The sequence below is a fragment of the Hoplias malabaricus genome, chromosome 7 (genome assembly GCF_029633855.1).
Source record: "Hoplias malabaricus isolate fHopMal1 chromosome 7, fHopMal1.hap1, whole genome shotgun sequence".
Taxonomy (NCBI): domain Eukaryota; kingdom Metazoa; phylum Chordata; class Actinopteri; order Characiformes; family Erythrinidae; genus Hoplias; species Hoplias malabaricus.
In genome coordinates, this window is record NC_089806.1 from 38,356,088 (window position 1) to 38,500,266 (window position 144,179).

The window sequence follows — 144,179 nt, forward strand, 5'->3', positions numbered from 1 at the left end:
CTTAGGAGTCAACCTCTCCTCATTAAAATGTAAGTAGTGGAGTCAACTCTCAAAGAAACATGTCTTTAAGCTTCTGGGATTAGCTTGTACCAACTTTTGGCCAAGGATACTCTTTTATTGGCCATATTCTTTCCATAATTTTGGATGTTAACATGTTTTTAAATGTAACATAACTTTTAAAATATAGTTTATTAAATGTAGTAATACATTCTACCTCTAAAATAGTAAAACCTTTAAATATGCTTAACCCTAGTAGGCATTTTAAAAATGTATCTATTGGACTAAAACTAGACTGAAATGTTTCAGTTTTCATAGACTAAACGTCGAATAAACCTAGCAATAATATAAAAAAAATGGGTGGATGTCTTAGGGGAGCAATAAAACAATGTTAATGCAGTTAGCTTCCTCCTCCCAGCGTGTTGAGCTGTATGATGATGCAGTGCTAAAAGCAGGTTTAGCGATTTCTCTAGCTGCTAATGCTAGCCTTCATCCCTCTCAGCTTGTTAGCATTGTGTATTAGGGAGAGATAAGGAACAGGATGGATATTAATGTTCTCCTCCATGCATGTTGAGCTGTCCTTTAATGAGGTGCTAACAGCTCTTTGGTAAGTCTCACTGAATAACAGCAAATGCGTTAAATGTAAATGCAGGCTAAATGCAGTATGAAGAATCTCAGAGGAGGCCCGTGTTAGCCATTATCTGGCTTGTTATCATTGTGTGATAGGGGGAGAAGTAGTTAGAGAGTAGAAATATGCCATGACTAAAGCTGGAGAGAAAAACAGCTCTGTGTAATTTTGACACTTCATAGGCTGTGTTCATGTTATGTGAAGTGTTCTATAAGTGTCCAAACAGCTGATGGACCCCTCAGCCTATCTGGAGCACCATTAAATGTGAATTGCAGTCATACAAATGCATATGAGTAATGTACTCCAAATACAAAATGGCGAAGTTGTTTATATCAGTGGTATCATTTGTGGACTCTGACCTAAATATGTTTGGACGAGGTTGGCTCCTAGATCTTATATGTTTATATAGGCTGCAGGACTCTCCAGGGACACCTTACGTCTATCATAATTTATCATCCAGGTCCATCCAGGACCTTCAGTAAGAGTTCATTCACAGTGATGAAATATTCAGCCGTCCCTGTGTAATTGAATGTTTTGAAGGTAAAGAAATCAAAGACAGAATGAGAAATATGTGCTTGCGGGTTCGCATCATTATCTTCTGATGCATCTGTGCTACCGAACTGTGTTTACATCTCTCAGAAGCAACATGAACCTGAGCAGTGCGGAGGTGACAAGAACGTCACACAAATGACACTTCTATTTATGATGGAACACGGGTGTAAAGCAGATCTAACAGTTTTTGTTTATGACACTGGAGAAATGCTTTGAACTATGTTTGGGGTAATTCCAGGACTTGGGGATTCAGAACTGGTGATGTTAGACAATGATTGATGCTAGATATGAAAAATCATTTCCTTAATATTTCTTACATAATACAGCTTTGAAATTAACTATAACAATAGAGGATGTGTAGCAGTCAGAACCCAGCCAGCATGACTTGAACATGCTGGCTAGCTATGGCGTCACATCAATGTCAAAACTAGATTGTACAAAAACAACAGTAAAAAATAAACTTGCGAGTTGCTGTGAAAAATGCAAATTATTGTCAGAGCATGATTCCAAAGCCGTCCCATGAGAAGTGTCTCTGTTTATGGTGACAGAGGGTGAAGTATGGTCAAAGTAAAGGCAGGTAGTGAACAGGTGTTGACTCCCAACGTATCTATTCTTCAGAGGCAATTGCTCTAAGACTGCAAGGGCAGCTCAGCTTCCCCTAAAATGTCAAAAAATAAGTGATCAAATATATTCTGTTGTGTGTACATGTCATTGAATAAATATGCACTACAACGCGCTCAACTTTTGTTCAGAATCAATTCCTCTCAATCATTCCCACAGCTTCACAGTGCTTTAAACAGTGTCCACAGAGTTCAATAGCGAAGCAGCGAAGTGCAGCGAAACAAGACGAGCCATTGGATAAATGCTGGGCTCTGTCCCGCCCATCGGACGCTCAGTGTCTCTGGGGGTCTATGGGGCAGTGGGCTGGCCTCGGCTGGCCCGGACGCTCAGTTTCTGCATGATGATTGGATGATCTGTCTGACGCTGAATCTCTTTTTGATTGACAGCAAAATGAGCGAATCAGCGATCCTTTGGTGTAAAGATCCATGGGAGCATTACATTTTCATTCTGTTCTGAGTTGAACCAGACTTTCTTAATCCTCTTAGCGGCATTTTCTTTGTTAAAAACAACTAGCGACAAATCAAGCTTCTATTTCTGGTGGGTTTTTTGTAGCTGCTTGTGTTTGGAGACTGACTTCTATCACCCTTTCTGACTTCTATCGCAGTTTCTGTCCAGCGGGTGCTGCTGAGTCCCTTCACCGTCACAAAGCACTCACAGGCGGACACACTTCACATGGGTCAAGCCCGTTTAAGCAGCCTAGCTCTGCTGGCCATTGAGAGGACACTAGTCAAGTCCCTGGAAAAGACGCCTTGTTGGTACGACAGGGTCACAGATCATTTTCTTAAAAAGAAACGGAGGGTAGAATTTACGTATAAATAAACCGACACATTTTATGATGTAGGCCGAACTTGAGCTTCCCCTCCTTGAAAGAGCAGCATCCGCCACTGCTATTCTTGTAGTACCTAGATGTATATATCCATACATGGCTAATGAATTCAGAGAGTCGAGACTCTTGGGGTCTTAGTTTGCAAATGCCTCCTTTAGATAATCTGTACATGTATATCAAGTATTAATATGATCTGAAACAATGGATTAACCATGACACTATCCAGACTCCATCCATTTATCTATGGCTCTGATGCTGTCCTGGGGAAGTAGCAGCTGAATCATGAGAGCAAAGTGAACATGCCTCAAGGCGCCCAACGCACAGGCTCAGAAAATACATAGACAGATCATTTTCTTGTTTTAAGTTCCTTGGTATTTTCCTTTCTGCTCCCAAACCAGAAATTGGATAACAGGTTATTTCCTGTTTCCCATTTTCTCATTTAAAAAAAGAAATTTGACTGGTCAAAAGTACATGTCCTTCATATTTGTTTTCTGGAGAAGGCTTCTCCTAGTAGATGGGTCACATAGAGTTTATGAGGCGGGCAGTCACAAAACCAGGACGCATCAGCCAATAGCATTTACTGACAGAAACCTCCATGACTTTGTCCTCAAACTGTCAAAACCCACCCATTTCAAAACCCAAGCACGGAAACGCCTCTTGAGCACATTTGAGTGAGGGAAATGAGCTTTGTGCTTGAGGAAAACCTTAAAATCGAGAGTGTAAAATCCATTTGAGAATGGAAAAACAGACAGTTTGAATGCAAGGTAATGATCAGTTCCGCTGTGCTCACAGGTTTCATATAGGTGGGATATTTACACATGCAACATGTTAAAACTTGCAGGATAATATTTTCCTCCTGGTGTTTTTACGACCTCTAGTTTTGCCATTGATATGACACATCACTCGTTGGTTTCAAGATGGATATGGGCTCATTGGCACAGCCCACTATATATCCAATGACTACCTAATGAGTCCAGGTAGCCCAGGATGGAGTGATAACAGATGATGAGGGAATGAATTTTATGGAAAGATGGTCATCAGCTGAGTCTAGATTGAACTAGGCTACAATCATGTTATACTACTACAAATATAAATAGAAATGTGAGGTGTCTAGAGATGTCTACCCCTACTGGATATGTGGAGCTCAGCTAATTAACGCCCACCCCTGGATGAACCCTCTGCTCATTAATTCAGATAATCCTTGTCCAAAGTGTCTGGCTGTGTCTTGGGCTGGCCTAGCAGCCTTGACACACTTTTCTGCCTACATGTCATTTGATCAGACGCTGTGGCTGCAGTGCAATAATCTCAGTGACCCATGCACTGACCACTGAAGAAGCTCCTAGTGGGCAGTCACTTAGAGTTGTTAATGAAATTGAATGGTGTACAAGCTAGGTGTTAATGCTCAATGAAGACAATTTCAAAGCCAACATGAGTCAAGCACCCAGAACAGTCATTGACCACGAGTGCCTAATAGCATGATAATCCACACTGACCACTTCTAGGACTGTGGTTGATAGCTGGTGATAGCTCTACCTTTTGTTCAGCTCAGTTTTATAATAAACCCGAGAGCCATGCTACAGAACTGTCCCGATTCAGGGGTATTAAGGGAATTAAAGGTGCAATGTGTAGTACTGACAGTAAGCATATAAAACTGCAATACATATTCGAAAGACTAGACAGAGTTGTCTGTTACTCCTCATTTTCTTTGTGTAAAACACATACTACCACAGAGTTTACACCTTTAATCCATATTTATGCATTTGTACGTTTATAGTTTTTTCAGGAATTACTTGTTTATCTGTTCTGAAGACAATTAGCCAACTCAGCATCCGTCTTGTAGTCCTCCTGGCTGCTAAACTGTGGCCATCTTGCAAATACATCACCAGCATTTCCTCTTGTTTCACACATCTGTGGAGATTTTTTGAAGGATACTGAGGCTTTTTAGTTCCAGTGGAAACTAACATTATCTCCTTTTGCTTCAGTCGCTGCAGCATGTTATTTTTTGTGCGTGTCACACCTGGCAACCCAGGCTGTGGCAGTTTCACTGTGACTGGACAGATCACAGACCAAAACCATAGAGTCCTGCTCCAGAACTGACATACCTCAAAAGAGAATATACCAGCTGCGGCACTACTGTCACAGATGCCAGTGCTTCAACATGTTTTCTTAATTTCTGATGACAAACCCTGATCATTCTATAACTGAGTGAATAAATATATTACAGATAGCTCCTTTAACAGGGACTTTATGTCTCTGAGCTGCAGTAAGAGCCCTTATTATTGATGGCTTTACATTAGATGTTGGAACATTGCTGTGGGAATTTGATTATAGCCGTTCCTAACTCTTCCCATCTCAGGCGGCTGTATATCAGTTATGCATGTACAGCTTGTATAATCTCCATAACAAAGCACTGCACATAAAATAGGACCATCTGGATGAGCTGCACACAAACCTAAGGTCAACATGCCCAGTGCCATGCATGGACAAGAGATATAACCCCCAGCACTGGGCTGTGGAATGGTGGAGCTGCCATAACAAGTTATTTTAAAATCATATGACCAGGGGTGTCCAGACTGTTGGGCACAACACCACATTGTCCAGTCAGTGCTTCTGCTGTTGACAGAAAAGGATTCCGACACAGTGACCATACTTTCTCAGAGTTATTCTCTGGATGGATTCCAAAACACAACAGTCCTTGTATAAACCCATCCAATCACCATTTTGAACAAGTGGAGCCTTTTTAAAACAGAGGCCGGTCATTTTCTTTCAGCAAAAATCAGAACGACCATGGAGACATGGTGAGGCGGGATTTACAGCCTTCCTCCTTCACGCCTGACGGCCTGAGCCAATCAGAGTGACTCATCCCAAATCCACAGAGAAAACGTATCGATTCCAGATGTCACTGTGGAAGCGTTATGGCTGGCACTTGGCGGCACTAACAGTACATCTGTCAGAGGCAGGTTCTGGCACTTCCTGCTTCTCATTGTTCCATAGCAAATGGAAGTAGGCAGTGAGGGCTATTACAGCGCACCTTTAAGATTTGATGAGATTTTTTATTTTTTTTTGTGCCATCGACTGCCGCTCACACTCATCATCCCTCTCCAGTCCGCTCAAGTGTCAAGGAAGTGTGGAGTTAGGGCTTCTTCACTGGAGCATTCTAGGTTTTAATGATGGCTGAGCTTGAGCTTCAAAAATGTCTAGCACCTCGTTTGTCAGGAAAGGTTTTCTGCCGACCAGGAAAGTGAATTATCAATCAGACAGGAATATATAGGTGTGTGTGTGTGTGTGTGTGTGTGTTTGATACTATAATCTTAGACATTTCAATCTCACCCTCTAAAAAATTTTTAAAATAAAGGTGCTGCTAAATGTTCTTTGAGCGACGCCATAAAATAACCACTTTTGTTTAAATGGGTAAAGAACCTTAAGATTGAGTGATACTTTTTTAAACCTTTAAATAGGTTATTCACACATTCATTCATTCATTATCTGTAAGCGTTTATCCAGTTCAGTGTCGCGGTGGTTCCAGACCCTACCTGGAATCATTGGGCGCAAGGCGGGAATACACCCTGGAGGGGGCGCCAGTCCCTCACAGGGCAACACACACTCACACACATGGACACTTTTGAGTCACCAATCCACCTACCAACATATGTTTTTGGACTGTGGGAGGAAATCGGAGCACCCGGAGGAAACCCACGCAGACACAGGGAGAACACACCAACTCCTCACAGACAGTCACTCGGAGCAAACCCACGCAGACACAGGGAGAACACACCAACTCCTCACAGACAGTCACTCGGAGGAAACCCCCACAGACACAGGGAGAACACACCACACTCCTCACAGACAGTCACCCGGAGGAAACCCACGCAGACACAGGTAGAACACACCAACTCCTCACAGACAGTCACTCGGAGGAAACCCCCACAGACACAGGGAGAACACACCACACTCCTCACAGACAGTCACCCGGAGGAAACCCACGCAGACACAGGTAGAACACACCAACTCCTCACAGACAGTCACTCGGAGCAAACCCACGCAGACACAGGGAGAACACACCAACTCCTCACAGACAGTCACCCGGAGGAAACCCACGCAGACACAGGGAGAACACACCACACTCCTCACAGACAGTCACCCGGAGGAAACCCACGCAGACACAGGTAGAACACACCAACTCCTCACAGACAGTCACTCGGAGCAAACCCACGCAGACACAGGGAGAACACACCAACTCCTCACAGACAGTCACCCGGAGGAAACCCACGCAGACACAGGGAGAACACACCACACTCCTCAAAGACAGTCACCCGGAGGAAACCCACGCAGACACAGGGAGAACACACCACACTCCTCACAGACAGTCACCCGGAGGAAACCCACGCAGACACAGGGAGAACACACCACACTCCTCAAAGACAGTCACCCGGAGGAAACCCACGCAGACACAGGGAGAACACACCACACTCCTCAAAGACAGTCACCCGGAGGAAACCCACGCAGACACAGGGAGAACACAACACACTCCTCACAGACAGTCACCCGGAGCAGGAATTCAACGCACAACCTCCAGGTCCCTGGAGCTGTGTATCTGCTATTTGTAGCACCTTTATTTTTAACTCACCAGAATTATTATTTTGAGTCACATTGGCCAATAAGTTTGCATATTCTTACTGAGATATTTCCGAGGAGATTGGATATAAGATAATCCACTTAGCCCTGCCCAGGATGTGTTCCTGCCTTGTGCTCAATGATTAGAGTAGGCTCTGGACCCAACAGGACCCTTAATCTGGATGACAAGCTTACCGCACCTGAATGAATGAATGAATGAATGAAACAAAAGTCCACTTACATAAGGCAGGAGAGTTTGAGAGAAAGCACCCTCAAACTTCCTTGTTGTTTCTGCCCATCTTTCAAGTGTGAGAAAACCTCTTTAAGCCTGTCAGGATTTTGAGAACCTTGTTGAATGTTTATTCATTCATTTATTCAATTTTGTAAGCGGTTATCAGGATCACAGTGCGTCTAGAGCCCCGTGCATTCGCTCAAACACTCACCTAATCACTGGGTGAGCTCCTGCCTTGTGTCCAATGATTCTGGGTTCAGTACGAGTCATGATCCTTAGGAGGACCCAGTAACAGAAGATGAGTGGATGAATGTCTTACTAAGATATTAACCGAAACAATGACCTAGTACTTTGACATCTATACTTCACACTTACACAATTAATCCCATAAGATTATGGGGCAGTAATAGAAAGCCTTTAGGGTTCATCAAACTGGTTCAGTCTGGATTATTGAAACTGAAAGCAGTCTCTTTTTTTTTGGGTCTGAAATAAATTCCTGGAATTAAAAATATCTTGCTGCTCCTCTTGGATGTCATATCTCATCATGTGTTTACTATTGGGAAGGGGTTTGCTTGTATACAGCCCAGCTTGGCAGCATGTTCAGATGTGTCCTATATTAAGCGAGCGTACACAGTCTGATAAACCCATGTTATTTGGGTTATGCGAGACCCCCTTAATGTGGGTTGCCTTGCTGTGGCTTCATCAATCCAGTGGTTATGGATGTTTTGCAGTTGACAGTATGAGGTTATGATGTGTCTTGAGTGTTTGGAATGAGATGAGTTCCTCTGAACACACCCACCAAGTCTCAATTAGACAATGCGGTGTCCATTTAAATCCAGAAAGCAGTCTCCGGAGGGAGGCCGAGGTGAAACTGAGGCTGTAAATGATGTCACGGCACAGCCCTAGCACAATCTGGAGAGCAAATCTCATTTGAGCTGTAATGAGTTGCTGGAACATGGCACTGCAGTATGTTCATCGTGACTTGTTTCTGGGAAGAAAGCACACAAATATCAAGGTTATCATTATCTTAACTCAGTGACTATGACCATTTTAACTGCTACATTTCAAATCCTCTTGGGGAAATTGGAAATGCAGGGGGAAATTAAGGCTTTTACAAACACAGCACACTTTAACCCAGAATGTCAAGCCTGGTACACAGGACCTAAAAGGAGACATATTTTAAAACAAATTTACTTTATTCGTGCATAGTCACTTTTTTCAAAGACTGATTAATTCATTCATTCATTACCTGTAATATCTGCTTATCCTGTTCAGGATAACAACGTGTGTTTTTAGACCATGGAAGGAAACTGGAGCACCTAAAGGAAACCCACTCGGACACAGGGAGAACACACCACACTCCTCACAGACAGTCACCAGGAGGAAACCCACACAGACACAGGGAGAACACACCACACTCCTCACAGACAGTCACCCGGAGGAAACCCACACAGACACAGGGAGAACACACCACACTCCTCACAGACAGTCACCCGGAGGAAACCCACGCAGACACAGGGAGAACACACCACACTCCTCACAGACAGTCACCCGGAGGAAACCCACACAGACACAGGGAGAACACACCACACTCTTCACAGACAATCACTCGAAGGAAACCCACGCAGACACAGGGAGAACACACCACACTCCTCACAGACAGTCACTCGAAGGAAACCCACGCAGACACAGGGAGAACACACCACACTCCTCACAGACAGTCACCCGGAGGAAACCCACGCAGACACATGGAGAACACACCACACTCCTCACAGACAGTCACCCGGAGGAAACCCACACAGACACAGGGAGAACACACCACACTCTTCACAGACAGTCACTCGAAGGAAACCCAAGCAGACACAGGGAGAACACACCACACTCTTCACAGACAGTCACTCGAAGGAAACCCACGCAGACACAGGGAGAACACACCACACTCCTCACAGACAGTCACTCGAAGGAAACCCACGCAGACACAGGGAGAACACACCAACTCCTCACAGACAGTCACTCGAAGGAAACCCACGCAGACACAGACATGTACACATGGGGAGAACACTGTGATGCCTTCAACTAAAACAAGCTGTTCAAATACTTTGCTGCTTCATGGGTAAAGTGTGTAGACTTTAGGACAGTTGCGCCTCCTTGTCTGAGTCTCTCCAATCACAGCACTGGGTTTGTGAGAGCACAACGATGAAGATAAACAGAGCAAAACAAACAAAACCCATGTGGAGAGATAAGATTACTGACTGAAGTTGGAGAAAATGGGAATAGTGAAAAACGAGAACCAGGCAAAAATGACTAAAAAACAGAGTTTCCGCTTCTCGCTCCTCACCCCTGGGCCCCTGCAGTGATCTGAACTGTGGCTCATTATCATTTAACGGAACAGGTGCTGAAACTAGTCACACCCAAGTGTTTTATGGAAGTCCTCAATTCATGTCCAGACTTGCTTAGCATCAGTGGATTTGTGTGTTTGGTGCACAAGCGCTATATCTACAGCGAGCTACTGTGACTTCCAAAAATGTGATCCATCTATATCAGGGGTTATGTTGGCACCATCTCTTATCAACATCTCTCAGATATCCCAGCTTGCTGTGGCCTTGATTTCTAGGCCCAGATATGGGCTGGACTCACAGCGGCAGAAAACCAGTGATCACGTGGAGAAAATGAAATAACGGACCAGAAAAAGTTTATCCGATATGGTATTGCTCCGATCACGGCTTGAGATTGTGTCAAATCAAGGCCTTGCAATTCTATATAATTTTTTGGTGAGCCTGTGTGAGACAGTGTGAAAAACAGCCTGATATCTGAGGGTGGAGATTCTGCTGGTTGTAAAGCAGTGGGCAGGGTGGAGGGGGGATAGCCGCTGATAAAGTTAATAGCATTCTTGTCCAGTTATCTCCAGCAGTTACGGAGAGTGGGTTTTCATTTGTGCTATGATAACCCAGCAACACTACACTGACGTACACAACCCAAACATGACCTCGGAAACACACACTAACATATGGTTCCCTGGGGTTTTGTCTCTCTCTCAAATAATAACAGCTCTTTATTTACAAAATGAGTCCAATCTTTTTAGACACCTTTAGTATCCAGTGAATACAGCCATTTTATAAGAAAGGGTAGAATTTTTGCCTTTAGTTTATAGTTTCAAAATGAACACGAAGTGAACATGAAGTGGTCAAACTTTGAGCTCTAAGACTGAGATTTCTTTTCATTATTCACATCTCAGTGTCCACTTTATTAGAAACACCTACCTTCAACCACTTAATGAGGTACACCTTTCCGTTAGGAGCAGTAACTTTGGGCTATAGCATGTCAGTAAAACAGTGCCACTATAACAGTCATCAGTATTCACTGTCTGACCACTGCTGAAGATATTATTTTAGTTGTGGATCTGTGTGTGTGTGTGTTTCTAGGTATAGAGTAACATATATTAGTAATGGAGAACCATCCATCCATTATCTGTAACAACCGCTTATCCAATTCAGGGTCACGGTGGGTCCAGAGCCTACCTGGAATCATTGGGCGGAAGGTGGGAATACACCCTGGAGGGGGAGCCAGTCCTTCACAGGGCAACACACACACATTCACTCAGACACTCACACCTACGGACACTTTTGAATCGCCAATCCACCTACCAACGTGTGTTTTTGGACTGTGGGAGGAAACCCACACAGACACAGGGAGAACACACCACACTCCTCACAGACAGTCACCCGGAGGAAACCCACGCAGACACAGAGAGAACACACCACACTCCTCACAGACAGTCACCCGGAGGAAACCCACACAGACACAGGGAGAACACACCACACTCCTCACAGACAGTCACCCGGAGAAAACCCACACAGACACAGGGAGAACACACCACACTCTTCACAGACAGTCACCCGGAGAAAACCCATGCAGACACAGGGAGAACACACCACACTCCTCACAGACAGTCACCCGGAGGAAACCCACGCAGACACAGGGAGAACACACCACACTCTTCACAGACAGTCACCCGGAGAAAACCCACGCAGACACTGGGAGAACACACCACACTCCTCACAGACAGTCACCCGGAGGAAACCCACACAGACACAGGGAGAACACACCACACTCCTCACAGACAGTCACCTGGAGCAGGAATTGAACCCAAAACATCCAGGTCCCTGGAGCTGTGTGACTGCGACACCTACCTGCTGCGCCACCATGTCGCCAGTAATGGAGAACCTTGATTATAAAAGCTGGACCTTCAATAATGACCATGCATGTCAAAGCGTGAAATGTGAACTCATCTCTGTTCGAAACATTGCCACCGGTGGATGACAACTCACTCAGTGAACATACAATAACTACAAATTATGATGAAGCACATTGCCCTCAGTGTACAAACAATAACGCTTTAGAAGGTATCGCTTTTCTGTAGTTTGTTTATGTTTTAGACTTGACTCGTGTTGCTCAAACCTTGGGAGAATATTGTCAATAAAATCAGCCAAATTATTATCTGCTTTTGTGTTAATTGGTTAAGACTGCGTACTAATCATCAAATCAAATTTATTTGTATAGTGATTTTACCACTGACGTTATCACAAAGAAACTGGGTACCGTTCCACCCCTGTACTATTTACTCTTAGCTATTCAACCTCAAGCTACAAGGCAAATACACTTGAGCTGCAAGTGGAACAACAGTAAGTGTTTATTTGGTGAAGGTTATAACCAGCAGCCCACTGTGATACTGTAATATTTGATGCATAAACCAGTTTTATAAAAGCACTGTTTCCAAGCTCTTACACTTTGAATCTGTGGAATGTAACTGCTCCACTGTTTAACATTGTGATGATTTCATTAGGGATCATTGATTTTTTTTGCTCTACTGACACAACCAGAAGCCTGGGTGGTGTTATACAGAACATTTCAGAGACTGATGGATTAGGGTATTGTCCACATGAGGTGGAGGACTAAAAATAAATGCAGCATATTGGACGATGGAGAGAATACACCAGTAGTGCACCATACACCTCCTAGTAATGGGTGTCTGATTCTCATCCAACATTTCTTTACAAATTAGGGGTGTTCACAGGTAGGTTATGTCCCTTTTTGCTGTAAAAGCTTCTATTATACTGGGAAGGCTTTACACTAGATGCTGGGACATTTCTGTAAGGATCTGCTGGCTTGTTCTGGTGATCTGCTGGCTTGTTCGTGACAGAGCATGGTCACTCCAGAGATTCCAGTGGTTTCAATGCTACACAGCTCAATGCCGATAATGTTTATAGCCCTCTGACCAAACTTGACACTGAGCAAAGTGACCTTAGGCTCATGTGCAGCTGCTCCAGAGCATCCTATTTCATTTCATGCTTTTTAATAATGAAAATTATTCCAACTTTGTCTGCACATTTGACCATTCGATTCAACTGATTCCATTGTATTTAGCTCTATTTTAGAGAACTTTAGCTTACTGTTCTAACTTAGTTTAAGCCTAATTTTCTTACTGCTATATCAGTCAGATACAATGTTCAGGTGAACCCCATTTCATGTTCAATGAGGTCATTAAATCAGACTAATCATACACATTACATGCTAAAGTTTGCCATATTTATGTAATACACAGCTCCTCTCCCATTGTATATTATAATGAGTAGGAAATTGCTGTTGATGCCTATTAGCCATATTAGCGTTTTGTCAGAGAATCTACAGGAAGCTGTTAGCCTGTTATCCTTCATTGCATTTCTTTGCTCTTGTGATCAAATCAATGAGATTTCTTAATGCATATCATATACAAGCTTCAGCAATTGTGGTTTTTCACTTGTGTTTTGTTTCAGCTGGTAAAAGACTACTAGACTAAGACGTTTATCCTTTTGTCTCATTCTTTTTATCCTGTTTACACGGTACACAATCTCACAAGGAACACAGGGTACTATAATGCAGTTTCTGCAGTGCTGAGCCCAGAGTAGCAAAGATGCTAAAAACGCCACTTAGCGTTTTCTTTTTTACATAACTGTCTACCTTAATTATGTTTTCATTTTGGCTTAAAGTTGAATAAGGTGGTTCTCCTTGTCAGAAAATATGAGATAATCAGTGAGTGATGTTTCCATGTCACAGTGAAACCAAAGCTAAACCTCTAAATTTCTCCACCCTATGTAGTGCATAGTGTAGGTCATAATATTATGGTTTTTGCACTCTGATAGACAGTGTTGTCTTATTTAGCTATAATCTTCCCGTCTTCATGTTAAACTAATGTGCCATCTGGGTGTGGTAGTCACAGTGTTATCATCTGTGAAGTGCACTATGTAAGGACTATTTGGGACACAGGTTGGGACAGGGTTCATAAATGTAGATAGATTTTTCTAGGTTATTTATATATATATAAATATCAATATTTTTAAAATTGTATTGTTTAATGTAGAACAAAATATTTTCTATGTAAAAATAATTCCATGCAAACATCCCAGTTTTTTTTTTTTTTTGAGTTGTGTGTTTTGAGTAATGAGTAATTCTTTAGAATAGGACTCATTTTGGCTTTAAACAACTAAAAAGGAGCTCATATGTGCCCCATATTTAGAAAGTTACCACCTGGGTCCCGCTAATAACCCATGTATTAACCCACACAGAGCCCATGAGTGCTCCCACTAAGGTGCTTGTTAGTTTCACAGAGACACCCTTCATCCCGGCATACTCTTTGGGATTAGTTGGAGTTGGTATTTGTGATCCAGAACTAATTGTCCAAAAAGGTGTACCTCATGTATGTAATACTATTATTGGTGACTACCTTCAAATCTACACAGAAATAGTTCATATTCATTAAGTGCAAAGCGTTTTCAGAGGGTTAGAAGCTGTTAGTGGCTGCTAATCCCCTTGATTTCAGAAGAAATTCTGGATGAGCAGGTGTCCAGAAGTGTTTGTTTTATAGTGCATGTTTTGACCTCATCATTTTTTAGTTCTGTTTTCCTTTTTATCTTTTTGGACCACATAGTCAAAATCACAAACATGTGTCACTTTCCTCCTGATGACAGGTTTCATCAAAGTCAACACTTTTGCTTATATCTGAACCCTGTATCTAAAGAAAAACCGCAGAAGAGCTGTCGGTCTTCTGTATGATTCTCATGTACTGAAAGAAAGGCACAGCCTCTTTTCCTCTAAACTTTGAGTGCCAGTATAGAAAATGCTTAGTGATGATATGAAGTCGGAAGGTCATCCGGGGACTAAGAAGAACGGCAATAACACTTTTTGAAAAGACTTGTGGAGACTTCAAGAGATTCCTGCTAACTCACTGCTGAGAGTTTCGAAGGAACTCAATTGCCTAGACCTATCAAATTGTTTGTCTAAAAAGGTGGATTAGGTAAGTGCTTCGTTTGGTTTGGTCAAACACTTGTCAGGTTAATAAGCCTGTACAGAGATGGATTATACAGTGATGCCAGGATGTCAAGTGCTGCTCAAGTGGAAGAAACTGTACAGCTGGAATCAGCTTTGCTGAGGACTCAAGTATGTGATGAACAGCATACATTCTTCACAGTGGAAGAGTTTCAGGAATGGCCTGAGGATTTCTGGAAACTAATGAATATATAGTTCACTTGCTCCATTCTACTTCATCCCAAATACATTTGATGGGGTTGAACTCAGGGGTCTATCCAAGCTGGTCAAGTTCTTCCACACCAAACTTACTCAGACATTTTTACGGATCTTGCTTTGTGCACTGGAGCCTAGTCATGCTAGAACAGGAAATGTCTTGTCAAAAACTTTACCCAAAAACATCTTGGTCTTCTGTAGCATTAACATTTCCCTTCACTAGATCTAAGGGTCCTAGGCCAACTCCTGAAAAACAAGCCCATAGCATTATCCCATCTCCAGAGGTATTTGCAGTTGGCACAATGTAGCAAAACAACCTTCTCTTCTGGCAACTCAGCTGTCCAGCTCTTGCATTGTTAGACCTTTAGGAGCTGGATAGAAGGCTTTACATTGTTTTCTTTTATTTTATACCATGGATTTGTCATCTCCATTTCCACCAAATAAGCTGAAATATTCCAGAACTGCTAATGGGACTTCCAACCCCAGATGCCTTAAGTAAATCCAGTGATTTCCAGATGATAGGGCCAACACTGCATCACTTGAGAGCCCTTGACCTCAAACAATGGTAGACGAGAGTAGACGTCAGTCAGAAAAAGTCGAGCTCACTCTAGGCTTTGAATCCAGTTGCAGGTACTGAACTTTGCAGTTACTCACCAGCCACTTAGGTCAAACTTTCAGCAATCTTTTTCTTTCTTAAATAGACCCACTTTACTCTCAGTGACCACAACGGCAGACTTCTGGTAATGACTTTAACAGAGATTAGGTCAAGGTATGTTGACTCTGAACAGGTATTCAGATCCAACAGTCACTTTGCACTAATGATGTCCAGAGGCAGAAATGTTGGCACTTACTGATGGCCTAAATGCTTTGTCATGATTAGTGGACATAGCTGTGGGACAGATATAGACAGCTCACTCATTAATCAACCTAGTTCAGGTCATAGTCCTTTCCCAGACTTTTGAGCAGGGCTGTCCACTGTATGTGAGCTGCAATAACTCATCTGAAGACTCATGTACGGACAAGGAGGCCACTGGAGAAGACATTGTTGGAAGTCCCCTTCTCAGTGATCCCTACAGGGCACTTTAAAGCTGTCAGAGAGAGTAATCGCCACTTCTGCTCATGGCTGAGACCTCTAAACCCTGCAGGGTGGCCTAGTTAACCAGGGCTGGCACACAGCTAGAACTTAGAGCAGGGATTTGTATCCACAAAACTCCTTGTCCATTTTCGAGCTTGAGACATTTGTCCAAATACAATAGGACCTGGATTATTTGCTCTGGATTTTGATCACATTATTAATAACCAATAAATATTCAGATTCATTTGTCCTTGCGCTCTAAGAGTGGAACAGATTCTTGGTGTGCCTAAACTTCTTATATGATTTCACTTAAAGTTTAATAAAGTAGTTCCTCTTGTTCGAAAAAAATTGATCAGTGAGTGATGTTTCCAGAACCCCAAATGTCTTGCTACACCCCATGAAGAGCACAATGTAGACCATAAAATAATGGTTTCTACACTCACAATATGTACGCCAAAAATGTTTTTGTGAGCTATGAGCGTCAAATGTCCCTGTCAAATTAGTGTTTAATTACTGTCTGGGTTCAGTATTATTAGATTATCTGTGGTGTGCACTATGTAGGGTGTATGGCGCTATATAGGACACAGACCACTCCTCTCTAGTGACTGACACAGACGAATCCATGCTTATATTTTTCTTTCATTTTAATGTCTAAATGTCGATTTAAAGAGGCAATAAAACAATTTAAACACCACAGTTTGAGGTTAGGGGCGGCACGGTGGTGCAGCAGGTAGGTGTCGCAGTCACACAGCTCCAGGGACTTGGAGGTTGTGGGTTCAAGTCCCACTCCTGGTGACTGTGTCTGTGAGGAGTGTGGTGTGTTCTCCCTGTGTCTGTGTGGGTTTCCTCCGGGTGACTGTCTGTGAGGAGTGTGGTGTGTTCTCCCTGTGTCTGTGTGGGTTTCCTCCGGGTGACTGTCTGTGAGGAGTGTGGTGTGTTCTCCCTGTGTCTGTGTGGGTTTCCTCTGGGTGCTCCGGTTTCCTCCCACAGTCCAAAAACACACGTTGGTAGGTGGATTGGCGACTCAAAAGCAAAGTTCAGTGTCCATATTTTAAGCGTGCACCTTAATGTAGTTTCTTACATTCTACTGGTCATATGGACATTGTATTTTCATTGGTTGTGTTTATGCATTGTTTAACAGTGTCTGAATCTAAACAAACCATATGCTGTGAAGCATGGAAATGCTTTGTAGTGGAACCAGGTAAACACTCAACATTAGACAATAATACAGCAGTCCCCTGCTGCATCTCAAGCTGCTGTGGGCATTTAGAAGGGGGGCTAGAGATCAAAGCCCCCCCAATCTCTCACTCTTTTCCTCTCTTTCCTCCTCAGTGGGAGGAATCAATGCATGTTGGAGAGGCTGGAGTGTTTCAGGCTTGTTCTGTGTGCCACACTGGACCCGTATTGTTTTGTCCTGACTGACCTTTTCTGCGGGCATCCAAAGACTTTTGGAGCCGATAAAGGCCTGTCCACCCAGTTCTCCTGTGTCTCCTCAAGCACATATTTGTAGTTTTGTTTTTAAATTGCCTAAGTGCTCTGTAGCTCTTAAAATCAATGGTATGTGTTCGTACATGGAACAGATTCAATAAAGAACGCTTTGTGCCAAAGACGTATGTCGGCCTCCATTAACAAAGGACCTCCAAATCAAAATGAAATGTTAAATGCTACGTCACAGTCAATAAATACCACTGGAGCGCTTTCCCTTCAGCCCAAAAGCTGAAAGGTATTTTATTAAAAAAAAGAAAGAAAAAAAGAAAACAGGAAAAAAAATCTTTCAATATAAGGCTTTCTGGAGGTCAGGAATCAGGACAGCAAAGACAAATATGTTGACCACAGTTTGTATAATCTACTTAAAAGGCATTAAGCAATAGAATGAGCTGGAATAGCTGCACGTGAGTCTAATCTCATTCATTCATTTTCTATAAACCTTTCATCCTCATCAGTGCTGTGGTGTATCTGGAGGCTACCTGGAATCACTGGGCGCAAGAACAAACCTTGAAGAGGAAGCTAGTCACAGAGAGCCTAAAGTCATCATGCCCAAGCCAAATGTCACCAAGAGGGGTATAAAATGTTTAAGCTCTGGACTGTTGGTGCTGGGGCGGCACGGTGGCGCAGCAGGTAGGTGTCACAGTCACACAGCTCCAGGGACCTGGAGGTTGTGTGTCTGATTCCCGCTCCGGGTGATTGTCTGTGAGGAGTGTGGTGTGTTCTCCCTGTGTCCACGTGGGTTTCCTCCGGGTGACTGTCTGTGAGGAGTGTGGTGTGTTCTCCCTGTGTCTGCGTGGGTTTCCTCCAGGTGACTGTCTGTGAGGAGTGTGGTGTGGTCTCCCTGTGTCTGCGTGGGTTTCCTCCGGGTGACTGTCTGTGAGGAGTGCGGTGTGTTCTCCCTGTGTCTGCGTGGGTTTCCTCCGGGTGACTGTCTGTGAGGAGTGTGGTGTGTTCTTCCTGTGTCTGCGTGGGTTTCCTCCGGGTGACTGTCTGTGAGGAGTGTGGTGTGTTCTCCCTGTGTCTGCATGGGTTTCCTCTGGGTGACTGTCTGTGAGGAGTGAGGTGTGTTCTTCCTGTGTCTGTGTGGGTTTTCTCCGGGTGACTGTCTGTGAGGAGTGTGGTGTGTTCTCCCTGTGTCTGTGTGGGCTTCCTCCGGGTGACTGCCTGTGAGGAGTGTGGTGTGTTCTCCCTGTGTCTGCATGGGTTTCCTCTGGGTGACTGTCTGTGAGGAGTGTGGTATGGTCTCCCTGTGTCTGCGTGGGTGTCCTCCGGGTGACTGTCTGTGAGGAGTGTGGTCTGTTCTCCCTGTGTCCGTGTGGGTTTCCTCCAGGTGACTGTCTATGAGGAGTGTAGTGTGTTCTCTGTGTCTGCATGGGTTTCCTCCGGGTGACTGTCTGTGAGGAGTGTGGTGTGTTCTTCCTGTGTCTGCGTGGGTTTCCTCCGGGTGACTGTCTGTGAGGAGTGTGGTGTGTTCTCCCTGTGTCCACGTGGGTTTCCTCCGGGTGACTGTCTGTGAGGAGTGTGGTGTGTTCTCCCTGTGTCCACGTGGGTTTCCTCCGGATGCTCCGGCTTCCTCCCACAGTCCAAAAACACACGTTGGGAGGTGGATTGGCGACACAAAAGTGTCCGTAGGTGTGAATGTGTGTGTGTGTGTCTGTGTCTGTGTCTGTGTTGCCCTGTGAAGGACTGGGTGTATTCCTCCAGGGTGTATTCCTGCCTTGCGCCCAATAATTCCAGGTAGGCTCTGGACCCACCGCGACCCTGAACTGGATAAGGGTTAGAGATAATAAATGAATGAACTGTTGGTGCTGTAGTTATTATATATTTTTTTATAAAAAAAAAAAAAAAAGAAAAGCCAGTGTCAGAGTGAGCAAGTTTTATCATTTTCCTGGAGCTTATTGCTCCTTTTGTGGCTGAAAAGAAGAGCACGGCTTTAGGGGCAGAGTGTGATGTCTTCTTTCTAAAAGGTAAGCATTTCTGGGAAGCACTGTTCATATAATTAATTTCAGTTTGGAGCCGTGAAGTCCAAGAACTTTGGACACTTTATAACTTTGCTAGCTGCTTTAATGAACAGAGTCGAGTGGACTAAAGTGGGGATAAGACTAGACTGACTGTTGGTGACTTAATAAGGCACAGCAAAGGCCATTAGAATCAAGGTCCTGGGATGAGATTATGTTTACAAGGGTTCCATTGAAAACACTGCACAGGCTTAGCCATGTTTTGCAGACGGCTGGCTAATTAAGACCATTGCTCCCGGTGAAATTTCACTGATATGATCCAAATATTTGCATTCAAGGCAAGCATTTATGCTTATGAGGCAACTAGCTCCCAGCGCCTTTGCGGATCTAGAAGAAATGCAAATAGCTTAATCATCCCGGAGACACTTCTTGTTAGGAGTAAAAAGAGGAGCTTTTTAATATCTTTGTCCTTGTGCTACTAGTGGTCTTTTGTGCTTGATTAATGCCGGCTTCGTGTGAACATAGACAACAGAAAATACTCCCCATGTGGGTGTTCGCCAACTGTTAGCGACTGTGGCTCTCCAGAGAGCAAAGATAGCACTTGGTTTGTGTGTGCGTATGTGTGTGGATGTCATGTAGCATGACGTCTACATTTTTCCCCAACCACCAGTATTTTTCACGCCAATGTGACATCCAAATGCCTCCATTATGCTCCGTTTTTCCCTCACTCTCCTTTCTGAAAAGAGTATTAGCAAAGATGTTAGTGGGAGTGTTAGCCATTTGGCTAAAGTGCACTGTAAAGAGCAGCCTGGTCTCAAGGTGAACATGTTTGTACAGATTTTATTAAAAGACCATGTGGCACATTCGAGTGAATTTCTGACTACCCAAAAAAAATCAGCCTTCCCCTAATCCTCTCTCCAGCATTGACCTTAACTCTTAACCTAACTTTAAGCTCTAAAATGTAAGAATTGGCAGTGTTTTGTGCTTGTGTAATATTATGACTAAATTAATTACTAAACTAGTTCTCTAAACTAAACTAGTTCTCCCTGTGTCTGCATGGGTTTCCTCCTGGTGACTGTCTGTGAGGAGTGTAGTGTGTTCTCCCTGTGTCTGAGTGGGTTTCCTCCGGGTGACTGTCTGTGAGGTGTGGTGTGTTCTCCCTGTGTCTGCGTGGGTTTCCTCCGGGTGACTGTCTGTGAGGAGTGTGGTGTGTTCTCCCTGTGTCTGCGTGGGTTTCCTCCGGGTGCTCCGGTTTCCTCCCACAGCCCAAAAACACACGTTGGTAGGTGGATTGGCGACTCAAAGAGTGTCTGTAGGTGTGAGTGTGTGAGTGAATGTGTGAGTGTGTGTTGCCCTGTGAAGGACTGGCGCCCCCTCCAGGGTGTATTCTTGCCTTGCGCCCAATGATTCCAGGTAGGCTCTGGACCCACCGCGACCCTGAACTGGATAAGCGGTTACAGATAATGAATGGATGGAAATCCTAAGTCTAATCCCAACCTTAACCATTACTCTAACATAAACAACAACCCTAAACTTAACTGTAAATCTAACATACATAAATATTTGCAACAGCAGTGTTTGAGCTGTGTAATGCTGTCACTAACCCTAATCCTAAACTTAACCTTAACTGTAAGCTCCAAAAGATTTGAAACAGCAGCAATTTGTGCTTGTGTAATGCTATCGCTAGAGGGTGTAAGATGTCCCTCACCATTTGAATGTGGAACAGTGGAAGTAGTGTATATTTTCTGGAATATTGGAACACCATCCAGTAGCTTTGGGAAGTGTTGGAGTTCTGCCTGTGATTCAGAACTAATCATTCAATGTAAGTAAACGCTAACCTCACTAATGCGATCAAATCCTCTCAGAAATGTTCCAATATCTAATGTAAAGCCTTCCCAAAGATGAAGAGGCTGTTGCTGTAGCAAAGAGGGACAAGTGGTTTCCAAGCCCTGAAAATAATTTGGGGGTGGGCTGAGACTTTAAATGAATATAGCTGTGGGAGTTTGCAAGTGAAAGAACCTCAGTGTTGCTTTGTGATTGCATTAGTATTGATGCCCATTGCTGATGCCAGTCACTCTAGTGCTATAGCGGGCATCTTGTGTTGTTTCTGATTGGTCTGGCCATTGAGATGAGGCAACTCACTGAAATCATCCAGAGTCACAGTTGAATGTCCACTGTTTGCCAGACACCAGGAATTGGGCAATTCCTAGTGATCAGAAAGAGACAGTAAAGACTTGTATTTTAGCTGACTGTCAAAAAAACCTCAACTTTTCTCATTATAGTAGTAGCACACTGTTAGTCTTTTGGAAAAAAAGACACAGCCTTCAAGAGGAAGGACACTGTGGTTCCTGCATTCTGAATCTGCAGGTGACTGTGAAGATATAATACACACTCTGTATCCAAATGGCCTGTGAACACGTTGCAAAATCACCAGAGAAAAGCATTGGCAATAGAATTTATTATTTTGGAGGAGCTGCAAATAAGCCTAAGGTCACAATACGCAGTGCCAAGTGTTGATTAGTGAGGTATAAAGCCCCCAGTCAAATGGGGTGGGGTAGCAGTGAATTTGCATTCTCTGGAGTGATGGAGCACCATCCAATATGTTTGGCCTGAACTGGAGTGGTGTTTGTACTCCAGTGTTCAACAAATGGGTTAGAGTGGGACCTATGGGAGAAGTATTAGATGTTGTATGTTTCCTGTCTGTTGGGAAACCTCACTATGTCAGGATGAACTTTACACTTTACATGGATTTTGAATGACAAACATAGTGTAGCTAATCAGAACAAAGGTCACTTACATATTACCTTAAAGGCACAACAACACAAACAAATAACAAGGATAAAGTAGTTGGGAAAACGGTCATAGAAGAAAGTAAGAGGCTGAAATATGAACATAATGGGGTGAATAATAAAACAAAAAATATCTAGGTCCTACAAAACTGGGTCTGTTGCTAAATTTAAGGATAAGTTATTGTTCAAATCAAAGTTGGATGACCAAATCTCACTCTCTCTCTCTCTCTCTCCCTCTCTCTCTCTCTCTCTCTCTCTCTCTCTCTCTCTTTATATATATATATATATATATATATATATATGTATGTATGTCCTGTACTTGAGAGACTGGTGTTTGTTTTGACAGTTTCATTGAGGAAGTCTTGCTTTCATCAGCCATGTTTACTCTCTCAAAGTCAAAGGAACTTGGATATTGTGGAATCCATCTTCAAAGGACCAGAGGAAAAAGGAGAAAGACAGAAGATTCCTGCAGTTGGTGAGTTTACACATAGATAGGAACATTAAAACAGTGGCTCTAATCAGAAAATGGCTTCATGAAACAGCACCAAAAATTCCCATGCTTAATAATGGCCTTGGAAATAGAACGGTAAAGTAACCTATATCTGATATATTTACAGACATCTAAAAAAATATTCATATTTCAAGTGTTAGGCATTATGTTAGTCACAAACATGTAAAATAATAGATTTGAATATATTTTTTTTGAATAGATTTTTAATATATTTTAATCCTATTTTGAACCATGTTTGTTTTATTTTGATTTTCCTCCATGTTTTTAACATTGAAATTGTTGTTATTATATTTTTTTATTATAATTTGAAGTATCTTTGTAATTTCTCATTAATAAATCACTTTGAATGATGCAGTGTATGAAAGGTGCTAGACAAATTAACTTGCCTTGCCTATAAAGTGCAACTCCGATTGCTATGTGGTCCCTGAATGAACCAGTTTATGTCCCATGGAATGGGTCCCACACATGGGGATGGCCTTGTTTAAAAAATGAGCTTAGTACAGAACCTTAGACACATCCAGGCAACTAGGTGAAAATATAATGGCTGTTTCATAATATGAAGAATAATTAATAACATGAAGAAAATGGCTGATGATATGATAAATGATTTAAAAGTAAATGATAACTTGATAAATTTACATAAAACAAGTAAAATGTCTAGAATCATGTGTATAAACTTTTATTTACATTTGAACTTTTACAGATATTAATTTAGAAATATAGACCAGATTTAAAAAAAAAAAGGCCTGAGTCAATTTCTCCAATAATGTCTTTGCTTTATTAAACTATACTTGTACTGACACCTAGTGGCCTGGATGTGTCAGACATCCTGTACTAAGCTCATGCTGTAACATGGTTTCCCTCATGTGCTGGACCAGCTCCATGGAGAATAAATGGTGCCATTCAGGGACTAGAAAGAGGTTTGATTCTTCATCTGATTTGAGTTGAACTTAAAGTTCATCGAAAATATCATTGAAACCCTGTAGCGCCCCCTTGTGAAGCAGTCTGTAATGTGAGTGTATAAGTGAGAAGTAGCAACTCCTTGTGGTGTAGTTCCTAACCATGAGTGAGTGAGTATGTAAGTAAGTAAGTTATGTATGTGAATGAGTATGTGAGTGAGTGAATGAGGGACAACTCCGTTCCATGGGATTTCGCCTTCCAAGGTGTAACTTGTTGCAGTGTAACATGGAGGATGGGAAACCATGAAAGCTGACTTTCAGCTTCCTTTAGTTCCTCAGGCTGACTTTCACAGGCTGCCAGACGCATTAACATTTTCGCGGTGCTAATAAACACTCGCACCTCCAAGTTCATTGGTATGCCGAGACCAGAGTGACAGCTTGAAATATTGATGCATCTTGCCTGCTTATCCTAATCACTGTATTCATAATAATGATGAGTGGAATGAGATTTCTGTAAAGTGGGCATGGATTGTTTAGAAGATCTCCCCACCTTCCCCCTCCTTCCACCCATCCCAAAATTATTCTGCCTGATTTGCATGATTCAATTTGCAGTTCGGTTCAGCTCGTTGGGTATCAGACAGTGATGGAAGTACATTTGTATCAGGCTAAGTATTGCGTGACAGGGCATAATCAGGCTTAGACAAACCTGAGCCAAAGGTCACCCTGAGACTCCAGAGGTCGGATGGTGTTTTGGGTTGGATTTCTGACCAGTTTTCTACCCAACTCCACTATGCTAACAAGGTGGGAGGGCAAGAATCTGACAAATGTAGATCTCCCTTGTGTATATTCAGATTTATTAGCCAGCTAAACACGCTTGTAGGTGAATGCTAACATCAGCTAATGGTGCTATTCCACTTCATGGCACCTAAACGACTCGACTCTAATCTGCTTTTTGGTTTTTCCCCTAGGCAAATTTGTTACCCGGAACTGGGTAATGTTTTAGTACCTGCTCCCTCATGGTTCCATAACATGTAAACCTTGCAGAGCACTGATTGGCCAGAGAGACTTGTTAATTACAACCAAAGGTAGTCATCCAGGACAAACTTGCCATATGTCAAATCTCCAAGCTACAGCAGTGATCTCATGTATTTTTATCTGACTCACCATGGTCTTTTGAAGAGGTTCAAACAATCCTTGGATAGGTGGCCAAAGAAAGACAGAGCTGGACTGTGCAACAGTTAACAAAAAACTACTGGTCTGTCTGAAATGATGCATGGCTAAGCTGTGTTGAGTCCCAAAATCAAGAACAACATGCAAGAACATGATGAGTAATCAGCACCTAAAGACAACACCACCGTTTTTGGGATTTCCAAAGTTTTAGAACTCTTAAACTAACTATCTATTGGACTTCCAATCTAAGATGGCTGACGCCTCAGTGTGGATCAAACCAGTGTTCTTCTAATTAAAGGGTCAACATTTCAGGGCGATTTGTACTTCTACTGTATACACTCTACACTATTTAGTGCACAATGTAGTGAAGTGCACTGTTTAGAAATTAGTGCACTAATTGAAATTAAATGTAGTTTACATCTGGTGCCAGGAACGAAACAAGTACAACACCGACACTTTTTTTCTTTATATCTTGTCTGGATTCTTCCCTTGTTCCTCCTTGTCTTTTATTCATTCCATGAGGTCCAAACAAATGCCTCATGAATGTGCTGCTGTCTGCAATCTGTGTACTGTGGAGAGGTGAAGTTCATGGCCTGTTATTCCTCCTCAACATGTTCGTCCGACTGTGGAGGTGGGCATCAGGCTACGGCGTTGGGGCTAAAGTCTATGTGGGACCTACATACTCTGTACAGAGTTTGTTGGATTAAGAGAAGCTTAAATGGGGGCACCATGTAGGGACCCCTCCATTCTGATTCTGACTCTGAGTCTGAATGATTCCAACAGCAGTACCCTAGTGTTCACCTTTTGCTTCCCTTGTTGTTTGGAAAACGTTTTCTCAAAATTAATTGGTGGTTTCCAACAAAAAAGAACCTCTATTATTTTGTCATTCCAAGAGTTGTTGTCGTTTAAAATGTTTTAAAAGCGATTTTCAGGCTTAATAGCCCCAGGTGGACAGAAATTAGTGATAAAAGCAAATGGCTTTGGTGATGGAACTAATGACAAAATAACAGATTTGTCCACAGTGATTCGGCGCCCATCACGAAAACTACTATAATGCGTCGTTGCAGCTGCGTTCTGGGCAATAAACCAAGTGTCATTACCAGGTGAAACCAGATGAGGACAAAATACTTCCTTCACTTTTTGTTCAGACGAGCAATTTAACTGTTAGTAACTGTACATATTTTGAATTGAAATAAAAATATAGTGAAATGAAAGAAAATGTAAATAAAATGAATTTTGGACCCCTGGTCATCCAACATACCTTCAAGGTTGTTTATCCCGCTTTGCTGCTGTAACCGTGACTACTCTTCTGAGAACAGACTGTGAGAGTGTGTTCGCATTCTGCCAAATATTAGTGAGGTTGTGTACAAATTGTGAATGCTTAGTAACATAGCTCCATAATCCAGTGCAAGGGGCTATAGTTGTATAGCTGGGTATAGATGGGTCCAGATCTTACCCAGCAACATTGGCCATAAGGCAGAATAAACACCCTGAACAGAGTGCCAGTCCATCAGGGCATTACACATTCAACCTGTCACGCACACCGGTGAACAGCTTCACACACTCACCCAGTCACTCACGCGCACACACACACACACACACACACACACACACACACACACACACACACACACACCTGTGGACAATTTCACACACTCACCCAGTCACTCACACACACACACACACACACATACCTGTGGACAATTTCACACACTCACCTAGTCATGCAGGCACTCACGCCGGTGAACAGTTTCACACACTCACCCTGTCACTCACACATACACACCTGTGGATGGTTTCACACAGTCACTCACACACTCAAACCGGTGGACAGTTTCACACACACACCCAGTCACTCTCTCTCACACACACACACACACACACATACCTGTGGACAGTTTCACACACACACCTGTGGATGCTTTCACACAGTCACTCACACACTCAACCAGTCACTCACACACACACACCTGTGGATGCTTTCACACAGTCACTCACACACTCGCCCAGTCACTCACACACCTGTGGATGCTTTCACCCAGTCACTCACACACACACCTGTAGACAATTTCACACACTCACCCAGTCACTCTCTCTCTCACACACTCACACACCTGTGGGCGATTTCACAGGACTGATCCACCTACCAACATTTTTGTTTGGATTGTGGGAGGAACCGTGAGCACCCAGAAGAAACCCACTCAGACACAGAGAGAACACACAGTCTTCACAGACGGACTGAAATGACCTTCATTTTTGCTTTAAACGCATGGGGCCTCTGGAAATATATGAGGAATTAGCGACAACCAGGTCAGGAATTTGGGCTTTTTCAAAGCTGTTTACTGTGAACTGAGCTGGTTGTTTGCAGTTTGGAGGCTCACTGTTCCCCTGGCTTGGTGCTGGTGTCTTTCCTCCAAGGCTCTGAGATCTATAATCACTCATTAATGCATGAATACGCCACATTCCCCTCAGCTTGTTGACACATCACTAATGCGGAAATGGAGAGTGGACACACTGTTATCCTTGTTACTGGACGAAGATGAAATGTAGCCGCTGCGACCCTGCTGTGTGCTGCTTATTCTTTTACCGTTTTCATCATTTTCTTCATGAGGCTGAAAGGAAGGTGCTTAAAATGGAATCAGAGCTGGTACACATCAATATGCAAGTGGTTTTTGTGCTGAAAAGCTCACACTTCAGTCATTAAAGTAAACAAAAAGCACTAGGGGGTTTTTAAAAGAAGATTTCTAACCGGTTCTACAGAAGTCAATGGCTGAAATCTAACTAAAGCCATTGAGAGCTTTTCATTTAATTATTTTCTTGACAGTGGTGGACATAGGAAACCGACATCACAACGTCTACAACTCAAATAGAGCCATTTTATTAAGACCAAAATGACCAGGGAACATACATGAGTCTTCAGGCATTCCAGAGAAGGCATAGTGATTTCTTTCCTTCATACATTTTCTGCAACTGGCTTGTTCCCATCTTGCATCCAGTGATTCTGTGTGGGCTTTGTACCCACCGCTCTGGACTGGACAAGCGGTTACATTCATTCATTAATTATCTGTAACTGCTTATCCAGTTCAGGGTCGCGGGGGGTCCAGAGTCTACCTGGAATCATTGGGCGCACCCCAATGATTCCCAATGGGAATACACCCTGGAGGGGGTGCCAGTCCTTCACAGGGCAACACACACACACATTCACTCACACACTCACACCTACGGACACTTTTTTGAGTCGCCAATCCACCTACAAACGTGTGTTTTTGGACTGTGGGAGGAAACCGGAGCACCTGGAGGAAACCCACGCGGACACAGAGAGAACACACCACACTCCTCACAGACAGTCACCCGGAGGAAACCCACGCAGACACAGAGAGAACACACCAACTCCTCACAGGCAGTCACCCGGAGGAAACCCACGCGGACACAGGGAGAACACACCAACTCCTCACAGACAGTCACCCGGAGGAAACCCATGCGGACACAGGGAGAACACACCAACTCCTCACAGACAGTCACCTAGAACGTGAATCGAACCCACAACCTCCAGGCCCCTGGAGCTGTGTGACTGTGACACTAACCTGCTGCACCACCGTGCCGCCCACAAGCAGTTACAGATACCATTTTACCTTCATTTTGTACTTTTCATTCATTCAGATCAACTAGGTTCAGTTCACTACATTCAAACGTCTGCTGCATTTAGTTGCACTGCTCCCAGAATCACAATCATACGGTGGGTGAGCCTTGAAATCTCTAGATGTTTTACACTTTGTGAATGTGAAAATAGAAAGGCAGATTTGAACTCTACACATGATCTTTGTGAAACATTCATTCCCAGTAAATCACACACCTGTCTTATTTTCTACAGAGTACAGGGTTTAGATCGTGTTATGGCCCTGAGGAGTATGGGAGAAGCTGGCAGCTATGGTCACTTCCAGCACGATTACTTGCTGGTCTTCACAATAAAAGGCTTTTCCTTATTGATCATGTGCTCTGGGTTGGGCAGACTGTAGTCTGTAGTCATTATGCTAGTTTCTGCTGATGTAGAAATAGATAAATAATGGAAAATAAATGTAATGGGAAAAGATATCACTGCATATGTTTATAAATATAGCTCAGGTTTATAGTAAATTGATGTTCTTTTCTGCTCATGTCCTTTGTACTGAACTATGCTTTTATTATATTACATGTAACTATAGAGACCTATTCATAGATTAAATGTCCTTGAAAGAGGAAGTAATGCAGAACTAGAACCTCTAAACATCTTGAAGATTCAGTGCTACAATAGATTAGATTAGATTCAACTTTATTGTCCATACACATGTACAAGTACAAGGCAAACGAAATATAGTTTAGCATCTAACCAGAGTGCAGTAAGCAGTAAGTGCAGAATGTACAAATATAGAAGATATAGGCATGAATATGGACAAATATACATGTGAATATATTATATATTATAAAATAAAATATATAGTTGGGCGGCACGGTGGCGCAGCAGGTAGGTGTCGCAGTCACACAGCTCCAGGAACCTGGAGGTTGTGTGTTCAATTCCTGCTCCGTGTGACTGTCTGTGAGGAGTTGGTGTGTTTTCCCTGTGTCTGCGTGGGTTTCCTCTGGGTGACTGTCTGTGAGGAGTGTGGTGTGTTCTCCCTGTGTCCGCGTGGGTTTCCTCCGGGTGACTGTCTGTGAGGAGTTGGTGTGTTCTCCCTGTGTCGGTGTGGGTTTCCTCCGGGTGACTGTCTGTGAGGAGTTGGTGTGTTCTCCCTGTGTCTGCGTGGGTTTCCTCCGGGTGACTGTCTGTGAGGAGTTGGTGTGTTCTCCCTGTGTCTGCGTGGGTTTCCTCCAGGTGCTCCGGTTTCCTCCCACAGTCCAAAAACACACGTTGGTAGGTGGATTGGTGACTCAAAGTGTCCGTAGGTGTGAGTGTGTGAGTGAATGTGTGAGTGTGTGTGTTGCCCTGTGAAGGACTGGCGCCCCCTCCAGGGTGTATTCCCGACTTGCGACCCTGAATTGGATAAGGGTTACAGATAATGAATGAATGAATGAATGAAAATATAGTTTGGCGAGAAAGACATGATGTGCAGATGGAGTTGAAGGGTTGGATATGTTTACATTAATTGAATGTGCAGAATGTATAACCCAATATAATATACAATTATGTACAGTGTAAAAATAGTTTACAGAGAATGTAGTGCAGTCAATGACCAGATTATGGATGAGTGTGTGTTGTCGGCGGACAGGGTTCAGTAAGCAGACAGCTCTGGGGAAGAAGTAGTTCGTCAATCTACTTGTCCTGGTCTGGAGGCTCCTGAAGCGCCTGCCAAAAAGCAAGGGGACAAACAACCTATGAGCAGGGTGTGAGGAATCTTTAAGAACGCTGTGGGCTCGATGAAGACAGCGTTTCTTCTGTACGTCCTCAACTGATGGAAGTGAGGTCCCTGTCATTTTCTGGGCTGTATTCACCACTCGCTGTAGTGACTTACGGTCAGCAACAGTGCAGTTCCCAAACCTGTGATACAGCTGGACCGGATACTCTCAATCACACAGCGATAGACGTTCACCAGAATGGCTGGACACTGATGTTGTTTCTTTAGCATCCTCAGAAAAAAGAGGTGCTGGTGAGCCTTCTTGATCAGGCTGGAAGTGTTGGAGGTCCAGGACAGATCCTCCAGTATTTGTTATTTGTTCTAGACATTGTATTTCTATTGTATATTTTTCAGGTGAAATAATTCCAGGTTAAAAGTCATGATCACATATATTAGAATTATACATATAGCCTAGTGGGAAAGGTGTTATAATATGTGTATTGCATTAGGGAATAACAGAACCGTATCGTTCGTATTTGTGAATATATTTGTTTAGATTTTAAAGTAAAATCTTGGTGTTGATTAGCGGTTATTGTTTTCCAAGGAGGAAGAACTGATTAGCACCTGGTCCCTCGGTCACTTCTGATCACGACTGGACACTGCGGGTTCCCTGAAGCCTCTCAGTTTGAAAACAGAGATAATTGTCAATTCTGAAACCAGCGCTGTGTGAGGGCCCTTCGCTCTGAAACGTGACGCACAACATTAGCACTCTGTGGTATAGAGGGAACAAGAGAGAGATAGAGAGTGAGATAGAGAGAGAGAATCATCCACTCGTTATCACAGGGATGAGTGGATTTTGCTGTGATCATATTTTAATATTTAGTGAAAGCAGCAAATGAAACAACACTGTCTGAAAAACACACCCGGCTGTTGAACTAATGTTAGGGCTGGCTAACAGTTTAAACAGTTCCAATGGGCAGATGGTAGTAGAATTTGAAATAGAAATTGTGACCTAGCGTTTCAAAATAATGACTTAAATGAATCGCCTGCTTCCTTAAAAGTTTGCCTTACCAAAAAAAAGGATTCAGATTCAGATTCAACACAGAGCTCCATGGTCCTGGGGTTCTGGGTCTCACTTCCGAGCCTCATCGATCACGGTTTGTAAGGAGATGTATATCCTCCCTTTGTCTGTATGTGTCCTCTGGAGGATCTGGTGTGTGATGGTAGGCTCTAGACAAACCATGGTCCTGATGAGGATGGAGCAGTTACAAAACAAAATATGTGCCTCAAATACCTATGTATATTTTAAGGGTTCTCAATAATCTGTCTCAAGAAAGTGGTCACATACTCAAGAAAAAAGTAATTGAAAATAATTTATAAAGCAATTTCTACAATAATATTATTGTTTATCAAATAATTAAAAAGAAAAAGGAACATTGCATCTCAAACCTGAAATATTGAAAGGTGGTGAACTAAAGAACTGGGAATTTTACAGTAACAGCAAGCTATTAAATATCCGAACAGACTTTTATTATGTATTTGGCGTAGAAATCCTGTTACATTTTTAATAGAACTGTGGTATAGCTAAGTGAAAAGATGTGTTTTAAGGTTGGCCTTAAAAGATAAGGCTTGTGCAATGACCGAGACATTGAGGAAGAGTGAAATGGCATAAAAAAATACAGTATGGTCAAAAGTACCTAGACAGTCTTTTAATTAGTGCAGTCAGCCACTTTAAGTGCACCCATGGTGTTCAGTTGCACATACTCCACTGTGGAGCAGCTACATATGAGTCTCGGGTCTCTTTTGCACAGTGCTAGGTCCATCCAGTACTTTTAAGTGTGGCAGTATCAAGAACTAATCTTCTAACAGCAATATGTGAACATATAGGTGACTGAATGCAATCAAGTCCTTACAGCCATGTTTCAACATCTAGTTTAAAGCAGTTCAGGAAAGCAAAACAGGGAGAATCTGTCCACTCACAAAACCTTTGATCTAGAAAGAAATCATGGGTAAACATTAAGATGTATATTGTATGTGACAATGGGAAATTTAATTTGAATATGAGTATTTACAGCAACCCTGTGTAATTGCAGAGGAACATGAGTATTGTGTGTGGATTTCGTTGTGTGAATGAAGAAGTCAGACTCTTGAATGTTGGATGTATTGTAGTTTATTGAGGGATTTGGCAGCAAGGCCCAGAGATAATGAGCTGCAGTAATCCAGACGAGAGGTGATGACTGCACCAACTAGAATGAATGCATTGTGGAAACTGTGAGAGGAGCGAGAACCAGGCACACTGTGAGAAAATGATGCTTTATTTATAGTAGTAAAGCAATTGGAAAGAGAAAGTGAAGACTTGGGTGTAGACGGATTACAGTGTTGACCTACTGGATGATGATAGAGTCCCAGATTTATCATGCAGATGACAAATACAAGGGGCCCTATGACAGAGCCCAGTGGAACACCATGGGAGGCTGGAGCACTGAGGCATTTATATGTATGAGTGGAAACAAACATCTATACGTGATTACTGTAGGGCAAAATAAGCAACAATGGAGTGATTACTCATATCAAAAGCAGCAATAAGGTCACAAATGAGCAGTGTTGACCTACTGGATGATGATAGAGTCCTAGATTTATCATGCAGATGACAAATACAAGGGGCCCTATGACAGAGCCCAGTGGAACCCCATGGGAGGCTGGAGCACTGAGACATTTATATGTATCAATGGAAACAAACATCTATTTGTGATTACTGTAGGGCAAAATAAGCAACGATGGACTGATTACTCATATCAAAAGCAGCAATACTCACAACGTATCTCACAAATGAGCAAATTATTAATAAAACCAAGAGATCAATCCTGACATAGTCAGACAGAAGAGTATAAAGACTTGAGTCGTGATGGAGCACTTTCCAATATACCTCTGGGGTGAGTTGAAGTTGTGTTTGTGCTCCAGAAATAAATCCAACAACAGTGCCTGACTTCACTAATGGTTTTGAGGCCCAAAGCAATCAAATCCATACAGCAATATTCCAACAATTTAAGTGGATTGAAATATAAGACAAATTTGAGTGTCATCAATAAACGGATAAAAGTGTTGACCTACTGGCAAATGATGGCAGAGCTCATGTTGGTGACAAATAAAAGAGATCCTATGATGGAGCCCTGTGGAAAACCATAGGAGACTGAAGCACTGTGAGATTCACTGTGAGATCTGTGATTACTGCAGTACTAAGGTGAAGCAAGTTCAAGCATTCCTTGATGAGAAAGAAACACAGAAAATAGGATACTGTCATTAACCATATAAAAGCAGCACAAAGATTAATAAGCAGATTATTCATTAAACCAAGAGATCGATTCTGGCACAGCGTTGGATAGAGTGGTGAAATTCCCTAAGCTCTGGTGGAGCACCATCCAAAGTCATTTAAATCCCACAGCAGTGTTGACCTGGCAGAATACGATCAAATCCACACAGCAATGTTCCAAACTGTCTAAAAACATACAGAATTTGTGGTCTCCCACAGCAAAATTAGAGAAGCAAATTCAAATATTAATACTCATGGTAGAAGGCAATCAAAACTTATAGAAATGACCAAACTGAGGAAGAGCTGAATAAGCCCACAGACTTTTGACCATGTAGTGCATGTTTAGTAATGCTGGATCACAGATGTTGTACAGCAGCTCCAGAGATTCCTGTTTAGAGATTAATGGGCACGTTAAAGTACTTGCCATATCTAATTATTTGGACATATAGTGTAGCAGTGACACAGTTCTTTTCCTGTACCTGCACTTTGGACGTCTGCACTGAGCTCCCCTTGTGGACCCAATGAAACGCAACGGTGTGAGAGAGATAAGGTCGAGCAGAGGGAGGACCCGGTGAGAATTCATCCCCCGCTCCCTCCATGTACACAGGAAATGAGCCCATCTATCTGTCCATCTTTCTCTCCCCCTTTCTCCGACTCGCTCTCTCTCATGTCAGAGAGGGTAATTCAAAAGGACTCTAATATGCAACAGTAAAATTACACACAGCACATCGATAAGACAAGGATGAGCATCACAGAGGGAGGTAAAAGAAAAAACATCATACCCAGAGCAATCATGCAAATATCCATTATGTCCCAAAAAATGTTAACAGAAATATGAGGATTTCTATTGGTCCAGTGATAGTGATTTTCTTCTCACTATGTAAAGACCAGCTAATGTGTTCATATGATCTAAAAATCATCTACTTTGTGTTTCAGGTGCCTCCACTCATTGTCACCACAGCAGATCATCACAATCCACATGTAACCTATCCATCCATCCACTACGAGTGCACAGGCAAGTGTACTCCAGGAATCTCTCTATTAACCCAGTGGGCACTGGGTGTGGTATTTTGGTCAGCTATATTTACAATTACTATTGGTTTGACCGTACAGGAACACTAAGTTCCACAATCTGTTGCTCTGCTTACTTTGTTAGTCCCCTTTCACCCTGTTCCTCAAAGGCCAGGTCCCCAACAAGACCACCAAAAAGCAGGTATAGTTTGATGTGGTGGTGGTGGTGTGTTAGTGTGTTGTGAATGGATCAGACACAGCAGTGCTGTGTCCTCTCACTGTCCACGCTGTTAGACACATCACCTTGTCAGAGACAGTAGCTCATCTGTCGCTGCACAGTTTGCGTTGGTCGTCCTCTAGTCCTTCATCAGTGGACACTGCCCAAATTACACTGTTGGCTGGATATTTTGGGGTATTGGACTACTTAGTCCAGCAGTGGCACTGAGGTGCCTGATCCACTAACCCTAACCAGCCAAATCCTACCTACAACACCTGTGTGGTACCAGTGGAATTGAGAGAATAGACAATGAATGTAAAAACAAGGCTGATAGCTGATTGGTGTAAGTAGTGTACATCAAGGGGACTTACTGTGTTTATTACATGCTTATCCCATATAATTATTTTGCACATGACTTGCTAAAGGGGTTAGTTTATTTGGATATTTACATATATATAAACTTATATGGACACTATATAACCAGTCATTTTCCTGCTGTAGAAGAATCCCAGAGTCTCAGAATCTTGCCATTTAGCTGAAGAATTTTGTTCAATGTGACATGCATCGACCAACTGCAGGGGCAGTCCCGCTGGGACGGGCAGGGGTTAAATGCTTCGCTCAAGGCCAACAGCCGTCAGTGTCCCGTTGAGCCGCAGCCAAGCTGCACCACCTGTGACTGATGATGTTTTACGTCTTGGTCCAGCAAATGCTGCCCCAAGGGGATCTGGCATTGAGTGGGAGTGATGACCGCCAAGAATGGCCTCTTCTCAGCCGGACACAAGCCTATTACAAGCACAACACACGCGATATACACTGTCTAATACTCAGAGATCACTCTCATTTCCAGAGTCAGTTTGTACTCTTCATAGAAGCCTTTACACAAAGGGTGAATCCCATTTGACCCATTGCCCCTACCACTTAGCCCTACCTCCCTTTTTTGCTTAAGGCTATGGTGTCTCTTTTATTGTTGAGATAGAGGGGTAGGGTGGAGTGTTAGGGCAGCATGGCCCATCAAATGGAGACTTTTCAGAGGCACACCCCAAACAGAGTGTTATGAATGTTTAATATCATAGGAATCATAGGAAATACGACGCAAGTGACCAAAGAAACCCACAGTATGTTCACCTTTAAAAACTAGTAAAACAATTGATTTATCTTCGATTAGTGTACATTCAATGCATTATAACCCTTTACGTCATAAAACAACAGCCATCAAACCAAGCCAACAAACATCACTAGTAGTATGTTGATGTCTCGGTAGTTAGCTAATGTCTCCTAATCAGGAAGACGGCTAACTGCATTAACGAAAGTGTTACAAATCTAAACAACTCGAGATACAAAGGAGTTTCAGTGGAAATTCAAACATTGACTAAAAACTTAAACTTAAAAGTTAAACTTCAGCCACCTACAAACAACAAAAATCTTTTGTTTTTCCTCAAACACACTGTTATACCTTAAGAAACGCAGAGATTCTGAACATAAACAAACCAGAGAGAACTTCATTTTCCCACAACTGTAGATGTCCCATTTAATGTAGAACTGGAAAATAAAAACAAAAAGCTGCTGAATATGAAGCTGAATTCAGCTTAAATATTGGAACATTTCTGTGAGTATTTGATTGAATTCAGCCACAAGAACATGAGTGAGGCAAGGTTCTGATTTTGAATGATTAGTTTCCAACCACTCGTGCCAAATGTATTGGTTGGTGCTTCATCAGTCCAGCAAAGGGAGTCATGTGACAAAGTGCGCCCAAACATTTGCACACAAGTGCATAAATAGGTAGAGCTCATAAAGCAGTAAAGGCAAGGGCTCTGTGTGTGGGGTAGGGGTGGTTTCTAATAAAGTGGATGGGGAGTTTAATGTGTATTCATGAAGAACTAAGGGCTATAAAATATATTAAAGCATGGAAATGTCAAGCAGTGCCCAGTAGATGGTCTGTCCATCACTTTGACCTCCTGACCACTTTGTATGAGCGTCATCCCGTGGAAGGACCAGGAAGAAGCACCTTTCACCACCTTAAATCACTTGTACGTTGTTCTCCAGGCCTGAGGATGCGTAACATTCCAGACAAAGAAGAGCCAGGGAAATGTATTAACGGCTCTGTCCAAAAAAATTGAGGTCAAAGAGGGGAAGCACTCGAATTTCTCCCTGAACAGCACAATACTAGACACTCATTCAGCCACTTTCCGCACACACAGCTCAATGACATTTTAGATCGATTTGTTGGAGGAACTAAAAGAACTCCCTCCTGTATGATCTCAATCGAAACATTAATATTTTTAGTGTCCTTTATCCACAAAATGTTCCCTGTCCAAGGTTTGGTAGATTCTTACATTTTTAACATGTTACGAATACAAATGAACAGGTTTCGTGGTCAGTGTGGGTTTGAAAGGATGTAGAGCAATTGCAAATCAAACATAGAAGCTGCTGTTGTTCTCAGAACCTTTTAAAGTATGCTGTCCCTCTCCGGCAATCAGTGTGTCACAGTGTCACCAGATGTTGTGGAACACACTGGGCTGGAATACACAATTTTTTACCCCAATGGACTATGTCACTGTATGGATAATGCCTTATGGATTCGGAAGTGGATTCAGACGATGCGGTATTAATCATCTGAGGGAAGAAGTGGAGGTTCATTAATGGTATAATTAAGCAGGATTTAGAGCTAAACTGCATGTGAAATGACTGATGTTTCTTTACTGTGTTTATTCAGCCTGCTGTGGTGATACGCTCCATTCTGTGGACTACTTATAAAGCCTGTCAGATGTCCACAGAACTGGTAAAACAGAGAACCCATTATGTCCAGCATGAATAAATAAATAACCACCTGTTTTTTTGATGATTATTATTATAGTTTCACTTACATAACGCTTTACATATTTTGGAATATTAGGGAATCGCTTCAACCAACCCCAATGGACAGCATCCACCTGGATAATGCAGCAACATCCATCTTGTGCCAGTCTGCTCAGCACACATCGGCTGTTAGGTACAGAGGTACTAGAGGGGATGACTGAGCCAATTTAAATGAAGATGGGGTTATATAAGAGACAAGAAGTGACCTCAGAGGTAGATTTGAGGGCTCATTCCGACTTCTGTTGAGGAACTGCCTTTCTGGGATCTCTTATGACCCCATAGAGTCAGGACCTCAGTTATATTTCTCATCCGAAGAACGTCATTTGCTTTTTTAGTGTCCCTGTCATTGCACCCAGGTATTGGGATGCACACAGATCACGAGGAGAGCACTCCCTGTTGGCTTCACCAACACCACATCCAGTAGCCACCTAGACTTTCCTCTGAGGTATCCATTCAATGTACTGGCCAAGCCTAGACTTGCTTAGTTGTAGTGAATTTGTATGTTCTATGTATGGTTTCTCAGACAGGGATTAAGCCAAGTTCTGGACAATATCCTGCTTTCAATGGAAGATCACAATTTAAAATGCTGTGTAGTCCAAGACTAGGCTTAATTTCTGTTTGGGAAACCATCCCCAGTGTTCAGATGCTATGCCGCTAATTGACCAAATATCCATGCCTAGTGTCAAGAGTGCACTAGATGGGTATCTCTGGAGTGATGCGATGGATATACAGGTTTGATCCAGAATTAATCGTCTTTGACCTCACTTGTTACTGTGGCTGAATGCCATCCAATCCTCACAACAAAGTTCCAACATCTGGTGTAAAATGTTTCCAGAAGAGCAGAAGCATCAGAGATGAGTCGTCTACACTTAGCCACTTAGCATTGAGCATGGTGGCCTTAAGCTCAGTAATTAAAAGGTGTGTCTATAAATATTGGACAATTAAGATGAACCTAATTTGATAAGGGCCCTGTGAAGGACTGGCGCCCCCTCCAGGGTGTATTCCCGCCTTGCGCCCAATGATTCCAGGTAGGCTCTGGACCCACCGCGACCCTGAATTGGATAAGCTGTTACAGATAATGAATGAATGAATGAATAATTTGATAAGGACTTGACTTTGTTTTGTGTTGTGTGAGGTACTCTGTTCTGGCCAGTGCTCCCCGAAGACAGCAGTGTTCTCCCTGTGATTGTAGGGTCTTTGTGTTTTTTCTTTGTCCAGCCTTAATGGACAGCCCAGCGGGAGTCTGGTCAGTGACATGAGCGCACTTACTGTTCTCCTCTCAGAATGGAGCACTCTACAGCGTAGCATGACCTGTACTTTGGAAAATACCTGGCAGTATCAACGACAGGTGGATGTCTGAAGGTATTTATTAATGCTAGTTCTTCATTAAAATAGGACTCGTGGAGTCCTTAAAAAACTAATTCTACAGGTCAGTTGCCAACAAGTGTACAGATCTATGCAACATGCTGCTGTAGCATGGCATCTTAATAACCCCCCCATCTACCAGAACAAAGGGGTCATGTTGTTAAAAACGATAAGAGGTCTAGCTTTAGTACATAGATAAACAAAACTGGGGTTTCTAATATAGTGGCCAATGAGTGGGCATATATAAATGGGGTTTCCAATAAAGTGGCCAGTGATTGAAAGTATAAGGGAGGTGTTTCTAATAAATTGGTCAGTGAATTGACATGAAAGGCTAGGGTTTCTAATAGAGTGGTCTGTCAGTGGATGCATTTAATAAAGTTGCCAGTGTGTGGGCACAAAAGGTAGGTGTTTTAATAACATGGTCAGCTAGTGGACATGTAAAGTGGGTGTGTCTAATAATGTGACCAGTGGGTGGACATAAAAGGTAGATGTTTCTAATAACGTGGTCAGTGAGTGGTCATATAAGGTAGGTGTTTCTAATAACAGCAGGCAGTTTTATGTGTCTGTGCTGGACCTCAGAGTAGATGTTCCCTGATAAAATTGTGACTGAACCTCTTCCCACAGAGGACTGTGTGTAAAAATAAATTAACAAATAAATAAAAAATAAATAAGATATCTGGATGAGCACATTCCTGTTCAAACCATCCGAGAGTGGATATCCTACATTTTCTCGGGTAGATAAGGGAGATAGCAGTAAATGGGGTCCTGAGTGGTCTGCTGAGCTGGAGAGCGCCTCTAAGCATCCCCATTCTACACCTGCCTCCAAACAAACACTATTGATGTAATGGCACCATACGCCCAGTTAAGGTTGTGTGCTGAATGTTTGTTACATGACATGAGTTACACGTGTTGCTGATTGTTTACTTCCAGTTATTAGTGGTCTCCAAATCCATGCTAGTAACAATTCCATGAGACCAGGTCAAGCCAAGTCACTAGTCACTGGAATGTGTGATTGAGAGGTCAAACCTAACTGGGATTGAGTCACTGGGATGGGGATCGGGTCATGTCAGGAATCTCTTGGATGTGAAGTCAAGTCACAAGTATCTGTAATGTGAGACAGATTCAAGTTATGAATCATCTGGATTTGTGTCACAAGTCACTGAGATGAAAGAACAAAAGACACTGAGATGCAAGACCAGGTCAAGTAACATGTCACTGGGATGGCAGACCAAGTCAAGTCATGAAACTCCTGGAGGTAATTGGCAAGTCCCTGTACTATGATGCAGATACCAGTCATGAGTCATTGGGATGATTTGTGTGTCTGATTCAGGTCACAAGTCATTGTGATGATAGAAGGAGTCAAGTCAGAAATGCCTGAGATGCAGACCAGGTGAAGGAACAAGTCACTGGGATACGAGAACTGGTCAAGTCATAAGTCTCTGGGATGAGAGCCCATGTCAAATCGTGAGTCACTGGAATCTGAAATGAAATCCAACCGTGAGTCACTGACATGCAAAATTGAGTCAAGTCACTTGGATGGGATGTGTTTTTCACACAACCATACCAAGGCTGTTCCTCCCTTGAATCCCTCAGTGCTTATATCCATCCACCTTATGGCTACAAATATGCCTGTCAGGAGGCGAAGTGGGGGCTGACGGTGGGGCTGGCACTAGCGCTGGCAGAAAGTCCCACCTAACGCCCCCATGTTTGCAATTGTTCACTGAATAGAGAAGAGAAGAAAGACGAGAGGATGTTAATGCATTCTTTGTCTGCTGTCTAACTGCTAATGTATTCCCCTTCTCCTTGGACAGATGGCCTGGAATGCATCTGTGGGGGGCTCTCAGCGTGAAGAGGAGGAGGAAGCACCCTGGGGGTGGCTTTGAGGAGGTGTGAGTGGGGCATAACCCAGTTTCCAAGTTGATAAGTGTTCGGAATTTGGTTGATAAATTGGAAAGTGGGATTTTAGCATAAACTAATAAAAGGGGGATTTCACACAAGGAATGACATTAGGTGCATTGTGGTGCTTTTTCCTCTCCATCTTGTGCTTCTTCTTCCCATCTCCTCACCCACCCCATGAAGTTTCAACATGTTTCTGACATGATTATCTTTGAAGAACGCTATTTTTGGCCCCAGAGCTGTGCGAACACACTGACGTCACTCTGCTGCGCGGCTGGGTCACTATGAACACATGTTGTGCGCTTAAGCCATGGCTCTGCATTAACAGGTTATGGCCAAAGTTCACTGCAGACTTTAACATGCCCAATTTGTAGTTTGCCCCCCTTTGCGGTTACTTTTCCAAGAACATTTTACACTGGAACTTTGCTTTGGGGATCTGATGGCACCCAAACACAAGATCTTTATAGGACAAACTCTATGTTATGCTAAAAACACAATATTTGCATGCCATATCAATTCAATGGAATGTGAAACTGAATCAAGTCATAAGTCACTGGGATGTGAAACTGAATCAAGTCATAAGTCACTGGGATGTGAAACTGAATCAAGTCATAAGTCCCTGGGATGTGAAACTGAATCAAGTCATAAGTCACTGGGATGTGAAACTGAGTCAAGTCATGAGTTACGGTCATGAGACAAATCAAGTCAAATGAGTCACTGGGGTGTGCAACTGAGTCAATTCACGAATTTCAGAGTTTGAGATGATTCAAGACAAATGAGTCACTTTGTTGTGAAACGAGTCAAGTCATGTGTCGTTGGGACGTGAGACTGGGTCAACTCATGAGTCTGTGTGGTGTGAGACTGAGTCAAGTGTCACTGGGACGTAAGACTGAATCGAATCAGAGTCAAGACGAGACGGGGTGTTATTAAACCATGAGAACACTAGTGAGATCAGAAACTGATGTTGGATTTGTTCTGGATAACAAACCTCACTCCAGATCTTCCCTAAATTACTAGTTTGTACTCCATCTCTCCAGAGAACACAGTTCCACTGTTCCACAGGTCAATGCAGAGGAACACTATAAACCTCTAGCCCACATTAGAGTAAAAAATGATAAAAAAAATATTTTTACATTGTCTTTCTGACCAATCTTACACACACCAATACTATCAACTGCATCATTTCCATAGAAAATAGATTTGGCCAATATCACAACATGTCTGAAGCAGCTACAAAACATATTGATTCAATATGACGGAAGTTGAGTGTTGGCAGGAGGAATATAAAGGTCTTTGAAGGTGGAGTAATAGAACAGTAGAATGGCATTGGCATCAGTCATCCAGGTCTAATCTTCCAACATTGGTAGTCCAACTAATTCAAAGCTAACAAATGGCTACATGGATCAATCTGTGCACTGTCAATGTGGATCTACAAAATTGGTGTTTCCAATAAAGTGGCCAGTTAGTATTATTCAATCTATGCAGCAATACAAAACATCATATGCCCCCCAAGCCCTTTAAAACTAATGAAAAAAAAAAAACATAAAGCACAGAACGCTCAGCCTCTTTGATTCTGTCTGAAGAGTCTGGAGGGTAGGATCTGGAATCTTCTTTTATGTCCGTAATCATTTCCAACATGAAAAGGGGTCCGGGCCTACATCAGCACTCCTCATCTAAGATGCTTTATGGCTTCACAGGCCCAGGACTGAGGCAGGAAAGAAGAGGGGAACAGAGTGAGATAAAGCAGGGAGAAGGGCTCTGACAGGGGTCATCAGAATAAAATAGAGGACCCCGGAGCTGCATCAGTGAGCTGCTGAGCTGTGGAGAGCGAGAGATGATTTAGAATATCATCGATCCGGCCCCTGCAAGCTGCTCAGTCAAAACGCCACCCTGTATAGCCATGACTCACATCATAATCTCGCTCCAGAGCTTCCACCACACATTGGATTAACGTGTCCAGCTCTCAAAATGATGACCTTCTCCTCCAGATCCCGAGTTCGGAGACATTTGGATAGGCACATTCAAACCATGCACTCATTCATTCATTGTCTGTAACCGCTTATCCGGAATCACTAGACGCAAGGTGGGAACACACACTGGAGGGGGCGCCAGTCCTTCACAGGGTGACACACACTCTCACATTCACTCACACCTATGGACACTTTTGAGTTGCCAATCCACCTACCAACTCATGTTTTTCAGACCATGTGAGGAAACCAGAGCACCCAGAGGAAACCCATGCGGACACGGAGAAAACACATCAACCTCCTCACAGACCGTCACCCGGAGCAGCGATTGAACCCACAACCCCAGCCCCAAGACGCTGGAGCTGTGGGACTGCGACACTACCTGCTGCGCCACCGTGCCGTGCTTTGTGAACTTAGATGGAGCTCGGAAGGTCCCTCAAGATCTATCTGGGGATCCAAGAAATATTCCTGAATATCAGCATCTCCATTCTCACATGCACTGACTTGGACTTTGTTAGGGCATTAGAGGGACAAAGTCTGTGTAAAGTCTGGGACAAACGTTGCAAGTGTTTGCATTTAAGCATACAACTTTTCAGGGTAAAGTCCAGAACACTTCTGGGTTACCGTGCATGTGTAAGTCTCTTTGGAGATGCTGTGTTAGTGGGGAATTGATTTACCACTTGATGGACAACAACATAGGTCCAGCTAGACACTTCCAGACAGGCATAACGTACCATGGTCAGTTGCATGTCTATAAACACTGAACAGGCCCAGCTGATCCTGACTTTGAACCGAGAGGAAAAGTTCTGTGACTTTGAATGAGGGCCCATTACTGGGGCACAGATGGCAGCTATAAAGCCTGCTCAGCTGGGCAGTGTTAATAGCATAAGTGACCAGAGTGATATCTGAATCTGCAGCAGTGAGAAAGACATCAGTAAACAGAGCTGGACACTGCATGTGTAACATACGCTAATAGAATAGTGTGGGCCCGAAGGTTTGACCCCGACAGTGAGGGGGTCAAATGGCCATTTTGTGCAGTGACAGAGCCAATACAGACTTATTATTCTCAGATGAAATATTTCTATCTCCATTGGAGTGTTATCTTTCAGGATGACAAATCCCCTATCCATGGACAACGAGGACAAGAGGTCAGAGAAAATGATGTAAATCATTGCTACGGTTGGCAGATCTCACCCCAGTTTAGCATCTATGGGAGATTTTGTACAGCACTCTCCAGCACCATCGTCCAACGCCAACTGAACCAATGTCTATTGAAAAAAACACTGTTCTTTCTCTTCAGTACAGTTCCAGAGACTTATAGAATCTATGTCAAGACTTTACCAAGACCGTTTCCTTGAATTTGCCCCTGTATTTACACAGTAGAGCACAGTAGACAATGCTAAAACAAACACAGACACGTACAGAAAGCCACTGGAGCAGAGATGGGGCTGATCCACAGAGGACAACTTGAGCAGAAAGATGAAGGAGGGGGTGTTTGGAAAGAAAACAAATCACAACACTGACCGCCTCAGGGGCAGGAGTGTGTCGACCTCATCCTTTTTTATGATCAGCAGAGAAATACAGTCGTCTCAGTGGAAGAATCTTTCTGGTTCAGTACTTTTTGGATGCCTTGACTTTTGAGAATGACGAACTGAATTTCATTGTTGATTTAAGAAAGGCTTTTATCCTGGGAAGGGTAATGTTCTCAGAGGAAGAGAAAACATCCTCAAGTTTGCAGTCATTGACCCTTAAAGGTGAAGTTCAATGCTTGATCCAAATTGCTGCGTACATCAAATGTTGAGAAGTAAACAAAGTCATTCAGACTTGGGTGTTGGAAAAAAGCAGACCTGGCTGGTCTCACTGTGATTACGTACGTTCAGTACTGTGCAAACGTTTTAGGCACCTGAACACACCCCTAATATCAGAATATAAACAAACGTACAAATAACGTGTGTGAATGTGTCGGTTTAACCCTTTCCAAACCTCTCCTCGTGGCAGTCCAGTATTATTAGAGGCTATCATTCAATACCACACTTTACCAATTAGTAAATACTACACTGTGTTAAATCAAGTACTGTTGATTTAACAAATCCATACGATGAAAAAGAATGTCTGGAAACAAACTTAGCTAGCTCTAGCTCATGTGAAAAGAACATGCACCCCAGAGGAAACCCACACAGACACAGGGAGAACACACAAAACTCCTCACAGACAATGACCCGAGGTGAGTATTGAACCCTAGATAGAGGGACCTTGGAGCTTGATTTAACAAATCCATACGATGAAAAAGAATGTCTGGAAACAAACTTAGCTAGCTCTAGCTCACGTGAAAAAAACATGCACCCCAGAGGAAACACACACAAACACAGGGAGAACACACAAAACTCCTCACAGACAATGAGCCGAGGTGGGTATTGAACCCTAGATAGAGAGACCTTGGAGCTTTGTTGCAGCAACAGTACCTGCATCTCAAATATAATGAGCCTTGAATATAATAAGCTAATGCAAACTTCCCCTAACGTAAAGGATGAAGGTTTTCTGACGACCATTTGCTGTGCTTGAACACACAAAAACCACTCAATTAACGGGACACTCGGAACAACAGGCCATGGTCCCGCTAGCAGCTCCAACGCAGCAGAGCCGCGGCCCTCCAGCCTGCTGTTAATTCTTAATAAAGGCTGAAACCATGGAAACTGTCGCATCATGTGGGAGGCTGGAAATTGCCCAAGTGTGTCTCAGACATATCTGCATCATAGAAGCAGGATATTAATTCACGTTTTTTTATTTATTTATTTTTTTTGGCCAAGGACAATAGTGCCTTAAGACGGCTTCCAAATCTTCGTGAATTTGATTGAAATGTCTGTATTATATTTTGCCAAGCACTTATTAATGTCATAATATCTTTTCTTCCTATCAGTCTAGTAAGCTTATGCCACCACTGGGAACTAAAACATCTCTAAAGTCACTGAATAATCACCAAAGCAGAGCTACAATGTCTAGGAATAGGGGAAGAACTGATGCTCCACCCTCAAAGATGCTCTTTCCTAGCAACCGTTTTGATGCAGTCACATGTTGTCATTTCATTCGACTAAGTGGAAACGGCCAGGTTACAACATAGAAGTCAACACACATTACCATGGTGATTATTACTGCTGTGTATGGCTATGGGGTTAGCCACTATTCTGTGTAATTAGCATTTCTAATTCAAACTACCCACCCCCTCCCCAAATCACTCAGTACTACCAAGCTGGAGTCTTTAGGCTAGGACGTGCTACTATACAAATACCTTTTCAGTGCATTAGCACATTAAATTGATGATCTGAAGCCTAGCAGCCCACGAACAGTAATTCAAAGCCACTCCGTTTTGTGTGATCTGCACCAGTGGGATAAAAACAAGATTTGGTGCCTTACTTCGAATGCAGAAATGCCCCAACTCCTTGTCTGAGTCTCTCCAATCACAAAGCTGGACCTGTTTTTACGTGAAAGCTCAAAGACGAGGTTAAATGGAGCAATATAAACAACAACAAGTGCAAAGAAATGAGTACTGATTACATGAGGACGGAGTAGAAACAGAACCTAGCAAAACCTGCTAATAAACAGTGCTTCTTCTCCTCGATCCTCAGATTCATTTGTGGAGTAATGAGAGCTCATTTTTCATTCTCATTTAAAGGAATAGGGCTGTTTAGACAGGGAGAGAGTGCTGTGGTGTTGGATCCCTTTGTTATTTTGACCAAAGCACTCCCATGTTTCATAGTAAGACGGTTTATGTTTCTGTACACGCTCAAAAAAAAAAGGTATGGTAAAGGTACATTACTGGTCACTAAAGGTACTTACAGCGTAACAGGTTTTTAAAAGGTACAACAGTGGTTTTAAAATCCAGGTACGTAAAGGTACGTTAGTCTTGAGGGTATCACCACAGTGACAGTTTTTCTAACAGCGTATAGGAACATTTTCTAAAAACGTTCCAAGGAACATAGGCATATCTTTGCTTTAAATTAGTGCAGGGCACATGAACACAGATTAACAGTCTCAAATTCACCTTCCCTTTAAGAAACCAAGTCTTCGGGCACGTGGGTTCACTGATTGAATCAGCACTAGGCCTGAAAATAAGAGGTCAGTGAAAGGATTCATGGCTGTGTTTATCCCGTCTTTCAGTACTGAACACATGGTGATGAAACATGAAACTGATTAACAAGCATTTGCTTAGTTTCAGGAAATATCCGTTATGTGTCTGCCTCAAACTGTATAGGAAGGATATGGTGGGGATAAAATCAGGCATCAGACGTGTCCCCAGTGTAAATTACGCCGGTGCCTAAAACCATATACAGCAAGGGTTCCCTCATAAACAAGAAAACCTTATGCATTAAAATGGTTCTTTGACTGTTCACAGCTCTATATTTTATCACTGTACCAAAGGAAAAAAGAATGGGACCATTTCTCATGGTCTATTCACTATGAAAGTATCACACAATAGAAATGGAAGAACTATAGAATCCTACACGCTAGAGTCTCTTGACCTGGCTTCAGACCCCCCCTCTTTTCCTTAGTGTATCGTAACCTGCTATTGGTGTTTATCCAGTGGCTGTTTACTCTTCCCATGCCTTACTCATTCCCCCGTGCAGACCCTCATTTACACATCCTTCACCTCATCAGCGTCGTCTAATGAGCTCAAACACACACAGAATGGAGTTTTCACACACACACACACACACAGAGCCCAGTTTCATCTCAATCCAATGATAACAACAGTCAGAACATTTGATATGTATACAGCACCGTCCACAAGCCTGAGGATACTTTCAATATTCCTACATTATTCCATCGTTAAGATGCAAATGAAGTCGTCCTGCGTGGTTTGAAGTGAAATGGCGCATTGGAAAGAAACTTTGATTTATTTACCATGGTCATGATAGGAACCAGGGGTCACAGTGTCTACATCAGACGTCTGAAGTTGTGGCTCATGCCCATATTAGGAATTCCAGATCTAAGCTCGTTTTCTGAATGGGAAAAATGAAGGGATTTTCCCCACGATTTGTTCTACTAACCCTTTTAGAATTTCAATTTGAAATGCAATATCTACTCTCAGGTGTACAGATATGTTTCCAAGCATTTTATTATATGCATAACATATAATAAAAAAATTGTAATTGTTCTCCCTGTGTCCGCGTGGGTTTCCTCCGGGTGCTGCGTTTTCCTCCCACAGTTCAAAAACACACATTGGTAAGTGGATTGGCTGCTCAAAAGTATCCGTAGGTGTGAGTGAATGTGTGTGTGTCGCCCTGTGGAGGACTGGCGCCCCCTCCAGGGTTGATAAGCGGTTACAGACAATAAATGAATGAATATAATGTTAATTAAAAAGTTCAAACATTCTCCGGGCGGTAACAGTTGTGGAGTATTAAAAATGACCATTGTCTTTTTATTTAACAAATATAGGCTGATATGTTCACGAACTCTGATATCAAAATCACCAACTTTAAATCATATAAACCCAAACTCACATGTAATCGTGGATACAATGTTATCCCAAGAACAGAATGTATTGATGCACGTGATTTTGAAGAGCTTTTTCCTTGATGGAATTTTGAATTACAATCATACTTCACACAAAAAATGCTTTGCAGCGTATTCGTAAACCTAATATGTGTGCGCTGACACTACTGTGCACCGAACGACTGGAAAACTAACCACAATACCAAAACCAAAGCAGCCAGTGTTGTCCAGTGTAGTATGCTAGTGGTTCTAGTGGTATTAGTGGTTGATAACCATCACTGTTTATTGTGAATACATTAGACTAACTTGTGTGTGACGTCGTTTCAGAGAGCAGGAGTGGACTGTTAGCTTGCTTATTAGCATAGATGTAGCATTATTCATATTTCCAATGCAAAATGGCCATGTACATTTACAGGGTCCAATGGCATTCAGTGAAAGTTTGGTTATTTTATAGAACACAGGGTGTGATAGCTGTGACTTTGGAAAATACTTCTTTTTCTACTCTGTAGAAACTGTGCTTTGACAAGAGATCCCTATGGACAAGAATAATGCACCATTTCAGTGGTCTACACAAATATTTAACGTAATATCTAGAATCACTAGAAAATCTACACCGAATTTCAGGAAATACTCACTTTCTGTGAGAGAAGCCCGGGGTCTCAAATGACTCGGCTTCATAAAGCCACTCTAAAGTCTGCAATTTATTTTTCATCTCTCTGTAGCTAAATCTGACTGTGTGTGCTCAGGTAGATACAAAAGTCCAAAAATCCCCAATGTAGCTCAAAGCTACAAACAAAATTTGGTTTCCTACTCTCCTGCAAGTTACATTGTGCAGTTTCTTCAGTGCTGAGCCTGGAGTAGCAAAGCCAGAGGCTCTACCCTCCCTATTACAGGTCAGTGAAGCATCACCGTGATTCTGAAGCTGTCATTTTACCTAGTGTTCCTTTAGTGGAATGCTAAAGGACTGATTACACAGCACGTGTCAATACTATTTTAATTTAAGGTCAAATAAAAAGAGCATACATATTTGGAAAGAACAAAATATGGGATATTTGTCCCTGCCTATAGCAGCCCAGAGGTCATTTAACACTGAGACCTTGGCAATAAACACTTAAGGTTCCCATCACCACCACTGTGAACAGCTCTGACTCGGTACGTCTCACATCAAACCACTGTGGGACACGTCTAATGCAGAGATGTTGAAGGAAATGTGTGGATTTTTTTCTTTAAAATCTCCCACACATCTGTGTTTGAGAATCAACGCTGTGAGAAGTGTGTCTCCAGGGGACGGGAGCAGCGTCCAGCGAATGAAGAATCACGTTAAACAGTCATCGGCTTGCTGCACACATACACACTAGGTCCAAATATTTTCAGCAAACCTGCTTGTCCTTAGCTTAACTGTGACATTTCTCACTTTCAGCACGAGAGGAACTAACAGAGAGATAGATTTCCAGACAGACAGACAGACGGAGAGACGTAGACAGGGACTGAGAGACACCGAGAAATAATACAGAGAACAAACGAAGCACATGCAGAGGAAGAGCTCGGTGTTAATTGGGGTCTGCTCTGTTTTCTTGAACGTGACAGTGAAGTGGACGAGCAGTGAATAAAAGACAAAGAGACAGAGATAGTCTTCTCCACACCTGAAGAATGCCATCACACGATTATTGCCTGAACCCCTGCTTCTGGTGATCATCGCTCAATGAAAACTGCTACAATCCCCAGTCAGTGACACTCTTTTTTTATTGTTGTTATCTTTTCCATGTTTTTTTTTTGTTTTTTTTTGTTTTTTGTAATAGCAGCAGTTTGTTAGACGTCCGTTTGGGTTGGAATGGAGCCCACATTGTCAAGGTAGGTACAAGACATTGCTTAAAATGCACAGAAGCTCATATAGTACAGCAGAAGCTTTCCATGAAATGACGGCTTTCCAGCAAGCAGCCGTTTAATGCAGTTACCGTAAAACCGGAAGTGTGTTTTGCATCGTTAATTGGCTTAGTCTGGGTCTCCTCAGACAAATCAAATTGTGCTCTACACCAAAAAATGACTGCAGTCCATTTATGTCCAGTCAAAGCTGTCCCACACACGGTTCACAAAATGCAGATGTTTTGAACAATATTCGGTAATGACAAAGTCGTACAGCCCCTTGTTTCCGTTTTCAGACCTGCTCTATTGAGAAAAGCTTCCAACAATGTGAGAAACACAGAGAAAAAAATATCTATAAATAAAAATAAATAGACAGCAAAACCCATAAAAACAGAAAACCAACTACACGGGAATGTACGTACATCACAGTGCAAAAGTCAGAGAGGAACCTTTCGTTTATTATACTTCGTTATAACGGTGACTGAGTTGAAGTAATTCATTTTTCAGTGTCAAGAAACAAAGCAAAGAGGCACAAACATTAAGGGAAGCATTTTTAATTAATTAATTAATTTATTCCCGCTATATATTGCTAGATCTTTCAGAATTAAATATAATGTACTTACAAAAAAACCCACACACTGAAACAAGACAGAACCAAATGAAAATGGAGAAACAGAGGGCAGAAAAATAAGCAAAAATATAGAGTGGACAAATAAGACAACAACAGCAAAAACAGTAAAAATAACAGCACAGAAATAAGAGAACTGAGCAAAACCGTAAAAATGAGGACAGATAAATTAGAGAATGGCAGAGAAATAAGAATTAAGTTAAAATGAAGTAAAAGTTAAAGAACTGAGCAAAAATGGCAATCACTGGGTATGGAGGAATAACGGATCCAAGCAAGACTTGAACTTTTGTGCCACTCACTGCTGCGTGTTCGTGGATGGGGTGACTTCTCATTTAAGGAACAGGCACTGAAACGGGTCATTCTGAACAGGGCTGTTTGGTTTGATCCTTGTGCTGTTCCTTTTGACCAAAGCATGTCAGACGTTTCATTAAGACCCCAGAACTTAGTGGTATGTCACCTTTAAAAGATTTAAGATAAGATAGGACAACCACGACACCAAGACATGATAGAGGAAAAATATGCTTGGTGAACTGTGAGTTGTGCGCTATGACCTTATTTGGCATTTTCAGGACCTATAGGTACATGCTTTTGTCTGTATGAATGGAAATATGAGGTGTGAGGATGTGATGGGTTGGTAGGCTCCAGCTTCTAGATCCTTCTAGTTTATTCAACAGTGGAAATGGGATTCCCTGGATATTAAGCAAACAGAAAATTCAACTTCTAATATTAATATGACAAATATTAAAACTAAAAGGTCTGTTTAAAGAAACACTAGGCTAAATGTGGTATTTTTGCACCTGGGCTCCCCTACAGTTTTGCAGAGTGTAATTCACATTTACAGCACTATCCTGAAATAAAAGGGATGGGGCTGTTTTCCTATGCTCCTCCAAAAACAACACAGTGCAGTTTCTGCAGTGCTGAGCCCAACTACAGAGGTTCTGTTCTCCCTATTACAGGTCAGTGGAGCATCACAATGAACGTGTAGCTGTAATTGCAATGTAAAAATACTACAGTGTCCCTTTAAATTTATGCAAATGATGCAATTATGAAAAAGGCCAAGGAAACCTAATGTGAAAATCTATTCTCCACATTTACCTCCTGACGCTGAAAAATGAATAATGGCTCTCTTGTCCAGGAAGAATATATACGAGAAATGGTCTCTGACTTTTGCACATCAATGTATATTTACAAAAGTATGGAGTTTACTTTTGTAAATATACTACAAATTTGCCTGAAATTACACAAGCATGTGAAAATACACACACACACACACACACACACACACACACACTGCCCAGCAGTTACACATCTCACACATAGATACAGCAGGCCTAATGGCTTTTCCATTACAATCATTAGTAAGTACTACCAGAACTAGAAGAATTGCCTCACCACCCGGGGCCTTCTGCAGTGGGGCAGTTTACCCCTGCGCATTACAATTGTAGGGCAGTTCAGATTTCTTTAATGGGGATTTCCACTCAGATCACTGTTCCTTATTTGGATACAAAGCAGGAAAAAAAGGGCATCAAACCTCATTCGAGACTTTATGCCTCTTTGATGAGACTTTATAGGCCACTCTTGAGACTTCATGCTCAAAATTAGGCTCCATGATTCACAAAGCCCCAATCCAGTCCCAGGACCTCAGATGGAGACACTTGAAATCAAGTCAGATTGCCTTCATAGGCAAGCAGTAGCTTATTGGTAATTGATTTGTTATGTCTGGCTTGAAAAAGACATTCAGATTTGCAATGGGTCTCCATAGTGTTATAAGCATGTCTCTGGTGCGACTATATTTGTCCTTGGTGTGACCATTTCCATCTCAGAAATAGTTCCATCCATCCTTCTTTTCACAAGGTCCTTAAGCAAGTTACCCACCGACAGAAGTTGCTTTGAAGAGATTTGTGCCAATAAACCGTGTTTCTCCTTGGTGCGACCATTCCATAAGAGGTTGAAAATTATTTCTGGACAGCTCATCCCTTTATGTAGGCTTAGGATATCCATCTTTTTTATGATGTGCTCGAAGCAAGTTTAATATTTCTCCGCCCACACTTGGGCCTTGACAAGTCCCAGTGGCTCATTGCGATCCCCTGCACTGCTGTTTTACTCCTAGGTGCAACCGATTCTCCTGAGGTTCCCAAATCTGGAAAATCTGTTTCAAACTAGCTGTCATGTTGTGCTTTGAGCAAGTTACCTTTTTTCCGCAATCAGTTACTTTCCCAAACAGTCACTTAAAAAGACTTGTGCAACTAGTCAAGAAACCTTCGATCGTACCCAACCTCCTGAGGTTACCAATCTCAAAAGTGGTTCTGATTAAGCCAAACCCTTCTTGCAGGTTAAACATATCCATTATACCATGACTGAGTCCTGCTACATCTCATCCACAGTTTGAAGTCCTCACTAGGATCTACATGGTGTAGATGACAAGGTTCGTGAGCAAGTTCTAGTAGCCCAGCCAGGTGAAGATGATGAAAGTAGAGCTGGTGCAGATTGTCACCAGCAGTTTGTAGATGAAGAAAAGCAGCCAGCACCCATGATCATGTCCGGTGGCTTAGTGGACACCCTTTTGCCATGTCCTTTTGGGTGTCAGACTTGTTATGCTTGACCTGGTGGCTAGGGATGCCATCGGACAAGGAGAGCAGCAGCATCTAATGCTGTAGCAAAGCAAGTTGGTTGAGGTCATGGATCCTGGAGAGATGCTGATGCTTTCACTGATAAGCAAGTCTTACAGTGTTGTTTTTCTCCTCAGCATGACCAGTTCTCCTGAGGTTCCCAACTCAAAAAAAAAAGTTGTTTCAACTAGCCCTTCACAAATTCCAATTGTATTGAATCCCGGTACACCTTACCCATCCATTCCACGATGTAGCAGATCCAATAGCTTCAAGATCTGAAACAGTTGAAGCGGATGAGCTTGTGGAAGGCCTGCTTGAAGTCCTCATTGGACATGGTGTAGATGACGGGGTTTATGAGCGAGTTCAGGTAGCCCAGCCACGTGAAGACGTCAAAGAGCTCCGGGTAGAAGGTGCAGGTGGTGCAGATTGGCACCAGCAGCGTGTAGATGAAAAAGGGCAGCCAGCACATGATGTATGCACCAAGGATGACGCCAAGAGTCTTGGTGGCCTTCCTCTCGCGAGCTGCAGAGATCCTCTTCTTCTCCAGGAGGGCATCAGATACAGTCACCTTGACCTGGTGGTTGGCAACAGAGACAGTGTCGCACGACGACGAAGGTGGCGTCTCATGCGTGCCATAGTTGAGCGAGGTGTTGGAGGCTACGGATCCTGGGGAGCTGCTGATGAGTCGTGCCGAGGTTAGCCTCTTGCCGGTGCGCTTGGGTGACTGCTTGAGGATTCGTTTGCGTGCCTCAGCATAGATTCTCCCGTAGAGGGCGATGAGCAGCAGCGTGGGGATGTAGAAGGCGCCGAAGGTGGAGTAGATAGTGTAGAAGACGTGGTCCGTGTTTACGGTGCAGCTGGTCACTTCGTCCTCTGTGCGAGCCTGCTGCCAGAAGAATGGCGGCAGTGAGATGGACACTGCTATGACCCAGGCAGCGGCGATCATGGCAGTGGCCCGAGAGATGGTGCGTCGCTTGGCGTAGCCCACAGCGTCTGTGATGGCCCAGTATCTGTCGAGCGCAATCACACACAGGTGCAGGATGGACGCCGTGCAGCAGGTGACATCAGAGGATAACCACAGGTCACAGAGCACTCGTCCCAGTGTCCATGAATGTTGCACTGTGTAAACAATACTTAAGGGCATGACGAGCACAGACACCAGCAGGTCGGTGAAAGCCAGGGAACCAATCAGCACATTGGCCGGTGTGTGCAGCTTGCGTGAGCGCGCTATGGTCGCAACAACAAAGGCGTTAGAAAGAGCAGTGGCACACGTGAGCAGTGACAACAGTGTGGCCACAAGTGCTTGTACAAGAGCCGGAGCTGGGGGCGCATCTTCGGGCACACGCGTGTGGTTAGAGACACTGTGGTTGGACGACAGGTTCATGGTCTCACTGTACGCTGCTTTCAGCTCCATAGCAAACACAGGATTGTTGTTTTCTTTTCTTTTGCTTTATCTTCAACCACGGCGCATGCTCTGTCCTCGGCGCCTCTTTCGTGTCATCTTGCCCTCACAGACCAAAAGTGGTCCGCGCGGTGGGCGCAGAGCATGAGCATCAATGAAAGAAGCAGCGTCAACTTCGTCAGGCTGGAGAGGCGAGACAATACAGGTGAATGGGGTGATTTTTTTTTTTTAACAACAGATGTCACACCGAATATTTGACTCGTATTCTTATGTTTTAGAGATTTTGTTCCTTATTATTATAGGGAAATGACACTATGCAAATAAGATATTATCTCAAATGTGGGAATATTTCACTGTTTTTTAAAGAAGCTAATAATCCAGAAACTCATCCTGCTCCATTTATTTTATAAGTGTTACACAACAACATAATATCTATGAATAGTCTATTATAATTTACATACTACTTAAAGATTTTTGGTAATTTTGTTGCATTTACTCTGCCATAAATGCAGATAAAAGCAATGCTCCTATGCATTACGCTTCAGAACAGGGTTCGGAAAAAGAAGGTCCAGTCTCAAGCTGGTTTTGAACGTGGAGAATATCTGATATAGAATAAATAAATAAATAAATAAATAATAATAATAATAATAATAATAAAACACTTCTTGAGTAAATGCCGTTAACACGAAGCACATATTCGTATTTGAATCTTAGAATCAGATTCGTCAGGCAATTCCCTTTCCTCCGACATGTCACACGACATAGTTGTGACGTAGGTCGGTGCTAAGGCTTCATTAAAGTTGCTAACTTTGGCGGGGAATTGACGGTCAGGCGCGAGCGGACGCAGAATGTCGGAACGCGCGGGAAGGAACCTGTTCCTGTGGCGTTTGGACATTTTAAGGATCACAGTTTATCCAAAAAACAAACCAAACAACCCACAAACAAAAAAAAACATCTGGATTAAAAACAATCACCATTCCAGCCTGTGCTGTGCCGCCTCGCGCGCTCCTCCGCGTCTCCTTCGCGTGCTGCTGATGTGACGGACACCTCCGAGCAAATTTATCCGCTCTGCACCGCTCCCTCTCCTCCGCGCGCGCGTAAAAGAAGAGGCGCCGGCGCGCGCTGGGTTGAAGAAAGAGCCTCGCGCGTCTCGTGCAGCCCGTGTTTAGTGTGTAATCCGCCTCAGCTCTGTGTGCGCGCGCCCCCCTGCCCGCCGCTCCGGCTGCTCGTGCTCCTCGTCAACTTCATAATGCTGCTGCCGGAGCTTCGCGCGCGGCTTTATGCGCTCGGGGGAGACGTGAACGCGCGCTGGGGGGAGGAGGAGAGGGTGGAGGTGGGGGTGGGGAGGGAGGGGGGGGGGCGCGGCGCAGTGTGCTCACACACTTCATCATCCAGCGGAGGTTTGAGCAACAGGTTGGTCAGTAAACAAATACATTTACATTTAAATATAAATATAAATATTATTAATAAAATATGCCTTGCACTGGGGACTCCTAACAACCGTGCAATACCTGCCAGCGCACAGAGAGAGAGAGAGAAAGAGAGAGAGAGAGAGAGAGAGAGAGACAGAGACAGAGAGGAGGGAATCAAGCTCCTTTCTCGCTTTATGTCTGAAAACATCAACAGCTGTTTCTGTCCACTGTGTGAATAATAGCTCAACCCTGTGGGACTGGAAGGATGTGGAGTGTTGTAGAAGCTGAGAAAAGGACCTCCAGAAGACCGCCAGAGCAGGTATGATTTTCATTTTCAAGTGGATCAGACACAGCAGCATTCCTGGAGTTTTTAATGCCCTTGTCACTGCTGGACTGAGAATAGTCCACAAACCAAAAATAGTGTCTTGACCTTTGAAGAACAAGATGACAGAGGAGTAACAAAGTATGCAGAGCAATGGATGGACTACAGTCTGTAATTGTAGAACTACAAGTGCTCCTGTACAGTCAGTGGAGCTGAAAAAATGGAAAATATGTGTAGAAACAAGGAGGCTGTTTTAATGTTTTGGTCGATTGGTGTGTGTGTTTGTTCCGAACCACGGACAGGTCCAGCAGCATCGTCCAGTGTCTGGTCCAGGGCTGTGTTTCGGGTGCTAGCACATGTGCACCTGCTTCAGGTAATCAGCTCTAAACAGCCTTTAATTACTGAACACACACACACACACAGAGAGAGAGAGAGAGAGAGAGAGAGAGAGGATCAAGGCCAATAACATCACTGTACAAAGGCCAGGGCTGCTTTAAAGAAGCATCTGTCTCCTGTGATAAGAGCCAAAGACCACCCTCAAAAGTGTGGACTTGGTTGGTCCCTAAATCATGGGCTTTGGTGTCCAGCTTTAACTCAAGGCTTGATTCTGGATTAAAAGGTCACCAGTGTGAACAGAAATTTGACATCTTCACTACATGTCCAAATGTTTGTGGGCACCAAACGTCTGCATACAGACGCTGGATAGTACCATGTGTGTATTACTGAATTAATGATACACAACTAGAAATGCTAATAAACTATAATACTACTGCCTTCTTAAAATCAAGGGGGAGTGTCAGAAAGAGGGGGTGGGTGGTTTCCTACCCTCCAAAAGTTACATAGTGCTGTTTCAGCAGTGGCGGCACGGTGGTGCAGCAGGTTAGTGTCGTAGGAGGTTGTGGGTTCGAATCCTGCTCTGGGTGATTGTCTGTGAGGAGTGTGGTGTGTTCTCCCTGTGTCTGCGTGGGTTTCCTCCGGGTGACTGTCTGTGAGGAGTGTGGCGTGTTCTCCCTGTGTCTGCGTGGGTTTCCTCCGGGTGACTGTCTGTGAGGAGTGTGCTGTGTTCTCCCTGTGTCTGTGTGGGTTTCCTGGATAAGGGTTACAGATAATGAATGAATATATGAATGAATGTTTCAGCAGTGCAGAACTTGGAGTAGCAATGTCAGTGGTTCCGTTTCCCCAGTTACAGGTCAGTGAAGAATTACAAGTCTTTTAAAGCTGTTGTATTAACGTTTGTTACTTTAATAACGTCTTGGAACATCGTAAAAAGGCCTTATTAAGTTACGCCTACGCCTTATTAAGTTGTACCCACGTCTCAGTTTATTTGAAGGGATATCTACCAAAGGGGGCTGGTTTACGGCACAAAACAAAAGCAAAAATTAAGATGGACGTTAATTGGTTAACTGTAGACTAGGCGCGCGCACTGTGCGCGTTCCCGCGCTGTTTTGCTTCACTGTGTTTAACTGAGATCCTTAAGCACCGTCAGGTCGGGATTAATGTCTATACGTTTGTGAGAGACATGAATCTCAGCGGAGCTTGATTCGAAATAATCAGAACTCTTCTGTTAAACCCAAAATGGAAGACGGCCCAGAGGCAGGTGCTGGGACATTGTCTGGAAACCAATATGACGGTACGGTACTAAACCATGGAACTTTCGCGCTGTAAGTTTGAGGCTGCGTCCCAAATGGTGCCCTACTCCCTGTATAGTGAACTACATAGGATAGCAAACGGGGCTTTATACCTAAACTGTGCACTATATGCTTCATGTGACTGATTCAAAACGCATTTTAGTAACGGTTTATTGTTATTTCGTTATAGAAAGCGATTTTGTTTACCTTCGTTGTGCAGTATAGAGGGAATATGTAACCATTTGGGACTCAGCCTGGGTCAGCGTTAGCTCTGTAGCTAATTAGCTTTTGCTGAACACTAACGTTAGGATTTTACGGTTTAACTATGCTCCCGGCAAAGTTACTAGCTAAATAGCTAACATTACAATATTTAGACATGGATTTAAAAAGTCGGTGTTCTGCATTTTCCTTGTTTATTGGTTTTACATTAATATTTAAAAAAAAAAACATCTGTATCCCTTATTTTAAATGCTGTGTTTGGTAGTGTCTTTATATATACACGGATATGTAAATGAGATCTGTTCTAATTGGCTGCCTTTTATTATGTCATAATAAAAGAAATAAATCTATGGGAGAATTTAAATAAAAAGGGGCTAAGCTGCCAGGGGCTGAAGGTTCAGCCGTAACATTAAAATAACCTTGTTTTTACAGTCTCTATCCATTTTGTCAGCTCCACTTTTATATGAGTGCATTTTGTACTTTTACAATTTACAAACAGTTGTCCATTTGTTGTTCTGCATACTTCAAACGTCCTATTACTGTGTTCCTCAATGGTCAGGACCAGCTCAGAGTAGGTATGATTTGGGTGTTGGATCAGTCTCAGTGCTGCGGTGACACTGACGTGGTGGTGGTGTGTTGCGCTGGTAGGAGTGGATCAGACACAGCAGTGCTGCTGGAGTTTTTAAACACTGCCATTTCACTGTCCACACTGTTAGACACACACCTCTTGTTTGTCCACCTTGTAGATGTAAAGTCAGGGACAGTAGCTCATCTGTTGCTGCTCAGTTCGTGTTGGTCATCTTTAAGTCATTCATCAGTGGACAGTGGACATTACCCACAGGAGGATGTTGGCTGGGTATTTTTGGATGGTGGGCTATTCTCAGTCCAGCACTGCTGTGTCTGATCCACACATATCAGTACAACACACACTAACACACCACCACGATGTCAGTGGCACTGCAGTACTGAAAATGATCTACCACACAAATCAAACCTGCTGTTTATGCTCTGTAATTTACACCATGGGTTAATTTCTTGCCAAATAACGTTATAACTCTGTGGGAAGTGTGACAGTGTTTTGTAGTAATTTTTAAATATTTTTTAAATTCTCGTAAACAGTAGGGGTGCTGTCAATACGAACAGACCATGAATAACTGCATGATTCATTAAAAATAAAACACCATAAGTCCTGTTTTATGTGATGTTTTTGCTTGCTTCCAGTAGTACATAACGTTTTCCATTTCAAAATAAAAAAAAATCCATTGGATAATGGAATGTCACTTTCAGTGTTGTTTTGCTGCCTCAGGAAGAGCAAGGTGGTGTATCAGGATGGCTAAGCTTGCTATAGCTGTGGCTATAATAAAAAGCAAGCCCCCAGGTAGGAGTGGGAGACAGCATGCAGAAAAACTGGCCGCCAGCCTCAAGCAGCAAGACGAGGCCTGGAAAGCAAAAGCTCAAGACCTCAAAGAAGAAGTGTTACGACTCAGACAAGAACTTCTGCTCACAAAGCTGCGCTCAAACGCAAGGAGTTCTGCTGTAGGCGGACGTGGTGAGTGACATTTAGCTTCATTTGATGTTTGAGATGGGTATTAACAACCTCCATTCACTCAGTTTTCGTGCACATGAGTACGTTTTGGCAGACTTGTACTATTCAGTATATTTTTCAAAACAAAATTCAGTTTTTTTGTTTTTTTTTAAGAAAAAGATTCTTCTTTTGCTCAGATTCCTTTTAGATTTTAGACCACAAGGATCCCAAAACAGCAATACTTCTCAGTGTAGGAACTTGGGCTCTTATGCAGCGGCCAGGTTCAGTTCTCAGCTTGGGTAAACACACGTGCTACACCAATAAGAGTCTTAGGGCAACACTCAGAGCACTACATTCGCTTACATCTTTAACTTGATTCGTTTCAGTTCAAGTATTTGTCCCAAATGCTATAAATTTAAATGTAAGGTTATATTGTCAGTGTTTGTCAATGATTTTCAGATGTCATAGACTCATTTTGTGGGTCTGCGTGGGTTTTCCTCCAGGTGACTGTCTGTGAGGAGTGTGGTGTGTTCTCCCAGTGTCTGCGTGGGTTTCCTCCGGGTGACTGTCTGTGAGGAGTGTTGTGTGTTCTCCCTGTGTCTGCGTGGGTTTTCCTCCAGGTGACTGTCTGTGAGGAGTGTGGTGTGTTCTCCCTGTGTCTGCGTGGGTTTCCTCCGGGTGACTGTCTGTGAGGAGTGTTGTGTGTTCTCCCTGTGTCTGCGTGGGTTTCCTCCAGGTGACTGTCTGTGAGGAGTGTGGTGTGTTCTCTCTGTGTCTGTGTGGGTTTCCTCCGGGTGACTGTCTGTGAGGAGTGTGGTGTGTTCTCCCTGTGTCTGCGTTGGTTTTCTCCGGGTGACTGTCTGTGAGGAGTGTGGTGTGTTCTCCCTGTGTCTGCGTGGGTTTCCTCCGGGTGACTGTCTGTAAGGAGTGTGGTGTGTTCTCCCTGTGTCTGCGTGGGTTTCCTCCGGGTGACTGTCTGTGAGGAGTGTGGTGTGTTCTCCCTGTGTCTGCGTGGGTTTCCTCCGGGTGACTGTCTGTGAGGAGTGTGGTGTGTTCTCCCTGTGTCTGCGTGGGTTTCCTCCAGGTGACTGTCTGTGAGGAGTGTGGTGTGTTCTCTCTGTGTCTGCGTGGGTTTCCTCCGGGTGACTGTCTGTAAGGAGTGTGGTGTGTTCTCCCTGTGTCTGCGTGGGTTTCCTCCGGGTGACTGTCTGTAAGGAGTGTGGTGTGTTCTCCCTGTGTCTGCGTGGGTTTCCTCCGGGTGACTGTCTGTGAGGAGTGTGGTGTGTGCTCCCTGTGTCTGCGTGGGTTTCCTCCAGGTGACTGTCTGTGAGGAGTGTGGTGTGTTCTCTCTGTGTCTGTGTGGGTTTCCTCCGGGTGACTGTCTGTGAGGAGTGTGGTGTGTTCTCCCTGTGTCTGCGTTGGTTTTCTCCGGGTGACTGTCTGTGAGGAGTGTGGTGTGTTCTCCCTGTGTCTGCGTGGGTTTCCTCCGGGTGACTGTCTGTAAGGAGTGTGGTGTGTTCTCCCTGTGTCTGCGTGGGTTTCCTCCGGGTGACTGTCTGTGAGGAGTGTGGTGTGTTCTCCCTGTGTCTGCGTGGGTTTCCTCCGGGTGACTGTCTGTGAGGAGTGTGGTGTGTTCTCCCTGTGTCTGCGTGGGTTTCCTCCAGGTGACTGTCTGTGAGGAGTGTGGTGTGTTCTCTCTGTGTCTGCGTGGGTTTCCTCCGGGTGACTGTCTGTAAGGAGTGTGGTGTGTTCTCCCTGTGTCTGCGTGGGTTTCCTCCGGGTGACTGTCTGTGAGGAGTGTGGTGTGTGCTCCCTGTGTCTGCGTTGGTTTCCTCTGGGTACTCCAGTTTCCTCCCACGGTCCAAAAACACATGTTTATAGGTGGATTGGCGAGGTGTGAGTGAATATGTGTGTGTGTGTGTTGCCCTGTGAAGGACTGGCGCCGCTTCCAGGGTGTGTTCCCGCCTTGTGCCCAATGATTCCAGGTAGGCTCTGGACCCACCGCGACCCTGAACTGGATAAGGGTTACAGATAATGAATGAATGAATAGACCCATATTTTATTCACAAAAGAACATAGAACACATATCAGATGTTAAAAGTGGGGCGTTTTACCATTTCATAAAACATGTTAGCTCATTTAGAACGTGATGGCAGCAGCACATCTCAATCAAGAAGGGACAGGAGCAACAGAAGACTGGAAAAGTAAGTGGTACTAATAAAAAACGGGTAGCAATTTGCCACTAAGTTACATGACTGGGTATAAAAGGAGCACTTTAGAGAGACAGAGTCTCAGAAGTAAATCTGGGCAGAGGTTCACCGATCTGCAAAAACTGCATCTAAAAATTATGGAACAATTTCATAAAAGCCCTCAGGAGGCACTGCATTTAAAACGTGTGATTCTGTACTGGAAACTCTTCCACAGCATGGGCTCAGGAACACTTCCAGAAGCCAATGTCTGTGAATACAGTTATGCAAATAAGAAGTCATGTGTCAAGTTATTTACACTGCACACAGTGTACCAAATGTTTGGGCTAGTAGATAAACATAAGTGATGATATGTTACTTCTAGCTGAGATAGCTTTCTCTCTATAACATACACCTCAAATGTCATTCATTGATTAGGGACTTATCTGCTCTCATGCAGGTGATGAAGGTGAGCAGAGGCTCCTGTCGCAGGATCCCCAGGACGTCCAGCTCTCAGAAAGCGACTCTGGCTGTGGCACCAGCAACAACACGCAGACTCTGATTGACCCTGTGGACGCTCAAGTCCCCTGGCCTCGATCCACCATGCCTCCTTCCTCTATCTGTCCCAGTCTCCTTACTTTCCCAAACCAAAAAGGGACCATGGAGCGCGCCCTGTCCAGCACACAGTTTCTGCAGCACCTGACTGGACTGCGCAGGTTAGGAAGCTCTTCTTTGACAGTGGATTGGGACGGTGCTTTGGTGTGGGATTCGGTTTTTCATCTACTCAGCTCTGTAACAGAAGCTTTCAAAGAGGTCAGCAGTGGCAAGGCCGCTCTTCCCCAGCCAGCTCTTCTCCTAGAGGCTTCCCACGTGTCAGCACAGGCTCTGGAGCAAAGAGAGGTCCACCAAAAACCTCCTGCTCTGTACTCGGGGCAGGTGGAGGACTCTCTGAAGGAGCTGATTGATCTCCTGGTCAGCAACAGTCAACTGAATAAGGTATGAGATTTATTGTAGGTGGGCTGAAGAAGAAAATGTTGTTTCATATCGAGTGGGGCTGAACGAGTTTTGTATTAAAAATGCCAGTTTGTAGGAGTACAGTTTGCAAATCCCCGAAGCTGTGGTTATAATTACATCCTACATGTTAAACGTCGTTTTAATTATTTGGTAAATTTATTCTAATAACACAGAGCTCACGAACTGGCAGTCTGGCATGTTGAACTCAAGCCAAAAAATGGACATGCATTTGGCCTACTTGGCTAAAAATTTAAACACACACACACACACACACACACACACACACAAATAAAAAAACCTGGAGTCAGTTTAATGCAGTTTAATTCACAATAGCTGGACTTGTCAGAAAAATCATAATTAGTGTTTCCCCCAACTCTTAATCCTGTGTAAAAGAGGTTCAGAGGAAAACAGAGTTCTTTTGATGTCTCACACTGACCACATTTTAGGAATTTGGGGGGAAAACAATTATTTATTTATTAATGTCCTATCTTATAAAGCTTTATTCAGGGCAGTGTTGATTTTCCCAGTGCCTTTGACCACACCTTCTCCCGTTTTGGCCGTTAATGATAGTGAACCTGGTTTCCTCCAAAAGATACATAGTACAATAGCAGTAGCAATGGCGTTTTTATTAATGACTGTAGATTTAAAGGCTAAGCACCAGCTCTATGAAAGTGTCAAACAAATAAATACAGTGGAGTTTGAGTTCCTAACTTGTGTTTATTGATAGTCAGAAAACATGTTATTTCTTACTAATTGAAGGAATAAGCCCCCCCCCCCCCCAACGGTGTTGGGAAACTCTAATAGGCGTCTTGCCTGTGACGTAGATGGTGGACAACAACTCTAGAAGCTGCACTTAATTTAATGTAAAATGACGAAAAGGTGTGTTGTTTTTGACTGCAATCATTCAATGTACAGTGGGACATCTGTGAACAAATGACCCAAAGATCCCAAAATATCCAGAAAATGGACTAAATTTGTCCACTTTAAACGGGCACTTTGGAAAGGACCATCCGCTCACTCCGTTATCTGTAGCTCATTTCACTGGCGCTTTTCCAACAATATGGGCATGTAAGGACACCAACGAAAGGTGTTCAAGAGCCTCTGTAACATGGAGGTAAACAGGGTAAGGACACTCACTTCGCCTGTTTTAGTTGGTGTTAGTTAACGTTAGCTTGACTCGCTAAACTCGGTGTCTCAGATTATACTCGGCTACGTAGCTGCATTACGGAGGTTTATAGTGTCGGATGAATTCGAGTTCGACTTCGATCACATTTACAAGAATAACGGTACCTCTACATTTGAGTTTAGCTTATTGCTAGGCTATTGTCATGAATAATGTTGGTTATTTAACTAGATACTGTCATAACAGTCAGTCATAACGGTGTTCAGCTGTTGTCCACCAGTGACGTCACGGTCGCGTTCAAGAATTTCCGTAGGAGCTCGGGTTTTTCCCTCAATTTAATAAAATTGTCAGTTTTAAAGCAGATTAAGCTGCTATTTTCATTTTAATTCATACTTATATCTGTCAGTAACTACAATAATGTGAAATATTCATGGAGGTCCATTAATTGGTGCTTAGCCACGAAATCCAGTTCAGTCCCCTGCATGTCAGGAAAACGTTGGTTGTGGGAGTGAAAGAACAGCACTTCCTCCTCCCTCAACAGTCACAGCTGAAGTGCTTTTGACCCCCACTCCAGGTGTGTGTGTGTGCGCTTAATACGCACTTGTAAAATGTGAAGTGGGAAATGTTGTCATTGTACAACATACAACAAAATGTCTTCCACATTCCACAGTGATGCATTCCACGACGGTGCCTTGCTCTAGGGAACCCCAGCCATAGACTGAGGGAGGAGGACTCTGTTGTTTCTTCAGACCCATCGCCTCCTATTTTCCTGCCGATCATGGGAATAGAATCAGTGACCTTCCAGGCCCAAACCCGACTGAATACATAAGCCCCTGCTGGAGTGGATTCGTGGCTTTTCCCTCTCTGTAGCGGACGCTTTTGTATGCAAGATGCATTGATTCGATGAACAAATTTGAGAGCAGATTTTTGACAGGGGACCTGCCTCTTTAAGTGTGGCCCCGCCTCACACTTTGTCTTTCTCAGACATTTTCAAAATGTCCATCGTCATCTCCATCTTCACAAATTCTCATTCCCTGTCAGCGCTGATGACCATAATGATCGTATTGACCCGAGTGCAAGATGACCTTCACCACGTTATATCAGCGTAAATCACTTAGCTAGCGTGCTCAGTCATGCTCCAAGGGCAGAACTCTGTGAATGTGAACTGTGGGGAAATTGAATAGATTTAGAGAAAATATAAGCTACTGTGTCCACCTTTTAGAATAAAAACGAAAAAAAAAAGGAAAGCCCAGTGGTGTGAGGTGATTTCTCTTGTTCAGTAGCTCTTCCCAATGTCCTGTACATGCAGTGGTGAATTAAACTGACAGTCACCATGAGAAAGGAACATGCAGAGTAATCTGTCTTTCCTCTCACTCCTGCCTTTTTTGTTTTTCAGACATTGCCCAGGTGTGCGTTGCATATGTTGTAACTCAGAAGAGTTCAGTGTGCACTACATTCGAGCAGCGTGTCTTTCTCTCCGACGGTTAGTCTTTATTCATATTTCACAGTCTAGGGAGCGACCGTAAAAGCCCTGAGCGAAGTGAGTAGCCGATAAAACCATGTCCCTCGCTTCTGTACGTATCTTGTGCCTAGTCTTTTTCTCAATTGCCTTCTACAGGTGCAAATTTGAGATGTTAAGTGAGAGGGAAAAAAAGCCCTAAAACGGTTTACACTGGAAGAGACAGCTGATAGTTGTCCATTTGGTGCATTTCTGCAGCATGTTGTATTGGCTGCTGGTCATTTTTGCCATTTGGAAGTGCATCTGTGAGGCTGAGGCTCATCAGCAGATAATAAAGCATTAGGTTCACTCCATAAAAAGTAAGTTGTTCATTGATCAAGGATTACAGAGGGGCAGGATTACTGTAGAGGGGTCATGATTCCCGCTTCTATTGGATTGCCCCCTTTTTTTTTTTAATCTAATTCCTCCCCTTCTCTGCCTTATCACATTCTGTCTCGGATTCCGCTGAAGAGCAATTACCTGAGTCGAGAGATGCATTCTCCCTTATCCTTTCATAGTCTGTTATTCTCAGTGTCCCACGTTCTCCCTTTACATTTGAATCATGGCTGATTAGCTGCGTGTTTCCACTTTTTGAGAATGCATTCGTCTTGCTTTCAGAGGCAGAGATAAAAGGTCGTTGTTTCCCAAAGGAGGATGAGTTGTCTCTTTTTTGTGAGAGGATTAATAGATAGATTTGTGATGCATTGTCATTTAGCATTTAGACTACATCAGGAAGCAGACTGTATTTGCAAATCTAAGGGGGATAACGGCGACTCTTTGTGCTGATAGAGTGAGATTGGATTGTGTGCCGTTGGTGTCGATCCTGACGCAGTGTGAATGGATGAATGAATGGATAATAAAAGTAATAAGCTCTCAATAAATGCAGTTTTGTCTGAGGAAGTTGGACGTATTCTTTGTTGAATTTCACTGGTCTAATGTCCTTGACTGCCCTTTGCGTTGTTTAGTAGTCAATCTCTCCCATACCAGTCGATCTTAGCATGGCCAGTCTATACATATCTGGATGACTTTGATGCTGCTGATGGAGGCAGCCCTCTTATGTGTGACCACGGGGGCGGCCAAATCAGGCCATGACGGAAAACCGCACCGCAATCAAACACACCTGCTTCGACTCATCAGCTAATTATGGAGCCTTTTTGTGAGCCGCATTAAGCGCATTAGTGCTGGAAAAACACTAAAGCTGAAGTGTTGCGGTTCTCCAGCGAGGGGTTGGTAAACTAGGACTTCTCAGATGTCCAGATAAAGTAAGGCCTGGCTGCTAAGAGGAGAAGGATATTTGGTCAGTGGTTGCCTGACCTGGATTATACACTTTAAACACTTTAAATCCATGGGCTTCTTGAACTGACTGTGTGGGTGGGCGTTGCACACAGCTCCAGGGTCCCGGGGTTTTGGGTTCTATCCCTGCCTTGGATCTCAGTCTGTGATGAGTTTGTTGTGTTCTCCCAGTGTCTGAGTGGGTTTCTTCCCACAGTCTGGTGGATTGACTTATGCAACAGTGTCCACAGAGGTGTGTGTAAATGACTGGGTGAATGTGTAAATACCCAGTCCTGTCCAGTGTGTGTTGTGCCCAATGATTCCCGGTAGATGCAGCACAGTTCTGAGCAGGATGAAGAATGAACCGTATTTATGGAAAGCTTAATAATGATTTTCCTTCCAAAGTTGTGGTCAAATACATGACGCTCAAAACCATTTCTACTCTTCTGAGCAAGAAAATGACCTCAGCTGCAAATGAAAGTTTGTTTCTCAGTTTTTAGGGTCTGTTACATCTGGCATTAACCTGTGTTTTGTGTCCGGACAGTATTTGTATATACTTTTGGCCACATTCTATTTACTTTCCCATGTTAAAAGTACAGCAGTGCGTACATCATTTCTGTTTCCCTTCCTCTAACAGGCTGTAAACTTGGTTTCTCACCTGCTACTACCAATGTAGTATACATTCTCAAATTCCAGTTGTGGAATAGTGAAGAGGGTTCGCCTCTAAAAGAATCGATTCTTTGAGCATCTGGGACACAGACTCACAGACAGTCACCTGGAGGAAACCCACGCAGACACAGGGAGAACACACCACACTCCTCACAGACAGTCACCCGGAGGAAACCCACGCAGACACAGGGAGAACACACCACACTCCTCACAGACAGTCACCCGGAGGAAACCCACGCAGACACAGGGAGAACACACCACACTCCTCACAGACAGTCACCCGGAGGAAACCCACGCAGACACAGGGAGAACACACCACACTCCTCACAGACAGTCACCCGGAGGAAACCCACGCAGACACAGGGAGAACACACCACACTCCTCACAGACAGGAGTCACCCGGGAGTCATCACGCAGTGACCCTGATCAGAATGAAGTATTTGCAGCAGATGAACGAATGAACACTTGTCTCTATTGTACGTGAATGAATGAATAAATGTCTCAATAGGCTTAGTAAGGACTTGACATGAACAGTTATCCAGATTACTGAGAAATCCTGCCTTGTAAAATACAGTGTACCCAAACCCTTCAGGCCCTAACGCAATCTTAAAGACCCCTTGGACTGAAATAAATCATGGCCGTCCTCCATCAACCATTGCCCATGCATCTCGAGAGCAAGAGAGCATCAGAACCTCAATCAAAGGCAAAGCAAGTTCGCCTCAGTGCTTCTGAATGCCGCTGAAGGTGTAATATCGGCTCCAGACTTTATGTTGGTTTACGGCGTGCACTGGAGCGGTTAGATAATGATTATATCTCATGGATTTATTCAGGTGTGACATATTACAGAGTAGACGGAGTTTCCACTGAAAAACTAATCTCGCAAAAAAATATTCCCAAACTCCTGCCGCAGAGACGCAGGTGTGGTCTCGAAGCCCACAGGGGATGGCGGATGCAGCCGCAAATAACGCGCCTCGTAAAATACGGCCCCCTTGTCAGAGAGGGAGGCGGTTGATTGGATGGGTGCACGCATACAAAAACACTGTAACTCTTTTTAACATGACGTGCCACTTCTAGGGCAGTGAGCGACTGTGAGCGCCGTGTCCTCTAGGACCGCACGCATTTATCAACAGCTTTGAGATTAGCCTGCCGCCTGCGGTCAAGAGAGCGGGCCTTGGGATATTTATAATGGGGTCGGACAATATCAGCCTAATTAGATTTTCACATTTGTAAGGCATTACTTGAAAAATATTCAGAGTACCCCCCCTTTACCACTACCACCAGAAGCAAAACAATAAATAATAATTATAATAATGATGGCTACTCCACATGGGTGATGCATTCAGAACAGCTCATGTGCCATTCAGAACATACTCTACTACGTTAAAGGAGGCATGTTTCACACAAACAGTGAACGTAGAACACAGCTCCAGGGTCTTAAAGAAATGAACATGACCTGCTTTTGTCAAAATACCACAAGGATCAAACCCCACAGCCCAGTACTCGCTCTGTCTAAAGAGCCCTTTTCAGAAAGGCTGGTTTCAGCACCTGTTTCTTTAAATGAGAATGAGCAACAACTCACCTTAATGCGAGCACACCAAAGGAGTGAGGAGCAAAGCCGGTTTGTTAAGCATTTTCACTGGGTCTTCTCTTGTCTCTTATTCTGTTGTAGGGCTGACGGTAGGGCCAAAATTTATATCACAATATGTTTCTAAATTTCAGTCGATATGATATAAATCTGATATCAATATAAACAACATAAAAGCCACAAAAAATATATTCTTTTTAAAAATATTAATATTTTTAAGCTAGGGACAGCACGGTGGTGCAGCAGGTAGGTGTCGCAGTCACACAGCTCCAGGGGCCTGAAAGTTGTGGGTTCGATTCCTGCTCCGGGTGACTGTCTGTGAGGAGTGTGGTGTGTTCTCCTTGTGTCTGTGTGGATTTCCACCGGTAGACTGTCTGAGAGGGGTGTGGTGTGTTCTCCCTGTGTCTGTGTGGGTTTCCTCTGGGTGACTGTCTGTGAGGAGTGTGGTGTGTTCTCTCTGTGTCTGTGTGGGTTTCCTCCGGGTGACATTCTGTGAGGAGTGTGGTGTGTTCTCCTTGTGTCTGTGTGGGTTTCCTCTGGGTGACATTCTGTGAGGAGTGTGGTGTGTTCTCCTTGTGTCTGTGTGGGTTTCCTCCGGGTGACATTCTGTGAGGAGTGTGGTGTGTTCTCCCTGTGTCTGTGTGGGTTTCCTCCGGGTGACATTCTGTGAGGAGTGTGGTGTGTTCTCCTTGTGTCTGTGTGGATTTCCTCCGGTAGACTGTCTGAGAGGGGTGTGATGTGTTCTCCCTGTGTCTGTGTGGGTTTCCTCTGGGTGACTGTCTGTGAGGAGTGTGGTGTGTTCTCTCTGTGTCTGTGTGGGTTTCCTCCGGGTGACATTCTGTGAGGAGTGTGGTGTGTTTTCCTTGTGTCTGTGTGGGTTTCCTCTGGGTGACTGTCTGTGAGGAGTGTGGTGTGTTCTCTCTGTGTCTGTGTGGGTTTCCTCCGGGTGACATTCTGTGAGGAGTGTGGTGTGTTCTCCTTGTGTCTGTGTGGGTTTCCTCCGGGTGACTGTCTGTGAGGAGTGTGGTGTGTTATCTGGCGCCCCCTCCAGGGTGTATTTGCGACTTGCGCCCAATGATTCCAGGTAGGCTCTGGACCCACCGCGACCCTGAACTGGAAAATGGTTATAGATAATGAATGTATTAATTTTTAAGCTAACTTTAAAAGTGAGGATAATGAACTGGGCAGCGCCATGTAAGGAAAGATCAGCCAGTGACCGATGCTATTAATAATGAATATATAATAATAAAAATGTGTTTAAAATTACATTTTTGTTTTTGAAACATTTTATTTTGCAATATATATATTGATATTGAACTTTTGTTTAGCCCTAGTGTGGTGTGTGTGTCTGTGTGTGTTGATCTGTTTAACCTCTTCTTTGTGCTCTCACGCATATGCCAGTCCATCGCTGTGATTGGAGAAACAGACGAGGGGGCGGTACAATGCTAAAGTCTCTGCGCTACACTTAAGAGAAGCACACATCTCCTTTTATTCCATTAGGCACACCACATGAAAGTGAATGTGTGGTCTTGTTTCACAGTGTGTGGGTTAATAGGCTCCAGAATCCCAAATTAATGTGCATATGCACTGAACAAGGGAATTTTTAATAATGAGCCCTTTAAACCCAGCACCCAGTCATGTATAGATAAGGCTGACAGTGGTTTTTAACAGCTGATATGATGTAGTTCAGAGTGTAAGTAGCTATTCTTATTACAATTACAGACCCACCGTGACACTGACCAGGATAAAGTGGGTATATACTGAATGAATGAATAAATGAATGAATATTGACTCAGGGTTTTTGTAGTTTGTAGCTGGATTAGCTGTGCAGGTTGTTGATTGCTGCGACAGTCTGAAAAAATGTACACTCCATGAACGTTATTATTTATTTTCATTTGTGCTGGCCCTGAATATTTAGATATTCGTCGTATTGGTTGGTATTCAGGTTTTTTATTTTGAGAATCAGATATTCGATTGTGGGCGGCACGGTGACGCAGCAGGTAGTGTCGCAGTTACACAGCTCGAGTCCTGCTCCGGGTGACTGTCTGTGAGGAGTGTGGTGTGTTCTCCGTGTCTGTGTGGGTTTCCTCCGGGTGACTGTCTGTGAGGAGTGTGGTGTGTTCGCTCTGTGTCTGCGTGGGTTTCCTCCGGGTGACTGTCTGTGAGGAGTGTGGTGTGTTCTCCGTGTCTGTGTGGGTTTCCTCCGGGTGACTGTCTGTGAGGAGTGTGGTGTGTTCGCTCTGTGTCTGCGTGGGTTTCCTCCGGGTGACTGTCTGTGAGGAGTGTGGTGTGTTCTCCCTGTGTCTGCGTGGGTTTCCTCCGGGTGACTGTCTGTGAGGAGTGTAGTGTGTTCTCTCTGTGTCTGCATGGGTTTCCTCCGGGTGACTGTCTGTGAGGAGTGTGGTGTGTTCTCTCTGTGTCTGCGTGGGTTTCCTCCGGGTGACTGTCTGTGAGGAGTGTGGTGCGTTCTCCCTGTGTCTGCGTGGGTTTCCTCCGGGTGACTGTCTGTGAGGAGTGTAGTGTGTTCTCTCTGTGTCTGCATGGGTTTCCTCCGGGTGACTGTCTGGGAGGAGTGTGGTGTGTTCGCTCTGTGTCTGCGTGGGTTTCCTCCGGGTGACTGTCTGTGAGGAGTGTAGTGTGTTCTCTCTGTGTCTGCATGGGTTTCCTCCGGGTGACTGTCTGTGAGGAGTGTGGTGTATTCTCTCTGTGTCTGTGTGGGTTTCCTCCGGGTGACTGTCTGTGAGGAGTGTGGTGTGTTCTCCCTGTGTCTGCGTGGGTTTCCTCCGGGTGACTGTCTGTGAGGAGTGTAGTGTGTTCTCTCTGTGTCTGCATGGGTTTCCTCTGGGTGACTGTCTGTGAGGAGTGTGGTGTGTTCTCTCTGTGTCTGTGTGGGTTTCCTCCGGGTGACTGTCTGTGAGGAGTGTGATGTGTTCTCCCTGTGTCTGCGTGGGTTTCCTCCGGGTGACTGTCTGTGAGGAGTGTGGTGTGTTCGCTCTGTGTCTGCGTGGGTTTCCTCCGGGTGACTGTCTGTGAGGAGTGTGGTGTGTTCTCCCTGTGTCTGCGTGGGTTTCCTCTGGGTGACTGTCTGTGAGGAGTGTAGTGTGTTCTCTCTGTGTCTGCATGGGTTTCCTCCGGGTGACTGTCTGTGAGGAGTGTGGTGTGTTCTCTCTGTGTCTGCGTGGGTTTCCTCCGGGTGACTGTCTGTGAGGAGTGTGGTGTGTTCTCCCTGTGTCTGCGTGGGTTTCCTCCGGGTGACTGTCTGTGAGGAGTGTGGTGTGTTCTCTCTGTGTCTGCGTGGGTTTCCTCCGGGTGACTGTCTGTGAGGAGTGTGGTGCGTTCTTCCTGTGTCTGCGTGGGTTTCCTCCGGGTGACTGTCTGTGAGGAGTGTGGTGTGTTCTCCCTGTGTCTGCGTGGGTTTCCTCCGGGTGACTGTCTGTGAGGAGTGTAGTGTGTTCTCTCTGTGTCTGCATGGGTTTCCTCCGGGTGACTGTCTGTGAGGAGTGTGGTGTGTTCTCTCTGTGTCTGTGTGGGTTTCCTCCGGGTGACTGTCTGTGAGGAGTGTGGTGCGTTCTCCCTGTGTCTGCGTGGGTTTCCTCCGGGTGACTGTCTGTGAGTAGTGTGGTGTGTTCTCCCTGTGTCTGCGTGGGTTTCCTCCGGGTGACTGTCTGTGAGGAGTGTGGTGTGTTCTCTCTGTGTCTGCGTGAGTTTCCTCCGGGTGCTCCGGTTTCCTCCCACAGTCCAAAAACATACATTGGCAGGTGTATTGGCGACTCAACAGCCAACAGCCAGGACCCACAGCGACCCTGGACTGGATAAGGGTTACAGATAATGAATGAATGAATAAATTTTTGGTTGTTGGCTAAATGTAGGCTATCAATAAATATACATTGCTCTGCTCGTCGAAAACCCTTCTCTTTCCATATTCAGTTAAAGTCCTTGTACGAATGAAGCCTAAAACAGCTTGACACACTGAAACCACCTAACACTCACAACAAAGCGAGGAGCCGCACTGTGGATTGGGAGCCTGGAGATTGAGGTTTTAAAATGGGCACTAGATTATTTGAACAAAACCCACACAGCAAACACCCACCCCCCACACCCCCCAGTTTTTTAGACATTTGGAACATCCCAAACTCTCATTAATTTACCCAGAAAATGAATCACAGTTCCTGAGAGAATTGGTATTCAGTCTGAGTCAGAGCAGAGGCCTCCACCACAGTGATGTCTGCTTTAAAGTAACTACAGAACATATCTTCCTTACATATTTACATAAGTAAGCGTGCGTTGACTTATTTTCAAGTCACCAAAACAAGCAAAGGTTATTTAAACTCTGGAACAGCCCACTTTGGCCTGAGGCTGACCATATGACAAATGCTCCGTGAACACTTTGAAGTGAAATGTGTGTGTTTGGTGTTCATTAACCAGCTGACAGTGATTGCTCTCTTTTTAGCCTCTCCAGCTTTCCTCCGCCCTGCTGGCCCGGTCCGAGCCGCTAACGAGCTGAGATACAGTTGTCTTTTATTTATTTTGTTTTGTTGATGGCCGAGCTCTATCAGGCTGCTGCTGGCGCCGTGGATCGGGTCCTGCGGTACCGGCCAGTTAATGATTACAGTGTCTTCACTGGCCTCGGTGTCACAGATGGCCGAGGCTCTATTGACTGGAAGCGTGATTTTTAAATTTTGTTTGGGGGCCTGTTTGAATGCGTCTGGATGCAATGTGGATGTGTTTGTGTCTGTGTGAGTGGGTGTAATGTGTTTCTCATCCTGAGCATTATTCCTCTGATGAGGAACAGAGGGTTGGAAAGGAATAAATCGGCATATTTAACAGCGTCTTATTTTGGTTCTTCGTAAAGCGGCGAGACGACTCTGAGCACCCGTTTCACCCATTAGTGCCACGGCTGGCTGACTGACTTCTTTGCTCATAGTTTAATTAAAGTTTTATTATTTTCAATTATCCTAAGTTTGGGAAATGATTTCTCCTGCGTGCCTGGCTAATTCGCGCGTCGGAGCTTAGATAGAGCTAATCTGCCGTTCAGCTCCGCTCCCGCCGCATGTGCCAAGTGCGTAGGCCGAGGCAGGGAAGGCGAGGTAGCGTCTTTCTTGTTTACTCACAGCTGCATCAAAGGGTGCACAGGTTTCCGAGTTAAAAGGTTTCAGTGTTCTCGCTCCTCTCCAGTCCCTCAATTTCAGGCATTAGATGTTCAAGTGTGATTTTAGGCACAGTTGGGAAAGGGCTAAATTGAATAGGACGGAGGCGACAATGGGGCATTGGGGGTTATTTGAGGTGTCTTGATTTTTTTTTTTTTTTACATAATTCTTTTTTTTATCGCTTGTCTTAATGAATGGAAATGCTCAAGGATTTGTCTGCTCTCTTTCATTTTGAAGCATGATAAAGGGTCTAATTTCATAAAGCATATTTTTTCAAACGTCTGGCATGCTTTCATTTGCATTTGACATCAAACCAAATTTTGTGTTTCAGGAAAAGAAAAAGTAATTAAATTTCAAGTTAATTCTTCATTCATTCATTGTCTTTAACCCTTATCCAGTTCAGGGTCGTGGTGGGTCCAGAGCCTACCTGGTATCATTGGGCGCAAGGCGGGAATACACCCTGGAGGGGGCGCCAGTCCTTCACAGGGTGACACACACTCACACATTCACTCACACCTACGGACACTTTTGAGTCGCCAATCCATCTACCAACCTGTGTTTTTGGACTCCTCACAGACAGCCACCCGGAGGAAACCCACACAGACACAGGGAGAACACACCACACTCCTCACAGACAGTCACCCGGAGGAAACCCACGCAGACACAGGGAGAACACACCACACTCCTCACAGACAGTCACCCGGAGCGGGAATCGAACCCACAACCTCCAAGTCCCTGGAGCTCTGTGACTGCGACACCTACCTGATGCGCCACCATGCCGCCCAAATTAATTCTTTTAAGTTTTAAATTAAACAGTCCCAGCGTTACCACACATCATTCATCACTGTAAGTGGGTTGTATCCTTTAAATTTGACCCCGAAATCTCCTTTTCCATCACACATTTCATGCCTTAAATCACACCGCTGTACACTTTATTGAAAGACTTTTTAGTGTTGCGTAAAAAAGCTGAGAGACCTGCATAGTGTAATGTTGTTTTCTGAGACCTCTGCTTTTACACACACACCCTTTTCATCATCGCTGACCCCCATCACTCATTCTGAAATCGAGCAGCCTCTTATTGCTTCTCTCAGACGCCCATTTCCCCCCAGTCGACCCCCCCCCCCCCCCACCACCACCCCTGCTGCTGTTACAGGTGGCACAAACCTTTTTAGAATTTTTTTTTATGTATGAATTCAGCTACTCCTCTGTCAGGTTATACCTGAATGGAGCCATAGGCTTCTAATAGCTCCGAGAATGGCCTGTTTTAAAATGCATGGAAAAGTAAATGTAGCCTATGCTGTGGTTGCTGTATGAGCATGCATCAGAGACCTGACGCCGGTGTCAGAGAAAACTGATTCAGACGGGTATAGACCGAACGGGTAAACTCTTTTTTCTTATTTATGCACACTTTAGATGCCCTGTTTGCTTAATGTTGCAAAGTTAGTGTTCAATGAAATGCGTTGCTAGTTACTGGGGTGCACCTCAAGCCCTGAATCTAGGAACCTGCACGGGCGGATCCAATATAATTTCACAGTCAGTTTCATTCCTCAGAGCTGTATCACTCTGACGTGCACCTTTCTGATTGTTTCCTATTAGTTCGCCCGCGGACTTTATCTCCAGTCGAACATGTTTCATAAATCATACAGTTAGGTTACATTTAGAAGCGCCGGCACTTTAATTGCGCTACTGGGGTTTCATTACATGGACTAATTGGACTTTCTCGTTCCCTGAATGAGGTTCCTCTTCCCTTTGCCCTACATGTAGGGTGCCGAGTCACCCGCTGGTGTTCTTTAGAAGGAAATTCCAACCCACAGAAATTCACTCTCACACTCTTTGTCAAAAATCCATGTGGTTCCATGTGGCAGCATTGATCTCTTCCTGTCTGCAAGACCTCTGCCTCTGTGTAACTCTGTGTTCCTCTGTTATCTGCCTCAGATAACTTCCAGTTCCGCCTTAAATGTTGCAGTAGCATCACAAGGCCACAATGTACTTGCTTCACCATTTAAGGTGGACCTGGAAATGATCTGTGTGCTATTAGAGATGTTTTATGTTGGTTATGAACTAGAGGGAGGTGATGCATTAAAACTAGGCATTCATAGCAGTGTTTGAAATGTGCCCCCTGAAAAATCTCAGTTTCCAGCTTGGCGCTTCCCCAATGAGAATCCAGACACCATACCCTTAGGCAAAATGGAGGGGTAGGGCTAATGGGTGAAATGGGGCTCACCCAAAGTATAGAGATGGTTGGCTGTTCTGCTGTTGAGCTTTCTACACACTGCTCTGATGTTCATCAGCCAGAGCGAGCTGGGAGAGACTGGAGCCAGGGGTGAGTGTAAACCGAGCTGTGTGGGTAACGTCTTGTTTCTGTCTCGCTCTAGTTTGCAGTGCAGGAGACGTTGACAGAGTGCCTGATCTCTCTGGGAGGCAGTGGTGTTCTCAGGTCAGTGCTCATCAGACTCCTTCTGTCCCACATCATCCACCTGGCCCAGGACCTCTGGAATGCCTGTCAGGTAAGACCCCGACCATCTGCTAAAGCAGAGAGCATGTGGTCTCGTTTCCCTCTTTGGTAGCGCGAGAACAGTCGGATCCTTCACGTCCGTATGATTACTGATGCTATTTATATATTTCGCCCGCAAACTGTGTTAGCTTTTGATTTAGTTCATTTGAGACGGTTTCCAAATCCGCACCCTCAGCAGCAGGAATCGAGTTGGCACCGCAGACAAAATGAGAAAATGTGTGAAAATGCGTGAAGGAAGGAGAGGAAAACAGGAGAATTTAGGCCTACGGTGTCTCCTCCCGCTGAGCTCCTCTCTGGAACACAGAGAGTGCCTGTCGTGCCTTCGCCCACAATTTTATTAAGGAACAATGCGTGTATAGTACGCTCTCTATGGTGTGAACGAATCCTGCTATAGTTTAACACTTTCTGCAAGGAGATTCTGATTTTGTTTTGCACAGTGCGCAGTAAGACAGTTCAACTGCTTCTCACTAAAGCTGCGGGGAGACCCTGAGACAACAGCTCTCTCCAGCGCTGACAGCAGACAGCAGCAGATCACTGTTTAACCTGGAAAATTTGCCACAGGAGTGAGGGGGGCTCCATAGAGGCTTGGCTGTTTGTACAACTGCCCTGCTTATAAAGATAACGCTGTGGTTGCTATAAAAATGGTTTGCCTACAGGATGTCCTAAGCAGGCACTCTGCAAAGGAGATAATGTTGGGTAAAGATAATTACTAAATGAACACATTGGAACTGACAGGCTTGGGAGCCTGGTTAATTGGAACAAAATTTAGTGTGTGATTTAGACTCAGCCCAAAGAGCACTATACTGACAGTAGACTAGCACATGCACACTTAGGACCCTTAGCCCATTTTTACGGTTCAGTACAAGGCCAGAGTTCAGGAGCTTGTTGACTGCTGATGTCACACTTTGAAAAAACGGGTGGAGAAACAAACACAAGCCCTGTAGCCTGCTGCAGTTGTGAGTTTAGAGCCTTTTAGAGCCTTCCCTTGACTTTGTGCCCACAGGTAAGAGAGTATATCCTCTAAATATGTGTGATTTGAGCCTCAGTTCTCTGGAAAATCATCTGCTGTGATGTGCTAAACCACAAATACCTGTTAGCTTCTAAACAGTGTAGAGCCGGTCTTATTTCACTTATGTTTTTAGCTTTTCTGTTTCTTTAGCACCAGTTGAAATTTGCTCTCTCAGAATAGTTATTTATTTTTATCGTCAACACACGTGTCAGTCACGTCACTGTCACTCTTTTGGCACTGATATGTGTTTACAAAACTCTCAAATTAGTAAAAAAAATACATGTATCATTACTAAAAATAAAAAAGCAATACAGTGGAAACAGTAATAAAAAAGAAATAAAGTTTTAAGTGGTTACACATCGCTACCTTGAAGTCGTGACGACTGGCTGGAGCAGTAACACAGGCACTGGCTGTATGACGGGAGGTGGAGGGGGTGGAATAACGGAGAGTAGGCGGTGAATGTGGGGAGACGAAGCGTAAATACGTCTTAGCACGAATTTTGATGTCTGCTATTTACACTAATGCTAAATTGCTAAAGCTACAATGTGCTAATCTTAAAAGCTCACTCAAGTCTGGGCGCGCTGGGAGACTCGCCTATTGGGGTCAGTGGCCATTTCCAGCCGCCGACTCGGTGGAGGCTCAGGTTCGTTTCTAGAGTCATTGTTCGTTGGTGGAGGCAAAAAATATTCAAATGCCCGGCTCGTATCTTAAAAAGTTCGTTAGTATAGGCGTTCGTTAGTAGAGGTTCCACTGTATATTTGTGTATATCTATATAGTGTTTATACCTGCCCTAGGAAGCACATTTCTTTTCAGTGTGCTACCGTCTTCCTGCCACTGTTTTAAAGATGCATGAGGCTTCATTTCTTGTTAGATTCACACTGCTTCTTCTGAGCAATCATGAAGTAAATTTAGAGTGCGAAGGTTTTAAAGTGCTTATTACGGACACAAGTTTGCAGTGAAGCTCAATAAATCAATCAATCTGTCTTCACATTCTTTACACATCGTAGTAAACACATGTCGCCAGTTTTTGGCATCAGACTGAAAGGGTTAGTTTGTTATACTGCCTTTAAAATGAACAAAAGTATACTATCAGACAAGTTCATTACCAAACACAGATTTCAGATTGTCCTATCTAAATTGTCTCTGTCAGTTCCAAGGCAAGGCTGAGTTGCTAGCAGCAGGATTTCGCCACTTGCCGGCACTCATTCTAAGTGGTAACATCAACACCATGCTAATGTGCAGCGGAGTTTGAAGAGGAGCATCTGACAGGTGTAGAGCCTGGCAGACTTTGCACAGCTGTGGATGAGATTGTGCCTGGGTGTTGCTTTACTTTGTCACGTTTTTGTTCTTCGTATTTGTACAATATTTTTCTGCTTCTACATGTTTCATTATAAACTTAAAGTTAATGTTATGACCCTGTGTTGATATTTGTTATTATTTAAGAAACTCTAATATAAAGCCACTGTGGTGCAGCAGGTTAGTGCCGCAGTCACACAGCTCCAGGGACTTGGAGGTTGTGGGTTTGATTCCTGCTCCGGGTGACTGTCTGTGAGGAGTGTGGTGTGTTCTCCCTGTGTCTGCGTGGGTTTCCTCCGGGTGACTGTCTGTGAGGAGTGTGGTGTGTTCTCCCTGTGTCTGCGTGGGTTTCCTCCGGGTGACTGTCTGTGAGGAGTGTGGTGTGTTCTCCTTGTGTCTGCGTGGGTTTCCTTCAGGTGACTGTCTGTCTGAATTGGATAAGCGGCTAGAGACAGTGAATGAATGAATGAATAAAATAAAGCCATCTGTAAAATTATGCAATGATGTCAGGTGCCTGTCCTTGGTTTAGTAACATGTTTAGTAGAAGCTGAAGTTTGGTTGAGTCTAAATGGATATATTATATTTCATAACAAGTGAACACAGTTCTGACATCTATGACATGCTATGGTCAAAATCCCACAAGTATCAAACACCACAGCAGCATTCTCCCTCTGTCTAAACAGCCTTAAAAAGCCCAGTTATACTGAGCCACACACTCTTTACCCTGACAAGAGCTCACAGCTGATAGGAGCGAGGAGCAGAATCTCTGGTTTTTAGCTGTTTTCGCTTAGTTCTCTTTCTTCTTCATTCTCATTTTCATCCATTTTTACCCTGTACTCTTATTTCTCTGTGCACGTTATGTCTATTTTGGTCCGTTTAACTTTGTCTTTACTCTCTTGCATAAACGCTGGTGAATGGAAAGACTCAGACTTTCTTAACATGTTTGACATTAGAAGCAAAGCAGTATAAGAATGTCTTTTTACCCATGTTTTCTTCATGTTTTTTTAATGTGGGCAGCCCACAAAAACATCTTTTTCATATGTCCCTTTTTAAAGTTATTTTCATCAGTACTTTTTGTTATGGATTGCTCGCCATGGTTACAAGGAAAAACAAGAGTGAAGTTGACGCTTTTAGTAGCATTTAAAACAGGACCTCAAGGTTTGTGATGTCAATATTGCACCGGCGATACTAAAAAATAAGTGTGTATTTCTCTTTATAATCAAATAACACACTGAAAGATCACTTGATTAGATACATCTACCTTGTATGTTTATTCAATGTCCCTTTTATCAGCACTGATGTGGGGGTGGTGTGTTAGTGTGTGTTGTGCTGGCACAAGTGGATCAGACACAGCAGTGCTGTTGGAGTTTTTAAAGACCTCAGTGCCTCTGCTGGATTGAGAATAATCCACCAACCCAAAAAATCCATCTGACAGCGTCCTTCGTCCACTGATGGAGGACTAGAGGATGACCAACACACACTGTGCAGTAACAGATGAGCTACTGTCCGTGACTTTACATCTACAAGGTGGACCAACAAGGTAGGAGGGTCTACCAGAGTGGACAGTGCATGGACACAGTGTTTAGAAACTCCTGTGTCTGATCCCTCCAAGAATTGTAGAACTACAAAGTGCTCCTGTGTGGTCAGTGGAGCTGATATAATTGGCAGTGAGTGTAGATACGAGGTAGGAGTTCCTAATCCGGTGATCGTTCAGTTTACAGCAGTCATTTACATAACAGCCATCCCCAGTCGACGCTGCTTTCTGAAGTCTGAATGAGTTTCCTCCTCCGTCAGCTTTCTAGGCACCTGATAAACACAGGTGGATGGAAGTGAATAGTTTTGAGCCAAAAATAAGGGTTATTCAAGCGGCTGGATTGTATAATTTGTGTTGTACTGTATAATTTCATGGAATAGTAATTGCAGCCCTGTGTGCAAGGGATTTTCCTTTGTTACTGACTGACTCTGACGGAGTGAATCACCTTGTTGTTTTATGCCAACGAATGGGAATATTCCTTCTTAATTTACTTCAGAAATGTACAGTATTCTGACTAGGGCTGGACGATAAGACCGGAACATATATCACATGGATTAAATCTACTTAACTCTTGTTCTTATTTTCTCTCGAATTCCCACGAAGTAGGGGAAAGATATATTTGTTTATGAGTATTTGGACTTTTAAACCCCTCCCTGTTACTGTTATCAACCCACCCTCTGCATTAAACAGTCGTTCTATAATGTTTTTCAGCTGGAACTACATGTGATATCCCACCAGTTTCTTTAATAGAGTCATTCCTAAGCTGTGATTTAGCGTCAGTGAATTTCACTCGGATGTGGACATGAACAACACATGTACACGTAAGAAATACTTACTTTTTCCTAGATTTTCCCTCAATATCCACGATATAGGAGCCATAAGCCCCCTTGAAAAAGCCCGCGAAGTAGCGAGGGATTACTGTACTTGAACAACCAGCTGCTGTTAATACGGAGGATGATTGTCCAGGAATATGGAATTGTCTTATTGTCTGAGCTGTGAGCTGCACGTTGCAATTTTTTTTTCAACTAAAACTTGGGTCTGTGCTTCATTACGTTTACAGTTAACTCTCTCCTTGAAACTTTAATTGAGCAAATTAAGAGATTCTAATTCAAACACCATTTAAATAAGACAAAGAAAAAATAGTTAGAAATGTTATAATAAAGTAAATACAGGATGGTTTCCTCTAACCAATTTGTCATGAATTCCAATCAACGCGTTTATTTATTTTATCTCTGATCCCCAAAAAAAACAGGGAAATACCAGCATTTTAACTTGCAATTAGTCATGATTAATCACAGAATGGGGCAGCACAGTGGTGCAGCAGGTTAGTGTCGCAGTCACACAGCTCCAGGGACCTGGAGGTTGTGGGTTCGATTCCCGCTCCGGGTGACTGTCTGTGAGGAGTGTGGTGTGTTCTCCCCGTGTCCGCGTGGGTTTCCTCCGGGTGACTGTCTGTGAGGAGTGTGGTGTGTTCTCCCTGTGTCCGCGTGGGTTTCCTCCAGGTGACTGTCTGTGAGGAGTGTGGTGTGTTCTCTCTGTGTCTGCGTGGGTTTCCTTTGGGTGACTGTCTGTGAGGAGTGTGGTGTGTTCTCCCTGTGTCTGCGTGGGTTTCCTCCGGGTGACTGTCTGTGAGGAGTGTGGTGTGTTCTCCCTGTGTCCGCGTGGGTTTCCTCCGGGTGACTGTCTGTGAGGAGTTGGTGTGTTCTCTCTGTGTCTGCGTGGGTTTTCTCCGGGTGCTCCGGTTTCCTCCCACAGTCCAAAAACACATGTTGCAGGTGGATTGGCGACTCAAAAGTGTGAGTGTGTGAGTGAATGTGTGAGTGTGTGTTGCCCTGTGAAGGACTGGCGCCCCCTCCAGGGTGTATTCCTGCCTTGCGCTCAATGATTCCAGGTAGGCTCTGGACCCACCGCGACCCTGAATTGGATAAGCGCTTACAGATAATGAATGAATGAATGAATGATCACAGAATGTCATTGTGCCATTGTTAGCACGCTTACATTTTTATAATCGAGTGACACCACTAATCCCAATATCGCTGCAAAAGCCGCGGAAAAACTAACACGAACATGAAAACAAAAACAAACAAAATGTTAGATTGAGTAATGAATGTAAGTCAGTGACAGATGCTGTAAATAATGCATGTTGAAATATTTATAAAGTGTACATTGTTATTGAAACATCTCATATTGTGATTAAATATTGATATTGGATTGTTGTTCGGTCCTAATCCTGACTCCTGTAGATATGCCATGTACCACAGTCAAAAAAGCTCTCACTTTGTTTTCCTCTTATTCGTAATAGTCTATCCTTTTTCCTTCCCACGGACTGGAGACTTCTCTGAGTGGACTTGTCCTGGCCTCAGGCCCTCAGCCAATCCATCACTCCTCTTCCATGAGATTTTTCCTTTAAACCAACAGCCAAAACCAATAAAAGAGAGACGGGTCTTATAAACCCATTCGGTGCAATGGCTCCAATTTACTGTGAAGACAATGCATCACCTGAAATTGCTGGAGAGAATCGGCTCGTACAGAGGCGGTGCAACAAAGTTTTTTCCCTAAACTTGCAGTGCATGAGCTGCGTCACCTCAAATGTGTGTGTGTGTGTGTGTGTATATATGGAGAAAATGACACAAAGAGTCACAAATGCCGCACTCTGGAAATAGTAGCTGTGACGTTTACGGTGTTTATAGTAAAATGTATCAATGATTGAAGGAATCACAGATTTTTGTGACAGGAATAGGGCTTGGTGCAACTCTCTAGAGGAATCTTCACACCAGAAACGCTTGTGGATTTGTGAAGCTCACTTTAATGACATAATAAAGCTGTTGTCTGTATGCCTTTTAAGGCTTGGCAGTCTGTTCTCTTGTCTTAAGTGTGACTCAGATGAGTCATTTATACTTATGCTGTTTTGTGTCATACTGCTGGCAACGGAAGGTTGTTATTGCTCTGCTTTAGCTCCACATGCCTTCGTTTTCTGCACAGCAAGGACATGGAAATTACAACTTAGTTGCCGTCGAGGGAATAGTCGAATTTGGTAATGTGACGTCTCCGCTGGCCTGATCAAATTGGGCTCATATGAACGGTCTGTTTTCAGACAGGATGGGTTATTACTTTCCAAGTACTTCATCGTTAATTTAGCGATGACAGGAACACGCGAGAGGAGATGGTGAGTCAGCATGATGGCTTTTATAAATTCGGTGAAGTCACTGAGTGAGCCGCTAAGGATACGGATTAAGTTCAATTCACTGTGGTCCAGGGTAAAGTTATAGATCGTTAGTTGATATTGGTTTTCCACAGTGAAATCACATGTATAAATGCATATGAAAACACAAAAATAAAGAAAACACTCAAACAATGTGGAGGTTGAAGCATTAACGTTTTTTAGAAACTCAAAGATAAAACAACAAAAGAAATCAACATTACACATATTTAATACATATGAATACATATACACATACACAATGCATCATAATATTCATTATATAATAAACACAACTTTATTTTTTAAAACATATTTAAACTTGCATAGTGTGCTACACATTGTTATAATTCCTCATCACAACTATTCCACAAACAGAGTGGAGAAATACTGAAATAAGAGTATATTTATCTGGGCCTATGCTGATATCTGATATTATACATGTAAATTTCTGCTGATATACACATGTATAAACTACAGAATTACCCTCCAGGGTGTGTTCCTGCCTTGTGCCCAGTGATTCTGTGTAGGCTTCGGACCACCGCAACCCTGAACTTGATAAGCGTTTACAAACAAAGAATGAATTAATGAATTAATGAATAAACTACAGTAATATAAGATGCCATGGATTAACACAAGGGTGCACAAGTCCAGTCCTGGAGGGCCGGTATCCAGCAAAGTTTGGTGATTGCTCTACTTAAACACACCCCTTAAACCTGGCAATTAACAGATGAGTTGAATCAGGTGTGTGTGCATAGAGCAATCACCTAACTTTGCTGGATACCGGCCCTCCAGGACTGGAGTTGTGCATGCCTGGATTATCATATTAGACACATGTTTGCATAACAGTATTTGCATAATATTTTATCATTCAACCAACTTCAACATTGAAACTATGAACAAGAAACCCTTTAAAAGCTATGTTCAGTATTCATTCATTATCTGTAACCCTTATCCAGTTCAGGGTCGCGGTGGGTCCAGAGCCTACCTGGAATCATTGGGCGCAAGGCGGGAATACACCCTGGAGTGTACTGGCGACACACACATTCACTCACTCACTCACACCTACGGACACTTTGGAGTCGCCAATCTACCTACAAATATGTGTTTTTGGACTTTGGGTGGAAACCGGAGCACCCGGAGGAAACCCACGCAGACACAAGGAGAACACACCACACTCCTCACAGACAGTTACCCAGAGGAAACCCACGCAGACACAAGGAGAACACACCACACTCCTCACAGACAGTTACCCGGAGGAAACCCACGCAGACACAGGGAGAACACACCACACTCCTCACAGACAGTTACCCGGAGGAAACCCACGCAGACACAGGGAGAACACGCCACACTCCTCACAGACAGTCACCCGGAGGAAACCCACGCAGACACAGGGAGAACACACCACACTCCTCACAGACAGTCACCTGGAGGAAACCCACGCAGACACAGAGAGAACACACCACACTCCTCACAGACAGTCACCCGGAGGAAACCCACGCAGACACAGGGAGAACACACCACACTCCCCCGGAGGAAACCCACGCAGACACAGGGAGAACACACCACACTCCTCACAGACAGTCACCCGGAGGAAACCCACGCAGACACAGAGAGAACACACCACACTCCTCACAGACAGTCACCTGGAGGAAACCCACGCAGACACAGAGAGAACACACCACACTTCTCACAGACAGTCACCCGGAGGAAACCCACGCAGACACAGAGAGAACACACCACACTCCTCACAGACAGTCACCCGGAGGAAACCCACGCAGACACAGAGAGAACACACCACACTCCTCACAGACAGTCACCCGGAGTGGGACTCGAACCCACAACCTCCAGGTCCCTGGAGCTGTGTGACTGCGCCACCGTGCCGCCCTATGTTCAATATTTTTAATAATAATAATAAAAAAAACAAAAACACTGAACATTGAATTTAAAGGGTGTCTTGTTTGGAAAATCTGATCTTAGTCTATATTTCCACATTTATAGACACCCCTTATAATTACCAAATTCAGCTTGTTCAAAATGCACCTATAGTGGTGCACACACAGCTCACCATAGAAAATTACAAGATGAAATGGCAGCAGCTAAACATGAACCCAAGGACACCATGCTAATTGTCAAGTGTCTGAATAGGGCGGCCATTTGGTCATTTTTAATTGATGTTGTATGTGATGTGTCCTCACATACAGGCCTTCAGATATCATTAATATATACCACTGTAAAAACATGTCACTTTTGATCAGCTTTTATCACGAAAACACAAAAGAAACCCAACAGCGTCAAGGAGAGACTGGTGCACAAATCACCACAGCAGCGACCTCGTGAATAGGACCTAATTGGGGTAGCATGTTTACCGCTGAGTTTTATAAATCAGGCCTTTTGTTCTTTACCTTCCCACCTTTTTGCCCACTAGCGCCGATGCGGTTTATTCCTGGACGCTCAGTTGCTAACGAGATCCTCCGTCCGTTACCTGAAAAGAGAGCTCGCTTGGCCGTGGTTGGCACTGATTGAAATCTTGAATCTCATTTGAAAGCTGAATAGCCACCATTTCTCTTTATGATGGATCAAAAAAGCTTACTCCAAAGTGACCTGCTTCATATGTTTAGTCTCCTTACACCTGGTCCACACTACAGGATTTAAAAAGCCCTAACTGATGTTGAAAATGTGAGACACTCCACACATAAAGATATGTTTTACAGATTTTTGTGTTTAATCGTTGTTAGTCCTTAAGACACCCTTAACACTACACGATCTGCCCTGAATGAAACACCACACACCTACAGAAAGCTCTGCTCCTTCAAACCTCGCGGGAGTTTCTCGCGAACACACACTAGGGCTGTGTAGGTACCTGTTCTCCTGATCTCTCACAATGCAGCATTTTGAAATTAATGTGTATGGAACTGAGTCACATTGGAGGCAAGCCTTAAAGGCAGCAATATTTCAACACATTGCCAGGGCAGCTGTACTAATGCTTCCTCGCCAGAATAATTACAACTTTATTGGAGCATTAACAGACAAGCATTAACTATAGACACGACTCTACGCCTTCCTCCCTCAGAACACTGCCTCAGTAGACAACATTAGTGGATAGCGGTTAAATGACCCAGCTCGGCTCTTATGGGGTTACTATGTTTCTAGACTCACATTGCTAGAGCCTCTACGGAGAGTCTGTTACCTTTCACCACGTAGCATGTTCAAGAACTGGCTACTACTGCAGGAGACACGCAAATTGACCAATCAGAAGGCTGCTATTTTTACATGATGTGTAGAAGGAGACAGTCTCTGAATGTATGAGTATTCCGTAACTTGTACTTCCAGGTAGCCACCCACTTCAAGGACGGGCATTGGCACAGTGAGCCTGCAACTGAGGCTTGAACTATTGGCTACACTGCCCCCAACTGTTCAAGTGTTTCGTACACATACACAAGCAAGTGAACACAGACAGAAGATTCTGTAGTTATCATTATGCAGATTTAACACTGAGCATTGTTAACAACGAGCCAATAACATTGCTACGTCACAGGAAGTAATACATGGCTAGCATCGCATCACACAGTGTGACATTTCAGGATAAATTTGTTGCAAAATTGGAATGGCTTTATTCTTATGTACCTTTCATTTGCTACTGATATCAACTTGTGATGCAGATCCAGCAGAAGCTAACGGCCTCTCAGGACGCCTGGTGTAGGGCCGTTTATTTCAGACTAATTTGTTATTCAGATTTGGAAGGTGTTATTAAAAAAAAAAAAAGACCCTCCTCCCAAAACACATAAAAAAATAAAAATAACAAAGCCACCTCTTGAACAAGAGGTTACTGTTTTTCATTCACTGATGCAATGGCAAAGTAATTTCATTATGGTAATAATGTACTTTCACTTGTAATAACTGAACAGGCTTTCATTGAACATGCCTCACTACACCTGTGGCAGTCATTTTTTATTTTTATTTTACAGCCTGTAGCCTTTTTGTGTTTACGCTAATAACATTTTAATGCGGCGAAGTTCACAATAACCTCTGCCCCCAGACCATAATTCCGCATTTCTATTCAGAAAGATTAGCATGTGCTTGGGATGCGTTCGAGTGCAAAGGCGGTATAGAAGGAGTCCTGCTGCGGAAAACACTCCGAGGGCATGGATGTAGATAGTACTCATAAGTAGGCTCTTGTATAACGTTTAATGTAGTGAGGGAGCTGTGTGACAATATTAGCGTCTCAGTTTGATGAAGTGTCACATTACGCCACAGTGCTTTTCTGAGCGTGCTGTCCTCTGTAATGTGCTGCTGATTTGTGTTGCAGCAGGAGCCTGAAGAACAGCGTTTCATTGCAGTGTTTACTAGTTACACGGAGGAATGACAATGACAAGGAAGATCACTTTGGTTTTCTTTTTCTTCAACACTTCCTATGTTAAAAGTTCTGAAAATTGTCCAATAAGGCAGAACAACTTCATGCTAATGTTGCTAGCCGGTTATTCCCCTGGAAAATGGACACTACAGACAGGAGACCTTTTTCCCTGATCATTGAATTAACACAAAGCAACAAAAAGAACACAGCCTTTGATTCCTAACAGACAACCGGTATTTGAATTCTAGGCCGATGCCTGGACCCTAGAACCAGTTGTTTATGGACAAAAAAATGTTTTTATTTTTTATTTATTGATCAGTCTCTATTTATCATGATGTAAAGTTTTGTTTTTTAAAGGACATCCTTCTAAAAAGGCTGGATACAACAAAGGTTTATTCCTGAAGAGTATTTCATTTTTATTATCAAAACATAACTGTCTTACAACATAAAAATTAATGTTATGTGCCTTACCACCCCAAGCGTGTAAACAAGTAGAAAAGGGAACATATCCATCCATTCATCCATCCATTATCCATCGCTTATCTGGGTCTGTGTCACGGGGGAAGTAGTCGGAGCAAAGAAACCCAGACCTCCCTCTCCCCAGCCACTGCCTCCAGCTCCTCCGGGGGTATACCAAGGCGTTCCCAAGCCAGTCGAGACATGTAGTCCCTCCAGCGTGTTCTTGGTCTGCCCCGGGGCCTCCTCCCTGTCGGACATGCCCAGAACACCTCTCCAGGAAGGCGTCCAGGAGGCATCCGAACCAGACGCCCGAACCACCTCAACTGGCTCCTCTCAGCATGGAGGAGAGTCTCTCCCGGATGTCCGAGCTCCTAACCCTATCTCTAAGAGAGAGTCCGGACATCCTGCGGAGAAAACTCATTTCAGCCGCTTGTACCCGCGATCTCGTTCTTTCGGTCAGTACCCAAAGCTCGTGACCATAGGTGAGGGTTGGGACGTAGATTGAACAGTAAATCGAGAGCTTTGCTTTCCTGCTCAGCTCTCTCTTCACCACAACGGACCGGTACAGAGCCCGCATTACTGCTGACGCTGCACCGATCCGCCTGTCAATCTCCCGCTCCATCTTTCCCTCACTCGTGAACAAGACCCCGAGGTATTTAAACTCCTCCACTTGAGGCAGGGTCTCATTCCAACCTGGAGAGAGCACTCCACCCTTTTCCGACTGAGTACCATGGACTCGGACTTGGAGGTGCTGATCCTCATCCCTACCGCGTCACACTCGGCTGCAAACTGGTCCAGCAACAGCTGGAGGTCCTGGCTCGATGAAGCCAACAAGACCACATCATCCACATAACATATTAAGTAAGTTTTTACCCTACAGATAAATAAAAAGTCCCAAGTGCTGAACCAATTCCAAAATTACAAATGGTGGGCGGGGCAGGGCGGGGGTGGTAACTTCATGTGAGAGGGTGAAAATATTCATTCATTCATTCATTCATTATCTGTAACCCTTATTCAGTTCAGGGTCGCGGTGGGTCCAGAGCCTACCTGGAATCATTGGGCGCAAGGCGGGAACACACCCTGGAGGGGGCGCCAGTCCTTGGGTGAAAATATAAATCTGTAAAAAATTAAAATTGAAAAAAATGGTATTTTTGATTAAATAAATGATTTTATAGAATGATAGCTCATCCTTTGCCAGCTGGTTTGACCATTTGTCTGTCTGGCCGTCCTTTTGTCCATTTGTATGTATTCTTATGCAGCACTAAATTGAATAAGAACAATACCCTTTTCTGGGAAGGTGTTATATTAAGTTCCAGTCTTTTTTCTTTTGACAGTTTCTAATGACTGTTTAAAACTACGCTCTGTTATATACGCTTTAATATTTACCACCGTTCCTGTGACTTTACCCTCAGAGGGAGTTGGAGCTGTTACAGCACATGGTGTTGGCTGCAGAACCTGTGTCGAAATGAAGAAATACACTAGAGGAAGGTATGAAAATGCCAGCGCTAACTAGAGAAGGAAAATGTTCTCACACATGTGACATGCACTAAAAAAAAAAACCAAATGCCAAAAGTCAGCAGACTCCTGTTCAGCGCGACGTCCTTGTTTGCACAGAAGGCTGCTTCAGATTGCTCTTGAACGTGACTGAACCTTTCTGTACCTTACCCAGCTGCTCCTGATGTTTTATTCAGAAATGCACATTGAGAGGGTCTCGCGATTCACATTTCAGTGCATTCCAACGGGTTCACGCTCTAGAGCCGGATGGTTAAGGTGTTCTTTATCGTTTTTTCCCACATTTTTATCACTCCGTCTGTCCCCCCGCCATGTCTATATCTCTTGGCCTCCATATTCATATTTCTGCCATCTTTCTCCCCCCCCATCTTAGCGACAGCAGTGAGAGCAGGGCCTGACAGGCTGAATGTTATTTTTAGTGGCTGCTTGGCGTTGATTTATGTGAGCGTTTAGATCCAGTTTAACCCCTCATTGGGGTTGGCAGGAGACATATGGCACCCCCTCCCTGCCTTCTTTGACCTTTGCTTACATCCAGCAGTGGATGCAGCGTGAGGTATTTGTGGATGTTTTTCTGTCTCCATTTTTTTTTTTTTCTTCTTTTATCTGAGATAAGCTATCTGCTGCCAGTTGCTAGTGGTTATAAGGTCAGCTCTTTGGCTTGCAAAGCCGATTCTACCATGGACTGAAAGCTCAACTTCCAAATTGGGAGTGTTTTCATAAGGGCTGCATGATACCAACATCCAATAATTGATAATGCTGTCAATACTAAAGAAATGTAACTAACTTAACCTCAAGTATTTGTGGCAGAGAATAGTGTACTTGTAGTGCCAGGTAAGAAAGAACAAACCCTGGAACTCCATTTCTATTTAATTTATTTTATTTAATTTTTATTTGTTTATTTATTTATTCATTTATCTATCCATCATCCATCCAGCCAACAATCCATCTGTTTTTGTGTACAGTACAAAAGCCACAGAAAAAAACGAACATGACATCATCATCAACAAACATAAACCTGTTGGTTTGTCAATACTGATATTCATTCATTCATTCATTATCTGTAACCCTTATCCAGTTCAGGGTCGCGGTGGGTCCAGAGCCTACCTGGAATCATTGGGCACAAGGCGGGAATAGACCCTGGAGTGTACTGGGAACACACACATTCACTCACTCACTCACACCTACGGACACTTTTGAGTCGCCAATCCAGCTACCAACGTGTGTTTTTGGACTGTGGGAGGAAACCGGAGCACCCGGAGGAAACCCACACAGACACAGGGAGAACACACCACACTCCTCACAGACAGTCACCCGGAGGAAACCCACGCAGACACAGGGAGAACACACCAAACTCCTCACAGACGTTCACCCGGAGGAAACCCATGCAGACACAGGGAGAACACACCACACTCCTCACAGACAGTCACCCGGAGGAAACCCACGCAGACACAGGGAGAACACAACACACTCCTCACAGACAGTCACCCGGAGGAAACCACGCAGACACAGGGAGAACACACCACACTCCTCACAGACAGTCACCCGGAGGAAACCACGCAGACACAGGGAGAACACACCACACTCCTCACAGACAGTCACCTGGAGGAAACCCACGCAGACATAGGGAGAACACACCACACTCCTCACAGAGAGTCACCCAGAGGAAACCCACACAGACACAGGAAGAACACACCACACTCCTCACAGACAGTCACCCGGAGGAAACCCACGCAGACACAGGGAGAACACACCAAACTCCTCACAGACAGTCACCCGGAGGAAACCACGCAGACACAGAGAGAACACACCACACTCCTCACAGACAGTCACCCGGAGGAAACCCACGCAGACACAGGGAGAACACACCACACTCCTCACAGACAGTCACCCGGAGGAAACCCACGCAGACACAGGGAGAACACACCACACTCTTCACAGACAGTCACCCGGAACTGATGACAATGCCCTGTAATGAACATCAGTCAGTGACAGATGTTGTAAATAATGTATATTGAAATACTGAAAATGTGTTTAAAAATCATGTCATTGTTATTGAAACGTTATATATTGCGATATGTATTGATATTGAATTATTGTCCACCCCTAATTTAAGGTTGTTTTGACTGTAGCAGTTTTAACTTCAGACATTGCATACTTATATAAAAGCAGCTTGTGGCTCAATCTCTCACTAATCTGACGTGTTATTGATTAAGCACTATGTTATTTGTGAAAACGCTTGGCAAATATACTTCCGTTATGATCATGCTGTGTACCTATAGCTTTTGGGGACCACTCATTTTGGACATTCGCCCTGTTTCTAAGAGGACGTGGGTTTTACTTTAGGCCACGCTTGTTGCTCTCTGGTCTATCTCTCCATCTTTGTGCTCCATTTTTGAGAAAACATCCCCAAAAGTATGTTAGTTATTAGGACGTCTGGAGAGACAACCTTGCCAACAGATAACCAAACAATGATGGCACCTCGGGTGTAGCTTGGTCGCCCAGAGCTGCCATATGCTGCGCTGATATCTGTAAAATTAGCTTTGTGGCCTGAGGGAGGTGAATTGTGTTGCCAGTCCCTGGCTAGAGAAGAGAGTGCATAATTGAAATGCCTCTCAAAGTGCCCCGTGTTGATTGAATCCAATCCGTCGCTCTCTTTTCCCACATTGGTCTTCTTTTATTTATATATTTATTTTTTTTTTTTTATTTTTTTAGACTCTCTCTGAATATTTGAGTATCAGAGTAATGACCTTCCTGCTCCTGTGCTTCTATGAAAGCAGAAGCCTCTGCCTTTCGTTAACGCGATGAGTGCAGCCGTAACGGTCTCACTGTAAGGTCACTGAGCGTTTTAGTGACCCACCAGAGAGCCCTGTAAAGATCACCTTCCCCCCTGGCACCCAATTAGTGTGCTTTCTCTGGAAACACACAAGCCGTGGTCAAGCAGAGGGTGGGTGAGCGCATCTCGCGCCATTAAGGGATAAAAGCCTGCTACGTGAACTGCCTCCTCGCTCTTAGATGTTTGCTCAAGGAAGAGAAAAGTGGGGGGTGAGGGGTGACAAGGAAGAATGGCAGGTAAGTCTTCATTACAGCTGCAGTCTTGTATTCTCCAAATAAACCAAAAGACCATGGTCTCTGTTCTTCAACAGTGTGTCAGTGTGGACTTCTGAACTTCTGGTTCCTCTGTGATCATTTAAATTTACATTTTTATTTCCTTTTCTTTGGATTTGTTCCAGCTTATTAACAACTTTTGTGTAAATTTTTTTCTAGGGCTTTTCAGCATTTTTGGTCCTAAGTTCATGATCCTAAGTTCATTAACTGTTTCTCTGACTTGCTAACAAAGCTCAGGACTAGCCACTAAACACAGCAACTGGAGAGAACAAAGGGTCATATCTGCGGGGGTTGGCTTTTCATGGCTGTTATTTGACAGTGACCAAAAGTGTAGCTGAAAGAAAATCTACTACTTTAAAGGCAGCATAGACAATTCTGGAGAACTACTGTTCTTACAGCAAAACAACCTCTACACACCAGACGTCGGTGTTAATTCAGAAGTGCCACGTCTTTTAAGGTGGCACGGTATGTCCGAGTAAGAAGCTAGCTGTACCTGGTTTATTGTTGAAGTTTAACTTCTGTACATTTTTATTAGCTGAATTTATTTGTAACATTAGTAGCACTTTTTGTTTGTTTTACTTTCATGAAACCCACCTTTACTGATCCATCTAAAACAGCCAAAATAAGTAACAATATTTTAATAATAATACCCACCTGTGGCGCAGAAATAGAGCAACATCCTTAATAATTTTTACGCTTTCCAACATTTGGGGGTCTCTTCACCTTCCAAATGCCTCCAGATGCATTTTTCAGCCTTGTTTCCACACTGTTTCCAAGGGAGAAAAAAAAAAAAATATATATATATATATATATTAGTAATTTACAGGCAATGGGGTTTCGTAAACAGATTACAATCTGTTTCCGGTTTTAATTACGATTCACTTGTTCAGTGCATGTGCACATCGTTTAAGTGATCTGGAGCCCACCAACCCACACACTGTGAAACAAGTTGGACAGTTGGAGCAGCGTTAATGTGAGAACACATAGATGAGGTTAAACAGAGCAAAACTAAAACGACGAATGCAGAGTAATAAGAGCACTAAGCAAAAAACTGAGAAAACGAGAACAGAGCAAAAATGACTAAAAACCAGAGCTTCTGCTCCTTGCTCATGGGCTCTCGCGCTAAACATTGTCATTTAAAGGAACAAGCACTGAGACTGGTCCGGTCCAGAGGTCTAAATCTCAGCAACTTGCTGTTGGTTTTGTGATCATTAGAACTAGAATCACTCTATTGGCCACTGTGCTTGCACACAGAGGAACTTGTTCTCCGCATTTAACCCAATCCATGCAGTGAACACACTGGTGGACACCATGGGGCAGTGATCACACATGCCCAGAGTGGTTGGGGATTAGGTGCCTCTGGGGATCGACCCTGCAACCTTCCGATTACAAGCCCACTTCCCTAACCAACAGGCCACGGCTGCCTACATCATGTTACAGAAGTAGGTGACTTGCCCAGGCATGTTCAACTCGGTACAGCTCGGTATTCCTGCTCACACTATTTAACATCCAGAAAGTCACAGATTCCTTATCATGCCGTCTCTTTTCTCAAACTTGAAAGAAGCATTACGCATGTTTAAGTATGACATTAATCTGCTGATGTGGAGGCAATAATGTTTTGTCTCATTGTGTTTAGATCACATCGGGCCGGCGGTCGTGAGCACACATGAATCTATCCAGCTCCCTGGATTAATGAAGTAATTATCACAAACAGCGCTGCCCTTTCTTTCCACAGGAGCTTTTGAGAAACAATAACCCTCCCTTTTCTCTCTCTCTCCATCGCACACACTCTCCTCTTCTTGACCATTCTCCATTGTTTGATTCCTCCCTCTTTTTTTATAATGAGACTAAAGTGCATCTGTGATCGGTGTCAAGGATGAGAGAGTCTGATTATGTTTGCCTACGTTCGGCTGCAGCATTTTAAACGAGACTTATCAGACATGCAGAGCTCGTGCGAGGCTGGAGGCTGGGGGAGAGGCGATGGCGCTGGAAACCGGAGCCATGAAAGGGCAATGACCACGCTGCCCATTCTATTTCTCCTCAGACGATCTCAACGGTGCTTCGCGAGGCCCATTCTCTTGATTTCTTTTCAGCTGTCAGGCTAGTGCCTTCCTCCTCACCCCTCGTGTGGTGTCACTTAGGTCATTGTGGCTTTTTTCCCGCTGAAACTATTTCCAGTTTGCAAGCAAACAGATGAAGGCAAGAGGAGGGAGATATTATAGCATATTTATAGGGCTCTGTAAAGACCCAACTAGGAGAACTGTCAAATTTGAATGACCGTGGATTTGATTTTTTGCAGAGTATCGATGAAGATGGAAGAGGGATCCCAGAGGTTTTTTTTTTCCATCAACAAAGGGCTTGGGGAACCAGTTTGGTTCTCTTTCTTCTCTGTAGTTTTACTATGTTTAAAGGCTAAGCACCACTTAATGGACCTCCATGAATATTTGACATTATTGTAGTTACTGACAGATATAAGTATGAATTAAAATGAAAATAGCAGCTTAATTTGCTTTAAAACTGACAATTTTATTAAATTGACGGAAAAACCCGAGCTCGCTACGGAAATTCTTGAACGCAACCGTGACGTCACTGGTGGACAACAGCTGAACAACGCCGCGGTAAAACACCGTTATGACCGACTGTTATGACAGTATCTAGCTAAATAACCAACATTATTCATGACAATAGCCTAGCAATAAGCTAAACTCAAATGTAGAGGTACCGTTATTCTTGTAAATGTGATCGAAGTCGAACTCGAATTCATCCGACACTATAAACCTCCGTAATGCAGCTACGTAGCCGAGTATAATCTGAGACACCGAGTTTAGCGAGTCAAGCTAACGTTAACTAACACCAACTAAAACAGGCGAAGTGAGTGTCCTTACCCTGTTTACCTCCATGTTACAGAGGCTCTTGAACACCTTTCGTTGGTGTCCTTACATGCCCATATTGTTGGAAAAGCGCCAGTGAAATGAGCTACAGATAACGGAGTGAGCGGAGGGTCCTTTCCAAAGTGCCCGTTTAAAGTGGACAAATTTAGTCCATTTTCTGGATATTTTGGGATCTTTGGGCCATTTGTTCACAGATGTCCCACTGTACATTGAATGATTGCAGCCAAAAACAACACACCTTTTCGTCATTTTGCATTAAATTAAGTGCAACTTCTAGAAATCTAAAACAAAAAAAAACTAATAATTGTAGTAATAAATTCACAAGAAAGCTGCTACAAGTCTGGATTTTCATCCATCCTTTTGGCATTCGCACTCCCACTGGCACTTGATATTGCTGCATTGACGTTAAACTGGAGAGCTCTGTCTAGGCCAACCCACCTTTTTTTTACTTTGAAATGTAGTGAAGTAAAAAGTCCCCCAAAATAAAAATACTCCAGTAAAGTGCAGAGACACACACACACACACACAAACACAACTTAAGTAACGAATTAAATTAACTTTGTTACTGTCAACAACTAGTTTCACAGTGTGTGCGTTGGTAGGCTCCAGACCCCCAAATTATGAGCTAAACAAGTGATTTTGTTATTTTTAAATATGTTTTTATGTGTTTTACTTTCAACATTCCTTCACAGGAACTAAGGGTTACAGCTCAAAAAAAAAACAAAAACTAAAAATCAGCCTCAGTCCATTATTCCTCCTCCATACACTTTATTTCTTGCACTGTGTGTATTCCAGAACAACAGAAATTTTCACCGAAAATCATAATAGCTCCATGTGCAAGCTGGAAGATCGATGTAAGCATTTAGTCAGGCTAATACCAGCCTGGAACACATGTTTCAATTTGGCAAAGACCTTAACAGGACCACTTTAATAGAGCCACGCTGTTTACAGGATTGCTTTTTAGTTTGACTGGCAGTCGTATTCAGACCGATATCGAGCCACTAAACGTAGGTAGAGTCTCTCTCTTCACAGACACACACTCACACTTGTTACATTTGCAGTTTTCTCAGCAGTCAGTAACAGCATGCCTCTCTCCTCTGCCCAGAAACCCCCCCAAAAACACCTCCATTTCCAAGTCAAAAGCCAGGGTCGGTGCTCCTGGCTTTATCTACTGCATAAGGCTTTGCTTTGAACTCTGCTCAGGTCCGCAGTGGTCACCATTTGCGGTTTGGCAATTGGACCGTCAGTGGGGTTCTGACATTTCAAGGGGAGAAGAAGAAATAGTGTACCCTTCTGAGAGCAGCAATGCTTCACTGCCAGCCCGTTTTTTTTTTTTTTTATCTCGTCCAAAGATGAACTTCATGCTGTAGAAGAGAGAGGGGAAAAGGGAAGTGAGACATATTTTCCAAGGCAAACTCTTGGCCTGTCAGAATGTGTGGCGATGCAATCCTTCAGCGCTCCGTATCTCTTGGACCGCATCTCTGAGCGCTGAGTGTTTTGCCGATGCCATTAAGACGATCAGGGTCAACATGAGAGTGGATGATGAAGCAGTGAAATTGATTTGAAGGAGTAATTGAAGGGCAAAAGCAGCAGGAACGGAAGGGAAGAAGAGGGAAGTCTCACGTGCCCAGGATGCTTGCTCTGTTATTGATCAGTTTGAACTGTAAAGTGAAGCATTCCACATGCCTATAAGAGAACTTCAGCTGTGTCAGCCACTCCCAGCTCTCAGAAATCAGCGAGGAGAAAACGTCTCGCAAAGTGAGAGACTTTGACTCTACATGCATGGGAAACAGCACTAAAATAAGTCCCTCCTAGAAGATTACCTTGTTACTTATCGTTTAATAAGTAGTACATTTGTTTTGTATCGTTCGTAATAATGATAACTAAAATCCGTATTTGTTTTCCCCAGTTTTGAATATCGTATCGATAAACTACCCTATATTATTGTGATATTATTTTAGGGACACATCGCCCACCCCTAATTCATACCCTTATGTTTAAGAGAGAAGGACTGGCGCCCCCTACAGGGTGTATTCCCGCCTTGCGCCCAATGATTCCAGGTGGGCTCTGGACCCACCGCGACCCTGAACTGGATAAGGGTTACAGATAATGAATGAATGTTTTGAAGAAAATATGGTCATTGGACTTCTTACCGTAAAGGAAGTGTGGATCCAGCATTAGCAAATGGAGAGCCTTGCTCTGGACCAGGGAAGAGTGATAGTTCTGTCTGAATCTGCGATCAATATAAGATTCATGAAGGCTTTTTTGTCTATTTTTATTTATTTTGATACTGTCGTGGCGGTAACAGGTGCAGCTAATCCTGTTAATACGTCAAGAGCTTCTCTTGAACGAGCCCAACATATTGTTTGTTTACTCTGCGAGGTCAGTTCACTAGAGAGAGCGAGAGGGACGTGAGAGTGGCTTCCTCCAAAATAACAAAAGCTGAGACAGAAAACCCAACTTTTAAAGATTTAAAGTGCCACCATGAGACCAGTCACAGATGGTGTTGAGGTTTTGACTTTTGCCGAGAGGAAATTTTAGCAACCGGACCTCAGTACATCAAACATCTGGTGTAAATGTAAGTGCCCTCAAATCACTGCTGTCATACTGTACTTTAAAGCAACACTAGGAACTACTTTTACATTAATCTTACAGCTTCAAAGTATTGTGATGTTCCACTGAGCTGTAACAGGGAGAATAACAGGGCTCAGCATTGCAGAAACTGCACTATGTAGCATTTGAAGGCGAGCAGGAAACCAACCCTTCTCTCATTATTTCAGGACAGTGCTGTAAAAACGAATTACACTTCGACTGTAGTCAGAGCCCAGGAGCGAAAATACCAAACCGTTCCTAGGGTTCGCTTTAACTCTGCTGGTGTCGCATTTTACATAAAATAGCCAAAAGAAAGATGTCATTATAAAATAACATGAGCTGTGAACTGCTTTACTTGTGATAGATGTTTATGTCGAGTGCTGTGAAGGAGAAAGGGTCCAACCATTAAATAACACATCAGAGTGATTCTGAGGAATTGAGCAGGTCTCATTAAGAACCCCAACAGAGAGGGAGAATAAAGCCGTTTGATTAACATCGCCTTAAGAGACTAAACTGGGAGATTAGGAGCTCTCTTTATCTATCTCTATATAGGTTTCTCTTTCCTTTCCTCCTCCTCTTTCCCCTCTCTCTCTCTCTCTAGCAGCAGTGACACATTTTCTCATCTAAATCTCAGCATCCACCACAGTCAGTGTCCATGAGCTGGAAAATCAGCATCGCAGAGTTGTCCAACAGCACTGCTACAAACTTGGCACACATGCTGGCAAACATATGACATGTTGGCAAGGACGTGATTGATAATTGGCTGTAAACACTTCTAACAGAAGCCATGAACACAAACCTAATACTTCATCCCGGTTTCTCATTCTATTAAGGTCAAACAACTGAAAGCATGTAGGTTTGTTGCTGAGTTCTATGACATTAGCTATTTCCACTCAAGGTTTGCTGCCTGAAGAAAACTTAAATCTCCAACACCGAGGCACCAAAGTGCGTAAACACAGTCAAAGTGAATGTCAAAGCTGCTATACACACACACACACACACACACACACACACACACACACACAGTACTGTGCAGAAGTCTTTGGCATATAAGATAAATCTATATATTTAAACTAAGGCTTTCTCAGTGAGCGTGGTGTTTATAAAATGTATATATTATCACCACAGTAAATAAAAAAAACAACAATAAACAAACAAGAACTATAAGATAATTTCTTTTCTATAAAGTAGTAGGTGAGAGTGAGTTTGAAGAACATTGTTCAGATTCTCCTTGATTGTATGAATTTGTTACATTTTTTATTCTAATGTTGGGTGTTATTTGTTTATTTGTTTGTTCTATTTTTAGGAAATAAACACTTACTGCTCCGATAAATAGCTTTTTAAATCTCAATCTCTGGTGTGTGTGTATAGATAGATAGATAGATAGAGAGAGAGAGTCTTTTAATATTGTCTTTTAGAACATTTTATAGTAAAAGTGCCTTGGTCTCATAAATGCTCTTGAATTTACTTTGTCTTTCTTCAGTGAAAGGTGTTTCTGCTAAAAAAAAAAAAAAAAAAAAAAATTTTGTTAAAGACTACACATTCTAAATGCTGCATGAAAAAATTGGTTCTACATCTTAATAATATCAATTAATTAATAAGTACATAAAAATGCCACAGTTAAAGATGATGTTCTTGATTTGAATAATAATTAAAGAACAACCAAACAAAAAAAGATTTTGCCCAATTTGCTAGCTCTCCAGTCTGTTTGTGCGCTGGAAACTGGACTAATGTGTTTAAAAATCCGTAGTGTCAGTAAACAAGTAAGAAAACAAAGGGACAGACATGGTTTTCTCTCTCTGCTCATGGCAGAGCAACTGGGAAGAGCCTCCCAATCATCAAAAGTCATGTATTTTCACTGTAGACGGACCTAACTTGGGAGTCAAGAATTTGGGAGAGTGCTAACTGAATGAAAATAAACACAAACGGAAAATGCTACAAAAGTATACAACTCGAGTTACAAGTTGATTTCTGTGGTGATTCAAACATGAATAAAAGCTTAGAAACAAACTTCAGCTACGTAGAAGAGTCAATTTTTTCTTAAACATACCGTTCCACCTTAAAAGACGCAAAGCTTCTGTACATAAGCAAACCAGAGACAACCACAGTTCCCCAAGTCATAGACATTGCCTTTACAAGGCTAAATTTAAAAGAGTTGTGCTGTTTATGGTTCTTTCTTTTCTCAAACTCTTAAAGGCTGTAGAGGGCAGGACAGATGCAGAGTGGCCTGATTCTACTCTCTGCTAGTGCTTGCTAATTCTCTTAGGAGAATAAGAGAGAGGGGAAAAAAAATCTCATTTTCAACTAGTCAGAGCTCTCTAGATGAATATATCGACTTCTTCAAAGTAATACTTTCCCAATTATGAATAAAAGATGACCCTTCTGCACCCCCAAAGAAAAAATAAAAATCAAAACCCCCTCTCATTCTGATTTGAAGATTGGGCTGAAGGCTTGGTATTTTTAGATAGATAGATAGATAGATAGATAGATAGATACTTTATTGATCCCCAGGGGAAATTAAAGGTCTCCCAAAGTTTAAGCGAAAACTTTCAGAACTCTGTAAGTCAGAAGGCCAGGGAGCTAAGCTTGGATTAGGCCACAAATAAAGAATTGTTTTCTTCCTCTCATCTCTTCTCTGTCAATGCTAGTTTGTCAATGACAGTTGGTCTAGGGAATAATACTGAGAGCTCAATCAAAAGCACAACACGCCCTAGTGTGATGAACCCTGATGTTTTGCTCGTTTTATGCCACTTCAGTAGCCAGTACTGACTGAGTGAGTGTGTAAAATTGTCCACAGGTGTGTGATGACTTGCAGTGGACTGGTTCCCTGCCCAACACCCGTGCTTCCGGGTAGCTTCTGGACTCACCACGATCCCGAACAGGATGAAGTGGTTACAGAAAGTGGAATGAATATCTTTGAAATGCAGCAATTCTTTAAGAAAGATCAAATGTATTTGATAGGTATATATTCACACTGCACCCCACCCTTCCTGAAGTGGTTTGAAACGGAACTCTACAAACGTCTGTAGAGTAGAAGGACTCCGGAAAACACATGCCACCCTAGGTAATGAAAGACATATAGACACCATGGACACATCAGCATGAGAATGAACAATGTCTAAGCTAACAGATACAGTGGTGGACAAGGTGCTAAGATTGGGACATTGGTCAAGTCAAGGTAGATTGTGTTTTAAAAGACCAAAAGGCCACAATCCAATTCCCACAAGGACAAACAGAACAGGGTTTGTACTGTAAGTTAGATGCTCTCTGGCGCTACATTGGTTCAGCCTCTGATATGTGTCCAATGGAGATGGATGTACAGTATCCCAGAAAGCTCTGTGACGGTACAAGAGTCTGGTGGAGATTGATGTACAGTATCACTGCAGAGTGCAGTGTGGGAAATTAGCCTTGCCCCACAGAGCAGCAGGTCCTCAGGCCCTTACCCTTACACTAAGGTACATAACCTTGCATTTTTTCAGGGTCATGTTTGTGCCTATTGTCCTTTTCCTTATCGCAGCAGCCATGAAATATAGATGAGGATTTCCAGACCTTTTTATTTGTCCCTGAAAGAAGTAAAGGTGCAGAAATCCAAAGGCGTTTTTCTTTTTCCTGTCCGCAGCTAGGCACCGCATGTTCTGCTCATTAAGGTGTGAATCAGACAAACTATCCCATAATAAGGGAATAAATAAATAATAAAATTAGAGCATGCATGAGTGAGGGCTCAGAATCATGCTCCTGACGCATTATGCCGAAGCGGGTTCATTGACTGTTGTTAAAAATAAAGGCTAATGACTTGTCAGCGCACACAGCTGAAGGACTGCTAGCTGTATATCCTTCACTGGTTAATTTGTCATGGTGTTGCCACCATGCCCAGTGCTTAGTGTGGGCTACAATGTGGTATAATGCCCCTCAAACATTAAACTGGAACTGTGGAGCTGGGTTTTTCAAACCCTGGGTCATGACAAATTTGTTGCAGAGAAAAATCATAATTAAATAACTGAATTTTAACAGGCACATAAACACACAACTTTTCTGCAACACAGAGTGTTATTAGCTAAGCTTCTGCTGATCTAATTTAAGGGTGAATTCCATTTCTTATTTTATTCCTACCCTATTTTTGAGAGTCATCCTTGGGATGGAGTTACAGGGTGTAAGAAAGCTTCCCCTGTGAAATGGTTCTTTTCATTCATTGTCTGTAACTGCTTTTCTGGTGCAGGGTCGCAGTGGGTCCAGAGCCTTCCTGGAATCAATGGGCGCAGGGCAGGAACACACCCTGGAGAGGGCGCCAGTCTTTCACAGGGCATTGCACACACACACTTACACCTATGAACACTTTTGAGTCACCAATCCACCTACGAACGTGTGTTTTGGACCATGGGAGGAAACTGGAGCACCCGGAGGAAACCCACATGGACACAGGGAGAACACTTCCCTTCTTTAAGCTTCAAACTATTTTGTGACATTCACATGGCTAGAAGAAGAGGGAATGTGTTGTTTTGTGTCTTCGTGGTGTCTATGAAAACCTCTCCTGACATTGTCCTGACAGAAGTGGTATGTGAAGTGAGAAAAGGCAGTGGTCCTAAAATGGAACCTTGTGTAACACCGACAGAAACACTGTGCTTTTGTTTCACTAGTTATACTCAAATTTGAAAAAACAATTGTCTTATCTTTTCCTTCCTAATCATCCCTTTTAAAGGGGACATAATGTACCTTTTGCCACAAGATAACACAGTTGTGGCTTCTTAATGAAAAATCTGTGGCCTGCTTAGACCCAAAAACAAAACAAGTATCTTATGCTAACATATGTATAGTTTCTGTAAATATTACCAGGCTTAAATGGTTGTTTGGCTGAGTCCTCTTTTTGGATACGTCATATTTTGTATGCATTCTTTAAGTGCAGACGTAACCCTCCAAGATTGGATCATAATAGATAAAGCTCAGCAAATGCACTCTTGGAGGAGATGGAATCGATTTGCTGTCTTGTAAATCTCTGTATCGTGAGCATATCACTCTGGGGGTTAAAAAAAAAAAAAGCCTTGGAAAAACAGCACCGCCGGAAAAAAAAAAGAAAATCAATTGGTGGAAGTTGTTTGCTCTTCTGGAGTGAGAAGACCAAAGCAGGGATGGGACAGAGACAGATGCCTATCAGCTTCATTCCGTTCATTATCACAGCTGCTTTCTACAGTGTTCACACATACAAAGGCATGGGCTGGGACCACCATTTCGATGTCCTCTCTTTAGACAGTCTTTTTTTTCCCCACTGGAAGAAGTAGCTTCACTTTTTTGTGCTTACAAAGGCAGGGCCTACATCTGTGTTTCTGAGTTATGTTGAGTGCGAGTGAAGGATAAATCTTCACCTAGACATTTGCAATGGAAATTTAACACTGACTCTGATGATATTCCTGGACATGGCTCTGATTTGTGACCAGGAGAACACTGAACAAAGAGTCATTCTCTGTGGCTTATATGTAGCCTCATGAATCCTCACTCTCAACAACAACCTCATCGGTGGATAACGACTGGAAGAAATGTAACTCCTCTGCCTCATTTCTTTTCCCTTATAAAGCCGTATTCGGATGGGATTAGTTTTACATGGGTAGCTGGGGTAATATCACTTCAACAAAGGACACGAGTATTGTTTTTTTATGATGGATTCATGCTTTCTTGGTGAAAATAACAGAAATGGGCATGGATTCTCAATTCACATTGAGCTGTCACACAGTGTGGATCAGCTACAGCAGAGCTACTGGATTTTTTTTAGACTATCACTACTGTTCTGAGAACAGCCCACTTACTAAAAGTAACCGTTATCTTCTAGTCTTTCAACAGAGATAATGGGTGAGGACATGGTAAAAACTTTACTAATCGATCACACAGTTATTGTAGCTGACATTATAAACCATTTAATGGTAAATTAATCAGTAGGGGACACGTTCATAACACTTATTGAGGCTGTTACTGTGCACAAAACCTACCTACAGCTGCCTGAAGTTTCCCTCCACTGAATGGTTCTTTAGGTCGTCTTGTGGATTTGAATGTAGTGTGTCGCTCAGCATCTGAGCTTATCCTTGTACTTTAACCATATATTTCATCCTTAAACGCCTCCTCCATCGCCTCCATTCTCAAGAAAACCCACAACAAAATCCCGGGATATGACGGAATATTCCCCAACATGTCAATTCGCAGAGAAATGATATAACCTGGTATTACATTTACTGCTCACTTTACAGTAGGTAAAAGATTTAGGAATCTTTCCAGAAAAAATACGGTCAGTTTAAATGGGATTAAAACCACTGAAATACCTCGGTAATAATTACCCCACATCCCCACATGCTTAACTCAATGCAAGGAGAATGGTCACTACACAAATAGCCACAGTGTGGGGAAGGACATGATTGGATTGAATGGATTGTGATCATTAGGCATCGTTGTTATGATCAAGGCAATGAGAGGCAACCCAGACTTAAGCCTTTCCTTCTAGGACAAAGTCAGGGCACTAAATCCTAGCCCTTAGCACCAGAAAGGTCTACCAAGACAACCCTGAGGGAAGAAACCCCAAACACCTGCTTCTTTTAACAGTGTAAGACACCTGAGTCATGGCAATTCTCCCGTTCACAGGTCTTGGCAGAGTGAGTCATTGTTTGGGACCCACTCTGTACTGTGGTACTGCCTGGAGTTGTCAAAGGTTGATATTTTTGGGCTGAAGGGATGCAGTGTGCCTCTTGCAGAGCAATTTTTGAGCCCAGCACTCTCGGTGATAATTGAGGTAGAAAGTCCCAAGCCTCCAAGGTGACTGTCATTCTTCTGTCCCATGTTCTGAGCTGAAAAGAAACAAGTGTGCCAATGTCTTACACCACCGTTCAGGCTTTTAATAAAAGAAACACATTTTTATAAAATTCTGAGGATATTTCCTCACCATTTGCTAGCTTTCCAATCTGCTCAAAACTGATCTAATGTGTTTACGAAGCCCCAGTGTCTGCAAATGGGTAAAATTCCAAAGTGCTTTAGTCCGGTATGCTAGGCGTTCTCTCTTTGCTCACACTAATATTCATTTTAGACAAATAAGATACTGCCAGATGTTGAAAAGCATGAACTGAGATGATAGATCACTCTATTCCTACTTCATAGGTGGATAATAATTATTTTTGCTGTAGATTCAACTGACTCTAAATTTGGGAGAACATTAATTGCAAAAAACACCACACCATTTTGTGGTGATTGACAGGTTTCTCCGGCCAATCAGTGCTCTGCAAGTTTTAAACTTCCCAATGAGTACCTACTTGGCTCACTTCATACCAGGCGCGAACAGGGACTGAAAAAGTACCCGGTTCCAGGGCGTAGGTACCAGATATGGCTAGTGAAAAAGCAAATGAGCAGAGCCAAGTCAAATCGCGTAGGTTCCATGCAGTGGAAACGTGCCTTAACAAAGGTGAGACCTACAATTAACCTCACCTCACTGGCCTAGGTGCTTTTGTCCCTCATCAGAGACCATTCCTCCACCTGACCTGTAGAGGCCTAGAGGGCAGCATATTGTTACGATTATGGCACCTACAGCCATTGTGGGGTGAAAATCAATAATATGAGAATCAATTCAGAATCAGACTCTGTGGCTTGGGGTCAAGGCCTCTTCCCCCACCCTCAAACGAATGGTATGAAGTTAATGAAGACTGTGTCCTAGTTAACAGTGTGTTGGGCCAGTGATGATTTTCTCCTCCCCTCTCTCTCTCTCTCTCTCTCTCTCTCTCTCTCTCTGGCCCATTAAAGGGGGCAGAAGCAGAGCATACGGCAGCTCTCCCTGTGCTGGGACATGGGGACACTATGCTCGTGGGCACAATAGACAGCCTATGCATTTAGATGAGCATTAATTCTGGCGAGAAAGCGGAGGTCTCTGCCACAGCACCGGCAGCCCACAGGAGCACCAGCGTGCCTCTCCGGGAGGGCTTTAACACCACTTTAAGCGCTTGTGTCACCTGCCCTCTTTCTAAAGGTTTCGTTCCTGCGGAGAATCAAATGGATTCTTCCGGGCATGTGCCTCAGAACAAACTTGCAAATGAAAGTAGTGGGGAATCAGGGAGAGAAGTGAACAAGATTAACCTTAGCGCTCCTCCTTGACACAGGTTTTTTTTTTGCTGTTTGTTGATTTCTCTCTCTCTGTCTCTTGCTCCCTTTTTTCTTTCCTCTGTGGGTCTTTAAAAAAAAGGCTGGCTGTGTTCTTCACTTGGGAAAATAAATAATTTTCTCTCAATATTGCTTTTGCTCTCTCTCTTTCTCATATCGCACTCCCCGCTCCTCCAAATACACCGGGCTGTGATTGAGTGATTTAGCAGTAAGCCCATAGTGATGTACTGGCGTTAGTGCCACTCAGCCCTCGGCTCTTTCTCCAACTCCTCTTTCTTCTTCATCACATTCTCTTTTCATCATAGTCTCATCGTAAACTTGAGACTCGGGGAGTCTCGCTTTCTAATCTGCCCACGTGTTGTACACATGGGGAACTCGCAGCATGCTGTGACAAGGTCCTGGATTAAAACCAGGTCAGAATGACCACACTCAGCGGTTCTGAGTTAACACGAGTGCCTGCTGAACCGTGACGCTCCGGCGCAAGGGCACGCTACTTGTGCTGCTTTGCTCTGATGTCAACATATGTCGTGCTAATGTGAAGGGCATTGGTCCCAATCAGGGAAGTATTCCTGCCTTCCTTTCCTGTTGTTTACAGCGGTGCTGGAGTAAGCCGCTCTGTTCAGATACAGTTGTACTTTAAGCAGTCACGTAGTACACATCATGAATTTTTCTTATTTGTTTTATTTAAATGTCACTGTGGTGGTACCCTCGAGGGTTCATATACAGTACCTTTAATTAGGGAACATAATTGTACCTCATTCTATTATAATTGTAGATGTTAAAACGACATTGATTTTATATGCCCAGTTTCACCTCCAGGACTTATGTTGTTTTATTTTTACACAATCCTATAATAAAAGATTACAAATATTCATTCCTCCTCCTGGAGAAGAGAATGTAATGTACCTTTAGGGAACACAACTGGACTTTAAAACCACTGTTGTACCTTTTAAAGATACGTTTACGTGATCAGTAACGTACTTCTGAAAGTGGAGTTTGGGCAGTGAGCTTAGGAAAGTCTGAATGTACAGAAAGAGACTGCACTGAACAGCCATAATCAATATTCAAAGCAAAGTTTGTAGGATTGAGAGCTACGGTCATGAGGTCATGAGATGTGGTTTCAGCAGGGCTTCGTCAGAACCGTAATGTCTCGCTGTCCTACTGCACTCAGAGTCCTCTATGTTCCCCACAGATCAATGAAGCCTCTCCAAACTACTCCTTGTATACTTCTTCACTAGTCTCATTCTCGTTTCCTCTGCTTTTGCCCTTTCTCCACACTCCTCGTTATTATTTTCCCTGTACTATCCCACCCCCACCCCCTCTCCTCGATGCTCCTGAAGCCTGCACTGAGCTCTTATTACTGTGCGCCCCAGGACACCCAGATTCAGAAGGAATAACATTTCGGTTGAGATTTGTCATATCAGCTTACATTTGGATTAGGTTTCTTTGCCACCTCGTCCAGACGTTTGATATTAGAGCGCTTTAGTGTCTGTCTTTAAGCACTGCTCTGTAGGCTCGGGGTAATAATGCAGATTTAGAGAAATTATTATTTTCTCCGGAATTATTGCGATAAAGAATAATACCGTGTTGTAAAATTAATTTACAAAGTGCCCCACAAAAGTTACAGAGCCAGTGAACATTGGCTCATCAGTAGCAGAGGAAACAGAGGCCCATCCCGCAAAACAATACACTTTGGGTTTATTGTTGCTGCGTGTAAAAAGAAATGAAGTATTGAATTCAGTACTCTTAATTGTTGTGGGATCTAATCCATTCTCTAAAACAGGAGGATTTGTTTATCTACTCCCGCACTCAAAGGACATGATTATTCCTTTCATATCAACATCTTATGTTTAATTACTAAACACAGGGATTCATTTGATTGTGTATTCCAGTGTATTATAATAATGCCAAATATCCAGATGACCCCTGATTACATTTTGGAGACTTGGTCTTGGGACATCAGCTGGAAGTTAACAGTTTTATCTCATATTCATTATCTGTAACCCTTATCCAGTTCAGGGTCGTGGTGAGTCCAGAGCCTACCTGGAATCATTGGGCGAAAGGCGGGAATACACCCTGGAGGGGGTGCCAGTCCTTCACAGGGCAACACACACTCACACATTCACTCACACCTACGGACACTTGAGTTGCCAATCCACCTACCAACTTGTGTTTTTGGACTGTGGGAGGAAATCGGAGCACCCGGAGGAAACCCACGCAGACACAGAGAGAACACACCACAGTCCTCACTGACAGTCACCCGGAGGAAACCCACGCAGACACAGGGAGAACACACCACACTCCTCACAGACAGTCACCCAGAGGAAACCCACGCAGACACAGGGAGAACACACCACACTCCTCACAGACAGTCACTCGGAGGAAACCCACGCAGACACAGGGAGAACACAACACACTCCTCACAGACAGTCACCCGGAGGAAACCCACGCAGACACAGGGAGAACACACCACACTCCTCACAGACAGTCACCCGGAGGAAACCCACGCAGACACAGGCAGAACACACCAACTCCTCACAGACAGTCACCCGGAGCGGGAATCAAACCCACAACTGCGACACCTACCTGCTGTGCCACTGTGCCGCCCTTTAACAGTTTTATTTCTTCGTAAATAATTTGCTTCCAGGTTTTTTGGCTTTTAATTCGTTTTTTGTTTAAATAAGAATTTAATCGTTAAATTAAATGTTATATAAGATAATGTAAAATAAAATCAGGTCCTCATGATCTACCTCCGAACGATTGATAGGCAACCATATTAAATTTATCTTTTTTTAATGTAAAAAACGCGGCAACGGTAGAAATAATGTATTTAATATCGTGACTAGTTGAAATTATCATGATATTTGATAATATCTTGTATCAACCCCAGGCTACGGTTCTGTAATCAGCACAATTTAAGGAAGGAAGTGGTGTGGCTGTTTTTGTTGTGGTCGTTGTTTCTGCATTCGTAGTGTACAAACTGCTGTTTCTGCTGTGCTTTGTTCTTCATTATTACTTTTGTGCCGTGCTGACGCCTTCAACTTTGGACCCTTTTGGAAGATTTTTTCATGGAACTGAATTAGTGGGACGGAGTACCAAGTCAAATAAAGGTGCTGAAGCTGGAACTTTGCGCTGTTGAGGAATCAGCACTTTATCCGATAGTCCATCTTCTTATTACTTGGCTTGTGTTTATATTTTGCGGTGGATAAGTTCTGGGAGAGTTGTGAGCCCACTGAGTTCAGGCCCCTAATACAGGAGAAAGTGCGGGGGTTAAAAAAATAAATAAATAAAAGTTTCATAACCATTTCCTCACGCTACTCCGGAGAGGGTGCACTCCAAAAAATGTCAGCAGTGGCATGACGAGCTGAACCTACACGTTTATATATTTATTTATCGGAAATATTACGCCTAGAGAGCGGGAGACGGAGGGAGGGGGAGGGCCGAAGGGAGACAGAGCGAGCGGCAGAGGGTTGGGGGGAAGATGAGTGAGTGTAAGGATCCCTAGGCTGGTGGGCATTGTTGCCAAGGAAAGTATGTCACATGCTGTCACACCTCTGGAGGGCTGAGGCGAAAGCTGCTGCTAACAAGCAGAGCAGCGGCCTGCATACATGCAAATACACACAGATGCACATGCACACACACACACGAGTCTAACCCAAATAAATATACACTCGTCCAACAGTGTAACCTAAATAGGCACACCCTCAATATCGTGCAACCCAAATTATCAGTAGTTTCAATCTAGAGCAGCGTTTCTCAACGTTTTTTTTTTATCACGGCACTCTTTAAAAATGACAAATCTAAAGGATATATTAAAAAACCACGGGCACATTGTCTTTAGCCACTTGTCGGTAGCCTCTGCACCCACCGCTACCCAGATCATGATGAAGTGGGTACAGAATATGATTGAATGACTGAATAAATACAATACCAACTTACACACAGATTATTTCTGTGGCAACGTTAATCCTGCTTAGACACTTTAGGCCGGTTGCCTTAACTTCAAACCCTTTAGTGTTGGGACTGTTGTTTCCTCTGTCTCTTGCTGAAGTGATTACACACCAGACTGAGCATCATTGCCACAGATTGCTCTTCTCATCAGCTTTGTCAACCCTTGTGTCTCCAGCCCTCTGCTGTAGCCCTTTTTTTTTATATGTTTCTTTTAGCATTCCCTGCAGGTGCGCTGAAGGTGCCTATAAAAGTGCCCTTCCTCCCAGGCTGAGCCACCTTTGCTTTACAGCTGGAACAGGTGAAGCAATCAAGTATTAACTCTGAGCCGGGTGGACGCCCTTGAAACCATTAGGCCTGCATTTCTCCAACCCTCTCACACTATCTTTTGTAGCTGGAAGCAGTTGGTCGTGCAGTTTCTCTCTCTCTCGTCCAGCTCGGGGCCCACTCGGAGCAGCGCCAGGAACATCTGTTGTCCCACTCTCTAGTTCCAGCACTTTGAAGCTTAATCTCCCTCTCATTCTTCATCGTTTCTTATCTGGTACTGAAGAAGAGGATACGAGTGGCCTAAAAGGGACTAACACCCTCTCTACTTTTTTAGGAGGAGAGGACATTTTGAGATCGAAGCAGCGAACCATGCAGACGGAAACATGCAAGTGTTCGCCACATGCAAGTCAAATGACCGATTCCTCCCTTCCAGCACTAGCTGTCCCGATTGATAAGTCCAGGCTTTCTGATTTGCATTTATTCATTTTGCAGAGATTCAGTTTACAGGGCACTAACCCCTCCAGCAGCAGCTTTAGCTAAAGTGCCTTTGCCCAAAGATCCAGTGGCACTCATTGGATGCTGGAATCAAATCCTTGACTGCTTAGTTCACGGCCAAGTAATCTGACTTTTGGGGCGCCACACTCGCTGCCCTCATGCCTCGCGGTTGCTGGCTCTTACTGAAACAGTCATTTCTTGTGCGATGCATATGGCCCAAGTAGAAATTAGTTTGGGGGAAAGTTGTAGCAGTTTAGCTTGAGAGGAAACTGGACGACAGACAGGGGTGGAAAACACTGGAGTGACTGTGCTTCATTAGTGCGGTTCAGTAATTTACTTTTACAGATAGTTACTTTTTTATTTATTATTTCCAAGAGGAGAACATACTACATTTCCAGTTCTGGAGTCGTACAGAGAACATTTCTGACATAATTTAGTTATAACACCACTAGGGTGGGTGATATTACCCTATAATAATGTCACGATGTTTCAGGGAATTGTGGAGATAACAATATTCTTGGTGATATGACAAACACTGAAAATTACTTTATTAATTTCAAGAAAGAGGAAACCCACGCGGACACAGGGAGAACACACCAAACTCCTCACAGACAGTCACCCGGAGGAAACCCATACAGACACAGGGAGAACACACCACACTCCTCACAGACTGTCACCCGGAGGAAACCCACGCGGACACAGGGAGAACACACCAAACTCCTCACAGACAGTCACCCGGAGAAAACCCACACAGACACAGGGAGACCACACCACACTCTTCACAGACAGTCACCCGGAGGAAACCCACACAGACACAGGGAGAACACACCACACTCCTCACAGACAGTCACCCAGAGGAAACCCACGCGGACACAGGGAGAACACACCACACTCTTCACAGACAGTCACCCGGAGAAAACCCACACAGACACAGGGAGACCACACCACACTCTTCACAGACAGTCACCCGGAGGAAACCCACACAGACACAGGGAGAACACACCACACTCCTCACAGACAGTCACCCAGAGGAAACCCACGCGGACACAGGGAGAACACACCACACTCCTCACAGACAGTCACCCGGAGGAAACCCACACAGACACAGGGAGAACACACCACACTCCTCACAGACAGTCACCCAGAGGAAACCCACGCAGACACAGGGAGAACACACCACACTCCTCACAGACAGTCACCCAGAGGAAACCCACGCAGACACAGGGAGAACACACCACACTCCTCACAGACAGTCACCCAGAGGAAACCCACGCAGACACAGGGAGAACACACCACACTCCTCACAGACAGTCACCCAGAGGAAACCCACGCAGACACCGAGAGAACACACCACACTCCTCACAGACAGTCACCCGGAGCGGGAATCGAACCCACAACCTCCAGGTCCCTGGAGCTGTGTGACTGCGACCCCTACCTGCTGCACTCCTATATTAATAATATTAAATGCTTTTTTTAAAATTTATATTTTACTACAAATGTAACAGTTTCAAATATTTAACAGCTACGACAAAAATCTGTAAACATTTGCTTATTATGTAAACAACAGTAACACAAGGAGCAGAACCTCTGGTGTTTAGCCGTTTTTGCTCAATTCTCTACTTGCTTTCTTCATATTTACTCAGTGTTTTTATTACTTTGAATTCCTTGTGTTTGTTTTACTCTATTTAACCTCATCGGGAACACAGCGCTGTGATTGGAGAGACTCAGTCGGGACTGTGGTAAAGTCTCTACACTCTACCTGTGGTCGTATGTCACAGGGCGTGGGCTCCAGATCCCCAGATTAATGTGCACATGTCCTCTTTAAAATATGTTAAAACATTTACTCTTGTTTATATTTAATACATTTTAATGCAGATTCTTTTCTGTCGTTCACACCGGTGTGTTTTTCACTTACATTACGTATAACTCCCCAGTAGTTTTCTACCCACACTGACATCACTGAGACACTTATGTCCACAACATGATGTGTTTTCTTGTTCAAACATGGCTGGTTTTCAGACTAGGATTCACCCAGATTTTCATTTTGTGTCAAACGTCTGCAGATATGCAGCTTTCTTCTAATTATTTTTATCAGTTTTTTTCCCTCCATATTTCTCCCCTAAAGCCGTCTCAGTCTTTGTTGAGAAATCAGAACCTTACACTCACTAGCTTCTAATTACTATCCCCTCCGAATGAAACACACCTAATACTTTTATTCTCGCCCTCAGCAGCACTGGAATGGGAAAGTGATTTGGAGATGATTAGGATCTCAATAAAAATCTGGAGTAACATCACTGGGAGCAAAACAAATTAAGAGCCAGGTAGCTGTAGACCATAGCTTCAGGTGTTTAGTCGGATCCATTTTCGTCTGCATTAATAAACATATCCGGGCTAAATGAGTTGGATGAAGATACATTAATACATCAACAGTTTATTGTGGAGCAGAACATTCAGTTTGAAACAAAAGCACTCAAATATCAACTATAATTACACTGTATTTGAGTGCCATTTAAGGTGGAATAGTGCGGTGCCCAATTTAAGGTGGATCAGGTGGTGATTTTGTAATTTTAGCTGTAATTCTGTGTTGTTTTTTTTGCCTGAGATGTCTTGTTTGTTGTTAAAATGGAAACAAAATGAGTAAACATGCACATTTCTACCGCCACGCTGTGTTTAGAATAGAATCAGCATCAGTTACATCCTCCGGGTGACTGTCTGTGAGGAGTGTGGTGTGCTCTCCCTGTGTCTGCGTGGGTTTCCTCCGGGTGACTGTCTGTGAGGAGTGTGGTGTGTTCTCCCTGTGTCTGCGTGGGTTTCCTCCGGGTGACTGTCTGTGAGGAGTGTGGTGTGTTCTCCCTGTGTCTGCGTGGGTTTCCTCCGGGTGACTGTCTGTGAGGAGTGTGGTGTGCTCTCCCTGTGTCTGCGTGGGTTTCCTCCGGGTGACTGTCTGTGAAGAGTGTGGTGTGTTCTCCCTTTGTCCGTGTGGGTTTCCTCTGGGTGCTCCGGTTTCCAAAAACACACGTTGGTAGGTGGATTGGCGACACAAAAAAGTGTCCGAAGGTGTGAGAGTGTGAGTGAATGTGTGAATGTGTTTAGCTCTGTGAAGGACTGGCGCCCCCTCCAGGGTGTATTCCTGCCTTGCGCCCAATGATTCCAGGTAGACTCTGGACCCACCGTGACCCTGAACTGGATAAGGGTTACAGATAATGAATGAATGAATGCATGAATTAATCAGTTACAGCTCATTAGCTTACTCCTCAGTCTTCAGGAGCGCCAGTGTGTTCCCAATCTCACCTTCCCATCCTGATTCCACAAGGGGAAGTGACATTTTGAACCACGACATGACACATTCACATGTTCCTAACTTTGGCTGATGCTGTAACTTACGTGAGGTTTTTAAACTGTGTAAAGCTTTTCAATAACAATGTCTTTCTTACACCCTCTAGGCATAAAGTTTAATTATTGTAATACTATTTTTTTATATACAGCCCATATATGTTCACCTCCATCAAAAGGCACTGTGTTGTGTTGCAGACTTCGAGCGAGGGGCAGCAGCAGCAGCAGCAGTTAGACTGGTTCAGGTACCACAACTCTTTCTACTTATTCTGGCTCCTGGAACATCTTATTCAGATGGGACCACCAAGGGCAAGTGCCGAGCTCCGGGACCTCCAAGCCCAGCTAGATAGATCCATCCTTCCTCTTTCAGACGAGTTCCCTCTGTTCACCCTCTACATGTGGCGAATCGGAGGCCTCCTCAATCCCACGGGTAACACAGGGACCTGAGCTTAGAGCTCCTCTTCCCACAGTACTCTTAATCCCCAGCGGCACCTTCGCCCTTTCATGGCGAGATTAGAATCAGACAGTGGGATTTAGAGAAAGTGGAGAGCGACTCGAAGCTTCACAAAAGGTCTGTACAAGTTTAAAGACGTAATGGGCTGAAGCAAAGCTGTAAGGTAAAAAAACAAAAAAAAACAAAACCCAATCCCTTGTTCCAGTGCAAAACATGAAAAATTATCCTGTCAATGACAAATAAACCAAGGGAAATGTTCTTCTCCACAACATCTGTTTCTGATACGTGGATATTTTGTATTTATTTTATTTTTGACACGGCATATGCCAAACCACAAAATGGCCTCCAAGGCTTTAGAGGCATAAGAGCGTTTCGTCTGTTTGATTTAAGTGGTGGAGCATTCTCAGCGCTGCAGTGACACTGACCTGATGGTGGTGTGTTAGTGTGTTTTGTGATGGTACCAGTGGATCAGACACAGCAGTGCTCCTGGAGTTTTTAAATCCCTCAGTGTCACTGCCGCACTGCGAATAGTCCACCAACCAAAAATATGCAGCCGACAGAGTCCTGTGTCCACTGATGAAGGACTAGAGGACAACCAACACAAACTAAGCAGCAACAGATGAGCTACTGTCCGTGACTTTACATCTATAAGGTGGACCAATGAGGTAGGTGTGTCTAACAGAGTGGAGAGAAAAAAGAAACAGCTCTGCATAAGAATATAATTCAGTAAAAAGGCATAGACGTGTTCAAGCCCAGGAGTCTTTGCATCACCAGCACTCAGGGTCCTAAACTCAACAGGATTTTGTTTCGCCTTTTTTTTAAGCCCCCCAGCCATTAGGGCAGTGTGAAATTGATCATAAAATGCTTAAACCCTGTTAATCTTAAATTACTCCCTTAAGGTTGCTCGTGATCCTTCTCTGATTAAAAAAGCCACACTTTGCTCTGCTTTAGCTTGATTAAGTAGCACAGTGCCTCAGTTCTTTCCCCTTTTATCTGTTTAATGGACGTGTTACTGTAAGGTGGGAGCTTAACAGCACAGAAATGTGCTTGAAGATAGGCTTCCTATGGACATACAGTTTAAGCTGACCGTTCTAATGTCTACTAATATTAGTGACTGTTTTGACAATTCAGTTATAGTAAAGTAGTAAATCCTAAAATGGCGATATAGATTAGGCTAGCTTCCACACAAAGAACACAGCTCAAGCTAAGCAAATGGGTTGGGTATTATTCACTGCAACCAGTGGCATGGGGCAACGCTGACCTTTGTGTGGGCCTTCACAAAAGTGGATGGAAGTGCCTCACACTCCCCTCACCTCCCCTCAGTCTTCAGGTCCGAATCCAGCTCACGGAAAAATGTACTGAGCAGCCAGGAAGGTGTCCATGTGTGACCTCGCATACAGGGAATTTGCCCCAAATGGTTGTCGGTGGTGGGCCCAGTTTCTCCAGGGCCATCAAGCCTATTGTATCGGTCAGGGGATAATTTGTTGGTTTTTTGAACTCTTATGATATGCCTTAATAACTGCATCTTCTGTGCTCTATAATTTCCATGTACAGTGGAACCTCTACCAACGAACGCCTCTACTAACGAACTTTCCAAGATACGAACCGGGCATTTGAATATTTTTTGCCTCCACTAACGAACCACGACTCTTGAAACGAACCCGAGCCTCCGCCGAGCCGGCGGCTGGAAATGGCCACTGACCCCAATAGGCGAGTCTCCCAGCGCCCAGACTTGAGTGAGCTTTTAAGATTAGCACATTGTAGCTTTAGCAATTTAGCATTAGCATAAATAGCAGACATCGAAATTCGTGCTAAGACGTATTTACGCTTCGTCTCCCCACATTCACCGCCTACTCTCCGTTATTCCACCCCCCCCCACCTCCCGTCATACAGCCAGTGCCTGTGTTACTCCTCCAGCCAGTCGTCACGTCTTCAAGGTAGCGATGTGTAACCACTTAAAACTTTATTTCTTTTTTATTACTGTTACCACTGTATTTCTCTTTTATTTTTAGTAACGCTACATGTATTTTTTTTTACTAATTTGAGAGTGTTGTAAACATATATCAGTGCAAAAAGGGTGACTTTCGGGGTCTTTAAAAGGTTCTTTTAAAAGAGGAAAATTGACTCGAGAAACGAACTTTTCCACTTACGAACCGGGTCACGGAACGGATCAAGTTCGTAAGTAGAGGTTCCACTGTATTTGTCTGGGTTCATGGGTCTCAATATGATCTTGAAAAAACACAATCAACATTTGTAGATTTGAATTATGGTAAAAAATCTGATGTTCCTCTTAATCACACCCCCAAATTACTGTAGTCCATGCTCAGGTAATGTTCAGTGCACGGTCTTGCACCCTCATACAAACGGAACTCCTTCACCCATACTCTCCTACCCGCTCTCTTAGGTCTAAATTTAACTTGGTCTCAGTAGGTGGTAGATCCTTAAAAATTTCGGCCCCAAAATTGTGGAATGACTTACTGCAGTCTCTCTGTCTTTGTGCCTCACTTCCCTCTATAGAAAGGGTCCTTGAGTTGAGAATGGTGCTATATAAATTAAACATATTATTATTATTCATTTATCAGTTACACAAGCAAAAATTGCTATTGTTATCTCATATTCTAGTAGAAAATGTCTCTGCATCTTATGTCTCTATGTATGCTACTCTGATTTCTTCTCGCGCACACAAACACACTACTGGGATGTTCACGTACCATGGTATCACATATGTCCCAAGAGTGGAGGAACTAGTAACAAACATCCAGCCAATGTTCACACAGAGGCCGGACATGGGATCTGAGAGCCACAGTCTAGCAGCGACTAGGGTACAACAGCCATAGACCAACCTGTGACCATCGTCACCCATCACCTGCAAATCAGTGCATCTCAAGCGCAGAAGGAAGGCGTCAATGGACCTTGGCCACATGGAAGACTGTCGTCTGGATTGAGGAGTCCTGTTTCCCATTGAGTCACGCCGATGGATGGGTAGATGTTTGGTGGGAACCCCATAAAGCCACATCTCTTGGTTGCAACATTGGATTGCTACAGGCTGGTGGTGGTGTGATGGTCTTGGGAGCACCCCTTGGTATGCCCTAGGACTGTTCGTCATCTTACCACAATCCTCGAATGGTGAACACTACAGGAACCGGTTCTCTGACCATCTGTACCCGTACAATTCAGAAGGTCTTTCCTGACAATTGTGTGATTTTTCAACAGGAAAGTTTCAACATGTCATCAGGTTTGGATCACTCAGGAATGGTTTGGAAAAAACACATTGAATTCCACTCTGCCTTGGCCCCCAACAGTGAACCCGCAAAATGCCCACCAACTCATATAGCTACTGCTGCCAGCATGGTTCAATTTCATATGGAGGGTATTCACCAAATTATCCATCTGTATTGAAACATCTAAATATACCAGATGGACTAGTACGTGGTCATGGACCCTGTTACTAGCAGCTGTGCTGTTTCAGTTGTTATGAGTCTGGCACAAGACACATGATGCAACTCTGATTCTTTTATTATTTGTCAGCCTCATATCAATAGTAGGGTTAGAATTTGAGGCCAGTGTTTCCTAGTGTTTAATGCCACTTGTTGCTTGTCTTTTACCGACGGGCATAAGTCAGTCAGTGACTTAGTAAGAGACATCAGCTCTCGGAGACTGGCCGTTTGGGCAGTGCAACAGTAATAAGTGTGACAGGCTTACAATCAGCAGCATCTGCTGTACAAATAAACTCACAAGTAGGACAGCCTGCTTCTTGCCAGCTTGCCTGCTGCAGATGTAGACACACACACATAAACACACACCCTTGCTCATTTCCCAGGTAAGGTACATTTGATGACCTTGCTTCACTCTCCTTTCACGAAGGCCCTGATTCTCAAGCCCGCCTCCTCCCTTCCTTTTTCATCTGGGGCGAGATACTTTTTGCAGATAATTTGTTTTATGAATCCACTTGTGTTTCACGAACACGTCTTCTGCATTTATCTCCTTCCAGCCTCCTCTCCCTTGCTTCTTGGCGCGTGAGCCCCTCGTAAAAAAAAAAGGCCCCGTAAGCGACCCCGCGATGATGTCGGACTGACACTGCGAGATATTTGTGTGGGTAATAACGGCCCTGCTGCTGAATGCGTTTGATAGGACGTCATGAATCATAGCACTGCGGCTTGTCCTCGTGCTGCTGCCGCCTGAGCTACTGCTCCCACTAGGGCTGAACGAGTCTGGGATTTTAAATGTCTATAGTCTTTCCTAGAAATTAAGCTCTAGATCTTCATGCCAACTTATCAGTTGGGGCGGCGTAGAGGGGTGGTTAAAAAGGACATTTTATGATCCACGCTACACATTACATGGCTAAAAGGTTCTGGACACCTGCACTTACAGCATTTCTTCTGAAATGAAAGGTATTAATAATTTGCCTCCATCCCTTTCTTTGATGTTGACCTTTATAGAAAAAAAAGCTTATTCAAAAAATCTGCTTTTTGAACTTTCTGGACTCTCTTAAATCTTCAGTTTAAGTTTGAGTTAGGTTTATGGCTAAGGTTCGGGAACGTTTTAAGGCTCTATTTTTATGCCTGGGTGTACTATTTTTAGTAAAATTTCACCAGGTCGGGATTGAGAGTATTGTAAAATGCTTCATTTGTATTATAATCCATTACGATTATATGTGGGACAGATATACAGGGGTTAGACACTGAAACTGAAACAGCTGTCATTGTAGTGTGGGAGGTGTCATGGCTAAATTGGAGCAGCCTGGTGGCCAATCTTCATTAATTGCGCATTGCACCAGTAAGACCATGTGCATCCAATGGTTCAAACATTGTGTCCTGAAGGCGGTGCCGTGTATCAGGACGACAATGCACCAATACACACAGCAAGACTGGTGAAAGACTGGTTTGATGAACATGAAAGTGAAGTTGAACATCACCCATGGCCTGCACAGTCACCAGATCTAAATATTATTGAGCCACTTTGGGGTGTTTTGGAGGAGCGAGTCAGGAAACGTTTTCCTCCACCAGCATCACGTAGAGACCTGGCCACTATCCTGCAAGAAGAATGGCTTCAAATCCCTCTGACCACTGTGCAGGACTTGTACATGTCATTCCCAAGACAAACTGACGCTGTATTGGCCGCAAAAGGAGGCCCTACACCATACTAATAAATTATTGTGGTCTAAAACCAGCTGTTTCAGTTTCATTGTCCAACCCCTGTATATAACTATTAAAGTATACCTTCTAATTTATTTTAAATATAGATACATTTCAAAATAAAAAGTATATGTAAAATATATTTATATAAACTAAAACATGTACCAAATTCTTCCCAAAAAGTATTAAAATACAGGGGGTCCTCGACTTACAACGTTGATCCGTTCCTACGTCGCGTCGTAAACCGATTTTCTGCGTAAGTCGGAACATACGTACATACTGTACGTAAATAACATACTGTAAGCACTTATCCTATCCTCACACCTATCCTCCTTGGTCCTGAGCCACGTAACCGTGTATTCTTCCACCGCGCACACCAAACACGAAGTTCACGTTATGACGTTTACGATGCAAAACTATTTAAGTCGAAACAAGGCTTTATACAGTAAATGGGAGATGTGTCGTAACCATAAAACATTGTAACTCGGGACTGACGTAACCCGAGGACCTCCTGTATACCTTCTAGTTTATTTTAAATATAGTTACATTTCAAAATAAAAAGTATATGTAAGATATATTTATATAAATAAAACGTGTACCAATTTCGTCGCAATAAGTATTAAAATACTACACTAAGTGTACTACTAGTACACTGATATATGTATACTTACTATAAAGTAAGTATACCTACTTTTTTTTAAGGGGAAAAGCATGTATACTCAAAATCGAAGCATTGCAGTGAGGTCTTTATTGCCACAAACATGACTGACTTCAGATAATTCGGTTCTACTGCTTACAGCGCAATGCTGGTGAGCTTTCCACCGCTAGCTGATACTTAGCATTGGTGACCTTAAACATGTGCAGCTGCTCCAGAGAAGCTGTGCCTTTCCTGAACATCCTTTTAAACAATGTAGATAATGTAGCTGATTTCAAGGAACTATTTTTAGAAATAAGGCAAAAACATCTGCACTGTCTTGCAATAAACGAAGACCCTTGTTCTCTGCATATTCAAACTTCTGCGCACAGCCGTATGGCTTTTGTTACTTCTCCCTGTTACTGCTCCCGGCGCCCGTGCACCTGCTGATAGCTATCGGCAGCGTATTGTCTCAGCCCCAGCGAGCCCGCCTCTCCCTCTGCCATCTCTGCATCTCTCATATCCTGTCCCCAGCAGGCCTCAGAGGAGCCACAACAGCAAAAAAAAAAAAAAAAGAAAAAAAAGCTCTCTCACCTCCAGGAGTAGACGTGGCCCTCGTGTGTTAAGATAATGTGCTGTAAAAGCTGCTTCTCCTCCAATGACTCAGTAAAAGCTTCACCAGCGACACTCCTTCAGTTTGATTACATTTCCAGCATTGGTTTGTCATCAGTTTCTATGAAACCTTCCCTTGTGTGATAGCGATTCACACCGGAGCCGCTCTTCGAGTTCGCTGCACTTCAAAAACTATTGCGTGTTTCATTTTTCATTGAACCGCTCCGACTGTGTCCCCACTCCACTCCATCGACAGCTGCAGCTTGAATTAAGTGTAGAAAACAATTCAAATGTAATGCTTTCAAGCTGTCGGCAAACAGCCATTATTGATTGAATGGTTTATGCAGTTCTACGCTACAACACAGTTCGCCTGTGTTCCTTCAAATGCGACCTGCATGCACAGAATAATATACACTATATGTAGGGTGATTTCTGATGCGGGTTGTTTGTTCCTCTGTGTTTGCTGTAGAGCAGAGATTCTCAGTTTTGTTTCTCAAAAGTGGACACTGACAACTTGAGAATTGGTGCCTGAGCAATCACTTAAAAGAAATATCGTTCATTTCAGTTCAATTGTAAAGACGTGTAAAGACGTTAAATGTGCAGAAAAACACGACGAAACCGATGCCATTTAAAGTGACGTTCACGATTTCAATCAAAAAACTAGGACGCACCCTGGAGGCAGGTGATCCAACCCTGATCTGCTGTGTATCCATGTTTTGCCTTCTCCATCGCTCTGGTCCAGCTTCCACGTCCTCTTCTTCATCAGTTAAACTTACAGATAAGACAGCTTTTTGATGCAGTTTTTAGCGAAAAATTACAAAATGTAACCTTTTCATCTCCAGACTTATAAAGGTTTCCATCCTGTGGTAAATCTTCGGAGGTCGTGCAGGTGTATTCAGGTCTTTGTGGAAGGTTGACGTCAATGCCCACATCCTCCAGAACATTCTTAATCAGTTTAATAGCTGGGGAAGTTAGTTTCCTTCATGCTTGAACATGTTGTTCAGTCACTCACTATAGCCCAGCTCAGGAGGAGGGTGTCCTTTCTTTTTCAAGGCTCCCCGAGCAGTTGTTTTGGCTTGGCTTGGCTTGCAGGGAGCAGGCAACATATTCTGACTGCAATTTTCACATTCACAATCAGCTTTTGTACCAGATGCAATGACAGAGCAGCCAATTTTGCCCATTTTTGTCACTTCCTTAAACCCAAGCTTCCCAAGCTATTTAAAAGATTTCTCACCAATCAATCATCAGGCCCCGATAAGCCCACTGTTTTGTGACTCCTGCAGTGGTATTATTAGACTGAATTATACTAAACTACTAGTGCAGTAATTTGAATAATAACAAGAACAGTGGCATGTTGGCACTGCGGGTTGTGTCGCTGCCATGCATGCCCAGGGTCCTAGGGTCCGGGGTTCAATCCCTGTCTCAAGTCACTCTCTGTGACGTGTTTTCCCAGTGTCTGCGTTGGTTTCCTCCTAGTGCTCTCGTTTCCTCTCAAAGTCCAAAACCACATATCCACAGATGTGTGAGTGACTGGAAGAGTGTGTGATGCCCTGTGTTTGACTGGGTGTGTTACTGCCTTGCGCCCAATTGCTCTGGTTCACAGGCTCCAGACACTGCAACACAGAACTGGATGAAGACCTTTGAGAAAGTCAATGAATTAATGAATGAATAAATTAAATAACACATTTAGCAATTGAAAAATTGTCCCACGTACATCTGGAACGTTCCTCTATTCTTCTTTCTGATATCTGTGCATACAGCAGCTATTTTCAAATTTCGCAGTGAAAGCAGCTACAATGCCCAAAATGCATGTTCCCTCTTTGATGTTAATCATAATAATAGGCCAGGGCCCACAGGGCAGCATGAGCTCATTTGCTTAAAACAGGGGTTCCCAAAAGTTCTGGACAAATGACCCCAAATGACTTATGACTGTTCTGCAAACTCAAACCTTTTAAACGTCTCTTATTTATTTATTCCAGAACGCATACAGGGTTTTAAGTGAAACGTGTCCTCGATTATGTCTATTTATCTTAAGTAAACGGTGTGAAATCTCTTGGAAATTGAAATGATTAATGGAAAGGGAACGTCCCCAACTGTAACTGTGGCAAGGTTTTATTTTAGTCACCAAATGTGATTATTATTATTTTTTTTCATTTGCAGGTTATGTTCCAAATATATTCAGACTGATGTTTGAGGATGTATTCTGTTACAGGGGGTTGTTGAACAACACTCTATCACCTATATATACAGATTGTAGTCCATCTGTAGCTCTGCATACTTTGCCCACTTTCAGGACACAGGACCACAAAAAAGCAGGTATGATGTGGGACACTGGCATGGTTGTGGTGTGTTAGTGGGAGTTGCACTGTTACACACGGATCTGACACAGCAGTGCTACTGGAGTTTTTTTGTTTGGGAGTTTAATTATTTAGAAGGTGAGTTTATGGTTCCTTTGGCTCCCTCATTTTTTTTGAGCCCGTCATCTTTCCCCTGACATGCTCTTTTGCCATTTTTCTTGCTGGTGCACCCCAACCCTTTTATATCATTGGAGACCCTCTTGTTCTTCGGCTCAGGGAAGTGATGGCATGAGTTCTACTGCTTTTAACGCAACGCTAGGCAGTATTTGTAACTTAAATTTACAGATTCAAAATCATTGTGATTCTTCACTGACCTGTAGTAGAGAGAATAGAGCATCTGTTGTTGCTTCTCTGGGTCAGCACTGCAGAAACTGCACTTGGTAACTTTTGGAGGATGGTAGCAAGCCACAGGAAACAAGAGGAATCCGATTTGGATTAAGCTCAGGTGTCTCCCAAGGTCTGATCTCTGAAGGGAATCGGACACGCAAATCTGGCCTGTAGCTCTTTTTTCCACTGGAGTTGTTTTCTGAAAGCTTTATGCAGAGTCAACACAACAGCAGGTCTTCAGCTGTCCTTTCTCTCCGGGCCATAGATCACTGTCATGCGGGACAATAGCGTCCCACAAGACCTGGGATGCAGGATCCGAGGTTTATTCAGCCCACATGCACACCAAGCACTTTGGCTAGGATGGAAATGGCACCAGAGGTGCCCCCTAAATGCTCGCACTTGGCTGACCTTGGCGCACAGAGACACAAGCTCCTTTTATTGAAAGGCAGGTGACCTCGGCGGAGGATGGCTATTGCTGTTTTTGTCAGTGATGATAAAGCTTTGAAAGTGTTTTCAGCCCATTCGGAGGTTTATGGTGGTCGTAACATCCTGCTGATCAAAGGCTCTTTTGTCAAGCCCAAGGTTACGACCTCTCAAAGGTAAACCAGCTCATCCTGGGCATCTGACTTGTATTCTGAAGTCAAGGGTAGTCTGGGAAAGCTTTGCACAAAATGTCAGACTATTTAGAAGACGTCTATTGTCAGAAGAATATTTAATGGAATTTGTCCATGAGAACTTCAGTTGGGTTGGGTGCTTATCTTGGATGATTTGTTCTGGTCAAAGACGACGTTTCAACTCATTCCAAAGGTGAGGAGCTAAAAAAAAAAAAAGGAGATCATGTCCGCATGTGTGAATTAACAATGACTGTTTGGGTGGGACCTGTTTTTACTTGGGTGAGCCCAGACCCACCTGTGGCCATGCTACTGATTTGGAAACGTCCAAGTCCAATCAGAATATTTTGAGAATACAGTCAGATTTTTATTTACTTATTTGTTTTTATTGAAATGGCTTCAGATTTTTCAAACTTTTAAAAATCAAAAAACGCTGTTCTAGTTGATGCCTACCCCTGAGCATGGTGACCTCAATGCCAGGTTCATACCACACAATTTTAACCCTGATTTTCCAGTTGGAGATCACAGTCAAAACCCTCAGATCAGAGACAAATCGACGTTCGCTCAGTCTTTGTGAACTGCTGCAAATGATGCCTGAAAGCTTGTCGCAGGTGCGTTAAAAATGCCCTACAAATCTCTAGCAGGTTTGATATCTGGAGCTGTCACCGACTCTACCTCTGGGAGTGTGAAAGGTGTTGTGACTGGCAGTGAGTACAGAGGCGAAGCTACAGCCAATGAGAACGCAAGAGCTACATTGTCTGCGCTGTGTGCTGGTCCTGTTCTGAATATATGTAAAATCCTGTGTAGTTTTTTCACTGTATTGTCTATTCCCGGAGTTACATCTTTTCGCTTTCATTGTGTACTTCAGTCTATGACTGAAATGGTAATAAATCCTCCTGATCTTGAACTATAATATTGAAGTACATACACCCAGGGTTTTAAGTGATACGAGCAGGAAGCTCAGGAAGGACAATTGCTGCTGCCTTCGTGTCCTAATTCAGTTGTGTTTTCACTGCAAATCGGCACAAAACCGACTTGGACTGCTCGTTTCTGGGTAAAGAAAAAAGTGTTCTTTCACGTGGCGCCTTATCAATTCTTGTGTGGACTCCCTCCACAGTTGCAGTTGCACTGTGCTGAAATTGAGGGAGTGTGGGGTGATTTTCAACCCTCATACAAAAGTTACATAGTGCAGATTCTGCAGTGCCGAGCCTAGATTAGCAATGACAGAGGCTCCATTCTCACTATTACAGATTGGTGGAGCATCACAATGATGTTGAAGCTGTAATTTTGATGTAAAAATATTACTTAGTATTCTTTAAAGGCAGCTTTTTGAGAGTGCACCACTTGGTCCCATTTTTTTGTATTGTTTTGTACAAAGTGTAAAGGGAAACATCAGTCCGCAATGGGACTTTAAAGTAGCAGAGGGTGTCCCTATTATCTCTAGAATTTAGAGTGTAATGTGTAAGAGCCCATTAAAATATGGCAACTAAAATATGGATACCCTAAAAAAGTTAGGCACTCTATGGTTTTTAAAACTCCCAGCAAGTTCAGACAAATTTCAGCCGGCGTTAAAGGCCTTCCATCACACTGTGACTACTTCTTAATTACCGCTGAGCCATTTCCAGGCTGTATGAAAACATTAAAAGCTCATTACAAGTGGTGTCAGGAACAAGGTACCTCCTGAGGAATACGAGCCGCATTCTAATTGATGCAAAATTAATGGAGAAAAAAAAAAACACACAACCATCGGCGTCTTTTTTGTATGCCACATCCAGGGTAATGTGTTTGGGGAAATTTACAATGATGTAAACAAGCGGCTGCTCGGCGCGACATTTACAATGCAACTTGTCAGACGGGATGTCGGAGGATCTTGATCGGAGTGCTGAATGATGAACTGGAACTAGGCCCTGACAGTAAACCTCCGTGTAAATTGATGAAGGGGTTGACGTGAAGAGAGACAGATGGGGGTGGAGTTGAGGGAACAAGCGTCTTCACTCTCATTTATTTATTTGTTTATTTAATCATTTCAGTGTGTGGCTGCTGTAAACCTTCATCAGCTCTGGCAGGAGTGGGAAGCCTCTCGGTGGGACGCTGGGACTTCCACCGTGCGCGCCAAAGCAACCGGGCCGTGAGAGGCTAGTTTTGATTGTAGTCACAGTGTCATACCGCTGTGTGTTAATTTTCATGCCGTTAAATCCAGGTCTCTGAAACGCGCTTCACCACCACCTGAGAACATCCTGTAATAGTCACATGTAATTGTTTACATACTCCTTCAAACTGGACACCCGTGATCCTCTTAATTACTCTGCACGGAAAAGCCATTTTTCATATTGACGTGGACTATCCCAGCTGCTCAGACGTCTTTTAGAATGACCTTTGTCTTGATTCAGCTCCATGGTAGCTTTCATTTCCAAAAGATAGCTCCTATTACATCAGTCATTCTAGTTTGAGAATAGATTGTCATTTCAATTCAGTCCAATGGCCTTAATTAAAAGAAACAGGTTGCTGGATGATGTGCATGATTGATGATACTGTAACTGCTCCATCAGTAAAAGGAACGCCACGTAATATTATTTACTTAAAATTACAAAAACATTTCAGTTTCAAAAACATTGCAATGATTCACTGATCTGTAACAGGGAGAATAAAGCTTTTGTCATTGCTACTCTGGGCTCAGCACTGCAGAAAATGCACTATGTAACTTGTGGAGGAGTATAGGAACCTACACTGTCAGGTGTAGGTACGGTAGGTGTACATCACTAATCACTAAAGGTACAGTGTGTAAATGTAAGATTTAATTACAGACCTGTGTAAAGTAAAAGAACATTTTAAATGTATTGAACTTTGATGTATTGGACGTATGAACTTTAAAATCTAGAATTATATTAGAATACGATACAAGTAGGTTCCCTAATTAAAGGTACAGAATGTGTACCGACACGGTGACAGCAAAGGCTAGCTCCACAGTGACAGTTTTCCTGACAGTGTAGGATTGCTGTCCGGAGATGGATGTGTCCCTCTGCCTTCAGAATTCAACCAAAATCAAAAAATTGAAAACCAAAACCGAATTGGACAGTCCTTTTTTCTGGGACAGCACATACGCTCATAACGCACAGGTCTTTAGTCTTTGCTAATGCAAATAGTGACCCTGCTAGGTTTGGATTATGTGACTAACAACTGACATTCGCTCAAGAAGGTGCCAGGCTTTAGTCTTTAAAAAGGAGTCAGTACATTTCACAATGTCTTAATGCCAATGCACTACAAATACACCATCTTCCAGCAAGTGATCAAGTGTTCAATCTTGTCAATACATTCAATGATGCTTATACAGTCATCCTCCATTTTATCAGCTCCACTGACCACACAGGAGCACTTTGTAGTTCTACAATTACAGACTGTAGTCCACCTGTTGCTCTTCATGCATTGCCCCCTTTCACCCTGTTTTTAGTGCATATCTTTTCAGAACCCTTTTTGTTTTCTAGTGCATGGTTAGCATTCTGGATGAGAGCATCTGCTAAAAGCCATAAATGTAAATTTGTTCCAGAACACACCTGACATCTGGCCCATATAAAACGGACTGGTGTCTGAGTTGAGGCAGCCAGACTCACCCTGAGTCAACGTTGGTATTCATGGCTGAATGTGCTATAAGAGAACTGCAGATGTGGCACATTGGGGCCGAACCTGTGTTTTCAGGTTGTATCTACCCTGCAGTGGAGACAATCTTAAAATGTTCTACCTATAAATCACAGAATCCTTGTAGAAACTGTGAAATAGTTCCACACAGCCAACTACTGCTACTGCTCACATTTCTGCACACATCTGTGCCAACTGGAGAGTGGAAACCAACACTTTTGAAGCTATGTTTAGATATTGATATTTCTGGTCAAAATTTGGTAAAGGGTTCTAATTTTGACTAAACTCATCCAAAACATTCCAGGTTTTCCTTGATCCCCATTTTCTTCAATCAGAATAGTTCTGTTCAGTTCCAAAATGAAATTCTATGAAATCCAGGTCTGATGTTGATTGAGGGTTCATCAACAGTGTCAAAGAAGCATTAGACCCCAGGCTACGTTTATAGCACTGCTGTTTTCCAGTAGGGTCACTGCCCAGCGCTGTGTCGTTGATCATGACCCTGACCCTGCTGATGGTGCACCGGTTCTAGCTGAGTCGTAGTATGCGCATATTTTATAACAGCATGCGTGTTATTTATGGGACAGTGGTGGCTGTTCCTGTAGCCGCTGATGTAACGTAATGACACCCGTCCTGATTTATCGCTGATGGAATGACTGCTCTCTCTTAAGCAGAAAGAAATTTACAGTAGGTGTCAACACTGTACGGATATTAACAGTGGAAGCTGTCAATCTCTGAAAACCTGTGAATGCACAACATGTAGGCGGGAATCTGAGCTCGATGTTTCCAACATAGCCACAGTTAGACCTTCCTCGAGATTTACAGCAAGTGTGCAAAAGTCAGAGACCAGAGATTTACGCTTAATGGTCTTTTAAATACAGGCTGTTCATCAGCCATGTTGGAAATAACAGTAAACATATATCAACAACAGTGGGTTCAGTACATTTCACAATGCCTCAGTGCAATTGCAGTGCAAAACCCTTCCAGCAACTGATCAAGTGTTCAGTCTTGTCAATACTTTCAATATTGCTTATTATGAGAAATATTAGATGTTTTTTCCAGTGAAAGGGTATTATTTCGTTGGAAGTTTAACAGGTTCAGTCATATCTCCACAGCCATCCTCCATTTTATCAGCTGTATTGTAGTTCTACAATAACAGAATGTAGTCCACCTGTTGCTCTGCATAAATTTGTCCCATTCACCCTGTTCTTTAGTGGTCAGGACCACCACAGGTACGATTTGGTGGATCATTCTCAGAGGTGGTGATGTATTTAGTGTGTGTTGTGCTGGTATGAGTGGATCAGACTGTGTATACGGTGTGAACAGGCTCAGCAGAAGCACTTGAGAGTGCCAGATGATATTAAGACTATATTTGGTACCCACCCTCAGTTATTATCTGAGAGATGGAAATTAATCTTCAAATATGTGAGCGAGGAGTTATGAATATTATATACTGGGGTGATCTGGAAGCTTGGCATAATTAGTTATGCATCAAGTCTTGCACTGATCTCGTGAAATCAAGCTTAATTACAATCATTATTTAAGAGATCCCGCCCATGTAATAACACTGGGCGACTTTGCTGGCAATTATAAGAAGCGCTTCTCTGCTGCTAATTGGGTAGAAATATGAGGACAGAAGATTTGTGTTGGGGGCAAATCAATGGCTTCAAACAGAGGTGGAAATTTCAGAAACTCGCTTTGAGTTTAGAGTTTTCTGACAAGCTACAACTACCTCTGGATTCCAACTTTCGGTCAGGTTAAATCTCATAGTGTGGGCCCGGCTTTAGCAGCATGCTCAGGTATCGTAGTTTGTCTGACTGTGGAAGTCCTAACTTGTGAACTGGTGATAACTAAATTCAGGAGAAAATTGGATTATGAAAAAGCTTCTATTTGAATATATAATGTACTTTTTCTTTACTGCTACATTTCATTCAGGAGCCTTAGGCACCCCCCAGAATCCCCTGCTAATCAGTTAATTAATGCTACATGCACTTGCCCCACACTAAGTGGATTTAGTCTCTTGACTTTGTTGTTTATTGCAGGATTTAAAAAAAAATCTTAATTTTCAACATGCGATCCCAAGCTCAGATTTCACGGTCCACCTCAGGTTTTCTCCTCCAAACGTTCCCTTTCCTTCCCCCAAGTCAGTCCCTGAATTATTTGACACTAATTTACTGCTAGCTCATTTTACTGATAGCTCATCAACACAGTGCCTGAGGAAGGCTGGCTAAATTCTCCCCAGCCAGCTTCTCTGTGCGCTATCACGTATGAAACAGCAGCGTGAAATTGTCCTTTGAGGAAGCAAGTAGGAAGGAAATGTGTTGAGACTTCACAATGACCGCTCCCGGCGGGTGGTCAGAACAACTTTTAAGCGAGGTGCGCTCATTCTGATAACCCTCCGTCCACTCAGCCAACGTTACAATGCAAATGCGTAGCATGCAATAGTTGAAAGCGCTCATCATATGGAGATTGGACTGAACTGACCAGCTGAAGTATGCATGAGATTTGAACGAAGGAGTCTGTTTACTGTTACAAGAGCCTCTTTCTTTTTACACAGGGCTGTTTACCTCACTGCTTTTACTGGGATTGATACCACACTTGTTTGAACATCTGCACATTCGTTTCTTTGGAAATCTAGGGTACTGTTCTACCTTTGCTGCAGTAACGACTTCTACTCTCTGTGAAGCTTTTATATTAGATGGTGGAACATTTCTGTAAAGGTTTGATGGCATTCAGCCACACGAGCATGTTGGACTAAAAATTGACTATAACTGTTTAGCCGGTACCTGACAATGAGGGTATTGGGTGTTTGGATATTCATATAGTCATAGGTTTTTGTATATATATATATATATATATGGTATCTTATGGTGGGGAGTGCTAAATGTAGGCTATCGATAAAAGGCCACTCATGTCCAGGCTTGTCAACATAAAAGTGTTGTACTAGAATGAACCTAAAACAAACTAAAACTACCTACATACAACTGTGGAGACTCCACGATTCATGTTATTAGCTTCATACGTCAAAACTGACCACCTCCACCACGCTCTGGTTAACTAGATTAGCAAGAAAGACTGCTGTGAGATGCAGGGCTCTGTCAGGAAAGCAGGCCACTGCTAGATGCACACAACAACCCCTGCTGAAGCTCAGAAGTCCTAAACATTGTATTCAGGACAGACCTAGTTTTGCTCTTTAAAGCAGTTACTGTTATCTATTTAAAAATGTACTCTCTTGAAATTAGTTCTAAAAACAATAATGCATAGTCAGTACATATCTAACAACTCATGGGAGTGTGTTGACATGTGCTACCTCCTATGAATGCCTACAGAATCTGAGTATAGTGAAGCAAGCCACGAGAACTACTGTGGACAATTTTGGAGATATAGTAGTAGTACATTCTTTCATTCATGTAGTGTAACTGCTTCATGCTGTTCAGGGTTGCTTTGGGCTCAAAGCCTACCTGGAATTATAGGGCACAGTGCAGGAACACACATGGACAATTTTGGAAACAGACAGTTGAAATACAAAAAAGTGTTTCTGGACTGTGAGAGCAAACATGAGCATTTGGAGGAATCCCACGCAGACACTGGGAAACCACAGACAATGACCCGATGTAAGGGGGGAACTCAGGATCCTGCAGCTATGTGGCAGAGATACTACCATAGTGCTGATGTAAAGCAAACACCCACAAAAATTCAGTGATGGAGAACAACAACAAATTTGGTCGAGGTGATGACATCACCAGTGGCCATGTAGTAGCCAGCTGCCAAACACGAGGTGGTCCAGCATCTTGGAGAACTGTGTTTGGGTGTGAAGGCTTGTGAAAACAGGGTTACTAATGTTTTTTAGGCTGCTGTGGAAAACATTGAAATGGGCATTCCTACAAGCTCTTCATGAAAGAAGGGCTATGTCCTCAATGGGTGCACCTTAAATTAGCGGTCCTAACTAATTCAAATGCCTGTATATGCAAAGATACATATTAAATATTCCACAACTGTTGGTTCCAGAATTTGACTCCAGAGGCCGTTGTCCCTCAGACAATCAAGTCTTCAACACAGAGGAGACGTTGAATGAGCCATTATTTTGTCCAAAATGGCCTGTCTTCCAAAGCACAATTGAACCAGTCCCAAGAAAATGTGTAGGAGAAACACATCTGGGTTAAATGTATCATCCCCACCTCGGCCAATCCCACTCTAAACCCGAAGCAATTGTCAATTTATTAAGATTTCAAGCCTCTCGTTTTCCTTTAATGTTTTCTCTCTCCCTCTCCCTCTCATTGCTTCCTTCTCCTCTTATCTTTTCACAGGCATGCTTTTTCAAGGTTACACACCCATGTCATTAAGAGGCCATTAGTGATGCGGCTTGTCTTTGATGAGACTGTTGTGGCAGGGAGCCCGATTAAAAGCTCTCTCCAGCTTCTTCAATTGCCGACTGTCACAAATCTGACGGCCTTTTCGGCACAATCCAATCCTATCGGACCGTTTTCTTTTAACGTTTCGATTAGGGTTGGACCGCTCGTCTACGGAGCAAATGCCATTACTTCAGTTGATCAGCCCATTAATGCTTAACACAACTCGAATCTCCTGGATCCTCCTTAAGGCTGGATGACGAGTCACGAAAAAGCACTTGCCGCTGATCACCTTACTCATCTTCCCTGACTCTGAGCATCTTTAAATAAATTTCTCTGAAGAGAAACTTGGTGTATACATGGGTTGTAGTTGCACGATTTTAGTGGCATACCTCAGGGAGGTAAAGGATCCCACAGTGTTGCATAATAAGGAGAAAAAGACAGCCACATTAGCGTTTTTGTCATAGGATCTAAAGGACAATGGTTAGCGTCAGACACCAAAGCATTTCTCTGCTTTATACACAGATCATACACAAGCTTCTGATTGTGTATTTCACGTTTCTTTTTTTTTTGTTTGTTTTAACATGTACGAAAATACAAGCACAAGCCAGGTCTTCTTTAGTCTTTTTCTCTCCCCTCGTTTACAGGGTAAGTAATCTGATCGCACTGTCCCTGCACTCTGGAACCGATTCTTGGAGAATGATGTTTTAACTGCCTTTAATGTCTGCCTGTTTTCCTTGTCTGAATGTGTGAGTGATCAGTGAGTGATGGTTCCATAATGTCTTTCTACACCCTTCATAGGGCACAATTTCAAAAAAGAACATTCTCTGCATTCACAGAGTGAGAGTTGTGTTGGAAATGCTGTGAAATGCACTATGTAGGAAGCATGGCACTATTTAGGACACCGCACAAGTTCCTCTACTGACTGACAGACGAACAGAGCTCTGTTTACAAACGTGATTTGGATAAATAGGTCAGGGTTCTATACTTATATTTCATTCCTTTTAGATACCTAAAGTGTATTACATTCATTGGAACATTAGAGAATTGCCTCAACCACCACCAATGTGCAGCACCCACCTGGACGATGCAACAGCAGCCAATCCACCACTTACCAGACATCAGCTATTAGTAGAGGCAACAGCAAGTCAGTCACAGGACATCACACACTCATACAATCGCACCTCACACACAATGACTTGAGGCAAGACTTGAATCCAGGGCATTTCTAGACTACTTGTTGTACTGGGGCACACAAAATTTAGAGGGGCATAGGCACGTCTGGACCCCTCTACTTGCAACTTATCAGTTGAAAAGGAAGAACTGTGCATCATTACCAAACCTGCATCCACATTTCTCTGACATACACGCAGGGTTCACTAAAAATGTGAGAAAATTGTGTATATATATTTCTTCTGCATTTCATAATTTAATATGACACTGTTTTGAAATGAACTGTTCTCACAAGTAGTTAATTACATGCTCTTACCCTTATATTTGGGGGCAGGAAATATCAGAATTTGATTTAGTCTTTCATTCATTCATTATATGTAACCCTTATCAAGTTCAGGGTCACGGTGGGCCCAGAGCCTACCTGGAATTATTGGGCGCAGGGCAGGAATACACCCTTCCACCCGCCAGTCCTTCACAGGGCAACACACACACACACATTCACTTACACACTCACACCTACGGACACTTTTGAGTCACCAATCCACCTACCAACGTGTGTTTTTGGACCGTGGGAGGAAACCGGAGCACCCGGAGGAAACCCACGTGGACACAGGGAGAACACAACAAACTCTTCACAGACAGTCACCCAGAGGAAACCCACGCAGACACAAGGAGAACACAACAAACTCCTCACAGACAGTCACCCGGAGGAAACCCATGCAGACACAGGGAGAACACTCCTCACAGACAGTCACCTGAAGGAAACCCATGCAGACACAAAGAGAACACACCACACTCCTCACAGACAGTCACCCGGAGGAAACCCATGCAGACACAGGGAGAACACTCCTCACAGACAGTCACCTGGAGGAAACCCATGCAGACACAGAGAGAACACACCAAAGTCCTCACAGACAGTCACCCGGAGGAAACCCACGCAGACACAAAGAGAACACACCGCACTCCTCACAGACAGTCACCCGGAGCGGGACTCGAACCCACAACCTCCAGGTCCCTGGAGCTGTGTGACTGCGACACCTACCTGCTGCGCCACCGTGACGCCCCTGATTTAGTCTTTGATTTATTATATATTTTTAGTAGGTTATAAGTGGCTATAAACATTTTTTAAAAATGTCCATCATTCTGCTAAAAAAACAAAAACAAAAAAAAAAACCCTGAACTAGAAAGTCTCTAGGGCATTATGGAAAAATGTAGTTCTTGTAGTGAATTTATACACTGTGTCTTGTTCTGCTCATCAATCCAGGATACAATTTTACTACCGTGACTTTAGTGGCGCAGAGCAACATTTTAATGGGGCGCATGCCCTAGTATATTGGGTTTAATGACACCCCTGACCCCAAGACCCTGCAGCTGTATAGCACTGACACTAGTCTGACGCTGCTATGTCTCAAGCTGCTTCTTCCTGAACTTGGCTGAACAGTCAGAAATGCTTTTGGAAGGTTACTTTCACCCACGTGTGATGTTGACCAGTCCGAGATGGGAAGACCACTGGACGACTCAGGGGTCAGCTTTTATTTTAGCGAGTAACGTACACCACATCTCATGAGCTCAGTCAGGGCACTATTTAAGCCAAGGGGACAATGTAATGCTTCAAAATGTTTTCATGTGAAGTATACTCTTGGTTTCATGCATGAATTTGTTCTCAATCCAGTTAATGCGGAACTAATTAAAGCATTGCTCACTGTCTTCAGCAACTTCCAAAGCCATGAATTTCTCTCCAAAGGAAAATGTTCTGCTCAAAGGATTTCAGGGATCTGAACAAGTCTGTTTCTGTAAAAGATAAAACATGGTCTTTTTAAACAGACGAATCATAATCATCGCCTCCATCAGGTCTGAGTTAATTAGAGCGGCGAGTCATGAATGTCCAGATATATCTGATGTTCTACAGTCTACATATAGAGCCGTTCGTCTGATGAAACAGACTCTGGCCTGGGACTGAACCCTGTTTGTGTTTACAGGGCCTCTTCATCAGTTTTAGACAACTCTGGTTAACGACGATGGGGAAAGTGTTTGTGTATTATTAGGGAAGTATAATTTAGCTTTCATCCCCCTCCACCCTCTCCCTCTCTCTCCCTCTCTCTCTCTCTCTCTCTCTCTCTTTGGGTGAATGAAGGGCATACACATGATTTATCTGCCATAATTTTTACTTTGCTGGAGAATTGAGATTGGCTCCTCCTCATTTATCTTAATCTTGCCTGTTTTTGAATGTTGACCAGATAACAAGATTATATCCCCAGCAGCCAAATTAATGTGAATTATTGCCCTTGCATTTGTGAGAGGAGAGAGAGAGAGAGAGAAATAGATTTTACTTATAGGGAGTTCTCATCCGTATCTGCCTGTCCATCAATTTAAATGTTGAAGAAACAGCATTCTCAGAGTTTCAATGCTTCTCATGCTCTGCCAGACCCAATTTTTTCGGCATTCCTTTACTTCCAGTTCACTATGTCTCCAAATTCCTGTTTCATGTGCCCTATGTTTCCAGCACCCTTTGTTTCTTAAGTTTTTTTTTTTTCCAAATCTGTTTCCGTTCTCAGTTTCATTTATGTTTCCTATTCCTTATGTTTTCAGGGTCTTGTGTCTCCAGAGCCCTGTGTTTCCATGGTTAAATATCTCCAAATCCCTATATTCCCAGCACCTTATGTTTCCAGTACTATGAGTTTCCAGGACGAACACACAATGTTTCTAAGGCATTATTATTCAAAGTTTATATTTCTAGTACTCTATATTTCCAGAGCTCTGTATTTCTAGCATCCTACATTTTCATTCATTCATTCATTATCTGTAACCCTTATCCAGTTCAGGGTCGCGGTGGGTCCAGAGCCTACCTGGAATCATTGGGCACCCTGTAGGGGGCGCCAGTCCTTCACAGGGCAACACACACAAACACACATTCACTCACACACCTACGGACACTTTTGAATCGCCAATCCACCTACCAACATGTGTTTTTGGACCGTGGGAGGAGACGAGAGCACCCGGAGGAAACCCACGCAGACACAGGGAGAACACACCACACTCCTCACAGACAGTCACCCGGAGGAAACCCACACAGACACAGGGAGAACACACCACAATCCTCACAGACAGTCACCAGGAGAAAACCCACGCAGACACAGAGAGAACACACCACACTCCTCACAGACAGTCACCCGGAGGAAACCCACACAGACACAGGGAGAACACACCACACTCCTCACAGACAGTCACCCGGAGGAAACCCACGCAGACACAGGGAGAACACACCACACTCCTCACAGACAGTCACCCGGAGGAAACCCACGCAGACACAGAGAGAACACACCACACTCCTCACAGACAGTCACCCGGAGGAAACCCACACAGACACAGGGAGAACACACCACACTCTTCACAGACAGTCACCCGGAGGAAACCCACACAGACACAGGGAGAACACACCACACTCCTCACAGACAGTCACCCGGAGGAAACCCACGCAGACACAGAGGGAACACACCACACTCCTCACAGACAGTCACCCGGAGGAAACCCATGCAGACACAGGGAGAACACACCACACTCCTCACAGACAGTCACCTGGAGGAAACCCACGCAGACACAGGGAGAACACACCACACTCCTCACAGACAGTCACCTGGAGGTGACTGCGACACCTACCTGCTGCGCCACCGTGCCGCCCCCTACATTTTCAGCACCCAGTATTTCCAGCACAAATTGTTTTCACAGTTTCTGTTTTGAAACACCACTATTTCCAGTGCCTTATATGCGAGGTACTATTCCTCCTAGAACCTGTTTCTCCAAGGTCCTGCTTCCAAATTAAGTCCTATTTAATCCAATTTCTCAGAATCCCTACGTTTCTGGTGCCCATTTCTTTTCAGTTCTCTATGTTTTGAGTGCCCTATATTTCCAGGGCCCTATAGTTCTAGCAGCTTATATACACTTCCCCATATTTGGACAGTCCTATGTTGCCAAATCCATTTATTTCTAAGTCCCTACATTACTATCACCCTGCGTTTCCAGTGTTCGATGTTTCCAAACACCAATGTTTAAGTGCCCTATATTTACAGGGACCTATCTTTCTAGAGTCAAGTGTTTCCAATGTTTTTTTTCTAAATCTATTTAATCCTATTGCTCTATGCTTCCAGTTTGCTAGGTTTTGAAATCCCTGTACGTCTAGTGCCCGCTTCTTTCAGGTTCTATGTTTCACGTGCCCTATGTTTCCAGGGCCCTAGATTTAGCAGCCTATATACTCTTCCCCATATTTGCACTGTCACATGTTTCCAAATCTGTATATTTCTAGTGCCCTATATTTCAAGGGCCCTACATTTCTAGCTCCCTGTGTTTACATTGTCATGTTTCCAGCAGTTCCAGTGTCGCTTTATTGAGGAAATTATAGTTTGTTTTAAACACATTTTAAAGTTTGTTTAGTTAATCCATATCTACATGTCCATCAGTCTAAATGTGCCAGATACCATGATTCTCCAAGTTCCCTTTAGGCTAAATTGTGGAGTGACGGCAGGAAGAGCTGCTTTGCCCCTTTTATATTTGTTGTCCCTCTTGTTTGCCACTAAATGTATGACGCCATAAAAGAGCAATAATGAATTTGACAGAGCGTGTTTAGAAGGAGGAAAGACTTTAAGTATGATGCATCTCTCCTTTTAGTTCCCCTCTCCCCTCTGAAGCAAGCATCCCACCCCATTTTTCTTGGATCTCGCTGAAATATTTCCTGTCGTAGTCGCCTACGCATGAGGAGTTCTCTTCATCAACTTGGACAAAAGCACGTTTATTTCTCTGAAGGTTGTCTGCAGGAGAACTCTGACAAGTTTAAAAATGATAAGCCTCTATTTGTCCAAAGGTAAAGAGGGCAAGACGGATAATGGCTAGATAAATCCAAGACGTCTTCATTTTAAACCCACACGGATGAAGAATCATTTTGGTATGAATCATGTGACTCCATGATCTGTGTGAATCAAATCTAACTTAAAATTCAACATTAAAGTGATGCAGCCAGTGAAGGTTCAGATAATACTAGATTTATATTAATATTTCGGATTCTACCTTCACTCTACTCTACTGACAGATACGCTGTAACCCCACAGTTTATACAGTCTCCACAGAAAAGCATGAAAGTGTAATGCTCTTGAGCGGCTTCACAGCAGGCTAAGGTCTCCAAGCCCACTGCCAAGCATCAGGCAGGTGGGAATGAAGCCCCTCGGCACTGGTCTGAAGAAGTGCAACTGTGTTCCCCGGAGTAATGGAGCACCATCCATCACCGCTGGATTGATTTGTGATCCACAAGGATAGTGATGTGTCTGAATGTTCTCACAGCAGTGTTGCAGTATCTAGGGTAAGCCTTCCTCGAAGAGTGGAAATTATTAATTTGCTCATTCATTCATCTTCTATAACCATTTCAGGGTCACAGTGTGTCAGGACCCTAACCAGAAACTCTGGGCTCACCCTGCATAGACAACCAGTCCTTCACAAGGCATCGCATATTCACCCTGTCACTCACTCACTCATTCACGTGTGGATAATTAGACACACAAGCTCAGTCTCTTTCTCTCTCTCTCTCAACACACTCACACCTGTGGACTATATTACATATTCTCCCAGTCACTTACACACACACACTCACACCTGTGGACTATATTATATATTCACCCAGTCACACACACACTCACACCTGTGGACTATATTACATATTCACCCAGTCACTTACACACACACACTCACACCTGTGGACTATATTACATATTCACCCAGTCACTTACACACACACACTCACACCTGTGGACTATATTACATATTCACCCAGTCACTTACACACACACACTCACACCTGTGGACTATATTACATATTCACCCAGTCACTTACACACACACACTCACACCTGTGGACTATATTACATATTCTCCCAGTCACTTACACACACACACTCACACCTGTGGACTATATTATATATTCACCCAGTCACACACACACTCACACCTGTGGACTATATTACATATTCACCCAGTCACTTACACACACACACTCACACCTGTGGACTATATTACATATTCACCCAGTCACTTACACACACACACTCACACCTGTGGACTATATTACATATTCACCCAGTCACTTACACACACACACTCACACCTGTGGACTATATTACATATTCACCCAGTCACTTACACACACACACTCACACCTGTGGACTATATTACATATTCACCCAGTCACTTACACACACACTCACACCTGTGGACTATATTACATATTCACCCAGTCACTTACACACACACTCACACCTGTGGACTATATTAATTATTCACCCAGTCACTTACACACACACTCACACCTGTGGACTATATTACATATTCACCCAGTCACTTACACACACACTCACACCTGTAGACTATATTACATATTCACCCAGTCACTTACACACACACTCACACCTGTGGACTATATTACATATTCACCCATTCACTTACACACACACCCACACCTGTGGACTATATTACATATTCACCCAGTCACTTACACACACACTCACACCTGTGGACTATATTACATATTCACCTAGTCACTTACACACACTCACACCTGTGGACTATATTACATATTCACCCAGTCACTTACACACACACACTCACACCTGTGGACTATTTTACATATTCACACAGTCACTTACACACACACACCTGTAGACTATATTACATATTCACCCAGTCACTTACACACACACTCACACCTGTGGACTATATTAATTATTCACCCAGTCACTTACACACACACTCACACCTGTGGACTATATTACATATTCACCCAGTCACTTACACACACACTCACACCTGTGGACTATATTAATTATTCACCCAGTCACTTACACACACACTCACACCTGTGGACTATATTACATATTCACCCAGTCACTTACACACACACTCACACCTGTGGACTATATTATATATTCACCCAGTCATTTACACACACACTCACACCTGTGGACTATATTACATATTCACCGAGTCACACACACAATCACACCTGTGGACTATATTACATATTGACCCAGTCACACACACACTCACACCTGTGGACTATATTACATATTCACACAGTCACTTACACACACACACCTGTGGACTATATTACATATTCACCCAGTCACTTACACACACACTCACACCTGTGGACTATATTACATATTCACACAGTCACTTACACACACACACCTGTGGACTATATTACATATTCACCCAGTCACTTACACACACACTCACACCTGTGGACTATATTACATATTCACCCAGTCATTTACACACACACTCACACCTGTGGACTATGTTACATATTCACCCAGTCACTTACACACACACTCACACCTGTGGACTATGTTACATATTCACCCAGTCACTTACACACACACTCACACCTGTGGACTATATTACATATTCACCGAGTCACACACACACACACACTCACACCTGTGGACTATATTACATATTCACCCAGTCACTTACACACACACTCACACCTGTGGACTATATTACATATTCACCCAGTCACTTACACACACACACCTGTGGACTATATTACATATTCACCCAGTCACTTACACACACACTCACACCTGTGGACTATATTACATATTCACCCAGTCATTTACACACACACTCACACCTGTGGACTATGTTACATATTCACCCAGTCACTTACACACACACTCACACCTGTGGACTATGTTACATATTCACCCAGTCACTTACACACACACTCACACCTGTGGACTATGTTACATATTCACCGAGTCACACACGCAATCACACCTGTGGACTATATTACATATTGACCCAGTCACACACACACTCACACCTGTGGACTATATTACATATTCACACAGTCCCTTACACACACACACCTGTGGACTATATTACATATTCACCCAGTCACTTACACACACACTCACACCTGTGGACTATATTACATATTCACACAGTCACTTACACACACACACACACACCTGTGGACTATATTACATATTCACCCAGTCACTTACACACACACTCACACCTGTGGACTATATTACATATTCACCCAGTCACTTACACACACACTCACACCTGTGGACTATATTACATATTCACCCAGTCACATACACACACACTCACACCTGTGGACTATATTACATATTCACCCAGTCACTTACACACACACTCACACCTGTGGACTATAGTACATATTCACCCAGTCACTTACAGACACGCTCACACCTATGGACTATATTACATAATCACCCAGTCACTTACACACACACTCACACCTGTGGACTATATTACATATTCACCCATTCACTTACACACACACCCACACCTGTGGACTATATTACATATTCACCCAGTCACTTACACACACACTCACACCTGTGGACTATATTACATATTCACCTAGTCACTTACACACACTCACACCTGTGGACTATATTACATATTCACCCAGTCACTTACACACACACACTCACACCTGTGGACTATTTTACATATTCACACAGTCACTTACACACACACACCTGTAGACTATATTACATATTCACCCAGTCACTTACACACACACTCACACCTGTGGACTATATTAATTATTCACCCAGTCACTTACACACACACTCACACCTGTGGACTATATTACATATTCACCCAGTCACTTACACACACACTCACACCTGTGGACTATATTAATTATTCACCCAGTCACTTACACACACACTCACACCTGTGGACTATATTACATATTCACCCAGTCACTTACACACACACTCACACCTGTGGACTATATTATATATTCACCCAGTCATTTACACACACACTCACACCTGTGGACTATATTACATATTCACCGAGTCACACACACAATCACACCTGTGGACTATATTACATATTGACCCAGTCACACACACACTCACACCTGTGGACTATATTACATATTCACACAGTCACTTACACACACACACCTGTGGACTATATTACATATTCACCCAGTCACTTACACACACACTCACACCTGTGGACTATATTACATATTCACACAGTCACTTACACACACACACCTGTGGACTATATTACATATTCACCCAGTCACTTACACACACACTCACACCTGTGGACTATATTACATATTCACCCAGTCATTTACACACACACTCACACCTGTGGACTATGTTACATATTCACCCAGTCACTTACACACACACTCACACCTGTGGACTATGTTACATATTCACCCAGTCACTTACACACACACTCACACCTGTGGACTATATTACATATTCACCGAGTCACACACACACACACACTCACACCTGTGGACTATATTACATATTCACCCAGTCACTTACACACACACTCACACCTGTGGACTATATTACATATTCACCCAGTCACTTACACACACACACCTGTGGACTATATTACATATTCACCCAGTCACTTACACACACACTCACACCTGTGGACTATATTACATATTCACCCAGTCATTTACACACACACTCACACCTGTGGACTATGTTACATATTCACCCAGTCACTTACACACACACTCACACCTGTGGACTATGTTACATATTCACCCAGTCACTTACACACACACTCACACCTGTGGACTATGTTACATATTCACCGAGTCACACACGCAATCACACCTGTGGACTATATTACATATTGACCCAGTCACACACACACTCACACCTGTGGACTATATTACATATTCACACAGTCCCTTACACACACACACCTGTGGACTATATTACATATTCACCCAGTCACTTACACACACACTCACA

General features: G+C 43.5%; 2 protein-coding genes across 6 annotated transcripts; one reads left to right on the forward strand and one right to left on the reverse strand.

Moving 5' to 3' along the window:
• Positions 1-50,142: 50,142 nt before the first annotated feature.
• LOC136702641 (5-hydroxytryptamine receptor 1B-like) lies at positions 50,143-54,947 on the reverse strand. Its single transcript, XM_066677788.1, has one exon. It carries the CDS (start codon positions 54,850-54,852, stop codon positions 53,707-53,709), a length of 1,146 nt encoding a protein of 381 aa, XP_066533885.1. The 5' UTR covers positions 54,853-54,947; the 3' UTR covers positions 50,143-53,706.
• A 1,590-nt stretch (positions 54,948-56,537) lies between these two features.
• On the forward strand, positions 56,538-115,765 carry mei4 (meiosis-specific, MEI4 homolog (S. cerevisiae)). Of its 5 annotated transcripts, XM_066677570.1 has the most exons (6): positions 57,972-58,204; positions 59,728-59,970; positions 62,593-63,128; positions 76,816-76,947; positions 90,219-90,294; positions 115,266-115,395. In XM_066677570.1, the coding sequence occupies exons 1-5, from the start codon at positions 58,150-58,152 to the stop codon at positions 90,273-90,275; spliced, it is 1,023 nt and encodes a 340-aa protein (XP_066533667.1). In that variant the 5' UTR covers positions 57,972-58,149; the 3' UTR covers positions 90,276-90,294; positions 115,266-115,395. The 5 variants fall into 5 exon arrangements, with proteins under 5 accessions (XP_066533664.1, XP_066533665.1, XP_066533667.1 ...); XM_066677567.1 differs by lacking the exons at positions 57,972-58,204; positions 90,219-90,294 and adding an exon at positions 56,538-56,571 and having other exon boundaries at positions 115,266-115,765; XM_066677568.1 differs by lacking the exons at positions 90,219-90,294; positions 115,266-115,395 and adding an exon at positions 83,097-83,233 and having other exon boundaries at positions 57,971-58,204.
• Positions 115,766-144,179: the final 28,414 nt, after the last annotated feature.

What these genes read in the sequence shown, in the direction of transcription:
- LOC136702641 (XM_066677788.1), bottom strand. Translation starts at nt 54,852, where the DNA reads ATGGAGCTGAAAGCAGCGTACAGTGAGACCATGAACCTGTCGTCCAAC.
- mei4 (XM_066677566.1), top strand. Translation starts at nt 58,150, where the DNA reads ATGGAAGACGGCCCAGAGGCAGGTGCTGGGACATTGTCTGGAAACCAA. An exon ending in GTCTGGAAACCAATATGACG is followed by an intron (nt 58,205 to 59,727) that starts GTACGGTACTAA and finishes TTGCTGCCTCAG; the next exon opens with GAAGAGCAAGGTGGTGTATC. An exon ending in TTCTGCTGTAGGCGGACGTG is followed by an intron (nt 59,971 to 62,592) that starts GTGAGTGACATT and finishes GCTCTCATGCAG; the next exon opens with GTGATGAAGGTGAGCAGAGG.